At 47.1% G+C, this 125391-nt stretch overlaps 15 protein-coding genes and 1 non-coding gene across 20 annotated transcripts; 8 read left to right on the forward strand and 8 right to left on the reverse strand.

Annotated features, from left to right (window-relative positions):
• Nucleotides 1–6401: 6401 nt before the first annotated feature.
• LOC100828855 (GEM-like protein 4) lies at nucleotides 6402–8014 on the reverse strand. Its single transcript, XM_003580127.4, has 3 exons — nucleotides 7500–8014; nucleotides 7317–7385; nucleotides 6402–7213 (listed from the first exon to the last, which is right to left on the reverse strand). The coding sequence occupies exons 1-3, from the start codon at nucleotides 7666–7668 to the stop codon at nucleotides 6756–6758; spliced, it is 696 nt and encodes a 231-aa protein (XP_003580175.1). The 5' UTR covers nucleotides 7669–8014; the 3' UTR covers nucleotides 6402–6755.
• Nucleotides 8015–26732: 18718 nt separating this feature from the next.
• On the reverse strand, nucleotides 26733–27945 carry LOC100829452 (GEM-like protein 4). Its single transcript, XM_003580129.4, has 2 exons — nucleotides 27578–27945; nucleotides 26733–27471 (listed from the first exon to the last, which is right to left on the reverse strand). Exons 1-2 carry the CDS (start codon nucleotides 27768–27770, stop codon nucleotides 27017–27019), a joined length of 648 nt encoding a protein of 215 aa, XP_003580177.1. The 5' UTR covers nucleotides 27771–27945; the 3' UTR covers nucleotides 26733–27016.
• Nucleotides 27946–32673: 4728 nt separating this feature from the next.
• TRNAA-UGC lies at nucleotides 32674–32746 on the forward strand. The gene has a single exon. It is a non-coding gene; the product is annotated as a tRNA-Ala (tRNA).
• Nucleotides 32747–40519: 7773 nt separating this feature from the next.
• On the forward strand, nucleotides 40520–44389 carry LOC100829154. Of its 2 annotated transcripts, none has more exons than XM_010241856.3 (12): nucleotides 40520–40663; nucleotides 41195–41283; nucleotides 41491–41765; nucleotides 41884–41955; nucleotides 42055–42113; nucleotides 42208–42343; nucleotides 42454–42550; nucleotides 42666–42732; nucleotides 42890–43078; nucleotides 43345–43499; nucleotides 43689–43790; nucleotides 43881–44389. In XM_010241856.3, exons 3-12 carry the CDS (start codon nucleotides 41513–41515, stop codon nucleotides 43987–43989), a joined length of 1239 nt encoding a protein of 412 aa, XP_010240158.1. In that variant the 5' UTR covers nucleotides 40520–40663; nucleotides 41195–41283; nucleotides 41491–41512; the 3' UTR covers nucleotides 43990–44389. The 2 variants fall into 2 exon arrangements, with proteins under 2 accessions (XP_010240158.1, XP_003580176.1); XM_003580128.4 differs by having other exon boundaries at nucleotides 40548–40776.
• A 161-nt stretch (nucleotides 44390–44550) lies between these two features.
• LOC100829263 (mitochondrial carrier protein MTM1) lies at nucleotides 44551–47732 on the reverse strand. 2 transcript variants are annotated; one of them, XM_003581399.3, is made up of 7 exons: nucleotides 47499–47732; nucleotides 47336–47414; nucleotides 46552–46647; nucleotides 45600–46116; nucleotides 45348–45483; nucleotides 44990–45255; nucleotides 44551–44854 (listed from the first exon to the last, which is right to left on the reverse strand). In XM_003581399.3, exons 1-6 carry the CDS (start codon nucleotides 47715–47717, stop codon nucleotides 45067–45069), a joined length of 1236 nt encoding a protein of 411 aa, XP_003581447.3. In that variant the 5' UTR covers nucleotides 47718–47732; the 3' UTR covers nucleotides 44551–44854; nucleotides 44990–45066. The 2 variants fall into 2 exon arrangements, with proteins under 2 accessions (XP_003581447.3, XP_024311358.1); XM_024455590.1 differs by having other exon boundaries at nucleotides 44551–44862.
• A 114-nt stretch (nucleotides 47733–47846) lies between these two features.
• On the forward strand, nucleotides 47847–50503 carry LOC100829761 (mitochondrial intermembrane space import and assembly protein 40 homolog). Its single transcript, XM_003580130.4, has 4 exons — nucleotides 47847–48093; nucleotides 48834–48868; nucleotides 48977–49102; nucleotides 49992–50503. The coding sequence occupies exons 1-4, from the start codon at nucleotides 47976–47978 to the stop codon at nucleotides 50160–50162; spliced, it is 450 nt and encodes a 149-aa protein (XP_003580178.1). The 5' UTR covers nucleotides 47847–47975; the 3' UTR covers nucleotides 50163–50503.
• Nucleotides 50504–50785: 282 nt separating this feature from the next.
• LOC100830071 lies at nucleotides 50786–55122 on the forward strand. Its single transcript, XM_003580131.4, has 6 exons — nucleotides 50786–51333; nucleotides 52588–52686; nucleotides 53067–53244; nucleotides 54101–54198; nucleotides 54362–54423; nucleotides 54526–55122. Exons 1-6 carry the CDS (start codon nucleotides 50890–50892, stop codon nucleotides 54638–54640), a joined length of 996 nt encoding a protein of 331 aa, XP_003580179.1. The 5' UTR covers nucleotides 50786–50889; the 3' UTR covers nucleotides 54641–55122.
• Nucleotides 55123–58696: 3574 nt separating this feature from the next.
• Nucleotides 58697–62493, reverse strand: LOC100830379. Its single transcript, XM_003580132.4, has 5 exons — nucleotides 62332–62493; nucleotides 61918–62074; nucleotides 61042–61282; nucleotides 59463–59638; nucleotides 58697–59049 (listed from the first exon to the last, which is right to left on the reverse strand). Exons 1-5 carry the CDS (start codon nucleotides 62378–62380, stop codon nucleotides 58953–58955), a joined length of 720 nt encoding a protein of 239 aa, XP_003580180.1. The 5' UTR covers nucleotides 62381–62493; the 3' UTR covers nucleotides 58697–58952.
• A 323-nt stretch (nucleotides 62494–62816) lies between these two features.
• LOC100830688 (probable aquaporin TIP3-2) lies at nucleotides 62817–64162 on the forward strand. Its single transcript, XM_003580133.3, has 3 exons — nucleotides 62817–62968; nucleotides 63107–63354; nucleotides 63532–64162. The coding sequence occupies exons 1-3, from the start codon at nucleotides 62821–62823 to the stop codon at nucleotides 63922–63924; spliced, it is 789 nt and encodes a 262-aa protein (XP_003580181.1). The 5' UTR covers nucleotides 62817–62820; the 3' UTR covers nucleotides 63925–64162.
• Nucleotides 64163–65522: 1360 nt separating this feature from the next.
• Nucleotides 65523–66907, forward strand: LOC100830997 (UPF0426 protein At1g28150, chloroplastic). 2 transcript variants are annotated; one of them, XM_010241858.3, is made up of 3 exons: nucleotides 65523–65684; nucleotides 65766–65912; nucleotides 66575–66907. In XM_010241858.3, exons 1-3 carry the CDS (start codon nucleotides 65619–65621, stop codon nucleotides 66755–66757), a joined length of 396 nt encoding a protein of 131 aa, XP_010240160.1. In that variant the 5' UTR covers nucleotides 65523–65618; the 3' UTR covers nucleotides 66758–66907. The 2 variants fall into 2 exon arrangements, with proteins under 2 accessions (XP_010240160.1, XP_003580182.1); XM_003580134.4 differs by having other exon boundaries at nucleotides 65775–65912.
• Nucleotides 66908–69770: 2863 nt separating this feature from the next.
• Nucleotides 69771–70996, forward strand: LOC100831304. The gene has a single exon (XM_003580135.3). It carries the CDS (start codon nucleotides 70196–70198, stop codon nucleotides 70646–70648), a length of 453 nt encoding a protein of 150 aa, XP_003580183.1. The 5' UTR covers nucleotides 69771–70195; the 3' UTR covers nucleotides 70649–70996.
• A 4701-nt stretch (nucleotides 70997–75697) lies between these two features.
• Nucleotides 75698–81625, forward strand: LOC100831606 (ABC transporter G family member 11). The gene is made up of 10 exons (XM_003580136.4): nucleotides 75698–76287; nucleotides 77232–77521; nucleotides 77629–77800; nucleotides 77977–78099; nucleotides 78191–78319; nucleotides 78427–78621; nucleotides 78879–78965; nucleotides 79049–79321; nucleotides 80724–80831; nucleotides 80911–81625. Exons 1-10 carry the CDS (start codon nucleotides 75844–75846, stop codon nucleotides 81235–81237), a joined length of 2148 nt encoding a protein of 715 aa, XP_003580184.1. The 5' UTR covers nucleotides 75698–75843; the 3' UTR covers nucleotides 81238–81625.
• A 309-nt stretch (nucleotides 81626–81934) lies between these two features.
• On the reverse strand, nucleotides 81935–87239 carry LOC100831912. 2 transcript variants are annotated; one of them, XR_733175.3, is made up of 7 exons: nucleotides 87008–87239; nucleotides 86464–86933; nucleotides 85238–85415; nucleotides 85032–85114; nucleotides 84866–84935; nucleotides 84603–84777; nucleotides 81935–83097 (listed from the first exon to the last, which is right to left on the reverse strand). XR_733175.3 is itself a non-coding variant. In XM_003580137.4 (6 exons), the coding sequence occupies exons 1-6, from the start codon at nucleotides 87057–87059 to the stop codon at nucleotides 84653–84655; spliced, it is 978 nt and encodes a 325-aa protein (XP_003580185.1). In that variant the 5' UTR covers nucleotides 87060–87239; the 3' UTR covers nucleotides 84392–84652. The 2 variants fall into 2 exon arrangements, 1 of the variants encoding a protein (XP_003580185.1); XM_003580137.4 differs by lacking the exon at nucleotides 81935–83097 and having other exon boundaries at nucleotides 84392–84777.
• Nucleotides 87240–89273: 2034 nt separating this feature from the next.
• On the reverse strand, nucleotides 89274–92110 carry LOC100829565 (uncharacterized protein At1g65710). The gene is made up of 2 exons (XM_003581400.4): nucleotides 90815–92110; nucleotides 89274–90714 (listed from the first exon to the last, which is right to left on the reverse strand). The coding sequence occupies exons 1-2, from the start codon at nucleotides 91838–91840 to the stop codon at nucleotides 89485–89487; spliced, it is 2256 nt and encodes a 751-aa protein (XP_003581448.1). The 5' UTR covers nucleotides 91841–92110; the 3' UTR covers nucleotides 89274–89484.
• A 5296-nt stretch (nucleotides 92111–97406) lies between these two features.
• LOC100829876 (ferredoxin-thioredoxin reductase, variable chain, chloroplastic) lies at nucleotides 97407–98385 on the reverse strand. The gene has a single exon (XM_010241860.3). It carries the CDS (start codon nucleotides 98330–98332, stop codon nucleotides 97730–97732), a length of 603 nt encoding a protein of 200 aa, XP_010240162.2. The 5' UTR covers nucleotides 98333–98385; the 3' UTR covers nucleotides 97407–97729.
• A 1270-nt stretch (nucleotides 98386–99655) lies between these two features.
• LOC100830181 (ethylene-responsive transcription factor ERF053) lies at nucleotides 99656–102077 on the reverse strand. The gene has a single exon (XM_003581402.4). The coding sequence runs from the start codon at nucleotides 101726–101728 to the stop codon at nucleotides 100265–100267; it is 1464 nt and encodes a 487-aa protein (XP_003581450.1). The 5' UTR covers nucleotides 101729–102077; the 3' UTR covers nucleotides 99656–100264.
• Between the last annotated feature and the right edge of the window lie 23314 nt (nucleotides 102078–125391).

A 125391-nucleotide genomic window follows, 5' to 3' on the forward strand; every position in this document is an offset into this window, starting at 1 on the left:
CAGCATCCTGGATCCCGCCGAATGCAATCATCTCGACCACCGTTGGAGTAGATGTCCCATTCGCATGTCCGCCTGACACACGAACAGGAGCAACCAGAGCAGCGGGCGACTGCCCGAGCACAACAGCCGCCTGCTGTTGACCCCCGGACAGATGCAACTCCCGCGTGACACTCGGCTGAGGAGACCCAGCCCGCACGGCCGGACGTGGCAGGGAGGCAGCAGCACCAGCCCCAACCGCAAGCTGGGGAGACGCACGCACAGGTGCAGCCCTGGCCACAGCAGTAAGCGACTGCTCTGCAACCGGCACCGACGGCCCGCGACGCAGAGAAGCAGCCACCGAGCCATCCGAAGCAGGCCTGCCTACCGTTGCCGTCCGATCAGCAACAGCAGGAGGGAGGCGACCACCACCAGCAGCAAACGGCGGAGCAGACACCGCAAGCTCATCCTCCTCGACCATATCCGCCCACCGACCGCTGGGCACCGCCGCTCCCACAGAAAAAGCTCCCACCGGAAAGGAACCGAAGCGAATGGAAGCCAGCAGAGAAAAGGCTAACGGAGAGGTATGAGGTGACGAAACATCTCCCACCACCGGTGAAGAAGAACAACCATCAGAAGTTGTTGTACGCTTGCCACTGCCATCCGACTCCTCGTGTGAAGAATTACCATTATCATTATTCCCATCACCATCCGAATCAGAAACATCAGGCATAGTCGCATCGGCCGGCTGCTGAACCTCAAGCGGCGCCTCCACTTGGAAAAACAGCTCAAAACCTTCACCTTTGATCAAAACAAACCTCCGAACCGGAATGCGCTTATAATCCGCACAAGCAATACGGATATGCAAAACATTATGAAGCCGAGTATACACCATGTCTACCTCCTTCGTCACCCCAAACAATGACCCAAGACTCCACAGACCAAGAAAATCACGAAGCGCCTCCGTGGAATCCCTGAAACCAGAACCCAAACATCTTGCAGAGTCCAAACGGGTTTCACCTTTACTTTCCATTCCTCAAAAGTAAGCAAGCACGGACTACTGGGAACTTTGAAATTACCAAAACGAACCATCCGCTGAAGTTCCGCCTTGTTGGGAAAATGAACTTTAAAAACATCTTTCTCAGCCAGAGTGGCATCCCAAATAAAATTCTCAGTCGGCACAAACAACTGCAATAAAGAAACCATCTCATCGATAGATAAGCTCCCTCCTGAAATTGTGACCATCCCCACATGGCCACTGTCTAACTTGGTCCGAAACAAGCTAGTTAGCGGCATCTCAAACATGAGCAGCTCCTCATCAGCCACACCATACATAGTCATTTGAGGTTTAGGAGCATCCAGCAGAGGGCACACGACCGAAGCATGTTCTGCCGACTCACAGTAGTCACACAAAATAGTATCACAATCCATGGAAACGTGGCCTACTAAATTGCAACGATAGCATCTAGCTCTTTTCTTTGCTTGGATCACAGCCCCACCATCTGTTGGGTTAGACGAAGTGCTCGCATCCGCAGCCACAACAAATGGCAGCACTTCTGCTGCCTTTCCTTTTGGCCGCAGCCAGGGCAGCCGAAGTAGGTCCTGGCCCTGCGGCGTCCTTCGCCATTGCAGGAGGCCACGCAGAAGAGCGCCCGGTCGCCGTGGCCACCAGCACCACAGGAATTGCAGACACCGCTTGCATCGATGGTAGCATCGCCCCCGCAGGTGCGACCGGAGGGAGAGATACCGATGTTGAACCCACCAGTGCCGCAGTCGTGACCCCAGCACCAGGGGCCATCGTAGGCGCAGCAGTGGAGGTCACCCCTGCAGCCGGAGTCGAATCAGCTGCAGCAGCTGTAGTCGTCGCCGATGCCGAACCAGACGCCTGCACCGGGCCACTAGCACCGAGGGAAGACCCCAGACCGCGCCCGCGATCTGTGGACAAACCACGACCGCGGCCGCCATCACCACGGCCAGCGCGGAACTCAAAACGGCGTCGATTGCCGTATCCAGTGCCACCCTGACGCGCATGGAAACCGCCTGCAGGCCGAGGGTTCCACCGGCCCAGATGGAAACCGCCACCCCCATAACCACCTGCTCCCCGACCTCCACCACCATATCCACCGCCATAGCCGCCGCCATAGCCATACCCAGGATTGAAACCTTGGTCTCCGGGACCCTCGAACTCGCCATGGCCACCATGAAAACTGCCGTCATTGAAACCACCCCCACGCCCAAAACCACCACGAGCCTGATTGCCATTAAATCCTCCACCGCCGCCACGATTCGCCATCTTGACTGCAGGAACAACCGGGGAGAACGAGGAAGACTGCCCCCAGAAAGATCGAAGGATTCGGCGTAATCCCCAGCCGACGGGAATTACGTCGATCCTGTCCCCATGTTGGGCCGAGCCCAACATGCCCGAGCGGCTAGGGGGACCCACACAGCCCACGTAACGGCCCGCAACGAATCGGACCGCTTGACCACGCAAACCATCGGCAGAATTTGAACGTGCGGTCGAACGGCAACGAGGAAGACTCACCTGACGCGTCGCCGCCGCACGCCGCCGCCGTCGGATGACCATCGTCCATTCAGCCGCATCAAAAGAATCCGCATCCAACATCACCGGAAGGGGAGGAAGCACCGACTCCGGAGGCACCCGGTCCTTCCCCAACGCCTGAGACGTCCTCGCCGGTGTGCTGGACGATTGCTCCGGAGAAGAACCTGAAACCGGAGAAAAATTCATCAACGCCATACGTACCTCTGCTTTCTTCCTCCTGCGCTTTTCTGCCCTAGCCGAAGAAGTCACTGAGGTTCCCGAGCCAGGGAGATCACGCGACAGAGAGGACACGGGCGTGCAGCACCACCGCGCCAGATCCACTGGCGACGTAGCCGCGTCGCCGTCCTCGTCGCAAGCCTCTCCGGCGAACTCCGCCGGCAGCGCCCAAAAACGCCCTCCCGGTCGCCCTAACGGCTCCCCGGAAGAAGCGGACGCCATCGCCCACCTAACCCCTTTTACAGTTGAGAGCCCGAGAAGTTGCCTACAGTTGAGAGCCCCTGCGTAACCCGTCGTTGCTGATGTGCTAGCACTCGGTACAACGTCCAGAAGGTACGAATAGTGATCTCCTGTTTCTCAAGGGCTCCGTGCCGGGACACGTACAAAGCCATGCGATGCGCATACTGGAGGCGAGCTGGCCGGGTCAGCTCGTTTGCATCACGCACAAGGACAAACCGCTTCGGCCGCTCAGGTGTTGTCTTCCCTTCTCCGAGGGAGAGACGCGAGGGCGCGCCGCGGTTGCATGCCGTCCGCTCTCTCGGCAGCCAGCAACGTGTGCCTACACCGAACGCCGCTGACGTTGTGCCCTTGCGCGATCTCTTTTGTTCGAAGGTAACAGTGGATTTGTGGAGGTGACGGGCTCGGGATCACTTGCGGTGGCTAATGGCGGGTCGCTGTTGGGAACTTGGGATGGCTGAGTGGCCTCAAGAGTCAAGCCTAGGCTTCGGCTGGACCCTGAGCCCTGAGCATGGAAATTGGGTCTGAAAGAACAGCCCAACTAGAACTTCCGATTTCAACCAGTTGGCTCAATGGCCATGCTGTTTGGATGCCTCGTCTCGTACTTGGGCTGACATGTGACAATATTCAAGTGGTCAAGATGGCCATAGTAGGAGTTTAAGAGTGTCCGTTGGTGATTCGCTAAAACAAAAAGTATCCGTCCGTGATTTTTGTTTTGCGGGGACCGTCGGTGTGATAGGTTGTTCTGTAGTACTACCGGGATTGCATTGACGTCTATATGAAACTTAAGCGTCGACCTGAATCATGAATTTTTCAAGGGATAAAAATGATAAGAACAATTTTTGAAGGGACCGCCTACCTCCCAGTCGACTGAGAAACAATTGTTTCTCAGTCGATGGTGATGGTCACTCCGCGCGCTTGTGTGCCAGGCCTCTGTGCGCCTGTGTGCGCGGTGTGTGTGTCCGTGCGTGTAGGCGTGTGTGGCCGTGTGCTGCGTACGTGTGTCTTTTACGTCTCTACTGACTGGCCTTAGATATATTCCAAGTTTACGTGTCTTATGTCGGAAAACAACACATAAAATAAAAAACAGACCGAGCAATACTAGCAAAGAAAAATCCCAACGTGAGACATAAGTCCCGTCTAATGAGAATTGTTGGAAGAGAAGACTTCAGTGAGGTAAACTCGCACCAACTGCTGTGATTAATACCAACAAAAAATGTAATAAAAAATAAATAAAAATTTGTGCAATATTAAAATTAGAAATGTGATAATTACATAGGTTTTACATTTCTACTATTAGTAGCGCACGTACATTACTTGTTACTGTGTGCATCGATCGATGCAGAGGCCGGCATGCCCTTCTTTTCGGAAAAAAGTATATTACTTGGGCTACCGCCATACGTCTTGGATTGTGCACCAAGATAAATGGAGAATTGGCCCCCGATACAGATAAATAAAGCCCACGTGTTTAACCTGTTTTACCATAGGCCAAACACAACATGCAGTACAAAGTTGGAACGAATCTTAATGGTGAATTTAACGACTATAAAATTGTCCGAGCAATAAAAAAAGATCTCATGACACTGAGATTTAGCAAAATCTGAAATATATTTGCTGCTAATACGAAAATCTGTTAAATCTCGGCCGTCTGCAACACATACAAAAAAAAACACAATTGCACATCAAGAATTTTAATGTGCAACCCACCAAAAAAATTAAATTGCACATTAGGAGAGATGATGTAATTCATCTAAGAAAACACTCTTAAATCTCAGTCAGAAGAAGTACATTTAAATCTCAGTCATGCACAAATCACAATTAAAATAACTCAATTGCACATCAGTATACTTAACATGCAACTCAACCCCCCCCCCCCCCCACCACCACCACACCACACACACACACACACCAAAGTGCACATTAGAGGAGGTGATGTGCAATTCATATAAAACAAGTACTCTTAAGTCTTAGTCATGAACAAATACATTTAAATATCAATCATGCACAAATCACACATAAGTAACTTAATTGCACAGCAGTGTACTAAATGTGCAACTCACCCCAAAAAAATAAATTGAGAGATGCTGTGAAAAATACTCTTAAGTCTCAGTCATGTGCAACTCACACCAAAATACTCAGTTGCACAACAAGAGTCGTGATGTCTAACTCTTCCAGAAAAAACTAAATTGCACATAGGGGGAGGTGCTATGCAACTCAACAAAAAAAAACAATTGCACATCAAAAGGCTTAATGTGCAACTTACCAAAACAAAGGCTCAATTAATGTGCAACTCGAGCACGTTCAAAAAATACTAAATTGTGCATCGAGAGAGGTGATGTGCAACTCGATCACGTTCAAAGAAAAAAAAATACTAAATTGTGCATCGAGAGAGGTGATGTGCAACTCAATCACGTTAAAAAAATACTAAATTGTGAATCGAAAGAGGTGATTTGCAACTAACAAAAAAAATCAATTGCACAACAAGAGGCTTGAAGAGCAATTCACCTCCGAAAAGACTAAATTGCACGTCAAAATAGCTTCTGTGCAATTAGCCAAAAAAAAGTCAATTGCAGATCCATATAGGGTACGAGCATCTAATCCAAAAAACTCAATTACGCATTGGGAGAGATCTTGTGCAACTGGTCTCAAAAACTCAAATGGGTTTACCCTCAACTATTTCTTTGACAACTTATATCTAGCAAAGTTCAAACGAAAAATTTACACCACTAGCATCTAAGCGCATGCGCTGGTTGCTTGACCTCGAGGGAAAATAAGCTAATCTTCTTTCAAAAAATAAAAGAATACTAACCATGGCACATGGCCAATCAGACGGTTATGGAGGTGACTGAGTTCTAATAAAAAAAAGGCGATTGAGAATTAGCAAATCCCCAAAGGTGATTGAGTATGGTGCCCTTTACGTTAGGTAACATATATAACTTGTGCAACAACAGTGAAATTCGGAACGTGGAATAGGTGACAAATATAACTTGTGCAACGACAGTGATATTCGGAGCGTGGAATATGTCACATATATAACTTGTGCAATGACAGTGGAATTCGAAGCATGAAATAAGTCACATTATATAATATTTTACTTTAGAAATACCTCATTTATATAGACCCGGAAAACACACAACAGAAGAAACTAAATAATAAATATAATTTAAAGGTACAAACAGAAAAAAAAAATCAAGAGAAACAGAAAAAAAACAGAAACAAAGCAAGATACAAATAAGAAACCAAAAATAAAAAATGCAAGGACAAAGGTTTGAACCTGCAACCTCCTTGCAGGCAAACAATACAACAACAACCTGCCACCAAAACAACCAGCCGGTATTGCACAATGTCAGTTTATACCCTATCTATTGCGTTGTTTATTTGCTGTACCTGCAGCACGCATCTCGAAGCCCGATCGGACGGACCAGACCATCGACTGAGAAATAGCAAATCTGATTTTTGAACAACTGCCTTTCCATTCATTACCATGCAGCATGGTTAATTTCTCGACCCACCTCTCGACCCACCCTACACAGCAATCGCAAGGCAAAACACAAGCCGATACAAACCGTACGCGGAAGGAACTCTCGAGCTGCTCCGATCCGAAATGAGATCGAGCAATTCTCCTAGCTAGGGCTACTCCGCAGCAAAAGATGGCGCAGTAGCCCAAAACTCCTCTTCTCATCGTGCCGACGACGACAGAACAAACAACAACAATAACAACAACAACAACAACACACGACCACCACGCATCATCATCCACCCCTAGTCATTTCTGCTGCGAGACGGAGATGGCCTGCTGCATGTACTTGCAGGACCTCTGGTAGCTGACGAACCCCATGAACCAGAACTCGAACCCGTCCACCGTGGCCACGTGGATGTACTTCTCCTCCGGCCTGTCGGCGTTCTCGCTCGGCCGCACCTTGCCGATCCTCTTGAGCGGCACCACCACCTTGTAGGACACCCGGGCCACGTCGCCCTTGGGCGAGGTGACCGCCACGGGCCGGTCGCTGCGGAAGGCCACCTTCTTGGTGGAGACGAAGAGCATCCCGGCGATTGGCCCGCCGGTGGTGTAGAGGTAGCACTGCAGCGCCTTCACCAGCCGCTCGCCTTTCTCGGTCGAGAACGCCTTCCGGAACACCCGCTCGATCCCGCCTGCCTGCAGGATCTTCGCCCCCAGGCTCAGCTTCCCCTTCACTGTCTCCGATATCTTTGGGCCCAATGTCACTGCACGTTCGGAGAACAATGCACATTTAGGACACAAGATTCACTGAACTTCTCAACAAGCCGTTGAAATTAAAGAAGAAATTATCATGCATGCACTACTCACCATGCTCACGGAAGCCTTGTGCCCTTCTGCCCAGCTTGCTCACCCAGTGGACAACCTGGCCCTTGCTGCCTGCAGAATACAAGCACAATAAGCATCAATATCAAGCTATCAACTGTTAAGTGCAAGGTCTCAAATCTGAACTCTGAAGGTATGCCCATGCATGCGTGGTGCAATTTTACTTACTGTGCTTATATCCGAAAGACGTGTACGGGCTTGGGTGCGTCAACGAGACAGCAAGGTGATCGCCGTCGACCTGCTTCCGAAACGACTGATCCCTGGTCGACACCTCTTCTATGCCATACGCCTTGGAGGTCACCGGAACTCCCATGACATGGCCGCTGCTGGACTTCATCTTGGATCGATCGATTGATGCTGGATGATACTGCCGGTGCTAGCTGCAAGTTGATCGAGCTCAACGCAGATCGATCGACACTTAATGGGGACTCACCAGGCTGCGTGCGTGCGTTGGCGCTGGTGACTTAGCGAGTAAGGTATCGGGGATTGGTACCGGAGTGCAGCAGCCGAGACGCGGCCTTTATAAGCCCCGCGGTGGTGGATCCTTTCGGCAAAGGCAGTGGATCTGCGGAGTCAGCAGCCGGGCCGGCCGAGTCACGGGCGGATCAGAAAGGCGGAGTCCACGTTCGTGTGCGTGTGGCCGCGTCATCTATCTATTAAGTTCGGCCTTGCTAGCTAGCTAGAAGCAGAGCTTTAGAGAGAGCCGGACTGCCGGAGAGGGTCGCTAGCCCCTTTGCCTGTTTGCCCCTTCCATGTGAGGCCAGGTGCGGTATATTCATTTGTTCGAAAGCGCGATTCGGGATTTCTCATGGGGATCGTGCATGCCGCACAGATGGCTACCTCCGGTGGCTTCTCTGCCGCTTTCCAGGAAGCGACCCATGTGCCTGCACATTCTTGCACCAGATTACAGGCCAACGGGGTGGCGCGTTGTCGGGAGCAACAAGTGGACCGGTGGGCCACGATATGTCAATTTCTTTGATTTATTTAAGGCTCCATGGATAGAGGTCCTTCGATCGTGCATCGGTCCGAGACAGTATAGTATTAGCTTGTTGCACTATGTGTTTTTCTTGAATCCACGAACGAAAGGAGAGAGAAAAGTATGCATCTCCAGTAAGTTGCAGTGCCGATCGATTTGGTCCGCGAGGACCATTATCCATTAACTGATCGATCGATGCATGTGCGTGTGTGGAATCAGGGTAAGCAGCAAAACCTTCTAACAGAGAAAAGGTTGGTCCCTCGCCTAAGAAGAACATTTTGGTTTGGTACTCTGGTCCAACCTTAAGCTAGCTTTCCTCCCCGTCGAAGTCTCCATGCGTTCTTTTCCTAGCTACCCCCGAATCCAAACGCCCTGTTTTCAGATCCCATGCAGCACCGAGTCAGGGGCACCGGTCTCACCTAACGCCAGATGCATGTAACCGTTCCGCGCTCCGCGTACGTGTCAACCGGAATGCGGTGCACACAGCAGCGGCATGGGCGCCATGCCGTCCCTGTCTCCCGCAATTAAGCCGGCAACCGCAAGGACGTTGCGAGGTCGGCCGCTCCACTGTTTCCGAATCTGCGAAGGGGTTATTACGTTGGTTGTGTGCCGACGACGACGACGATCGCCCGCGTTGTCATGTCACATGGGAAGCCCCGGCCCGGGCCCCGGGGCTAGCTATAGCTACCTACTCGGAAGCAGATTTCAGCTTTCCGGTGGGGCTCGGCGTCGTTTCAGCGCATCTGCGCCCCGGAGTACGTGTCGAAGCGGAGACGGAGATGCCGCGGCTCGAGAAAGGGAGAGATCTCGAGACGAAATCGTTTTCAGGCCGACCACGCTGTCTTTCCAGAAAGATGGAAAATGGCACAGCGAACTAACCCGTGATCGATGCATGCCCTACGTGCTACACTGCTTACTCCTGCACGGTATGCTGCCTGCATCTGTCTCGCTACGTTATCACTGCTGCACCTGCATGCATCCTACGCTAAATTCAGGTACTAATCTGAACGACGACTGAACGTGATTACCTACGTGCAGTGGCACTTGCAGAGTTGCAGTCTTGCTCCCCCAAGAATGCTTCGGTATTCTAGTTGGACGAGGTTGAACATTCTAATATTCTATCACCACTTAATTAACCACTCGCGCGCGAAAACAACGAAAAGGTGACCTGGTAAAAGCAGGTGCAAAAGTATTGTCCACGTCCCTTCATGTCTCGGAACTAAAGGAATCCTCTGTTTGGCTATTGGGCGCTTCGCTGTTAAGTCTTGATAATGGCAGTGGGGTACATGCATGCGGCCTGTCGATCGATGGCTAAAAGGTACTCTTGGGTTCAGGTTATTTTCATAATTTCATAAGACTCCTTGAAAGTTTTGAATAGTTTAAACAATGTTCGAAGGAAAAAAAAGTCTGCGGATGTTTTATCAGAGTATTAAATGGGATATGTGTCTGCCAAAATCAAATGTGCAGTCAAATTAAGTACTAAATTACTTGCAAAAAAATTAAGTACTAAATTAAACAATGTCATTTATCGTTTGCTTTTTGCATTTCTTATACGTTTTGATTTGCCTAGTATCAAGGTTTAAATTTTAGAAACAGAAAATTAAGACTATCGAAATAACCGAAATTTCGGAAATTTTAGAAATCATCTAAATACTGCTTCAAGCAAATTTCATTGAACTTAGACAAACCTTGAATAAATTTAATTTAATTTAAATCTACTCTGAAATTTGATCTATAAATATTTCTTTACCCACCAAACTTTCAACAAACTTTTTTAATCCCTGGCTAGTATTCTTTGATGGTTAGGTGAAAATAGTTGTATCTAATACAACAAAACTTTGCCAAAAAATTCCCCACCGGTTACTAGCGAGGCGTGCAATGCAAATACAGTCGTCCGTCAATCTCCAATTCTCAGCAACCAGTCTTGTGTATAAAAAATATGCTCGGATGCACTCATGTTTCGTTCATGGGCTGTACTTATTAGGTGTAGAGATGCAAGCGGGATCCCGCTTATTCCACTTAACTGAATTGCTAGTTCAAAAATATTTCTCAAAATTTGAACAAAAAGTTTTGATGGTTGGCCTAAAAATGATATTCCTAGGGCGATGTCGTGTCTATCTCCCCGGTGCGGAATATTCTTTCACTGAAAGTGACTTATGTGTTATGCATTGATAGCCATACATGTATATGGTTAGAGGTACTTAGTAAATTTGAACCGTTGCGAGTCAATTCTTCTATATCCGCCATGTGTTTACAAAAAAAAAGTAACGCTATTTTATTTATTGTCTCGCTTTAGCTGATTCATTTCTTAGTTTCTTTTCCTACATTTTAGTTTAATATTTTGAAATCCCACCCACCTAAGATACCATACTAATAAGCCTAAAATTGCACTTTGAAGGTGCAGTGCAATTTTATTGTATAAGTTATGCTTAGAGTGAGGTTTAGATGATTATGGTGGCACGAAAATGATCCAAGGCTTAGAAGAGCATCCATGGTCTTAACATGCAAAAATGCCTCTAAGTCAGGACCTACGCCTTGTCTCTATGCTTACCACAAAACTATGCAATGCGTATAGACACTTCTTGCCTAAGGTGGACATTCCTTCACCAAGTAATTTTCAATGATCACTTTACTGCTTAGAGGATGAAATGTGGGCCTTGTTATATACTATTCATTTAGCTTTTGGGGGTTGCACGAAGGGAAGAGACACCTCTAAGCTTAGAGGCACTCTGAAGGAATGGTTGTGGTGGTAAAAGGTGTCTCTAAGCTCTTAGAGGTATACTCGCCCCCCCACTCTGGATGCTCAGAGGCTCGAAGTGACTAGTAAGAGTTTTTGTAAAAACAGTGAATAAATAACTAGACCATTATCAAAAGCATTGGATGTATTATGTAACCTAACATTTCATCAGTTTTTATGTATTTTGTGTGTTGTTGTTCTCGACAACAATTAGAGTAAGAAGTGTCAACGCTCGATGGCACAAGTGCGGGTATAAAAGTAGGACGTGTATGCCGGCCTTATAGCGAAAGTCGCCGTACACTTCGACAAGTTGACACGTCGATATTTGTTTAATAGCTTTGGTTGACCCTACGGGTGCGACTTAATCCTATGTTAGGAAAAGCTTCGAGTGGGTTGTTAGCCAAGCGCTTGGACCGAACGGATCTTACCAAGACACATTTAGCGAGAGATTCGTCGGGACCGCTTCGTACTTAGACCGAACGCGTCTTTTCAAGTATCGAGATTAGGATACCTTCGGAACTCTAACCCAACCCCTTCTCCTTCGAGCCCGTGCCAACCAAGGTTATCTCGGAGCATCGAAACTAGAGTCTCCTAAAAGGCTTTCTCGAGGCCGGTCGACTTTCAGTCGAGAGCGGCGCGCGAGAGCGAACCTTAGAGGGAGCACTCTAGCCCTCTCCCCTTGAGTTTATTCAAGTTGAGAGTGAATGATACATGCCCACATGAAAGGGTATTTATAGCCTAGGGGTCCATGACAAAAGACCATGGCTACCCTTGAGGGGGAGAGAAAAGTGGGGGCAAAATGGTAAAAGTAGCTCCTTGGTCCATAACTTTTGTGTGCACCATGAGGGGGAAAGTGAGGGTTGGTCCATGTTCCATGGACCAAAAGCCTCATCCCCATACCTTTCTTGTCCCCTACTCTAGCTAATTTCACCCTTTGACCATGGCATGAGAGGCTTGACTTGTTAACTTGTCTTCCTTTGCCACGTAGGATTGACTGCGCCACGTGGGCATCTTGACTCACGCTTGGGAAATGTTGACTTAGTCGTCGCCACATAGGATTTACGGCCCGGCCCATATAAGGGTTTTATTTTACTACAACAGTAGCCCACTTGAGCTGGAGGCATTGAGAATGCCTTCGGGTCAACCTTCGACGCGAGATGACGCCGGCAAGGGATGAAGTCGGCGCTGGTCGTTTGGTCGGGATGGCCAGGGGAGGCCCCCCCCCCCTCCCTCCTTTTCTTCCCTCCTTTTCCTTTTGCAAAGTTGGGACCCTTGTTTTTTCCTTGCTTTGGACAGGGCATAGGACGGCGAGGTGTCGCCCCGTCATTGGCCCAACCCGGACGCCTAGGAGCTCCGACGGCCTATAAAATGGCACCCCCGTCCACTGGAGAGGCCTACACCATGCTTGTTTAAATTGTCCGGGGTCGAAGACAAGTTCGGCGGCGTCCGACATCTCTTCGAGAGGTTGGTGTATTGTAGGCGCCCCGCAGGGGCCTTAGCCACTCGTTAGCAATGACAGACGTCGTGTCGGTTGCCAAGGAATAGCCGCGGAAGCTTCTCGTCACCGAGTCTTCGCGGGGGCGTGGGGTGCATCCGAGGCCGCTTGGAGCGAGGTGCCGATCGTGCCTCCAAGTTCTCCCCGGAGACCCTCGTCGTCGGCCGCGTTCTTCCTGCTCCTGTGGAGGTGAGGGCGGCCTTGTGGTACCGGTTTCATGTCTTCTAGGTGTCGGCGATCCTTGGGGGCGCACGGTCGAACACCTTCAGGCCGTCGCGGCTTGGCATGGGTGCGGGAACAGCAGGACACGACGCGGGCACGCGTGCACTGCAGGAGCGGCGAGGGCGCATCGGGGCGTGAGCACGACGTGGCACGGCTCAGCTAGGCGGCACGCGGCCTTGGTGCAGCGAGGCGTGGCACGCGAGAGGGGGTGCGAACGCAGGCGCGACGCGGCAAGGCATGCGTGCGGACGTTGGCACGGACGCGGGCGCAAGGTCATGGCGCAGGCACGGCGCGTGAGCGCGGGGGCGGTGCGGCGCAGCAAGGTGTGCGTGCGGACACGGGCACGAACGCGGGTGCGAGGGTGCAGCGTAGGCACGGCGCACGTGCGCGAAGGCACGGTGCAGCTTGGACATGGCGCGCACGCGAGCATGGGTGCGACCAGGAGCATGGGTGCGAGCAGTCTGCCCTGTCGCCCTCCTCCTTTTTTTTTCTTTCACGCAGATGGGCCGAAGAGCAAGTGGGCCTGCGGCCCTAGGAGCTTCGGCCTCCTCTTTTTTTGTTTTTGCGGCGCGGGATGGAGGCTTGGGCCCAAGGAGCTTAGCTTCCTTTCCTTTGCTGATTCCTTTCGGAACTTGACCACATTTTGATAATTCTTGGCGGATCTTTTTGCAGGTGAGATGGTGGGACCCGATGTCGAGCGTCCGGACGGTGAGCCGTCGAGGGGGTCTTCCAAGGGGTCCGCGGCGCAGCTTGCGGCAAACCGACCGTCGCGGAAGAAGAAGGTCTCCTTCCGCCTTCGTGGCGGTCCTCCCCTGGTCCCGACGACGCCGGTGGACGGCGGAGGTTGGGCGCACGACCACCTTCTTCCTTCTTCGATGAGCCCCGAGGATCTTGCCCAGCTGGAGGAGGCGGGATACTTCCCCAAGGGGGATGGTATCTTGCCTGATAGCGAGGAGGTTAGGCTCGACCAGCGGCGACGTCCGGGATGCATCTTGGCATTCTCGGCTTGCTTTCACGCACGGCCTGTGTGTGCCCGTTCTCCCCTTCTTGCGGGAGTTCCTGGAGACGTACGGCATCGACTTGGCTCAGCTTCACCCGTCGATGATCGTGAGGTTGAATGTTTTCAGGTAGCTGTGTGAGACGGCGCTTCACGAGGAGCCTTCGATGAAGCTTCTGCTGTTCTACTTCACCGTGGAGGTGAGGGAGTTGCTGTAACAGCCCGAGAGCAACTTTTACATTTAAGCCCTTGTTTGGACCTGTTTGTAATATAATTCTTGTTGCTTAACATGTTACATTTGCATCCATGCCATGCCATGTCTATTTATTTGTGTCACATGAGTTTTAAATTTGCATCTCAACTTGTGGTTTGAATTCATTTGTGTGATTTTGCTAGAAGATTCAAATATGAATCACCCTTCTTTGAGTTTGAATTTCTTTCTCTCTGTTTTGCAAATGCGATTCAAATGGATTTTTTTTAAACCTTCAACCCCATTTGAACATTTCCAAATAGTAGTACCATATTTGAATTCTACTACTTCTCGGCTTTTCAAAATGGTATTTGAAATTTGAATCCAAAACTATTTGCAACAACAGAAAACAGGAAAAAGGAAAATAAAATAAAAAGGAAAGCCTTACCTACTTACCTCAGGCCCGAGCCAGCCCAGCAGCCGCCTCGGCCCAGCCTCGCGCGCGCTCCCCGCAGACCAGCCGCTCAGCCACGCCGCCTCCTCGCTGGGAGTTGTGCAGTGACCGTCGTGTCACCTAGTTCATCTCCGCGCGCCGCTTTCGTTTTTCTATGTTAGGGAGCCCCTCCGCCGCTAGCTTGGTCGCCGGCGTCCATGCTTGTTGTGGCAGCCGCGCGTGCTCCCAAGCCGCCCGCTTGGGTTGAGTTAAGAGGGCTTGCGCCTTGGATCTTGTAAGGTCCGAATCGCAGCCCACCTGGTTACCTTGCTCGTCCGTTTGCTTCTCACCGACCCGACCCGGGTTCGATCCCCCGTGCCCGCGCGGAATAAAACCCTCCTTTTTAGCCTCTGTCTGAGACTGACAGGTGGACCCGGTTGGTCAGCGAACGCGGGCTCCCATCCGCGTCAGCGCCACATCAGCTAGGTCTGGTCCCGCTTGTCAGTGACCGTGGCTATCTCCCCTTCGGTGTAAATTGTTTTGCCTGTTTGGTTTTCTTTTATAAAGTCCCAGAAAATGCTTTGATCTTGTTTTATTTGTAGAATATTCATTCTAGATCCAAATAATACAAAGTCTATATGTTTTGGAATCAGAAGAATGCAAGGAATTTAACTGTGCAATTAGAATTACATTTTTGAGGTTTCAAATTTCAAATCTGTCCCAGATTTGAAATTCAAACGTATGAACTTGTTTACTCTCTAATTTAAAACTGGTAACTCTTCTGTAATTGTTGTAAACATCAAAGTTGATCACTGTAACTTGTAGAACACAGTAGCATACTTGGTTAGGCCATTTGTGTATTTTAAAGCTGTTCTCCACCATGTTCTAATCACCTAATGGTTAACTTTGTTGCTAAATGGAATCATTTCACATGTATATTGTCGCATCATGTTGTCACATGCCATCTCATGTTGTATTGCGCATTGCACCAATGAATGGTTACTTATTTGCGTAATTGTGTGATTTGGATCTTACGATAGCGACTCCGACTTACTCCGTCGACGATCTCGGTTCCCACACTCTTTCGGATCCCCTCTCTCGGTGCCCAGCGACTGAGAATCCAGGCAAGCAGCCATTCCTTGAACATGTTGATTATAGCAATGCCTCTCTCTCATTCTTGCATTAAGTTACGTTCTCGGTTCTTTATCCTACTACCATGTCACATGTTTGTTTTTGCCCTAGTTGGTCATTAGAGGTCTTGCTTAGCTAGCTGGTCTAGTGTCTTTACTTGGGGGTTATACAATTGCTACATCCACATGCTACTTTTCTGTAATTAATTGCAATTATTAAACTGTGACCTGTTATTACCTGCACAAGGCAACGATGGGAGGCCGCATTGGTGTTTTGTTCCATTGACGCCGACCTAAGGACTGAGTTCTCGTTTTCGCCGACCCAAGAAACTTCGTGCTAACCGCTCGTGGGAGAATATATGGGTTCCCCCTCCGCTTAGTACTCGTTTCATAGCTCTTCCAGGGGTCACATAGTTCGGGCGTTCCATTTGGCATATCGCATATACACCGGTGTTGTGTGTGGAGACTTGTTGGTACGTTGCATACATATAGGACTGCGGCACACGTCTGGAGTGGTTATTCTGCGGACACTGAACCACTACCAGCTGTTCCCGCAACTCTTGAGTCCGTACGACGCTTCGGCCGGGCTCTCGTTTCGGATTAGACTCAGTTGGGTGGTTCCCTGGATTAGTTGTGGGGATTGGAAACGTCGTGTCGCCCAATCCTGCCGACACACGTCTTTGTGTGTTCATACTCGAGTGGCAATAAGGGTTGGACGAACGTGTACGGGTAAATTGGCACACCCTGCAGGGATAAATCTTTCGAAAAGCCGTGTCCGCGGTCATGGACGACTTGGTTGGTCATTACTTGATCATAGAGAACTCATACCAATTAATTAACGTAATCTCCTAAACTTGAGTAGTAATTAGCCTTAATCATAGCCTTAATCATGGATATGCTTAAAACTGCTTAAGTGTGAGTACCTTTGGATCATTTCCTCACAAGGGGTTGAGGGGGTGATAAGAGGTTGTCATCTACTTAGACGATGTCCTTAGCGTGTCTCTCCAGATATATTGCTGTTGCATGACCCCACCATATTATCCATCCTTTGAGACTTGTTGCATATCTAGTTTAGATCTCCCGTAAGTATTGCGAGTACTTTGTACTCAGTTGAATTGCAACGTTGTTTTCTCCAGAGTTTTCGGAGGAACAGGTGAATGGTTACTTCGTGGAGTTTGACGACGACAGCTTCGACGTTTAGCCAGAAGATTCCAGAGCAGGGTTCTGTGAACTTGTGGCGGCTCTCCTTTTCAGTTTCAGCCTCTTAGGCAATAATTGTAATTTGTTCGTACTCGGGCCTATTTTGCTTCCGCTGGTGTAATGATGATAGTGGACATGTGTCCGTGAGTTGTAATAACTTGGTATTTTGCTCCATGTATGAGCTTGACTTAATTCTTGTGTCTTAGAGTGATGTAATGATATCATCGTTGTTCCAACCTGCGGTCAACACATTGCGTGTATGTTGTGAAGTGTTCATTGTAGGGAGGCATTGGGACCTGATTTATGCGCGAGTTAGCATTTGGGGCTAAATTGCATAAATTCAGTCTCGGGGTCTCCCTCGTTTCGGTGGAGCTTGCGGCCGCGGAGACCAGGGCTCGAGTTGCTGAGGAGCGCCAGAAGGACGAGATTGTGAGGACCCGTCGGGTTGAGGAGGACTCGGTGGTGGCCAACCTTGATAGGGAGCATGCCCGTGCGAAGGCTGCTTCCCTCAAGGTGGAGTTGGCGGCAGCGGGTAACGGCCCAATGCTTGCTCCTCGTGCTCGCCCTCCTCTGGATCGTCGTCTCGAGGTGGTTTCGCTTTTACTTGCTCAGGCCACTGAGATTCGGGAGACGATTATTTGCTTAAGGAGTGTTCCCCAGCCGGATCTTCCTCCGTGTGAGGTGAGCGGGGTGCTTACTTCCTAGGTGGAGCTCATTGAGCCTACCGTGAACAAGTGCCTCCTAAGTACGGGTACCCGACTTGTTTCATCGGCGGTTGCGGCAGTCCTGGACGCCGATGCCGAGATGAGCGGCCTTGAGGGTGAGATTGAAGGGTTCGTTGCATAGAAAACAAAAAAATTCCTACGGTTGAAACCACAAACAGGCCAAGATCATATCTAGGATGAAAGTAACGAGTAAACCGTCGTATTAGAAGGACTCAACCTCAAAGACCAAAAGCTTTGTTAATGAGAACGGTTCTCGTGGATGATGTAGACGATCACTTGCCGATCTCAAGATCGCGAAGATGAGCAGTGCAAACAGGCAGCGCTTCTGCACTCAGTCACACGTACGGCTCGACGATGACCTCCGATCCCTCGTTCCAGCGGGGCAGCGGAAATAGGGGATCCACCGGGAACTCCAGCAACACTGGAGGGCTTCACCTAAGCCATGGCTCGTGAGGTGGAGCAACGGGAGGAAGGGACCAAGAGATGCAAATGAGTGTCCAATGGAGAGAGGAGCACCACCCCTCTATATATAGGAGTGGAAGGGCAGCAGCCCAAGGGGTGCCCCCACCTCTCCCCTCTTCATGTGAGTGGACACTCCACTCAAACTCAAAGATCCCCATAATGGGTGTAAGACTCCACTCAAAATGAAGGGGGTTTTCTCCCATAAATGAATAAAACATTTTTAATTTTTTTATTTAATATTTGTCAATTCATTTAATCAACAAACATTAACACTTATCCCCTTGAACTATTTTGACATCCCGAAACAATTTTGGTGCTCCTCGAAAACAATCGCCGCGTTGTGCAATCTTTTCTCCAGTGTCCCGTATCCACTCAAAAGCGTCGATGAACCTTGAGTGTGTCACCCTACGGTTCGTGAATTATGTGGACATGATCGAGACATATCTTCGATCAATAATCATCAGCGGGATCTGGAGATCCGTAATGACTCCCACTCATTCAACGATGAATCTTGTGATCGCGTGAACCATAAACATCGTAACCAATTCCTTTTGTCTCGCGATATTTTACTTGTCCGAGATCCGATCATCGGTATCAACTATACCTAGTTCGATCTCGTTACCGACAAGTACTCTTTACTCGTTCCGTGATATGACATCCTTGTGACCTAGTCACGTGCTTGCAAGCGGTGTCGATGTGATATCACCGAGAGGGCCCAGAGTATATCTCTCCATCATCTGGATGGACAAATCCCTCTCTTGATCTATGAGCCTCAACTAATACTTTCAGAGTGCCCAACACCACCTTTATAGTCACCCTGTTGCGGTGTGGCGTTTGATGTCATCAAAGCACTCCTCCAGTGTCAGTGATTGACATGATCTCATGGTCTAAGGATTAGGGCTACTTCGTATGTGTTTGATACAGCAATGTAAACTTAATGACTTGATCGTATTGCTATACCTACTTTGGGTGTGTGTTCATCCCATCATTCTCCTAATGACGTGGCCCTGTTATTAACAACATCCAATGTTCATGATCAGGAAACCTTGATCATCTATTAATCAACAAGCTAGTTAAATGAGAGGCATCACTAGGAACTCTTGCTTGTTTATTAGACACACATGCATTAACGTTTCCGGTTAATACAATTTTAGCATGAGAAATAAACATCTATCATAAACATGGAATAAGATAATAACCATTTTATTCTGGCCTCTCGGGCATATTCCTTTTAGAGATGTCTCACGGGGCGAAGAAGTTTCTGGCGGACCAGGGTGCTCCTCTTCGCACTCAGGCTCGACGCTTCGTGTGTTGCCTTGAGCCCGCTCTTCAGGAGGGTGACGGTGAGGTGTGAGCCTTGTCGCCCTCAGAGGTGGTGATGTACCTCAGCTGCTTACTTATGCGATGTTGCATATCTCCACTTGACATAGCCTCATGGCTAGCATGTTTAGGCTCTTGGTCGTAGAGGTTGTAAGGCAGCTTTTTTGTTGTGTTTCATGCTTCACTATGTAGTCAACATTATCGGAAATGTTAACTTAGCTCAGCATGTATTTCTCATGTTTCACCATGTAGTCGTCATTATCGGAAATGTTAACTTGGCTCAACATGTGGTTCTTGGAGTACTATATTTCCTTCTTGTGAAGTACTATATTTCCTCAGTTTATACAGCTCGCGATCGTTCGCTATGATTGCACTTTTGTGTTATCAATTGCTGTCGCCATTGGGATACGACTCGGCTTCGGCGCCTTAGGTCATGGTTACGAGCCATGGGTCCTAGTACCCTTGTGAGGGTCGCTATCGATATGCCGGTAGTGATCCAAACATTTCGACCTGCCGTTCGGGAAATTTTTCATGCGGAATTTTCCCTCTTCAGACTTCAGGAAGCTATGCTTTCCCGTGATTATTATGGAGCCTTAACCCGGTTAGTATATTGCAGGCCCGTGCGCGACGTCTCACATACGGGTAGCCCGGTGTTCCGAGGTAAGTAAGCTCATGCATAACTTGGGGAACTTGGTTCAACTTGGTGGATGGCCTCGAGGCACGCTAGGATCCACCAAGTAACGAGTCGCTAGTAGCGACCTATGTCCGTGGACATTTTTTAGAGGATGCTCGGGCCAACGGAGGCCTTTTCACGTTCCTCGGTGAGCGGCACAGGGGCAACGGCTCTTTTACGATGATGAGTCGTGTGAGTGTCTCGTGTCACTCTTAATTTTTCCTCAAGGACTTGCTTTATTGATCCTTGCTTCCTTGTCTTAAGGTATGCCCCGATGGGCAGTTACAAGCCTTATGTAGACGTGGCCTCGTTAGCGCTTACGATCCCTCGAAGTTTCGTAGGGAAAAGGCCGGTTGGGTGCCGATAGTCTCCTTTTGGGAGCGGCAAGGATTGCCCTTGAAGGTCCTCCTTAGGTGTAGAAACGCCGGAGCTTGTTGCCGTTCCAGGCATGGACAAGGTTTTGCCCTTTCATATTCTCGAGGTGGTATGCACCATTTCCCAATACTGCGGCGATGCGGTATGGTCCTTCCCATTTAGGGTCGAGTTTGCGCTGGAGATTTGGGTCGACATTCTTTTTCAGCACAAGATCTCCTTGGGAGAAGGCTCGTTCCTGCACCCTTGTGTTGTAGAAGCGTGCGGCGCTTTGCTCGTAGACGGCGTGCCTCATGAGGGCTTTGTCACGAGCTTCTTCCACAAAATCGACGGCCGTCTTGTCATGCTCTTCATTTTCGATGAAGGCAATTGGGATGGCTTTTTGGAGCCTTTCGACCCGAGGTGAGCGGAACTCGACCTCGGCGGGAAGAACTGCTTCGGGTCCATACACTAAAGAGAATGGTGTTCGGCCCGTGGAACGGCTTACGGAGGTGCGTATGCCCCAAACCACGCTAGCGAGTTCATCTCCCCATCCTCCCGTTGCTTTGCTAACCGTGTGCTCTATCCTTCGGCGGAGTCCTTGGAGGATTAGTCCACTTGCCCTTTTGCATGCGCCGTTGCTCTTAGGGTAGGCTACGGATGCGAAGTGCAGCTTGATCTCAAAGCATTCACAGAATTTGATAAATTCCGCACAGTCGAACTGTTTTCCGTTGTCCACGGTTAGCTCTCGCGGGATGCCATATCGGCATATGATGTTTTCCCAGAAAAATTCTGGACGGCCTGTGACGTGATCTTGCCAAGTGGCGCTGCTTCTATCCATTTAGAGAAGTAATCAATCGTCACCACGAGGTACTTGCAGCCCCCGTTACATGCGGGGAAAGGTCCGAGAAGGTCCATTCCTCGACGTGCAAATGGCCATGTTATCGAGATGTTCTTTAGGGAAATCACGGGCGCATGGATTGACTTAGCCATTTTCTGGCAAGCTTCGCATATCCGCAATATGGTGATTGCGTCTTGCACCATGGTGGGCCAATAGAATCCCTGACGTAGGGCTTTTGCCGCACTGGCTCTTGGCGCAAGATGGTGGCCGCATATTCCTGAATGGATTTTCATGAGGAGCTCGGCTCCTCTTTCAGGAGTTATGCATTTAAGCAATGTGGCTGCTCCTTTCTTCTATAGGATGCCGTCGAGGAGGACGTACATCTTGGCTTTTGTGAGCGGAGTTTTGGCGCTTGGGCCTTCCGCTTCCTCGTCCACCTCGCCTTTCAAGACGCGGATAATCGGTGTCATCCAAGAGGGTGGAGTGTCGATGACCATGCTGGTCTTTGAAGCTTCGTCAAGGGCGTCGGCTTCTTCCTTTATGGATGGGGCGCGAATTATGTCGAAGAATGCATCGGGTGGTAGCGGTTCTTTGGAACCGGCCGTTCAGGCTAACCTGTCGGCCAGGTGATTTTCTCCTCGTGGAATGCGTCGCACCTCCATGCCCAGGAAATACCGTTCCATCTTACGAACTTCTTCGATATATTTGTTCATCGTTTCATCAAGGCATTGATATGACTTGTCCATTTGGTTTATCACTAGTTGGAAGTCTCCTTGGATGAGAAGGCGTCGGACTCCCATGGCCTTGTCCAGTCGACGTCTGAGAAGTAGCGCCTCATATTCTGCCATATTGTTGATGGCGTTGAAATCAAGATGGGCGGCGTACTCTAAGATCTTGCCTTCGGGGCTGATGAGTATGACTCCAGCCCCGGCGCCATCGAGACGCTTGCAGCCATCGAACCTCATTATCCAATGTGGTTCGGGGGGTTCGGTCTTGGATGCGATTTCTTCAGGCGGGGTTAGTGGAGCATGCCACTCGGCCACAAAGTCAGCCAGGACTTGGATTTTATGGTCGTTCTCGCTGTGAGTTCCAGCGAGAAGGGGGCCAATTCCGTTGCCCATTTGGCGATTCTTCCAGTGGCCTCCTTATTGCCGAAGACTTTGTTGAGTGGGAAGGTAGTTGGCACCATGATGGTGTGGCCCATGAAATAATGACAGAGTTTTCGAGAGGCCATGAGGAGGGCGTATGCGATCTTCTCGATCTGGGTGTATCGACCCTTTGCTCCTCCCAAGGCTTCGCTCACGTAATATACCGGGCGTTGTGACCCGTCTTCTTCCTTCACGAGTGTTGCGCTTACGGCGACCGGGGTCGGGGCAAGGTACAGGAGCAAAGGCTCCCCCTGCTTTGGGCTCGTGAGAAGCGGAGGGGTCGACAGATAGGTCTTGAGCTCTTCGAAGGCCCTTTGAGCTTCGTCGGTCCACTCAAAGTTGTCGAGGCTTCTCAAGGCTTTGAAAAAAGGATGACCCTTCTCGGCCGACCGGGCGACGAATCACCCCAAGGCCGCCATTCTTCCCGCTAAGCGTTGCACATCTTTGACGGAGCGAGGAGGCTCCATCTCCATGATGGCCCGGATTTTCTTCGGGTTGGCCTCGATCCCTCGTTGAGAGACGAGGAAGCCCAAGAGTTTTCCTCCTCGAACTCCAAATGCTCACATCTCCAGATTGAGCTTCACGCCATACTTGCGGAGATTGTCGAAGGTTTCTTGCAGGTCCTTAGGATGGGTCTTCGCAATTTGATTTTTGATGACGGCGTCGTCAACGTAGACTTCGGCGTTTCTCCCAAATTGTTCTTTGAGGATGAGCCTGACGAGGCGTTGGAAAGTTGCGCCGGCGACCTCACACCAAAAGGCATTATGTGATAGCAGAAGGTGCTGATGGGAGTGATGAAGCCGGTCTTTTTCTCGTCTTCCTTGACCATGTGAACTTGGTGATACCCTGAATAGGCGTCCAAGAAGCTCAACCTTTCGCATCCTGTCGTGGAGTTGACCAGTTGGTAGTCGTCCTTGGGGCACGCATTTTTCAAGTCGGTAACGTCGATACACATTCGTCACTTGCCGTTGGCTTTCTTTACCAAGGCCGGATTGGCTAACCATTCGGGGTGCCAAACTTCTCAGATGAGCCCGGCGTCGGAGAGTTTGGCGATTTCTCGCTTGATGACTTCGCTTCGCTCGGTGGAGAGCTTCCGAAGCTTTTTCTTTACGGGAGCTTTGTCGGGTCTCACGGCGAGGCGGTGTTCCATGACATCTCGCGGGACTCCTCCCATGTCGGAAGGTGACCAAGCGAAGAGATCAGAATTCTTTCGAAGTAGGTCGACGACTTCTTCCTTGAGTTTACTCGGGAGGTCGGCTCCAATCTTCACCGTGTGCGTGGCATCATCTTGGGAGACGCGTACTTCCTTGAGTTCTCCTTCGGGGAGGGGCTTAGGGATGTAGCGCTCCGGGCGATCGGTTTCGGATGCTCCCGCGTTCGAAAGCACGTTGATGCTCTTGGACGATTCTCCCTTTTCGGCGCACTTAGTTTCATGGCGGTAGAGTGTCTTCCTATCGGAAGATTGCTCGCCGCGGACCATTATCATGCCCTTTGGGCCCGGGATCTTCATGCACAAGAAGTTGTGGTGGACGGTGGCACAGAGACGGTTTAGCGACGTCCTCCCGAGGATGGCGTTGAAGGAAGCCTCCATATCCACCACGTCGAAGCGCACGAGCTCGGTTCGATGATTCGTGGCATCTCCGAAGGTCGTGAGGAGCTCAATTTGTCCGAGCGGCTGAATGGACTTCCCTGGCACGAAGCCGGTGAGGGGATAAAGGGATGGCTGCAACGAGCCGTTCTTGTATCCCCCTTGTAGTTCCATCAGCTTCTTCAACGTGCTCAGATATAGGATGTCGGTGGAGCTTCCGCCATCCACAAGAATCTTCTTGAGCTCACAATTGGCGACGATCATTGTCACAAAGAGGGCGTCGTCGTGTGGGAAACGTATCCTTTGGCGTCTTCCTCGGTGAAGGCAATTGGCATGCTCGCCCACTTGGGCGGTGGTGTCGGGATGAAGGTTCCCACGACGTTGACTTCGCGAGCATATTCCTTGCGTTGCCGCTTTGATCCCCGTCCCGTGGCGGAGCCCCCGAGTATCACTCCGACGTGATGTGCGGGTTCCTGAAACGGGAGGTTATCCTCCTTAGGTGCCGGGTCAGTGACAAGGATGTTGGCGGGGAGGGGAGCCTCGGCTGTCTTCTCATCCTTGCGTGGGGCTTGCATTCGTGCTTGGAACTCTTCGCGAGCCGCGATGAGAGTGTTACACTCCTCGGTGTTGTGACTTGCCGAGTTATGGATGAGGCATCTCCCAGTTCCTCTCTCGGCGGGGCGAGGTGGCTTCTTGGGTTGCCAAGTCTTTTGGGATGATGCTTGTCCTTCGACAGCGAAGATCTTCCGAGCTTGGTCGCCGGGGGCCTTTTTCCCCCACCTCCTCTTCTTCTTAGAAGACGAAGTAGGCGCAGGGGGTTTGTCGGACGAGGGAGTTCCTTCGGGGAAGGCGCGCAGCGCGTCCTTTTTGGCAATGTCCCCGTCTTCGCCCCGGGCGTATTCTTGCAAGATTCGATAGAGTTCCTCGGTCGTCTTCGGAGGGTTATGACTTAGGGCCCGATTCACTTCTCCTTGGAGAAGGCCTTGCATGCATGCGTCGATCACGGTGGTCGACGGCGGGTTGGCGATTTGGCTTCGTACCTTCGCAAAGCGATGGAAGAAGCTTCGAAGGGATTCCCCCGGCTTTTGTTTCATGGCGTATAGCTCGTGAGCCTGCACTGGTTCTTTGAAGTTTCCCTGAAAGTTGGCGATGAAGACCTCTTGGAGGCGCTCCCACGAGTGCACGGAGTTTTTCCGCAGGTTATAAAACCAAGTTTGCGCCATCGCGGTGAGCGTGAACGGAAAGAGGTTGCACATCTCGACGGGACCTCCCCCGGCGGCCCGTATGGCGGTGGAGTAGACATCCAAGAACTAAAGAGGATTTGACTCCCCGTCATATGGCCGTATTGTAGGTGGCTTGAACCTTGGCGGAAAATGCGCGTCTTGGATCTCCCGTGTGAGTGGGTTGCAAGTCGGCCGATTCTTCCGGTCCCTCCGGTGGCGAGGTCCTCCCTTGTCGGAGTCGCTTTCGTCGCTCGAGGGGTCGCTTGGAGAATGATCTCGGCGTTTTCTTGGGGGATCAGAGCACTTGCTTTCTTCGTTTGCAACCGTGTAGACTTTACGGCAAGTTGGGCACCCGATGAAGTAGACTTCGTCGGGGCCATTAAATCTTCAATTGCGGCGAGGGTTTCCCACGGTCGGCGGCACTGTTGTTGTTCTCGACAACAATTAGAGTAAGGGGTGCCAACGCTCGATGGCACAAGTGCGGGTATAAAAGTAGAGCGTGTACGCCGACCTTATAGCGAAGGTCGCCGTACACTTGGACAAGTTGACACGTCGATATTTTTTTAATAGGTTCGGTCGACCTTGCGGGTGCGACTTAATCCTATGTTAGAAAAGACTTCGAGAGGGTTGTTAGCCAAGTGCTTGGGCCGAACGGATCTTCCCAAGACACCTTTAGCGAGAGATTCGTCGGGAGCGCCTCATACTTGGACCGAACGCGTCTTTCCAAGTATCGAGGTTAGGATACCGTCGGAACTCTAACCCAACCCCTTCTCCTTCGAGCCCGTGCCAACCAAGGTTAGCTCGGAGTCTCAAAACTAGAGTCCCCTAGAAGGCTTCCTCGAGACTGGTCGACTTTCGGTCGAGAGCGGCGCGCGAGAGCGAACCTTAGAGGGAGCACTCTAGCCCTCTACCCTTGAGTTTAATCAAGTTGAGAGTGAATAATACATGCCCCATGGAGAATATTTATAGCATACGGGTCCATGACAAAAGATCATGGCTACCCTTGAGGGAGAGAGAAAAAGTGAGGGCAAAATGGTAAAAGTAGCTCCTTGGTCCATAACTTTTGTGTGCACCATGAGAGGAAAAGTAAGAGTTGGTCCATGGTTCATCATGAATCAAAAACCTCATCCCCACACCTTTCTTGCCGCATACTCTAACTCATTTCACCTTTTGACCATGGCATGAGAGGTTTGACTTGTTAACTTGTCTTCCTTTGCCACGTAGGATTGACTGCGCCACGTGAGCATCTTGACTCACGCTTGGGAAATGTTGACTTAGTCGTTCTAACGTAGGATTTACAGTCCAGCTCGTACAAGGATTTTATTTTACTACAACATTGTGCTTTCATGTCATTCCAAATGCTGTACGTACTTGGTGATCGGCTTTAATTTGTTTATTTTACCGTTTCATGGTTGGCCAAGTTTTTACGTTTTCGTCTAATTTTTCGCCGTTGATTATAAAAGTTCAGGGCAACAAGGTACAACATCCGCAATCAGAACCTTAATCAATTTATAGCCACTTAACAGAACATGGCGGGGAGCTTTATTTCCAAAGAACATGATCCATTTTCTAATTCAAATAAGCATATACATCCTGGCTCGGCCTAATTAAAGCTTTAGGCTTCCGGATTAAGGACCCGGCCTATTTCTCAAAGAAAAGCTGAAAGCGATGAGCTGCATGCACATGCACATAAGCTGTTGAACAAACTTCTCATGATTTTTCGCACAGAATTAGCGCATACCACACGAATAATTAAGATGGCACTTTTGCCGTGGCACTGTACCATGTAGCACTTCTCAAGAATTTCACGCCCTAAAAATTTCTCCTACCATGTATACCGGACAGACTTGCTCCAATGCATGCCAAAAACGCGAAGCAATCCACCACGACACCTACTACCTATGCACAACAGACCAACCTGACCACGAACAAACAAAGCCCAAGCAGAACAAACACCGTGTTTATTTCACCGGATCATAGCTGCGACTGCGCGATGGCCTGCTCGAGTTGCGCCAGGGAAACCTGGTAGCTGACGAAGCCCAAGAACCAGAACTCGAAGCCGTCGTCCGTCACCACCTGGACGTACTTCTGCTCCGGCCGGTGCTTGTTCTCGCTCGGCTTCGCCGTCTTGACCCTCCTCAGCGGGATGGCGACCTTGTACGGCACACGCACCGTGTTCCCCTTCGGGGATGTCAGCGCCAGCGACCGGTCGCTCCGGAAGGCGACCTTCTCCGTCGATATGAAGAGCATTCCGGCGATCGGGCCGGCGGTGGTGGACAGGTAGCACTGCGAGGCCTTGAGGAGCCTCTCGCCCTCCTCCACGGTGAACCACCGCCGGAAGATCTTCTCCATGCCGCCCGCCTGAAGGATCTTTGCTCCTAGAGAAAGCTTGCCTTTTACGGTTTCGTACAGTTTTGGGCCTAGAGTCACTGCAGAATCACCAAAGGAGGAATATATGTTCAGTGTCTAGTTCGCAACTGAAGCTTATATGAACACGAATGAAAGACAGGTAAATTAAGGTTATGAAGGACTTACCATGTTCTTTGATGCCTCGAGCAAACTTGTCCCCTGTCGTCCTGCCCGATTTGTAGCTGGTACGCGCGGTTGCCGAATGTTTCGCGGCGCCAAAGTATGTAGATTCATCGCCTGTGAATTCAGGCTCCTCGATGCCGAAAGCCCTGCTGCTCACTGGGATCCCGATCACATGCTCGCGGCTTGCCTTCTCCATTTGCTGTTGGGGATTTGGGGAATGAGGAACTGATCGAAGACACTTGCTCTGCTCTTTCCTTTCCTTCCTCTGCGCCTTAGTTTCCGGCCTCTGTCTCTGAGGTTGTTGGTGATGTGTGTGCGTGTGCGTGTGTGTGGGTTGTTGCTAGACGAGCTCCGTGCTCTGAATGGGAAGGAGAGGGGTCCCTTTTATAAGCTTTGGAACCTGCTAGGCTGTTAATACAAACTTTTCTTCTCAACGATAAAACTAGAGCTCGTTCGTTGCCTGTCCGATTACTAGCTTTTGAATGGAACAGTCATCGATCGTCTCCCACCAGGATTAATTTCTGGATAAAAGAAGCTCCTCCTACGTGGAGCTGGCCCTGCCCCTGCCTATAGCTAGTGCATGTTGTGCTGCATGTGCAAGGGTCCACTCCGATCCGCTGCAAACTTTTGTGCGTGTCACGAGTGACATCTAGTCATCCATGTGCATGGACCACGATACATTCGCCCAACCAGCTGCCGCTACACATGCATGCATGCAATTGGGGATCGAGCCTGGAAAAATCAGGCAGCAGCGAAGGTCTCCGTAACTTTGTCGCGGGCGAGTCCATTACTAGTTGCTGCAAAGAAAGATGCAAGCAACCGAATTTAAGTTTTCGGATTAGTTATACGTGTTGGTGTGTATTCCAAGCCAAAGTTTCCACCAGATCGAACGCAATGCCATCATGCCACGAGTATAGTATAGTATAGTATACCGAACGTTGCTGCACTTGCGGGCCGGCTGATTTGACGACGGGGATGGCGTGGCACCCGGAACTGGATAATTAAATTGGGCAACAGGAAGTAGAAGGTTCAATTCGCGCGTGCAAGGAAGTTACGCACCGTCCTTTTTCTTCCTCTCCACGCTTTGGCCTGCCTTTTTCTTCGGGGACACGGCGGCCGGCCTGAGTCAGCGTCGCGTCCTACGACGCGCCGAGTCAGCTTTAGCGACGAGAACCATCTGGATGGACAGCGCCGGCCGGTCGGTCGGCCATGGCTGGCCTCGTGGGTTCGGTGTCGCGGGAGCCAACCGGGCAGCCCGACAGATGAGTAGTTAAAATGGCTCGATCCATTCATTAGCGGAGCTGTCACTAATCTTTTTTTCCTGTCGTGATGCATGAGAGAGACGGTGATCAGCTTAAAGTTGTTTGCGGATTGGATACACATGTGCGCCATTGAATATTGCATGTGGGTGGCGTTAAGGCCTCCCTGTCATCAGCGATGATCATCGATCTAACCTTGATTAGTTGTTTGCGTGGGAGCGGGGATAGAGATCGATCCATCGGGCTGGCCAGGGTTTCTGGTTGTTGGAGGGTCAAAATGGATAAGTTTGAATTGGCCTTGTGTTGACCATAAATAAAGTACGGAGTAGTAATGCTTTGCTTCCGCGAAAAGACGAACGGAGAAGGAAAAGGTGTGGAGAAACGGGAAATCGGGGAATGTACGTGAGTGTGTCTGTGGAGGAATTTCACTCAGCTTTGTTCAATAGACGAAGTATATATACGGACGAATAAAAACATGTGTGCTAGAGTAGCAGCTCATAATGTTAGATTATTAGTGTCAGAGTTGAAAGAACCGTACGTGTATCCCTTTTTTCTTTTTCTTTTACGGGAAAAAGATAAACGTACCGCGTACTCGTCTCAGGTATGGGAATTAATTAGTCTACACAGCATCAGAAATGAAGGCATGTCAAGGAGAGAACCTGCACCATACCGTCATATCCTATCCACGACCAACTAATTTTTTTTTAATTAATCTGGCTGCACACACCGCATCCGCATGCATATTCAGCAAGTGCTTCTCATGTTGAACTTTGCATTTGACGACCCAGTAAAATGCCACTACGAGTCGGGGCACCAATAAAATCATACCAGCATGGATAGACATGATGCAGCTGTAGTTCAAACATTGGTGGCCTCTTTTTACTGTTCTTTCCTTACTCGGTTGGTGCAATGCAAGCAGGCGATCTGGAGCGATAGCAATTAGCACACACATGCCTGCCTGGTCCAAATGACCTAATAGTATCAATCTGCTCTCAAACTTTTGCATCGACAAGGGAGGGTAGAAAGTGGAAGATCGTTCGTCAGATTACAGCGGAAAGCAACGTTGGCAGAGGCCGGATATAGTCCGTCATAGATTACACGAAATCAATAGTGGGCCCTCCACCATGTGGCGGATAAGGATGCAAATGCATGAACGACTTGTATCAACGTAAAGCTAGCTAGGTTTCTGATACGTCAAGTCCGAAGCTTTTTGTTAAGTTATGGGCGTCCCAGCGGCTTGCGGCCTGAAAACAAATCGGATCAGAGCGTAAAAGAGGCAGGTTTCGCGTAGCCGGCAAGGCCTGGTGGCTGGTGGTTTAGGTCCCCACGAGCGCCTCATTTCGTGCCGCCGTTTGTGTCACCGATGAATCAGCCAACTAACTGTCTAACTTCTCTCTTTTTCTTTATTTTTTTGTTTGCATTTTTCTTCTTCTTGAAACTGCCAACCGTTTGATTGTTCCTGCCTTCTCCACATGCAACCCACCCGCTGTGGGACCGAGGTCAGCTTTTGCCGTGGCCAAGCAAATGTAGGTAGGCCATGCGTAATCCCGAATGATTTTCTAGTGATTAGGATGGCTAGGAGCGTTCTTCAGCCATGGGCACACACAGTTTTAAACTTTTTTGCCTCCACTAGAAATACTATCCACAACCATGGGTAGGCCTAAACAAGACATATTGAGTGGGGGCTCTCTTCTTGCGATATTATGGAACTACAAGGTCTTATCTGTAATGTTTCAAGGGGGTGGGTCCGAGCATTGTTGACCTTGAACTCTATGGTCAAGCGCTTTGTTTACGGTGGGCTTTGGTGGATAGTAGGGTTCTGATCCATGCTTACACACACTAATAAGAAAAATAATATGAACCAAGTATTAATTTTATGGCCAATAATCGACCTGTTGGCGCGCGCTATGGTGGATAGTATGGTTCAAAACTTCAAATCCATGCTTACACACACTGGTTTCGTGTGTGATCGATCTTCTTATATCTAATTTGTCTGATATTTAAATAAAAAGTTTAAATCTAAGTCGACGAATCAGAATTGTTGGATTAGCATGTAGATCTCATTTTACCTTTTTCTTTTATCACCCATTTCCAATCTTAAAACACAAATCATATCAACGGTTGAGGAGTTAATTATCTCTAACTAAAATCAGGCAACTTAGATGTATCAAAACCGAAAGAAAAAATCCGATCATTTTTTTAAAGCTCGAGAGGTAGGCCACTTGGGTATAAAAAGGATAAGGAGGTATAATAACATACATAATACAAAGAAAACTAAAAGTGGGAGACCCGTCGCAATGATAAGTGGCAAATCAGAAATCTTAAGAGCTTGCAGGAGCGAGTTGGTTGACTCGTCATCTTAACATTTCTACAACACAACCTAGTTTTGCGATAGAGCGAAAACTTACTCCGACCTACGACCAGAATCTTGTATCTGGCAGTTGGCTGTTAGCATCACATCAGAGCGACAGAGCTGACCCAAATATACGATGCATCTGTATTTGAGTACGTTCCATTCAGTCTACTGTGATCAGCTTTGTAGAGCCAGTTATTAGAATTACCAATGATATGATGCAACTTCTGTGAGGCGCAAATTTTCTCCTGCATTATACTCTCCGTATGTTCTTTGCGAAGGACGGAGTGGAGGGTGGTACTGATAAAGATCAGCATGACAGCAAAATTCCAACCAGAAAGGACCCTTCCTCATACTTTGGAGTAGAACAAAACAAGGACCAAGCTACATTAACAAAAGCAAGACCAATCAATCAGTTCGCCCGGCCGGCGAGCTGTCTGGGGATATACCAGGGTATCCGCAAAGCAGAAATAATTAATCGGTCTCCATACATGCACCGACTGGAGTCGACGTACCGGCCATTACGCGGGAAGGGAAGCTGGGAGCTGGGTCAGAGTCCCGGTGAGTAGAAAAGCTTCCGGCCAAGCCACCACCCATGTACGCGTGACGCGTGTTCTTCCTTTGCGTCGGCCGGTGCAAGGTCGTGGCCTCATGAGCCTCGCGGCGCACTTGCACTGTGACACCTGTGATGCTCCCCGGCGTTTGCTGCTTGGGATGGAGTAGGAAGAGAGAAGAAAGCTGGATCTTCCGTGATTCAGAATCTTCGCTCCATTAGCAGGAATCTGCCCAGTTTGTTCCAATTTAGCTGGAGCCTGGATCCTTCCTTATTTCGAATTGGTTGTTATTGGCAAATCATCACTTTTCTAGAGAAGTATTTTGATTTGGTTGTCAGGCTGCACACAGCCGCAGAGAAGGATGGGTCGAGAGTCAGAAAAAGGAAATCATGCTCAGGGGTAGTAGGATGGGCCTGCGAACTCTTTTGTGGCAATGCACGTCTGATTGCAGGCCACTACTAGAGCGATATGTACGTTTCATCAGCCCACATATCATGTGCTTATTCGACACATAACCGAGTGAATAGTGACGACTTTATCACTACAGAGGTACTGATCACAAAAGATCAGTTTGTTTCTTTTTTCTTTTTTCTTAAGGATACTTTTTTTTTTTAGTTTACGTGATGTTATCTATCTGTTCTATACAAAAATTCAAATGACAGTCAATTACGACATGAATAAAAGACTAGAAGAGCATAGCGTCCCATGTTTGTAACTAACGTCATAACCATACACAAGCATACCAGATCTTCACAATTATGCCTAAGCATGCATATGCACCTATAAACAAATCGCGGCTACCAAGATCTTTATAGTCGAACACAACACGCCAATGTGTTTATGATGATATTCGTTCAGAGTGTGTGTGGGGAATAAAAGTACTCTCGCTTGTCATTACAATCTATAATTTATATATTAACTCAAGGATCAAAAGGGGATGTAGCTCAAATGGTAGAGCGCTCGCTTTGCATGCGAGAGGCACGGGGTTCGATCCCCCGCATCTCCAATTTGTCTTGATGTTTGATGTTTAATTTTCTTGTAAGCATTGGCTTTTACATTAGGAGTACATTCCTACTTCTTTTTTTCGAGTTTCAGAGGGCAGCCGTCGTCCAGTATAACCTGACATTTTCCCTCGTCCAGATAGTACGTTTTCTTGGAGCTTGCAACTCCCTCCATCAAAAGATGTTTTAAATTTATCAAAATTTGAATGTATCTAGACATAACTTAGTGTATACATGCATTTAAATTTGATCAAAGTTGAGACATCCTTTGTTAGACGGAGTGAGTAGCAAATTTGTAAGGACAAACCAATGAACCTGTGATGCGACTATGCGAAATCTTGTCACAGCGATCTATAGAAATCGATGGTTGGGAGAATTTCGTGCTGAGAACACAAAACGAATAGAAAAACGGCGCTTTTCATTTTTTAGACTATCCACCGATTTGAGGCCAAAGGGAACTAAAGAACGCTGTAGTTCTTTCTTTTACGCCTCTCTTGTCCTTTCAGCGAACAGAGTGTAGCGCAAAAAAGGAAAGGTAAAGGTCAGATTACCGTGTGGAACATTTGGAAGGAGCGCAACCGCCGTATCTTTCGGACCGTGGCAGCTCCTGCTTTTGTCGTCGTGTCGCTTGCCCGAGACGCAATTGATACCTATAGGCTTGCTTTCCATTGCGTGACCATGCCGTAAGGTTTCTTGTGGTTCTTCGTTTTTTTTCTGTCCATCCTACCGGCCGCGTCCGTTGGGATAGTCTTTCTCTGTTTCGTCTTTAACTTTTTTCCTTGTTCCGACCTCGGTCGCTTGTACATATACTTGGTTTTCCTCTTCTAATATTGCATGGCAGAGCTCCTACATTTCACGGAAAAAAGACTTTCTTTGAATGCAACTGCCAGCAACTCCTGCCCGCAACCCAAAGAGATCATGATTCTCCGAACGTCACTCTTTTGAGGCTTCGACTGTGCTGTGAACGCTTGAGCTCGTCTGAAGAAAAACGACGACCTTGCTGCACATTTCTGATCTGCAACGTCATTTCCCAGGACAGACCAAAGCAGTTGGGCCTTGGGCTTGGACGAGACAACGCCCACTACGAGACAGGAGTATGGGCTCATGTGGCGTTACGCGGCGGAGGGAGGCCATGGAAATGCAAGGCCACCAATCATGCTACTATGACAGCAAAGAAAAACGAATTCGGCCCTGTTGGGATGCGCGGCCTTACGGCCTACATATATGGGCTTGGGCTATACGGAACAACCAGGTCGCACTCATCTCATCTTCACGCCCGTGGGGCTACAGAGTACCGATAAAACTGTTCCCCCGAATTGCCTCCATCTCCCGATTCTTCAGTCCTTTTCGAGCTGAATTGCTCCTCCACAAGGATGGACACGGCAAACATCACGACCTCAGGAGCGATAACGATGGACAAGCTAATAGAAAGCAGAGACTCATGTATCCACCGATACCAACGGACACTGATGCGTGAAGAAGAGGCTAACGAACATCTTTTCTTATGCGCGCCATGCTTAAGAGATAGGGTGGATGGGCATGCATGGACACCGATTTTCTCTTGTCCTAGGCCTGGGGTTCATATGCATCATCGATCCTGCACATTTACATGATGAGGCCTAACTAAGGAAATATCCAGAAGGCCCAACGAACTTGGACCTTACGATATGTACAGTAGTAGTTTCTCATGTGTGGAGGCTGGATATGCCAGCTCCCACGCAATCTAGACGAGATGACATGCCATGGACGCTTTCTTCATCCGCCGGTGTGTGCATTCTAAGTTATGGTGTTCTAGCTTGTAGGTCGTATAAGTAGAGGACATTTCTATATTCCTATCGTGACTCATCCCGTTGGATAGCGATCATGGCACCAATGCATGCATGACATCACATCAACGTCATTCCATGACCCCTCGCACACCAGCTGATATATGGTGACGCCACAAAATATCCAATGACTAACTCGTAATGGCGCGGACCAGCACCAGTAACTCTCGTGGTCGGTGGTATTGGTAGTACCCTACCCATACACGTGCGGCCATCAGGCCATGCTCTGAGGGCCCAGGTCGATATGGTATATACCGTACAGGGGAAACTCCCTCCGGCGTGCTCGCGCCGCCACCCAGCGCTTATCTCCGGCCAGAAGGCGGCCCTTCCGACCAGGCAGGGCCGCCGGCGCCCCGCAGGAGACCGCGCGCGGCTACGTGCACGTGAGGGAGGGCGGCGGTCTCAGGCCTACGGTGTCCACTCGGTACGACGACGTCCAGGGCGCGCGCACGCGTGCGGCAATCAATGGGCGACGTGACGGGCTCGCCGGCTCGTCGCCGCTACGTGTCCGGCAGATGGCAGCAAACGCCTCTCCGTAAACTTTTCGGTGGCAACGACCCGCGCGAGAACGCCGATCGATGAGGCAAGCCATCCGCCATCCGTCGGCGCTGCCCTGCCGCCGAGGGAAGGAGGATAACACGTGTCGCTGCGCAGTCCCCGGGCCCCAAGCTCGCGCGCGGCCAAACCATGGCTTTTCAGCTGGGATATTTCCAAGCGGGTCGGCCGGGGCCTGGTCCAGCAGCGGAAAGCTACTAGTTTGGGAGGGTTTTGACTGAACGTGTAGCTAGGTTGCGACATGGCGCGCTGTGGTTGCTCCGGCGGCGGCGTCCCATTCCAACGCTTGACTGCTATCTTGACCTTGCCCATCTCATCCTCTCTCCTCTTGCTTCTAGAAGTTTCGTCGGGTAACATGCATCACGCGACAATCAAACTAGTACTTTACTGCTAGTGCTGTACTGCTGTTTTCTTCGTCAGAAGAGTAACGACTGTTGTGTTTCAGATGTTTGGATTGTTAATACACACCACCACCAGCGCACCAGAAAAAACTGACCACTAGATGTTCATCATCTAGGAGTTCGCAAAGCTACATTTCTACTGAAAATTACGAGATGTGAATTTCCGATGCAAGGCTTAAGCTAGGCTCCAAGTCGGTCTTCGGAAAAAGATCACGTACGTTGCTGCGCGTGGCTGTCCTTGCATCCACGATTGCACTAGATATTTCCCCCACCTGGGCACCCGTGCTGTCGCCGTATCAAATTTCGCCACTTGGGATCATATCTTTAGCTTGCAAGTCAACATATACGGACCCGCCACCGGTTGGAAGATTAGCCACCTGTCCGGACAAAACCACCAGTCCTGCCTTGTTTATGCACATGAAAGTGCACGCAGGAAGAAGGACTCAATGCGATCGTGCCATCTGTTGGCTACGGTTCGTCTTAGTCTTTGTTCGATCCAATAATGCAACGGTCCTGTTCTTTTGCAATTATCGGTGGGCACCGTATGCTCATTATTTTATTTTAGAAGGAGGCCATACTGTTGCTTTTGATAACGGCTCATGATGGTCAGTCGACAAGCAAACAAAACAAGAACGTTGTGCTGAAACGACTTACCGAAAGAAGAAAGGAGCCGGTGTCATTCGCGTTCTTCTTTCAGGGCCCAGATCGAGATCGCGCGCTTTTGTGTAGAGCAAAAAGATCATGGAAAGCTAGCTCTAGTAACATGTGTTGGGGATCTCTGCTTTTTCTCCCTTTTAGCGAGGATTTGGTAAGCAAGCAGCGTAAGATCGACACCAAGACACCGCAATATGTATCTCGTGCCTGTTCCATCAGCTATTCAGCATGGTCCTCCTACCTTTGGGCTTTGGCTTGCACAGGTTATCGCGTACCAGCACGTTCATTAGCTTGCACAGATTATTGCGTGAGCTGCTACCAGTTTTGTCATAAACTGGTCACCTGGCTGCAAAGGTTAATTGCACTGGTATCTAACTATCTATGCCGATAATTTAAAATTTTAATCACGTGACCAATACGTGTTTGCACCTATGCGCGTAGCCTTTGCTCATTGTTGCCACATATATGCATGCGTTTTTTAGATCTTGGGGCCTAAACTTTGTTTGGAAGCTAAGCATACATACAGGCTGCGCTTATCCGCAAGAGGAATAATGTCGTCACAGCACTCAAGCTGTCGAGCAGTAGCGTGCCTTTCCCCTTTCGGCACGAAAAAAAAAATGACACACAAGGTTTGGGTGTCGACCAAGCTTTTCGGTCTAGCTGCAGCTTTCACATATGTAGCCAAGCCCGGCCTTCACAACAGGCAGCGCAACTAGATTCCAACTGTTGGAAAACCCTCACATGTTGGACGACATCACGACACCTATCACCGGAGCGCACGCAGCAGATATACGCCTGGATTAGTAAAGAACAAAAGTGATTTAGCAGCGCATGTGGCATATGCGTGTGCGTGCCGGTTTGCGAAGGTGATTTGGTCTGAAGAATCTACAGAGATCGAGTGAGGATTTGTCATTTGTTGCAGATAAATAGCTGGTGCAGGAGCATCACCCGGGATCAAGTGCAAAGAGGATCCAATCCACTTGCGATTAAGATTAACCAGTGATTAAGTACGGTTGATTCAGTAGCGACAATGCATGCGCGTCATCAGGGGCCTTTAAGGCCACTTTATATATATGGCGAGTCGTACCGATGAATACTCCAAGCGGGTACATGTAGCAATCTGAGCCCCGAGTATACAATGATTAACGGTGGCAGCCAAGATTATTTAATCTGATCCAGTGGATTAAACAACTTGTGTTCATGTCATGCTTTGATCCAACGCCGGTTGCTGGTTGTGTCGTGACGTTGGCTAGCTACGATCGAGCGTAGAGCGTATATAGCTAGGCCTCCGACGCTTGCTAAAAGATCATGCATGGCTTCTCAAACAGCAACAGCATATCTACTCCTGTGCATACTGTAGTACCACGCCAACAGTGGACGACTAATGTAGGCCAAAAATTAATCCATGGTGTGAGCCAACAGAATACACTTATACACATGAGTACATACGTCACCGCTTGGAAAGCCCTTACAAATACTTGCTTCGAGGTCCAAAACATACGTACCTTCCATTTTGAAGATGATTTTTCAAAAAGAGCTTAATATGGTTTGCCCGTCCGTATTACCCCCTCTAAATTAAGCCATGAGGTGGCTGCACATAAAACACTACTCCCTCCAACTCATATTACATGTATCTAGATGTTTTTTAAACATAGATACATCCATATTTGGACAAATTTGAGACAAGTAATATGGGTTGGAGGAAGTATATAAGTCAGGACATTATTTTTATTTTTTTGTGAAAGGAAAACTTTAATTTTCCTTCGGCTGGACGGTCTTGCAACCGCCGACAATCTTACGATTCGCCAACTTTGCAGGATTCACCCCAAAGACGATCCTCCACCTGTTGTTGGGATTGCGGTTTCACCAAGGAGGTCAGGGGTTTGATTCAGAGCTGGAACCCTAGTCCTCCTGTCATGGCTACCTTGTCGGCATCCCCAAGAAGGCCAAGAAGGAGCTCAACGGCAGATTAATCTAGCTACACTTGCTGGGGAGTCTGGAAGGAGCAAAATATAAGAACTTTTCGTGGTTCGGCCATGCCCGCCCTTCATGCAGCTTATTCGGTGTGGGAGGAGTACAAGGGCAGGGTTCACGCACGCTTCTTTTTCTCCTCCTCCCCCCCTCGGATTCTCAAGGAACTTCCCAGCTCCCCTTTGTACATTGTTTTTTCTTCTAATCGAATGACGGAGTCTGACCGTCTTTTCCCTAAAAAAAGTATGTGTGATTTAGTAAAATATAAGTGCAACATTTACTTTGTAGATTATATATGGAGCAGCTTGGAGATGAGGATAGTTGGTGATCCAAAACTTTAAAATGTGATATTTTTTATCCTACGAAACCCAGTCAACTGGAGTATTAGGTACGTTCAATGAACATTTTGCAAAATTTACATGACATGCACGGAATATCGTAAAGCATAGAGAAGGGGCCAACGGGAGCACACCGTGTGCAACAACACATGCTACAAATCAAACGTATATAATACTCATAAAATTGAAAACATCAGTGAGCGCCAAGGACAATCAATTTATAAGATCTACGAGAGTAAATTGTCATATATTTTTTTTGCGGGTAAATTGTCATATTGAGAAGGTGATTATAGTTTGCGGGTAAACATAGGGTGCAAAGTTCCAACTCCTCTTGTCGTATACGGAGCATAGTTCAATGTTGTTTGAATTATCTAGATTTGGTTGGATCAATCTCAATCCTAAATCATGCCTGTTGTACATAACATCAAAGGGACGGGTAACTACTCGCAAAAACTTTTTTTTCCAAGAAAGGCAAGAGCTCTGCCATGCAATATTAGGAGAAAGAAGAAATTATATGTACAAGAGACCGAGGTCTCAACACAAGGCAAAGCCAAAAACGAAAGAAAAACCGCCGCCCCATCGGAACAAGCGTAGTTGACCGATAGGGCAGAGAAAACACCGACCCGACACGACTACGCTGTCACGGGGGAGAAAGCAAGCTTACGAGAGTCGATAGCATCACGGGCCATCATGGCGACGACAAAAGCCGGGGCGGGCACAGCCTGAAAAATACGCCTGTTGCGCTCCTTCCAAATGTTCCACATGATGTAAGTAGCCACCCCATTAAATTCACGTCTTCTGTTCTTGTCGATCGTCTTGGAGGCAGGAATCCACCACGCAATAGTTTCATTGTAGTCCGAGAGCTTGACTTGTTGAAGGAATGTTGAGGTCGTAGTGGCCGAGGATAGTATCCCACACCTGGCGAGCGAAGGGGCAACGAAGGAAGATATGCGTCCCGGTCTCATGAGGCTCGGTGCAAAGGGAGTAACCGGAGTGTGTGGCCAGCCCCTAACGGCAAGGTTATCGGTGGTGAGAATCTTGTTCTGAGCGAGGAGCCATGCGAAGAACTTACACTTGTTTTCAGCCTTTGCTTTCCAAACAATATTAATGTGTTGGGTGTAGATGCCATCGGACGTCCAACGCCAAGTGATGGAATCGGGGGTGTCGGGGTGCAAGACCACGACCTGAAGCCTCTGCCAAAGGGAGACGAACTCGTCAAGCTGCACCTCGTTGGAGATCTTGCCCCTAAGAACGTGGATCCAAGCCCCGTCAATGAGATCATCGTGAACAGTGCGGTTCTTCTTCCTAGTGATGGCAAAAATGGTAGGAGCGATGACCTTAGGAGCGACACCATCAAACCAAAAGTCATGCCAGAAGATGGCCTTACGACCGTCCCCAATATGCACCACAGTGGAGACGGAGAAGAGGGCACGATCGCACTTGTTCACCGGAGGAGGAGTACCAACCCACGGCTTGTTCGGACAAGTCCACTCGAACCAAAGCCAACGCAAACGCAAATCACGACTACTCGCGAAAACTGAAGAAGAGGACGTGCAACGGACGATGTAACAGTTCGAATAAGCCGTGTACTTACGAAAGTACGAAGGAACCTTACGCTCTGTTGACAAAGTTCTCGCGTCTCGTTTTTCAGGAGAGTCTCAACAAATGTAGGCAGGCAGCAGGTGTTCGTAGCTGCTTAGCTGGAGACCGGAATTATTCTACGTACCCCAAAGACTGGAGACAGCCACACAGGTGTCTCATTACGTAATTTCACACCTAGCGGCTAGCGAGGAATCCCCGGGCAGTTCACGTGACAATTTTTACCATTTCTGTGCTTGGGGAAGCGGGAAGATCACAGATTTGCCCTGTACACGTTTCACGTTTGCACGTAGGAATCCAGAGCCATGAGATCTTTTCCTTTTGGTGTCCGTCTCGCTGACCGGCTGCGCTGGCTGGCTGGCTGGCTGGCTGTGGGCCTAATAATTGAGTACTAGTAGTACTACAGTACAGTAGATTACACCTGCATCCGCGCAAAACGCTCCCCCACTTTAAATACGCAGGTCACACATCCCTGTGAACGCATCTCTCTCTGCCCCCTCTCTCCATCTCTCCAGCTCGGCTGCAGCAAAGCGCCCAACCCTGCCTCCACCGCTGCACCGCTTATTAGCACCTGAACAGTTGAGTTCTTCTTATTCCTCTCGTTGTGTTCCCGTTCTAGAATCCTCCCTGTAGTTTGCATCAAGAAGCAACGCCAACGCGTCCGACGTTTCAGACTTCCAGTCAAGATTAGGTACGAAGGCCATTCTTTAATTCGCTGGACGGTTTCAGTTCGTTTCCATGATCTTTGAAGAACTCCCCTCGTACATCAACATTTTAATTCTGCAGTAGAGGCATCGAATTAGTCCAACCATCTCTCAGATGATGCATTGGTCGCCTACGTACTAGCAGGCTACTAGCAGTACGAGCACCGGCGTTTCTTTTAGTTTTTCCGGGCGACCCAGTTAAGTTTGCCGTTGTTCTGTGCGGGGAATAATGCTACCTTTTCCAAGGCAAAAGTGTGCCAATTGGGCCGGGCATTACGCCAAGTCGCGCTCTTGTCCCGATGTTGATTGGTCCCGTACGATCCTGTGAAGGGATAAGTGTTGCTTCCTTTCGTCCCTCCACTGCTTGCTTACTCGAGTTCGGTTGTGCTGTGTGCGTGTGTGCAGAGAGAAAGAAGCAGAGCTAGAGGTGGGGTGAGTCTTGCTTGTGGTCTGAAGAAATCCAAAAGGTTGGATAAAAGAAAGGAAGAATAAAGGTAAGAGCTTTTTATTTCCTTTTGTGGTGGGTTCTTGTTCGATGAATTTCTCTCGAATCGCTATATGCTCGATTACGAGTCAGAATTTCTCCTTCCCCCTGTTTTATCAGAAAAAGATTCGATAGTAAATATCTTTCGATTTGCCCTCTGGATCGTACTAGTTCCTCCGAGTTCTTGATGTTGTTCGATTACTGGTGACTCTTGCAGGTGAGCAGCCCGCGGCGCATCCATGGGTTGCGGGTCGTCGAGGCAGGTCGATGGCGACGGTCCGCGGAGAAAGCCGGGGAGCGTCGGCGACGTGGTCGTGTTCCTTCCGGGGCTCCGGGCGCCGAGGAGCGTAGACTTCTCCCAGGCGCTCGCGGGGCGCCTGGATAAGAGCGCGGTGGAGAGATTGTCGGCTCTGAGAGCGCGGGTCGTCGAACTGGCAATGCAAGAATCGGCGGCCGCCCTGAAGCCGAAGCGGAAGACCGCGGCGCGGCACGGTGCGTGTGGACTGCAGAGCATCTGAATTCCTGGGTGGTTTTGCCTGAATTGCTGGGCTGCTTTGCCTGGAAAGATGTTGACCTCTGAACTGACGATGTGGTTGGGATTTCTTTGCAGGATCTACCACTGCTAATCTCCTGCAGGCTCTGGAAGACTACTTACCGGTTCTGCTAGGGTTGGTGAAGGAAGGTGAGTAATTGCTGAAAATGGTGGTTTTTCTGTTATGTTGGTTCACAAATCACAATTCTGCTCTTTTTTTTTATGAAACTAAGCCTGCAAAATGGGCAGGTAGTGAGTTGAGGCACATAGTGCAGTTTGTCTGGGCTAACCAAGAGGACAATGCTGAGGTATGTTCGAGACCAAGCAAAGTGACTCGTGCCAGGTTTCCTTCGATCAAGTAATTTCTAATCCTTATGTCAAACATGCAATTTTCAACTGCAGGAAACGGCTATGGAAGATGCATGGTACGAGGTGCTGTCTGTACTGCAGTTGATGGCCATGGTCTGCCTGTTGCAGGCCAATTCGCTGCTTCTTCCAAGGGCATATGGTGATGGTTATGGGCCAAGGGTTTCTGAAGGTATAAACCGGTTCCGTGTCTGAAGTTTATGGATTTAAATTAGATCGCTGGGAAAATGTTCATCGCCTATCGTGCATTGAAGTACTTAATTGTCACCTTCTGTCCAACAGAGAGCAGACGGGCCACTGTAGACGTTTTCTTGAAGGCAGCTGGCTACTTAGACTGTGCAATTCGACAAGTACTCCCACATATGCCATCAGAACTAAGGTTCTATATTCTTACCAGATGATTTTTAACACTTTTCGGCTCAAGAAAATTATAGTTTTAAGACTCCAAGCCGAAAACTTCTATTGAAAATTAATTTTCAATGTATAAATTTCAGGAGGCAACTTCCAGTAGACCTCGCTGAAGGAAACCTCAAAGCACTTAGCTTGCAGGCTCTGGGTCAGGTACTGTACTCTTAACTTGTACACATTACTTTCATTTTGGTTGTTGAAACGCAGAACATCCTACAACAATTCAAGTGAGCTATTGCACGTCTTTTGTAGTTAGATAGTGTTTAAATTTGGTCATGACTCATGACTATTGGCAACCTTCATCCTGCAGGGGGTTGACATGCAGCTTGGCCTGGCAATTGATAGCCCAAAGGCCACTCTAGCAGTAAAAAGGCGCTTAGCTTGTGAGATGGTCAAATATTGGCACCAAGTTCAGGAGAGCATTCCCGAGCTTCCTGTTTCTGACGGATGGGGGAAAAAGCATCTCCTGTTTGTCAAGTGGAAGTATGTCGAAGCAAAGGTGTGCAAAACTACATCAACCATTACATCTCTAATGTTAACAATATAATTTTCTCCGTTTTGAAAAAAATAATATAATTTTCGAACCACAATGTCGTCCTGAATTCAAATAGCATTTGTTCTTTTTCTTGAGCCTAAGTGCGTGTCATTTTCATTAATAGTGACTGTCCTTCATATTACAGATATTTCACCTGCAAGAGTACTAGTCTCACAACTTTTCAACTATTTTAACTGATTTTACCATATGTGCTTCTATCACTTAATCAGGCTGCAGCATACTATTTCCATGGTTTGATCCTTGATGAAGGAAACAGTGAAAAATTTCACGGAATGGCGATAGCAGCCTTGCAAGCTTCAGAGGAATTTCTCAAAGAAAGCAAAAGGGCTTCTGAAGCCTTCCATGCAACTCCTCCAGCGTCAAGGCAAGACATTTCCCCTTAAGTTTGCTACTCAGTGCATATTTAGCTTTTTCTTTCTTTCTATTTTTTTTACATTCGTTTACCCTTGGCATGAAAAAACTTACTATGCAACCTTCTAAGGAATCTGTTACTCTGCACTGCAATAATACTCTTTAAGAATGCAAAATGAAGACAATACCTGGAACTTTGCAGGAGCCCCACTCCATTCGGAACAGCTAAGTATATGTTTGACAAGATCCCTAAAGATGCTTCAAGCAAGGTCCGGATCAACCAGGACCTGTATACTCAAGAAAGGTAACAATTAGTAGCAAAGTAAGCTCGCACTTAGAAATCTCAAGTAGTGCATTGAGTGGCTGATGTGTCATCTGTTTCTGAAACCCACAGGGTCATTGGAGCCCCACCTCCATTGCCGGATTTCTCACTGGCCTTAACACCTGAAGACTATGATCTTCCTCCGTTAGACTCAGTTTGGAATAAAGACAACCATCAATAAACGAAGGAGTGCCTTTTGACGAAACAGTCTGGCTCTAGTGAGAAAGCAAGAACCAGGATGCTGCCATGTCGAAGCTGAACATGGTGAAAATGAACTGTACAAAATATGTTCCGACCAAAAATTGATGTCTACAAATGCAAGCAAAGTTTAGAAAGGCCTGAAGATAAAATGAAGAGCATTTTACAATTCAATATTCTTCTGACAATGGAAGTACATTGTCAAAAGGTTTCCATCTTGTAAAAAGTATTTCCAGTGAGAGCCATGGATCCTTTTTCTTAGGATTTTCTGACAATGGCTAGTTTTGGGTCTATCATAAACATATTCATGTGGTAAAATTACCAAATTTGGTCATGCTTCAAGGACTATTGAGTATAAATGGCAGAGACAAACGTGGGAATGACGAACTTAAAAGTACTCTGTCCACAAGCTCAGAACTGGACGTTGCTGAAAACCGCCAGGGCGGTTAACAGTGTATTTTGTCCACTACTGTTGTGGGCAAACATTACAGGCCCCAAACTTTCACCGCCTTTTTGCTATCAGTTACAATTTCAACCCATACAGTAACTTGGCAACACAAATATTTCAAAATTAGGTAATCAATCATATGTACAGTGGATTGGCGAAGCATCAGTCGATCTTCCATTCTTTCCATTTCCAAATGTACCACAAAAATAAAGTACATGTTAAAAAGAGTAAACTCAAACAACGGGCTGAGCTGTAAATTATCATTTCATAAATATTGACTGATGCTGAATTTAATCTTGGACACTTCAGTAGTTGCCTCTCATCGTTCTCCCCAGCAATTTTCATTTCCATATAAAAGCACTCGTTGCTTCTTCAACAGGAGCCTCAAAACCAAAAGTACCTTCAATTATGTTTGTTATAAACATGTAAACATTTACATTAGTAGCCTGAATTCTATTTTTGAGCATGCAACTCAATTAAAGTTTAGATGATATGAACAAGCTAGGAAAATAATAAGCCATGTCCACATATTTACCTCTTCTCCAGTTGTTCAGCAGATGTATACGTAATCATGATGTTTGAATTTCATCAAATGGTGTCTCCGCATGCCATCTACAAGATGTAATCGATGGCCAAATAGTAGGACCCAACAAGTGTAAAAGATGCAATTCCACTGCGGGCCATCCGTAGCCCAATGCCACGGAACAGGACATTCCTATCAGCAGGCGATATTCCTGTCATTTGCTCTATCCACATTCCCGGTGCTCTCCATTTAAGAAACCTCCTCTCCAATGCTATATACTGAAAAAAATATATGTGAGAACAAATAATGTGTATTTGCAAACAGGGAAGAATGTTGTTGCAAGTCAGAAAACTGTCAAGTTAAAAATTACCTTAGGTATCACAGTGCACTGCGAACGACTTTTGGCAGTATCAAACGTATGTGAAGCAGCAGCTGCTAGAACTCCAGAGAAGCCTGCAGCAAGACTAGAAGCTATAGGGGATACAGGGCCTGCTTCTTCTAAATTCCTGAAAAGAGCAAAATGTTAGACTGGAGCAAAAAGGGAGCCCCGTCAAGAAAATCAATTATGATGTTGCCCCTATCTTTACTTTCTGAATTAAATACAGTAACATGATTCCATTACCTCGGTTCAGGTTTCATACTAACAGACTTCCAAGTAAGTATCGCCGTGTGTATGAATTGCCAAGATGAAAAGAACATTCCACTAAAGACACAGTCTCGGGCTATCCCTGGTCTAAGTCCTCTCCACAGAGCACCCCAACCTTCAAGTGCTATCACTCTAGAAGGCACCTGGACATCAGAGGGTAATGGGGGCTTCCCAGAGCCAGTCAGCATCCATGGGTGTTGTTTCAGCGCACCCATCATGTCAGGATGTTTTGGGGAAAGATTGGACAAAAGGCTGACACTGCTGTTCCACACTCTGATATCAGGCACATAACCAGGCAACAGTTTCGAAAGCAATGGAAATGACTCTTGTATAACATTAGCAGGGTTTGCAGCTTTCAAAGGTATCGCAGAACCAACTTGCGACCGAAGTTTGAAAAGTTCAAATGGTGTGCAGAGAAACGCCTCTACAGCACCAGCAGTTATGCCAGCCAACATAGCCTCGGAGTAATAAACACGGTTGTCCTCCCTTCCATCTGCCAAGAGACACACAAATCATATATCACAATCAAGTTCCATACATCGACCAGCATATGTCACTCTGGAGAGTACACTGTCAGAAAGTATTTTTGAAGTTTCAACTAATGGAAACGGAAAGCCAAATACTGTTCAAAATGATGTGTATTTTTTTATTACACAGAAGGAAATGCTCGAACTACAACAATTCTTCAGATGTAACAATGTCAAAAAACGGTGCAAATTGTGTCTTTTAAGTTTAATACAAAGGAATCTAGTCAATATGAAATTGGGGAATATGATAACAGGCAAACATATGGGAGGACATGACAGAGAAGTTGAACACACTACATGACTAGTTTGCTCATAGCTGCTAATATAAGGGGCCAAGAAGATTGATATAAAGCAGCTACACTAAGCAATGAACTGCGGCAGTAGATGAACAAAGTCTGTACCTTTATAGAAGGCTGTTAAAAGCTCATAGGCTCCAAAACGTGCTCCCAAACCTGGCAGTTTACCTAATACTGACCATCCAAGGCCACTGTAAAGACCTAAAATGCATACAAGGATTTTAAGAAAAATATTTCTGTGCGTAGTATAGTAACATATGGGTAATAAGAAGCCATGATACAGGAACTAGAATTATAAATCTCAGGACTCACACGCTTCTTCCTTCCCTATATTTCTCAACTAAGGAAGATTACATGAAACAGGCACCACAACAGACTGAGGTGAAAGTTGCCAGGCTAATTATTTCAGTATAAACCAGCATTTAACCAAAATGTTTAAGAGCAAGCTTCTAGATCTCTAAAGTTTGGATGACAAACAATTGCACAAGCTGAGTTCTGTGATGAAACAATTGAAGCTTTAGGCATACTCTTAATGTTGACAGATCTAATGTTAAGTATCTTTCTCGGGCTCCCAGTCTAGGGATTATGATGGACTGTTAGTAATACTGGATAGCAAGCTGAGAAGTCCACCAAAAGGCCAAAACTAACTGCGAATTTCAAAACCGAACTAACTACCCATATGAATCTTAGTAGAGACTTGCAGTAGTAGCCTGACAACTCAACAATCAACATCGAAATTCTCTCAACCCCACTAATTCTTAGGTCTTGGTATCAATGCAGATCAAATATTTAACCACTCTAGCAGCAGTTCAGAGTTCATAATACAACCGCCGCAGGAAGGAAGATCTCTACTCGTCTAGTAGCAACAAGGTGACCAACCAAACCAAACCTGCAGGGCCAGAGACGGACATGACCCGGTCCACCACCTGGCGGAGCCCCATCTTCTGCTTCGACCCCGTCGCGCTCAACTGCACGCGCAGAAACAAATCAAACCCTGGGGGAAGAGCAGCACAGCAACGGAAGAATCTGAAGGGGGGACATCAGGCGCTCACCTGGAGGAGGCTCTTGACGGTGTCAAGGGGATGGACGGCGACCGCGGAAGCGCTGATCGCAGCGACGCCGGCGGCCGCGTGGCCAGCGAACACGCTGTCGCCCAGCGGCTTGCCGGCTCCAACCATCGGGGCGGACTGGGAGAGTGGAAATGGCGACGCCGACGGAGGTTTAGGGGAGAAGCCGTGGAAATGGTGGCCAATCAGGAAAGGTCGGCCCATCTCGTGAACGCCGGCCCAGCCCATGGAGTAGTCACCTGACGCACGAATCATAACCCAATCCAACGGCCTAGAAACGCTGACGGAAGTCCGACTCGGGTCCAAGTTTGCTTCCAACGGTGCGGTGCACGCCGGCTGACTTGACCAAGCTCCTGGTCGCGCACTCGCGCTGCCGGTTGTTGCTCTCGCCTCGCCGCCAAGGAAGCGCAAGACGAAATTGGCAGCCGCCTGCGCCTGATCCCGCTCTAGCTCAAACCCTCGATGGGCCAAGGCCAGAGCCAGCCCGACCAAGCAATGGAAGAGCCTTCGCCTCCTGTCGCCGAGGCGCCGCCGCCGCAGTCTCCTGCCCCGGCGTCCTCCCTCGAGGCGCTCGCAGCAGGTATATGCCAATCTCTGAATCTTATGCGCCGATGGCGGTTTCCTCGTATTCTCGGTACGCTCGGGATACCACACGACTGTCTCAAGGGCTAGTTCTCCTAGAATTGGGCTAGCTTCTAGCTCTAGGTTGTTTCATTGCTTAGATTTTGGAAACATTGGTGGAAGCTGAGCTCCAGGGGCGCTACTATTACGATTAGTTCATAGTTGTGGGTAGTGGATAGAGGAGATTGATCCTGTGAATCTGTGATTCTCTACTATGTGGTCATGCAGTGCGGACCTTTTGCTGGATGGTTAACTGGTGTGTGGTGACACCTTACAATCCTAGATATGCGTTTGGGCAGAAATTGAGGTAGTCTTAAATTGAGGAAGTACTATAACTTGGGCAGAAATTGAGGATATCTGGTAAGTTATCAACACCCCGGGCTTGAGCAGCCACCGAGCTTTAAACATGCTCTTTTTGGAGGTGTCAAGGATAATGTGTTCCGTTGTAGTAGTACCCTTACTACTTTTTTTCCTTGCGGATCAGGAGCTTATATTCATTCACCAATAGCAGAATTACAGTAATTTGTTGGCAACAATCTAGACCGATGTCGGGTTTTCAATGCCGAAATTTTACCTGTCAGTGTGAGTCCAAAATGACCGGATTCAGTTCCCAGCTCGATTAAAAATATAGACTACAATGTCCGACCTCACTAATAGTTTTCTGGTGACTGATCTTTGTTCGCTTTTTTAAATGCACAGAGGCTATGTCATTTGGTGAGAATGACAATGAGGAGGTATGCCCTTTCTTTTGTTTCTAGATTGTAGATATATACTCATATAACAGTATCACATTTGGTTTGTGGCACTCGAGAGGTCAGTGAAGCAACATTTTCCCTGTGCAGTCAATTGATGTGAAGGTACAGAAAGCTTTGGAATGTCCGTGTATAGCTGATTTAAAACATGGGCCTTGTGGAAGCGGTTTTGTTGATGCATTTTCCTGCTTCCTGAGGAGCACAGAAGAAGAGAAGGTTGTATTTGTTTTCCCAAGACTCAAGTTACTAAGTTGCTTTGAATTCAAGTTGTATCCTTTCAAAAAAAAAATCAAGTTGTCTTGCACAAGTTATAGTACTTCCCTATGCACCATGATAATCATAACAACGTCCTCTTTGTTGTAAACTTATCTCAATATGACCAAACATTACTATATACTTGAGTATTTAGCAGAGGTTTGGTTAATTGATACCATTTCTCACATACAGCCTTGGTAATGAGTAACATGACCCTTTTTTATTGCCAGCATTGTGTTTCTTATTTTCTGTTATTTCCATTGATATTTGGTTTTGTTGCAAACTGATTCAGACCAATTCTTTAGATGCTACAATGTGCAGTAGGAAACATGTGTGCTAGCGTGTATAAAAAGTGACCCAAGTTGTTAATACATCTGATTGAACACAATCAATATCCAGTGTCCTGAGATGAATCCTTCTTATAACCTTATCAACAATAGCAATACATCATCCGTTGTCAATTTTGATTTGGTTGCTCAATGATGTTAAGGCAATTATGATTTGATTCAGTTAAAGACACTGATTCAGTTTACCTGTTACTGACTTGACTACAAATAAAATCTCAAGAATGTGCCCTTTTTTCCACAGCTGAAAGAGTTTAAAAATGTAGGTCCTCTAAGTCTCTAATTGGACTCAAATTATTTTTGGTTCTTTTTCCAGATGTATGGTTCTTTATCTGCTTGTGGTTGTAGTATTCCATAATGTTTGAATCGTTGTCTCAAGATACAATTATGTGTCCATCCAAATGTCTTTCCGTCGTATGCTTTAAATGCTATATCGAGTCTTGACTGTTTGATTCATGTCTATTTCCTCCGAACTGATAATAAATATCCCTTATTGTCCTTTCCAGGGATCAGATTGTGTGAAGCCCTTTATCGCATTGCAGAACTGCATCAAGGAAAATCCAGCGGCATTTTCTAAGGAGATTTTGGAGGAGGAGGAGAATGACGAAGAGGCTGAGAAGTCCAACCTGAAAGTTAGACCTCCAGCATGGTCTAGAGAGGCAAAGCCAAAGCTTTGAGATCTCGTGGTGTATTACACAGACAGCCTGATACGGAGATTCCTCCGGGACTGGCACCCTGCATCTTGTTTCTCCAATATTCCGCTGTAATAGGTTCATTTCAGTTAGCAGAGTAAGCAAAGCATCCAGGATTCTTCAGCAATAACTGTGTGGTAGAAACATTTCAATATTTTTTGGAGAAGATACACGTTTTTTAAATCAACTAAAAATATGTATTCGAAGTCTCCAGTTTCTAGAAAGATTAGACGAGATGGTAAATATCACGTTATTGGAACTATTTTCCATCATAAGCAACTCATTTTGCAAAATTGGTGAACCTATTGTAATATTATTGTGGCTCAGCAACACTGTCACTTAAGTTTCTAGATGGATTAGAGGACTCTCATTGTCTCCTGTTTTTGCTCTGATTTGGGAAGAACAAACGGAGTACAGGCCTAAAAAAAGTACGTATTTCAGAAGAACAATGCTTTGATGGGCTAGCCCGTGTGCGGGCATGGGTCGTCTACGATCGACTAATCGGTGTCTTTCATTCTAAAAAAAAGACTAATCGGTATTTTTCAATTTTCTTTTCAGAAGAACAAAAAAAAAAACGCGACACAGGGCTTTGTTTTTTCAGCTCCTGCCTACTCTGGCCGGGTCTCCTCTCGGCGTTCCGGAGGAGTCCCACCAGGCCACCAACCTGCTTCTTCCTCCGCCCCGATAAGCCCTAATCGCCACCTCCACCTCCATGGCGACCACCACCTTTTTCCATCCGCTCGCCGTCCCCATCGCCAGCGGTGCCCGCCTTCGTCGTTGTCCCCTCACCCTGCCCACCCCCACCCGCACAACTCCCCGGCGGCCGACGCCCCTCCTCGTCGCCCGCGCCAAGCGCGCTGGCAACCGGACCACTGCCGCCTCCCGGCAGCCCGCGAACCCCAACGCTTCCCCGAAGCGAGAGTCGGATGAGGAGGTGGAGGTGGAGGAGGAGCTGCCGTGGATCCAGGACAAGGCGCTGGACCTCGTGGAGTTCACCGGCACCGTCACGCAGGCCATACCTGGGCCTCGCGTCGGCTCCAGCCCCGTCCCGTGGCTCCTTGCCGTGCCGCTTGCCTACGTTGGTGCCACCTTCGTGCTCTCAGTTGTGCGCACCGTTCGCAAGTTCACCTCCCCGCGCACTCAGAAGAAGAAGAGGGTAAGTCTTCTTTGCTATAAAGATATGTTTGATTTGACCCATGTTTCCATGCCAAATATTTGGCTAGCCAACATTGTGATGAAAATCCTATCTAGTTTTGATGCTTAGGGGCATACTGGAGAGTGATACGATTAGGAGTATAGTTGCACTTCATGTAATTCCTATCTAATATTGAAAATCATGCTTGTGCTTCGTCTTCTAGGCGTGTTTGATATTACCATGTTTGTAATAAATTGATGGTGTACAGAATAGAGTTTGGACCATTCGAAAATTTAGGTACATTGTGTGGAACAGTAGTTACTTGTTCGATATAACCTCCAATAGTTTGTTCATTTGGTGTTAACTTTTGTCAAAGACCTGCCTGCCCGGTGACTGCTAGGCTGCTTGTTTTGCCCTCCCTCCTCCTGCTTGAGGCTCATGTGCCCCACGCCCTGCCCTGCTTCCGCTAGTGTGCGCAACCCTTGTAAACTGTAGTACTGTAACTGCAACCCCTCCCTTGACCTTGGCCAAGTTTTTCTTTCAATAAAATTCAGGTGGGGATCCCTCCCCTTTCCCCTGGTGACCTTTTGAAGAAAAACTTTAGCCAAAGACTCGAGATAGTAAGAGAGGCTCTTTTTTTCTAACAACAGGGAATTATATTTTGCAAGTTAATATATATTCGTAAATTATCAGAGAATCATGACTATATTAATATTCATATTGTTGAGTTAGTTATGCTTACAGTATTTCCTTACATGTTACTACCTCCGATCCATATTACTTGCCGTAGCTTTGTTTAGATACGCATATATGTGGACACGTTTCATTGTGTAGGTACATGCGTATCTAGACAAAGCTGCGACAAATAATATTGATCGAAGGGAGTACTATCGAACGAGAGAAAGAATCTAGAGGACTTTGTTCATTGTGTATTAATGGTGTTTCTGTACTTTCTGAGCACTTGATTTAATCTTGACATATTCAGTATGGCATGAAAAGTCAGCTTCTTGCTCATTCATAAGTTTAGCGTTTGTTTCAAGATGGCTTTGTGCAGATTGTAAGGCACATCAGTTTGTGTTATCTTCTTTGCGTGGAACACAAGCTTGACTTTAGGCTTTATTTTGTCATTTTCTTGATGTTGTTCTTGATAGAACTATCAATACCATGGCTCTCGTAACTCATCACAGTTATCCAGACACTTCTGACACTATATCCTTTTTATATTTTTTACCATGCTTTTTTATATATTTAAGGTAAGTTGATGTTTCTTTGCAGGTGACTAAGAATATATTCTTGTTGAAGTCACTAGATGAGTTGTTTCAGAAGGGCAGGGAAGCAGTGGGGTTTCCAGCTCTCCAAGAGTTAATGCAAAAGGTGTGCTTGTTGATTCTGCCATTGGTCCTGAGAAACTGAACTTCTTATGAATCTACTTTGACCAGTGTTACTTAATGAATATCTTATTCTGAAAGATTGAATGTTTGCTCGTGATGGTAGTGAAACAATGTTATTCATGACTTGGGATAAAAAATATCTAGACTTAAGGCTTTGCCGTACCAAAATTCTAAACCAGAAATTTTGCTGTGCAACTCAGAGGATTTTGACATATTAAACTGTAGTTCTTCACTTCTTTGCACCAAAGCACCCATTTCTACAACTCTTGGAGGAATAGTTTACTTGTTATGTTTGTTGCAAACATGTCTTCCCATAGGGAGCAATACAGATATGCTTGTCATTTTTTTCCTCCATGTATTCAGACAGGATTTGACATGGATGATGTGGTAAGAAAGTACATCCGATACACACTGAATGAAAAACCATTCAATCCCGATGTGGTTGTGGATCTCATTCATCTTAGGAAAGCATCAATGTTAGAAGATGCCGAAGTTGCTGAAATTCTGAATGAAATATCAAGACGAATTGTTCGGGAAAAAGGTATTTTTACTGATTCTACTAATCTTAAACACACAATATTTCCTAAATTCAAGAGGCTAGGTGCTCAGTTGATGTATGAGATCCACCTTGTGTCCCTGTGAAATTTATGAATCTCTGTTGAATCCTGTGTAAAACTTGGACATAAGTGTGTCCCATAATTTACTAGTTTTGCTCTTTATCCACAAAGTTTTGGAAGGTTACTTGCCAGTGTTTACTGAATATATAATCTTAACTTGTATCTGTTTCGAGCATGATTCTGAAATTCACCTGTTATGCTAGCTTATGCCCGACAGCGAATTTATTCTGTGGAAATTATTTTTATGTTATTTCTAGCTTCCAAGCCCTGAAAAGGATATCTGTATTGTAGTTGTAAGCCTTCAATTGTGTATTTTTCATGCTTTTCCAAACTATCAATTTAATGGCCATGTATATGCTGCAGCAATATTCATCCAGAATAAGAAAAATATTATGGGTTTGCCATTTTGTTTATACAAAGTGTACATTAGCTAGTGTCATGAGATGTCAAAATCAAATCAATGCATATGCATATTTCAATGGGTAAAGTTCAGTCTGTGTTGATGTACTTCAAACTTCAAACTGACCTGGTTTACTTTTAGGATTGCTACGAGTGTATGGCTTGCCAAATAAGGGATTTTATAGAAAAAGATCAACAGCTGTGGCCTGTGGGATAGCGTTGAAAATATAATACTCCATGTGCTTTGTGTGATTAGTTCTTTTCCTGTCAGTATTCGGTTGTCGTGATAGCTTTTTTGTTTACAACTTAACCTTCTATGTAATTATCATGCTTCCACTTTGCTAGAATACTGAGGAGATTTTGTGTTTTACGATCTTGCAGGTCCAATAGTTATGGACTTATCTGGATTTACAGAACAAGGTTTTAAACGGAAACTTGCTGTGCAGACATTGTTTGGAAAAATCATGTACTTATCAGAGGTAAGCTGCTTGATACTTTTTTATTGGCTAAATTCTAGTCGAATATTTTGTAGGTTTCCAAAACAGAGTTCAAATGGTTTTAGATGTCAGGACGTTGTATTATAATGTGTTCAGATCCTTTTCTCCCCATGTTATAACTGAATATTTGTGTATCTCTATCCAGCTCCCGGAGTTCTGTTCTCGCGACAGCTCGCTTGTGGTCAAAGAAATCTTTGGAGTTACAGAGTATGACTAAATCATAACCACTGTTTCTTTTAGTACAACAACTGTTGCTTTTAATACTACCGTCGTAACCACTGTTTCCCCCTCTTGTTGTCATGCGAGCAGTGAGGATGCAGACAGCCTTCGCAGTCATACCCTTTCTGAAACTGGTGATATCGAGTCATTGCAAAGGATGGTCGATGATTCTGACTTTGAACATGGTACCCCATCGTCATCTTGAAGAACCTTGATGCAAGGATACTGAGTATCTTCTATCATAGAAGCTTCACGTGAGTTTTTTTAATAGCTGAAGAAGAGAGGGATGTCCTGGATAGGCCGACCACAAGTTTTGTACATCTTCTATTATTAGGATTGTAGTTTCGGGCAGTGTCTCAGACCTGTCAATCACCTGAGTAAACAAGAAATTCGCCAAGAGAACAGTAGCGATGAGTTCATATAAAGCGATAGATTTCTAACCTCATTTGCGCAAAAAAAAATTGTAATGATTTTTCTTTTTGTTCCTGTCCATGCTTTGCACGAATGAACCAATTTTCTATAATTCCCTGTTTGTGATGTGAGAAACGCAAATCTAGCTTTTGTGCGCTTGGCGATGCAACTAGGTTATTCTAGGGTGTGTTTGATTGGAAGAATCAAGTGGAATGTAATTGAATGGTTCTAGATCCACGTAATGAAAAGGTGTCATCTTGATGTTTGATTGATGAATAGACTGCTTCCAGATTTTATTTGGTCTAGGAATGGTTGGAATGACGGGATGAATTGATTTGAAGGCATGAGTTGGTTCCACCTGTTGGTGGAATGTTCCTTTCTTCGGTAGAACCATTCGTTCTCTCCCGCTTCGCTGTATTGCAGGTACAGTATGAAAAATAGTTCTACACTACTTTAGTGGGTTCCTCCAACCAAACACCATGATTTTAGTTTGACAATGGCTCTATCCCCATTCCCCAATGAAACAACTCTTGGTACGGACCGAAACATCAACGGTCCAAAACCAATGCAAGATTGAAAAATCACCTTTTTGAACTTGACCCGGGATTGGAGGGTTGCAGAATGTTGAGATTTGAAGGGCGGAGTCTTGTTGCTCGTGTTTCTTTCCACCACGGATAAAATAAATTCCATTGAAGACTGTCGATAAGCAGAGTCTTCACACATAGGTGTTGGTTTATGACAAATGACCCATATCAATATGTTGCCTCTTGTTTGGATAGTATTCCGGCTACTAGAATTTGCATGCCCATGCTCCTAATTCTCAATTTTCTTTCCAACATTGGTCAAAGCGTGGGCAACGAAATCTTGACCAAAATATTGACTAGCCAAAGGATTTGGGAGGGGGGGGGGGGGGGGGGGGGGTTAAAGCCAAATGCACACTAAGGATGTTCCTAGCAGAAACTTTGCAATTGTGCTCCAGACCCATGAAAAGAATAGCAAGACAGTGTGAATCCTATAGATAACGGCATCTTCCCCAAAGATTTCATCTCCATTAGTTTAGCCCTTCATCAAGGATTTTATTCTTCCCCGCAGACTTATCTCCATTGGTCCTTTTGTCCTTCATATATGCTTAGGGGCAGGGCTGCATTCACGGAGCAAGAAAAAGGCGCTAGGGACATAAGATTTTTTTTTTTTCAATGCATCAAGCGATACGTAAGATAGAATGAACGAAAAACACTTGGACAAGTTCTGTACATTGCAATTTACTGAACCAAGCAATTTCTGAACGGGTGCAAGGATTTGCATAGCCGCCGAGCAGGCTAGCTGTTCACTCCAGGCTCTGATCGACAGAACAGCCACGCTACGGGAAAGCCCTTCAGTGCCCGTACCTTTGTCCCGAGGTACGTTCGCGACCGCCGTGTCCTCATGTCGTAGATGCTGCAATAGAAGGGCAACTTGTCGCCGTGGTGGTAGTATCCGAAGAAGGCGGCGCAGCCGCGAGCGGCCGTGTCATCCACAAAGAATATACGGCCGTCCCCGACAACGTATTCCCTCGCACTGGTCCGGGACACGCGCAGCCCGGGAGCACCACGCCCCGACGAACAGCACGCGGCCTTCCCCGACGCTCCTAGCCTCCGTCCAACGCGACCGCGCCAGGTTGTGTCACGGATCACGCTATGCAACGGCTTCGTGGACAGCCGAGGGAGCTGGGTAACGCGGTGGCTGTGTCACCCAAGTATTTGCATTTCTTTTCCTAGCCACATGTTTGGCTTTCTCTCCTTTCTCCCTCTTAATTAATTTCTGACACTTTAAACTAGAGCAGAGGATTAACACTATTACGACTTGACAACTTTATTTTTCTTTTTCTTTCTTTCTCTCCCTCTTTTAAATACATTACGGTACATGACATGTTTTGAAGTACATATTTAGTACATTATGATATATGGATTGTACATTATTAGTTTTTATAAATACCTCGTGTACATGAACTTATGAAACGAGTACATCATAGTACATAGCAAATACATCAGGGTACATGTCAATTACATTACAGTACATGTCAACATATCGTCAATTCAATACTCATCTACACTACGATTACAAGGAAAAGTACAAAGTACCATCTCAACATACCTCATCAATTTTTAGTACCTTCTCAGTATGCACAAGATGCTACAACAAACAATTAACAAGTACATCATCAATTACAAATACATCACAGAACAATCACATTACCTTCCTAAGTACATCGGCAATCACAATACCTTCCTAAGTACCTCGGCAATCACAGTACCTTCCTAAGTACCTCGGCAATCGCGGTACATCACCAATCAAAGTGCTCAAAGTATCTCATTGATGAACGTGTGTACTCTCACTTCAAAGAGAAACCGCGAGATCAAAAATCAAAGTACCTCATGTACCTCTATCCAAAGCCCGCGATGGGGATACACAAATAAAATCAAAGAGGGTCACAAAGATTGGGAGAGATGAAGGCGTTGGAGAGCAGCAGTTCATGCCGCCCCTAACCCCTCCATTCCTCTTCCCCTGTGTCGGCGCCCCCACTCACCTGCCACTGCACCCCCGGCCTCTCTCCTGCCATGGGGGCAGCCGTGGCTGAGCCCATGGGCGGCGGAGGAGGAAGCCGAGACAGGGCCGGTGTGATGAGGCCACGGGTTACTTCAGCCGAGACACAACCAGTGCGGAGAGTTGGGGGCGAGCAGAGGTGAGAGAGGAAGACGCGAAGAGAGAGAGGGCCAGAAGGGAGGAGGAAGCGCAGAGAGAAAGAAAGAAGGCCAGTGCTAATCACAGCATGCAAGAGATTAAAAAAAGATGGGGGTACACGTGTGTAGTAGAGAGGGTGAGAATAGATAGTTGGGTTGGCACCGTGTGGTTTGGCCGAGGGAGCACCATGGTTGAGGCCATGGAGAAAGGGCTTAATTACCAGCGTGCAGGCGCCGTCCATGCGTTCGAAGGCGAGCCACTCGCCGCAGGAGCTTTGCGCGTGCGGGAGCTGGCGATGGAGATCGAGGTGGAGCGGCAGCCGCCGGAAAGCAGAGTCGGGCAAGCGGTAAAAGGTCCGGTACGTCGGGCAAGGCGAGCCACGGGAACTGCGGTGGGAGGGTGTTCTGCCGTGCGCAGCATCGCCATTGGCGGCAGACGGCGCCGAAGCGGACGCGATCAGCATGGTGCCAGATCCGTCGGGAAGGTCGCCAATGGCGCCATTGATTGATTTTGACCCCTTGCCTTGCGCAATGAATCAGGTGGTAGAGCTAGATAAGGCTGGCACAAACACAGAAGGGGCCGGCCGAGTGCAAACTGTGATTGTCGCCTACAAGGACTTGTTGATCGATCAACACTGTGTGGAACTCAAAACACGAAGTACGGTTTGTACTGGCGTCCGACGTCTCCACAGGGCGCCGCATCATCGCCATCGACACCACCAACGTCGCCGTGATGCCCGTCTGCCATGCGTTCGATGGCAATCTACAACCACAAGGGCGATGTTGTGTCCTGATCAACAGCGCCACATCCAAGTCACGGCTGCCAAAGTCAGCAGCAGAAACCGCCCTTGTGTCGGCACTCTGCAGTGCTCCTTGCCGCCTCAGCATCTTCATCCACGGACCACGGCCCATGTGACCATTGGGCTTTATGGCCGCGTGCATCCATCAAGGCCGGGGGTGCTCCTTTCTTTCTGAAAGAAAAAAAAATCAGACGACCCTTGGCCATTACATGCAGCTCCGATGGAGAATATTTTTGAAGCTCCAAGATCAGGTAGGCTTTTGGCCTTGCATTTTTCATGATCTTCGGAGAACCAAGACTAAAAACATTTTCTTGTAGCACGAGAATGATATCGTTAACAGATTGGTGCTAGTACTGGAGAATGAGGATATGTATCCAGGCATGTATCCAGGCACAAAATGGTGCTAGTGCGTTAACCAACTGGGGTATCATCTGAACAATAAGGGAATATGGCCCTCACCCTAATGGTTTTAAAGAAGGATGGTCCTAGTGGAGAACTATACAATTGTGTTCAAGATCCATGAAAAAGAAGAGCACAACAATGTGAATCCTATTAAGTAAAATGCATCTGGCCAAACCAGATGAATTTACAGATTTTTCCAGAAGATCCTGACTCCTTCAGCAAAGGATTTTAGGCTTCCCCAAAGATTTGTCTCCGTTGATCCTCCATGCACATGCTTAGAGCTGCATTCATGGAACAAATAAAAGCCATGAGAAACATAAGATCGGCTATACCAAAACCATTTGCACATTCCATACAAATATATCTGAACATGTTTCCCTATGATTTAATGCAGAACACAATGTTACAACGCAAGTAAGATATTCAGTGTTAAAATACGTGAATCGATGATAGGGGAAAAGACTATGACCTATCATTATCTACCAGCAACAAACATGAGTGTTTATCGAATTGGTTAATGCAGTCCAAGGAAAACAATGCAGGTACAGTCCAAAATAGTTATTTCTAAGTCATGCTGATAATGCCACTTACTTTGCAGAGTCAAATTTAGTTATCCCATTGCATACATTGATTTGTAAATAGTTTGATTTGTAAATCAACTATTGATGATGTAACGAGGGAATGCAAGAAATACCTCTCGAGCGTTTCTGCCTTCATCATCTTGTTGCTTTCAGTTTGATCTGATGCTGCCATTGGCCCACATTTATGTTCCAAAGAAATTGACGAGGACAAATCTGACTTGATAGGTCCAGTTTTACCATGGCATTCTGAAAGTTGAGTCTTGAAATCCAGAGACTCCGAAGTTTTAGCCTGCGATAGTACATGATTATTATTATTATTTTGGTCAAGAGTAATTATTTTGGCCAAGAGTATAAACATATTTGGAAGCATATGAATATTTGAAATACACACACAGTTGTATGCACCAACAGAAGTATGGAACCCTGTTCATATTCTCACTTTGTGTCTGATCTGACGAAGTTTGGCCATTTATATTCCTAAAAACATCCGAGTGCTCAAATGTTATCTATTTGGAGCAAATCATATTATTAATACCACTGGAGCCAAATGTAGGGTCTCTGTGATTCGCAGGATTTCTAAAATACGAGTAGAACTTTTTTTGCAAGATTGGAATCGTACTCCCTCCGTTCCTTAATAAAGCTCATATAGATTTGTGCACTCGAACCAAGATAGCTCTCGTTTCTAGTGTCTGGCCATTCATATTGGTCCAAGAGTTAATGGGTGTGAGCGGTTATTGGCTGGGTGCGTGAGCCAAGAGAATATTGAGCTATATTTGGGAATAAATAGAAAAAACTTATGAGCTTTATAAGGGAACGGAGGGAGTGTGTACTCTTGAATCCTACAGGATTTGTAAACCACACGAATTTGCTTCAAGGAGTGTTTGACACCACATGAAAATAAAAGGAATTGTAGCAATAAGTTTGAGTAGATAGAAATTTTCCTCCAAAATATAGTGCAAAGGAATCCTTGGGAAATTTTCGCAAGGGTTCCTTTCCTTTGAATAAAACGATCTACACAAACAATTATCGTAAGGATTCGAATCCTCCAAAATTCCTTTGAATCAAAGAAGCCCTCAAGGTTCAGACTGCTACTTATGATTTTAATGTATACAAAAAATAAAATCATATGATGTGGAACATTGTAATATCTTTCTGAGGACTGATCTTAGATGACCACATTATAAAACATACCCCTCCTAGAAAGTAAGAGATCAAAATCACAGTAACTAAAAACGCAATCTCGGGACAAGTTCCCTAAGACTTTCCTTGCATAGGAATTTTGGAAGAGAAATAGAGGATTCTAATCCTAGGTAATAATTCATATACATGTTCTTTGGATCATAGGATTGTAACAAAGGAATTTTATAGTACAGGAATTTTTCCTCCAAATTTTGGGGGAATCCAAGCATGAGGTCTAACCTCATGGAAATTTTCTTTTGAAAGTTTCAATGCATCTTCTCCATATCTCTCTCCACTATTATTCAAATTTCAAAATTCCTGTGTAGCATCCAAACACCTCTTTCGACTTTCAAGCAATTCCTGTGTGGTCTAGTTTCCGATTCCTATAGTATTCAACATGTCATGGTATTCTAATTCTATGTTTTTCCTATTCATGTGTCTTTGGATTTCTGTGATCCAAAGAAGCCCTAAAAAACGAACAAGAGCAGAGATAGGTTATCTGTAATAAAATACCACTTCTTCATTTATGCCTTCAAAGCCGGTACTAGCATCTCGTGTGGAAAGATCAGTATTGTTGAGCCCATGTGTTTCTTTGAAGTCATCTGACTCGAGTGAGTCATTTCTGGCATCACTCTTCAGTCTTGAATTATACTCCAATTCCTGGAGTAATGCTCGCGCTACGTAGTAGGACCCTCCAACCTGCTGACGAACGGATGAAGCACATGGAAATTTTCCTTCGTGTGATGCCCTGTAACTGCATTGCATAAATGGATATAAGATTTACAGTCACAAATGTGCTGGGTGCATGCACAGATGTATAGTAATACAATTTCTTCAAGCACCTGGTTCAAACTCTGGCAACATTTAATATGCGGCTATATCCAGTTGGTTGCAACAAGAATAAGTTTAGAACTGTTTGTTTCGAACTTTAAGTTTGATGAGGATTGGTTTGAAGCTACCACTCGCTTTTCATCTAAGAACCATTGCAAATTCTGGTCGAGTAGCTTAATCCCAGAAATCAGGCAACTCATGTAATCACTCGCTTCTCAAGTAATCCTAGCATGTTTGTGAAGCATTCATTGGCTGCTTACGGCATGTTTCTTGAACCTTCATAATTATGATGCCACTTGAACAAGACAGTTGGCATTGTTTCCATACGGCAATTTGAAATTTCAAACAACACCAGGCTTCTGAACAAAGTTAATTAATTGGCTCAGGTAGCTCCTAAATATATAAAGCAATTCAAGATGACAGAAGGTAATAACACGTTCTATTTTCACCCAAGATTTAAAAAGATTCTGACTAGCTATAAAGACAGCACAACAACAAAGGGCAACATGCCGGTCATAATAGTACAATCAGAAATGCTGTTCAGGCGAGTTGCCTTACTTTTGAACAAATTCCTCGACCCTTGCTCTTCTTTCTTGTTTTGTTACTCTCTTCTGGACATTGGGTGGATCCTGAGCAGAAAGAGAAGCCACATGTGTCTTCCCACGGAGAGGCCCATAGCAAGACCGTGCAACGGTGTAAGAAACGTCAGCAATGACTGGAAAAGGGAGGTAAAAACAGCAGAATCAGAACCCTAAAAGCAAGCAAGATAATTCCACGGCTATCAAAGTATGAATGCAGAACTTTCGAACTCCCAAGATTAACATATCCCGCCACAAACCAATAATTAGTGCAAAGAAAATAAGCATTTGTTAAATAAATAAAAACAAATGGCGTTCTTGGGATGGAGATTCAGATCATCCGAGAGTAAACAAAATATAAAGGAGCGAAAGTTGGAGGGCGGAGAGCACCGACCCTTCTTGGAGGCGGAGGAGAAGCAGAAGCGCGCCGCAGATGCTTGCATCGGGGAGGCCGATTAGGGTTTCATCTGGTGTTCTGCGGAGATTGAGCAGAGGAGGAAGAGAAGACCGGCTGGACGTGGACACTGGACAGGGCCTGGGGGTCAGGCAAAGGCACGGTTAGGATACTGGGCCATTTCCCTCGCAAAAAAAGAAAGGATACTGGGCCATTTCGTCTGTGGTGAACTGGTGATTGCGTGTATATGGGCCATGGGCTGCCTGCATGGGCCTCCAGGAAAACACTCGGTGCTTCAAGTTCTGGTCGCCTCGTCGGTTTCCTGTCACCGCCGATCTCGAGACGCCGTCGCTCCCGCACGTGTCCCCTCTCCCTGACCACCTGTCCCTCCTAGCGCGGCAAAGAGCAGAGCACATCGAAAGAGTCAGTCACGAACCCGGAACCATAAAGAGGGGGAAATCGATTTAATTTCCTAGCATCGGGAAAGCCATGCTGCCAACTCGTTTCCCTTCCCGCCGTGCCGACGACGCCGCCGGGCCGGAGCCCCTGATGCCGTCCACTTCCCGCGCCGTGCTGTCGGAGCTCGTCGCCACCGCCGTGTTCGTCTTCGCCGCCGAAGGCTCCCTCTACGGCCTCTGTACGTGAACCTAAACACATCATAATACTTTTGCTAATTATACTGTGCACGCGAGAACTCGAGCTCGAGCTCGTGATATACCTGTGGCGCCATGTTTTTTCGCGGTGCTACGTTTGAAGGGTTTGGTTTGGTTGGCAGGGAAGATGTACAGTGAGACGGGCACGGTGGGGGGCCTGCTGGTGGTGGCCGTGGCGCACGCGCTGGCGCTGGCCGCGGCGGTGGCGCTGTCGATCAACACGTCGGGCGGGCACGTCAACCCGGCCGTCACGTTCGGCGTGCTCGTGGGCAGGCGCATCTCCTTCGCGCGCGCCGTGCTCTACTGGGTGGCGCAGCTCCTCGGCTCCGTGCTCGCGGCGCTCCTCCTTAGCCTCGTCTCCGGAGGCGCGGTAACTGTTTTTCCTCTTTTCTTCCAAGCACCGTTTTCGGCTCAGTAAGCCGAGTTTCATTCATGCTCTGACAAGTGACCACGGTCCATGTTTGGCGTGAACTATTATCTGCACATAAGTGTCCATGTTTGCTATGCCACGTCTCAAATATATCTGCGGTTTGTCTTTGTCCTGCAGCGCCCCATGGGCTCCGCGCTCGGCCACGGCATCCACGAGCGGCACGCCCTGCTGCTCGAGGTCGTCATGACGTTCGGGCTCATGTACACCGTGTACGCCACCGCTGTGGACCGGAACGACGGCGTCGGCGCCATAGCGCCCGTCGCCATCGGCTTCGTCCTGGGCGCGAACATCCTCACCGGCGGACCCTTCGACGGCGCCGCCATGAACCCGGCGCGGGCGTTCGGCCCCGCGCTCGTCGGCTGGAACTGGAGCCACCACTGGGTTTACTGGGTCGGGCCGATGATCGGCGCCGGGCTGGCCGGCGCGTTGTATGAGTTTGTCGTGGGCGAGCAGCCTGATCAGGCGCCACCAGCTGCTGCACGGCTGCCCGAGCCCGTTGAGGATTACTGAGGTGTTCAGTTGTGGTTAATGCCTCCAGGCTGTGCAGCTTGGAGTCTACGAGCAGACAGGGATCTCATGGAAGGAATTAATTATGGCTACTAGAGAAAGAAACACTTGCAGGGTTTTAGGTTGCTAATACAAGTTTTCTAGTACAGTAATACGTTCGATCACTCCATGATGTCCGAAATCCAATCTGCCACATTCGTTTCCTTCATTATAGCTGAATACTTCAGCTACTCTAATTTGTGCGAACAATAGATTTTAAACTTTTTTTTTCCACCTGGATTTCTCCCCTTTCCATTTATGCAAACGGAAATGAAAACGAGAGGAGAAACATGGGCACAAACTAACCTACTCTGGGCAGGAAACCCACAGACCGACCTCTGCCAATATATTTAAAACAGTAAACTGCGCAAAACCTTCTAGAGCATTTGATATGTTACTAAAACAGTAAATTGCGCAAAACCACAATGCCGTTGTACGGGCGTATTGTAGGCGTATTATAGACAGAACTACGGCAGTTAATTTGGATTGTGGGATTTATTATTTTGCAAAACACTACTTTCTAAACGATTCGTACACTAACTACGACGAAACCATCACAGTATTCCATCCGTGGAAACAAAATTTTGCCAAGCAGGTAACACTCTTTCCACTTTCTTTCTTTTTTTTCGTCGTATCCCGAACTCAAAGCACGCATAGGCTACGTTTTTTTGACTTCTAGAAATCAGGTTTTCCAAAAAACTGTCTGCACACCAAATTTGGTTAGGTTTCCAAACTAGTTTAGATTAAACAGGTTTGAAAGCCAAACCAAATTTGGGATACAGCTTCTCTTGGAAGATGTGGCTTGAAGCCCTCAAGAAAACTGGCCATAATCATTTTCTCCACGCTCGACCTCTTCTAGGCCTCCGGTTTCCTTTGTCCGGCTGGCAAAAATCCTATACGACCTAGGGGGACACAATCAGCGGTGAACTCGTGTCCTAAACGTACCGGAAAAGTCGTCACGTAAATTTGATTAGGATAACAAATTAGTTTGCCCTAAATTATTTTGTAAGTCTAACTAAATTTGTGATGTGGCTTTTGCAAGAAGTTAGGTGAGGACAGCTTGTACGAAAAGCCGGTTCTATGAGCCGAAAAGAACACAGTATATACCAGAGTAGGCCTTAAACTTCTCCAGATTTAAAAGGGCCGAATAAGGAAATATGCTCACACAGCCTATAACCAGGTTTAACAATCGAGAACAGAAAACCAGTCTCTTCATGATCTCGCGCAAATAATCCCGCTGAATTATATTAGTTCTTCCGTGCCATATAAGTACGGAGGGAATACATGCCTTCGTCATGTCCGTCCAGTTTGAAAGCACACTGAACTTTTCCCCTGCCCATCCTTTTTTTTTTCAAAAAATGCCAGCATTCATAAGCTCGCAATGATATGAAATACAGAGTCGAGCCGTTCCAGAAGGCCCTCGCAAGCGGCCTGTATACGCGCGTGGGCTAGAAGAAAGGAGAAACGCCTGAAAAACAATTCCAGTCAGGGCCCAGGGCACCCAATCCACATGTGGAGTTTGGACACTTGCCTGAGAGGCTCCCAAAGTTTCTTTTTTTTTAAAAAGGCTCCCAAAAGATCCCCTCCGCCTCCGTCCTCGAGCGAGCCAACGCAGCCTCGCTTTTCGCCGCTCTCCGACCGCTCGACGCACGTTATCCATGGCCACCTGTTATCCTTCTGGTGTTTCTGCTCTGCTCCTCCCCAACCCGCGAACTCCCGCCTCCGTAAGTTCCAAATCTTAGCGAAGAAACCCTCGATTGCTTATCACGAAGTTTAGCCGCGTCGTATTGATGTATTTTTCCTAGTTTTTGCAGAGGTTTTCCGGTCCGGCTTCCGGGAGCGTTCCATGTGCAGTTTTTCGACGGGAGAGTAGGAGAAGGAAAGCGGTGGGCATCGCGCGAGCATGCTTCAACCCTTTCGGGGACGAGCGCATCCTCCGGGAGGCCATGAAGGTAAATTCCTGTCCCAATTCTTCTCAGTGTTTTTGTTACCGATCTAGTTTTGGGGGTGGTTGTGTTGGCTCCTAGGTTTGAGGTTGATGTCGAGTTGAGGATACGATTCCTTGATGTGCATGTTTGCTCTATGTGATTGCTAGTTGGCTATTGGTTTTGCTCTATGTGATTGCTATGTTTAGGTACTCTCTCATAGTTGCAGAATTGCGTCTAACAAAGAGGATAGTTCATCCAAAAACTGCATACTCCGTAAATTCTGGGAGTATATCATTATCGAAAAAAAGTGTAAATAGCTATTTCGATGTTCAATTGTTCAGTGAAGCAGCTCAAAACTCAAAAGAATTGTTTCATAGGGTTAACTCTTATCTGCTGTTATGATTATCTTCAAAACACAGGGGGGTGATTATAATGGAATAACTTATATTTTCATATATGGGTGTGCAGTTGTTTGTATTTTTGTTTGCTGTCATAGAATCCTCCAGCTTCGTAAGTTCTGGGATAGAAGTTTAGCCGAACATGCGGAAAAAAAAGCAGAAAACTTAGGAAGACTAGCTAGAACTTTAGGGATCATCACGCTGGCAATACTCTGGAAATTTTGTGTTTTGTTCGTAGAAGCAAGAGCATGTGTTGATATTTTACATTTTTACACGACTTTCGTGTAGGAGCCTGTTGCATTTATGGGTGGCGTGTTTGCTGGTCTCTTGAGGCTTGACCTGAATGAAGATCCTCTCAAGGAGTGGGTCACTCGGACGGTAGAGGCTTCTGGAATAGCTGAGGAGAACAGTACCGAGGAATCAAACGAGGGAGCTCAAAATGATGCACCCCAACAAATAGAGATTGAGTGAGGTGCATTGTTGCCTTTTGCGCTCTCTACACCTTCACCTTGTAACTTATCCTGAATATTTGTAATATCTATGCAATAAAATGCTTGTTTCAATTTTAATGTGTTACTACAAAGTACAGATTTACGTCTAAATATTGGCTTGTCATCGTTATTTGCAAAGTGTGTCTAAGTTTGTATAACACTAACGAGAAGTTTGGATTTTTTTTCTTAGAATAATTAAGAAAGGACAAAAGAAAAACTCATTGATATGCATGTCTTTTTTTATGCGGGGCATTGATATTATTGTCTATATTTGTGAATTGTGGTAAAATGCTTAAAAGTTCTAAACAACGTCAAACTTTTGAAGTTCAGACCCATAAATTGCAATAATTTGTTGAGATAATCGAAATTCTAAAGGGACTGCACCCACATATACCTCGCTCTGGATCCGCTACCGATGGGATAAATGCCCTGTATGTGGTTTCTTTTTCTTTCTTTCTTTTTTGCGAGTACCTGTATGAGGTTTCAGTTGAATATGATTAATGTTTATCACTTCAGACATGATATGGGCACTAGTTTGGAGTTTAAAGTATGGCATTATGCATGTCTTATTAGAAATGCAGTTTATGGATTAGTGACATACATATTTTGAAGAGTCGTTTCCAGAAGGGATCAAAATTAGATTTTTTAATCCAAGAAACTACTTGTCTGCTTCTGAGGACCACCACTCCTGAACATAGTTTTGCTATGCATTCAAGAAAGTAAGATGACAAGAAATTCTTCTGATTTTGGAAGTTGGATGAGATAAATACCATTAGTTTTGATACTGTTTAGATGAAGTTTGTGAAAATTGGTTGACTGACGGTTTCTTAGCCATCTTCATGCCGGAATCATTCTATTTCACTTTGGTAATATGGAGTATGTTGCATGTTTCATGTGCTATTTCAGATATAACTGTTATTTTGGATGACAGTAACTATTTACTAAGTTACTCTGAGCCTATACCCTTGATTTAATCCAGGTTTGGCTTTTTACCTCAATATTGGTTCCTCGAGCTCTCTTGATCAATATACTTATTTTATGCATTATAAGTTTGGTCTGTTTTGTGAATCCTTAGCTTAATTGGTCTGTTCAATGTTAGTTCCATGGAGTATTGTCACTAGAAGAAAGTTAACAATTTAATTTCCCTAGGGAAACAAACGCTAAGTTTTGCCACAAATATGTTCAGAGTGGGAGAACATATACAATCTTACCAGCCCTGACATGATAGTGCGCAGAATACAAGAGTTACAATTCAAGTTTCTTTGGCACCGTGCCTGCTTTTGATGTTTGTTTCCAATTTCCTCAGTTGGTTCAAAAAGCTAAGTTTATCCAAAGCACTCATACCTCAAGTGGCCCTAACAATAATGTTAATGAAGCAACCACATCAGAATTTCGGGGTTAGGAGTCTGACTCTTTCATTCTATTGGCCATCGAATGAGAAGTTTACCGATTGCAAAAACCTACCCAAAACGATTACCTTTGATTTCCCCATCTTTTACTGTCTTCCACATTTCTAGTACGTAGTACTAGGTTTATCTCCTTTTTCTAGTGCATATATCTGGACTGGAAAGTTGGTGATCATATTTCCCTCTATAACACGCTGTTGGGCTTTTCTCATCAGTGGTTTTGTCACTTGTACAGGAGTACTGCTGTATTGACACCCTTATGCATTGACTAATACTAATCAGCTTTGGTAGGTGGAGTTTGTTCTCTGTCTGCTGGGAGATTTGTGGCTTCCAATTAAATGTGCCATGCCTAGTGACAGTTGACATGAGGGTTAGGCTCGTTGCCTTTAATATATGATGACCCACGTGCAACTATCTGATCAAATCTCTTAATTTGGTCGGTAGACTTCACTTTCCATTTGGATGCCTCAGTTCAAGTCCAATTTTTTCTTGGTTTGACTCTTAATCTGACCCTGGTGCTTTGAGTGTCTTTTGCTGATCATTCCATTTAGTCCCTTCTTTCCTTCTCAACCGTGCAGGGTTAAGCAGGCTGTTGGGAGGTGCTTTCCAACTAATCTGATGATGGACAAGGATCTATCAGGACTGCCTTGAAGGATATCCTTCGCCTGTAAGTTTCGGGTTGCAACTTGTGATCATGCTGTGGTGTAGAATGGTTGGGTCTCCAGAACCAGATGCTGTTATTGTAGATTTGAATATGGAGCCACTGACGTGAACGCAGGTGATAAATCATTGCAACTGCTAACTACTTGATGACGACTTCGTTTCCCCCTAGTTTGTTATGCTTCTTGTTGAAAAGGATGAAAAGGATTGCCTTTGAATGCTGACCAAGAAACCCTAGGAATTCACATCCAGAATTTTTTCTGCAAAATATGAATGCGAATGTGGAAATCCAATTAGCACCAGTGGTCAATTCGGAGAATTATATGGACTGAAGTATTATGCCATACTGGCAACACAGAGCTCAGTGCGCACATCAATATTCTTTGGAAGCTGGCGAGCCGAGATAAAGATATAACCTACAAATAAGTTACGTGGCTCGTTACTTTCTCCGTCCAACAAAGGATGTCTCAAATTTGACTAAATTTGGATGCATCTATACACTAAGTCATGTCTAGATACATTCAAATTTTGATAAACACACATCTTTTGTTGAACGGAGAGGAGTACATTGTTTTCAATTGCAAACTATGTATCGACCTTATGTAGGTTGAAATTGAAATTGCAATTGTGCTTCTTTTCCAATATTCACTCAAGCGCATGACCTATGACGTACCAGGGTGATGCAGTATTGTTCAGTGTCATCCTAATTGATGAATCAGGCATGCAATCAAAGAAATCATTCATCCTTTTCGCAGTTTAGCTTTCCCTGAGTCTCATTTCCCTACGATCTAGCGATCAAAACACCTTACGGCTTAGCTGTCTATACAGTACGACATTGACGTATGAAATGAGTATAGGACAGACACCTGGCTCATGATAGGATTGAGTTCGTCTTTGCAATTGAACTATTTAGACAATGAAAGAGGCGCCCTGAGACTCCACTGTCAGTACACCTGTCTCTTGGCCTCTGGTAGAATAGGTAGCTATACGCCTATACCACAATCATGCAAGTGACCTGACCTATCGTATTGCCGCAATGCACCATTGTCGTGCTCAACTGAAGAAAGCATCAAAAAGCGTCCCAGAAATTTCGCAGGGAGAAAGCAAAACTCTCAAGCGCCACTCCCTTTGCTGTTTCGTCCACGGCTCACGCTTCACACCCCCACGCCCCGTTTCGTCGCCACGCGTTTGATGTTCACCGCAGTTAGGTAGCTCACGCAGATGGTTTCCTGATGCATCGATCCTTGCTGGCGATCGACGTAATCGCTGGCCTATTTAAGAGAACACTGTTACCACGAGCTCATCCGCACCGGTAACTAGGCTAGCCATCACAGAGTGACAGTACTGTCGCCATGAAGATGTCTTGCTTCCTGGTGGTGCTCATGCTGGCATTCGCCACGGGGAGCAGGCCGTCGCTCGCCGCGGGCCGCGAGAGCGGAAGCAGCCTGGGCCGCGAGCTGGGTGAGTTCATCGCCAAGGCCGGCGACTTCTTTAGCTCCGCGGGGCGGGCGGGCGCGGACGGCTGGCACTCGGCCGCGGCCACGGACGTGGAGGCCGCCTCGGCGAGGCCGTCGTCCGTGAAGGGATCTGGCCGCGGCACGAGCGCCGCGGGGCGGAAGCGGCTGAAGAAGGCGTCCGTGAACTGCATCCCGGCGGAAATGTGCCGGAGGAAGAAGGTGCTTTGCGGCAAGCGGTGCTACAGGACGTCGCGCGCCGGGGCCACGGCCGGAGCAGGGGCCAGCCTCAGCCACATCCCCTCCAACAAGTGCGTTGTCCGGTGCAAGAAGTGCGTGCCCACCTGCTAGAGAATGAACATCGTCGAGCCCTCGACGTACCTCTCCCATCGATCTAGATTTCACTTCGTGGATGCATGCATACATAGTTGCCATTGCTGGCTTCCTGATCGGTTCCGTGTCGTGTCGTCGTCGATATATCGTACGTGTTGTTGGCGCTTTCTTTTACTTACTTTCCGTAGGGTTCGAACATGTTAATTGAATAAACAGGCAAGCCTCGTGCCGATCTCATGCATGCATGCAGTAGGTATTGGATTTCCATTCTGAATGTACTGATCAAGTTTGGCTGTGATCTCACCTGGTAAAAATAGTACTACTGCCGCATATGTTTCTTCCACGTGAAAATGTCAGTTTTACATAGAGATCGAAACAAACAAAATCGTCAACCCCGAACGTTCCGCAGCTTCCTGAATACGCAAAAGTCATGGGCTCGTGCGGTTGTGGCTGGGGCATGGCGCTGTCGGCTTCGTGACGACTCTAGGAACAGGTGGCCGGAGACCAGAACATGTCATGGATGATGTCTGTACTACTACTCACTTCAGGTTGATTTTGCCAATTTTGCTCTTTGGATAGATGTGTCTACTCATGATCCATCATGACCATGTAAACCGTTTGTGGTGCCAAGACAAAGGGCCTTTTGCTGTTACCGTCGTTGTACTGCACAATAACTACATGTATCTGTTTGCGGTTGAGGGCTTGAGCTAGCTCTGAATGAATGACAATTAATTATATTTTCCCAAGTGGCGAGAGTGCAGGGCTGCAGAGACAGCCTCAATCGGTGTAACAATCCGTAACATGTGAAACTTTCCTCTTCCGTAGCGGAATCCCAGCTTGATCGGTCCAAGATCAAATCCTTCGCGCGACACGTCTCTGCCGATCGAACATCATCGTCCACCGCTCTGGCCCCGAACCATGGACACGTCAGAGATATATATTGTCTCCCTCATGTCCGTTCTGCTATCCTTGCATTTATTCGGCGGCCCGTGCGTCTCTGGTACTCCTGCTCTCCACCGATCGTTCATTATGTTGATCGGAGATCACTCCCAGCCTCTAATAAGAAACGTTCTTCTTGCACGCTTGTGTAAACACTCTAGAGTTCGGGGCTATGTACGCGTGCAGGAACAACGTTTCTTATTAGCATCCACTATCCAACATTTTCTTTTCATCTAAAAAAGCATTTCTTTTCTCCTCTGTGCGGTAGTACAGTTTTCAGTCAAATCATATGGCCGGGGCCAGCCGGCCAGGACAGGAGACTCAGGGGAGTCAGGAAGGAAGACATGCATCCTATGCAGGGGGAACCCCACAAGCACAGAGCAGAAACAGTGTGCGGTGCATCTGATCGCCTCTGCATACGCTGCTACAGTAGTACGCCGGGCAGGAGGGACGGCTGGCTGGGGCGCTCATTTTGCACGCATCGGTCGATGGATCGGCGTCGCCGTCGCGCGGTTGCGCATCTTTTCAGAGGAAGCCAAACAGAAACAGGGGGCTTTCCGGCAGGGCAGCAGGGGCTATCGATGGTGCATCCTGGCCGGTCAGGTATGGGCGCGGGGCGGCTAGGTAGTAGTAGCAGCCGGGCGTACGGGCAGTTGAGGCCTTGAGGGGGATAGATTGGATCAGGTAACGCGCGCGGTTGGAGCTGCGCAGGGGAAGGCGGAAGCCCATTACGGCCAGAATCGACGTCCAACTGCATCCAGCAGAGGTATACCCGACGGCACGATTTTTCCATATTGCCCGCGGCACAAAGCAGCGAAGCCAATAAGGCTCGATACGGAGTACAACTCTTCCCGTACAACGCTTTGTTGGGTCAAACCTTGACTCTAGCTCGTCTTGTTGGGAAGATGGCAGATCAGGTCTTTGTTTCCATTCAGAACTCAACAAGGGGGGTTGAATAGAGACGAAAGTTCGTTTTGGCAACAGATGGGCTCGATGCTACCTTACGGTGGCATGGTACTGCCGACCGGCCGGCACGTACGTTTCGTTGTCGCAACGGTGAGGCACCAGGGCTAATTCGAGCAGAGTCTCAGCGGCATGCATGCAGCAACCGGGGGATCGAGTAACGCTTGCCTGCAAGCCGTTGGTGAAGGGGAAGCGCCCTTGACGACCTAGCGCTAGGAACTAGGGAAAGAGTCAAATTTAAACAAGCTACACACACCGATTACCGAGGCAAATTTCTCTATAGGACAGGAGTCAACTCGCATTCATGCATAACCATGATCTGTTCGCTGGTGGCAGATACTAGCAGCACCGGCGGGTTTTCTTTTGAGGAGTTTAGTTTATTAATTTGACATTTGCAATACTGCAGTCTGCAGGTACTAGCAGCCGTGTGTGGGGTGCCCTTTCACTCTTCAGAGACCGTGTCGCTGCCTCGCTGGCCCAATATTGTTGGCTTCGGACGTACTACTCCAGTAATCGTACTGCGACTATATAGTGAAAATACTCTTTCATATAGGCAAAAAAAAAGTTGCCAAAAAATAATATAGGCATTTGGCATATTTGTCAGCACATGCTTGACCGGTTGAGCCTACGATCTCCGATCTCTGCATCCACTGGTCCAGAGAAACCAAGTTTAAATTTAAAAGCAGATCGCGTCAATATATAAGTGAATCAAGAATGAATAATTATAGGACAATTATATATGGAGATAAAGGGCGGCCGGACGGACGGGCAGCGGGGCAGCAGAAGGCAAGAAAGCTGGAGCTATGGCACCAACGTCTACCGGTACCCCCCCTGTAAATTAAATGCCACCTGCATCTCGTCTCCTCGCTCTTCATGGTGCGTGGCGCTGTATCGCCGTACCCGTAACGTGTTTTCTCATGGCCGGCACAGCATCCACTTGACTGCCCATTTTGTGTGCCTGCGGCGTCAACGTAGCGATCGAACACGCACGGCTGTGTGCGCAACCCATGTGTGACTCGTGATTTGGCATGCGTTGTGTCCTGGCCGAGCGACCGCGCCGTACGTCGGGAAAGCCGGATTCGGTTTCGTATACCCATGTCACAGTACTTGGCCGGCGCTTGTGTGTGTTTGTGGTGATAAAAATCACAAGGTTTGAGTTGGCGAAAGCAAGGGTTGGGAGTCACACACCAACATGCATCATGCATGCAGGTTGACTGTACTGGTCTATATACACAACGAGAGGAATTAGCTTCAGTTTAAAAAAGAACGTAAGGACCAGTAACAATTTCTAAATTGATGAAGCTAGTGCCACATCATAAAGCTAATTGTTAACTGCACCCAAAAAATTGTGTAATTTGAAGTGCAGCCATTGCAACTAACAACTTCCGTCGGAATACCGGTCTTGGATGTTCCTCGCTCTTGATTCACTCGATTCTCAAATGTATGAACAATAGAAAATGCAGGGTTGAAACATGACATATATACTTCCAAAAAGAAACATGACATATAATATTTTATGCGAGAATAAGCAAGACAGGTCGTTTGATTGTGGCAAGGAAATTTCTATGAATCTAACCATAAAAATAAAAGAAGCCCGCTAAAAAAATGTTCGAAATCGAAGAAGCCGTAAAGGTTTATGACTCATTGGTATTGCATCCATGTTCTCTCAGACTTCTCGAATATTTTACCTCAAAAAAGACTTCCTGAATATTTCAAATGTATAGAATAAGAAATAGGATAAATGCATAAATCGGGCCATGTATACTTTACTTCCACCGGCCTTTTGACAATGTGGGATCCTTCAGAAAATTTATCAGAAAAACGATTGTTGCTTATGCCCCATTGAGATGTGTGTAACGAAAAAAATGCAAAAAATTGCACATTAGCACATTACAAAGTCGACGTAACTTGAGCATGCGTGAGTTTGTTTAGGACACTTGCTTCATAAAAAAAAGTGTTTTTAGAGACATTTGGGCTCCCGAGCGCACCTGCACCGTGAATAGGTTGTAAATTAAAAATACTTTAAATTGATGCAAAGCTTGTTCAAGTCTATAGCGTGCTTGTAAATTTCATGTCAAAAGAAGCATTTCCAGGACTAATTATGTTTGCAGTGATCTATAAAATAAAAGAACTAGTACTAAACTGTCCTTTGTTCACAAGACACAAAACTTATCATTTTTGCACGAAAATTTACACACACTTAGGAGACTTGCATTGAATGTGTGTGATCTTTGAAATTTCTTGACATTGGAAACCTATTTTTTTTCATACGGGAGCCGGTAGTCTTCTGTTTTATGAATTTCTTGTTTCATCTAGGGAAATGTCATGAAAAGAATGTCTTGTATGGATTTTTTTAATGATTTGTTTCGTATAAAATATGAGCGTGACTATATCTCAGTCACCTGAAGCAAAAGTCTCAAATCTCAGTTGAAGAATCAGGGATCGTTGGACTGATAACTAAACGTTGTTCCACTATTTTTCTTTTCGTCGCTCAATCCAAATCTTAAAACACAAACCATATCCAATGGTTGAGGAATGAACTTATTTCTATTAAAAATCCGGTGCCTTAGATATAACAAAAGAGATACTTCCTCCGATCCTAAATTGTCGTCGAAATATTACATGTATCTAAACGCTCTTTAAAAATAGATACATTCATATTTGGGCAAATTTGAGTCAAGAATTTAGGATTAGAGCGAGTACAATACAGTGCAAATGAAAGCTCAAGAAAAACTACCGATCGACTATCCACGCAATTTGATTTTTGTTACGGTATCACACTAACACAGTCACAAGGATTTAAATCGTGCCCCTACAACTCCGTAAGCCTATTATAAAGGTGGTTTTCTTTCTTTTCTTTTCTTTTCTTTTCTTTCTGGGAGGATTCTTTGGTGTGTTTCGTTCATACGAAAAATCCTATACGGTCACACAAAATTTCTCCGAGACGTACTGCTTGGTTCCAGCTAAGACCTAGTCCTACAAGTTGGCACTGTGTATGAGTAGAACAGAAGTAGTGATCGAGTAGGACCTCGGCTGTCAGCCAAAGCCTAAAGAAGACAATTGGTTGTCCGTTTGTTAATAGGTGGCCTCTCTGATTGCTCCATCCATCCATTAACTCCCTCCTTTATTATGCATGCATGCTTTTCTTCTTTATAACTCTTGCCCTGCTGCCCCTCCCTCCTAGAACCAGAGCACTGCAGCAGGGTAAACCCAAGTCTCCCTTCCTTCCCCATCGCACATCCCATCGCGTCCTCCGCCGATCTCTCCTCCGGCCGGCCTCCCCCTCCGAGGAGAGCTAGCTCGAGCTAGCCATGAGAGGAGGAGGAGAAGCAGAGAACACGCCGCGCAGGACGGCGGCCGGGCAGGCCATGGTGGAGCTGCAGGCGAACGCGGCCACGGCGACGTCTGCCAGCGGGGCCATGGTGGTGGGCCTGAGCCCGCTGAGCGAGACGCTGTGGCGGGACAGCAAGTCGCTGCCGGGCGCCGGGGCCGCGCTCATCGGCGAGGTGTCGGCGCGGCTGACGTGGAAGGACCTGTCGGTCACCGTGGCGCTGGGCCCCGGGAAGACGCAGACGGTGCTGGACGAGCTCACGGGCTTCGCCGAGCCCGGGTCGCTGACGGCCCTCATGGGCCCGTCCGGGTCCGGCAAGTCCACCCTCCTCGACGCCCTCGCCGGCCGCCTCGCCGCCAACGCCTTCCTCTCCGGCAACGTCCTCCTCAACGGCCGCAAGGCCAAGCTCTCCTTCGGCGCCGCGGTACGTACACACCTAGCTTATTATCTTACCCGTCATCCTTTTCTTGCCTTATTCACTTGTTTTACTTGTAGTATCCGGCAGCAAAATCGCTACTAGCTACTACTTCTGGGCATCGAACTGTTACTTTCATCCATTTACGTGTTCTTAGCCAAGTCCAGTATGTAGCGATCCATCCACAAGCGTTTCCTCATGCCGTTTCGGAACATGTGAAAGCTAGCTAACCCCTCATGCATAATACGTTTTGGAGCAGTACTAGTATATACTAGTAGTAGAGCTAGCAGACGTGCACCGTTGCACTTGCACGCGGCGGCTAATTAAATCTGCACCGATACACGGGCGTAGTGATCGATGCCGCCATCAAGATCCACGGGGTACCCGCGCGACCACTTCTCGATTCGGCTCGTTTTATTTCGCATCTGCCCGGCCCAGATACACGCAGTCATGCATATGGCTGGCTGGCTGGCTGGCTGCCCCTACAGTCCTACACTCCCTACGGGCAAGAGCGTGTGGAGTGGTTGGGGCACAGCAGTTAATTCGGTCTGGTTTCTGATCCTGGCTGGAGCCTTCAATTCAGCATCGTTCATACAGATCTCGTACGCAACGTTTCATTTTCTCTTTTTCGAGGGCAGAACCGTCGTTCCAGTGTTCAAAATCTAAATAAAACACAGCTGGTCGATCCTGGCTAGCTAGCTAGCTAGCTAGTGCAACCTACCCAACATAAATACAGCCAGTTGTAGTATTTGTTTACTATACTGTTCCGAATTTATGACATCATGTGCTACTGCTGGGTTTACACTTCGCAATATAGGTAATTTTTCCTTTAACGGTAGATCCTTGACACGAGTAGTAATAGCAATTTTCGAATCATCACGACTGACATGAACCAATTCCATGCTTGTATTGCTCTGAATCTGAACTGAACTATCCTTGTGGCGCATATGCAGGCGTACGTGACGCAGGACGACAACCTGATCGGGACGCTGACGGTGCGGGAGACGATCGGGTACTCGGCGCTGCTAAGGCTGCCGGACAAGATGCCGCGGGAGGACAAGCGGGCGCTGGTGGAAGGCACCATTGTGGAGATGGGACTCCAGGACTGCGCCGACACGGTCATCGGCAACTGGCACCTCCGCGGGGTCAGCGGCGGCGAGAAGCGCCGGGTCAGCATCGCGCTCGAGCTCCTCATGCGGCCCCGACTCCTCTTCCTCGACGAGCCCACCAGCGGCCTCGACAGGTACTTACGTTCGTACGACGAGCTGTGGAGAAGTGTGATGTGGTTGGGGAATTGAATTAAATCAAGGGATCTGACCGGCGAGGGGGGTTGCCGTGTGGTTTGCACAGCTCCTCGGCCTTCTTCGTGACGCAGACGCTACGGGGCCTGGCCAGGGACGGCAGGACAGTGATTGCGTCCATCCACCAGCCCAGCAGCGAGGTGTTCGAGCTCTTCGACATGCTCTTCCTGCTCTCCGGGGGCAAAACCGTCTACTTCGGCCAGGCATCGCAAGCATGTGAGGTGCGTACTACTCCAGTAATCAATTCCTTGCAGAGATATATTACAACCTACTAGTACTAATTACTGCTGCGAAATAATTCTAGTAACCGTGCTTCTGCATGCAACACAACTATACGACGCTTGGTTTGAGTTAATGGGTCCTTGTTTGTACGTACGGGCTTGATCCCTGATTGCAGTTCTTCGCTCAAGTTGGCTTCCCATGCCCGCCTCTGAGGAATCCCTCGGATCATTTCCTGAGGTGCGTCAACTCGGACTTCGACAAGGTGAAGGCCACCCTGAAAGGATCAATGAAAGCAAGGGTAAGAAGGGAACCTGATAATACTGGATATATTCATGAACTTTGCCAACTTGTGCAAATGATCTAATTTTACCACATTCTTTCATGAAAAGATCGAGAGGTCCGATGATCCTCTGGATAAGATAACCACATCAGAGGCCATCAGAAAGTTGGTTTCATCCTACAATAGATCACAGTACTACTACGCTGCTAGGGAGAAAGTTAATGACATCGCACGAATAGTACGTTATCTCATATACTGTTCCCCCCTATTTTAATGTCTTCATAATTACGATTGCATCCAGGACAAGAAATGACCAGAAGAAACACCTATGTTATTTTGCTGCAGAAAGGGACAGTGCTGGATTCAAGTGGCAGCCAGGCCAGCTTCTTGATGCAGGCTTGTACACTGACCAGGAGATCGTTCATCAACATGTCAAGGGATTTCGGCTATTACTGGCTCAGGCTCTTGATCTATCTCCTTGTGACCGTCTGCATTGGCACAATCTACCTAGATGTTGGCACCAAATACACATCCATCCTGGTAAGCATGAAATAACTGATTAGTGATTATCTGGGCCAGAAAGCTATAATTCTGTGATCTGATGTAGTCACATGTGGAATAACATGAAACCAACTACTTCCTCCGTCCAACAAAGGATGTCTCAATTTTGACTAAATTTAAATGCATCTATACATTAAGTCATGTCTAGATACATTCAAATTTTGACAAACTTCAGACATCTTTTGTTGGACGGAGGGAGTACTAGTTTTAATGCAACACCTCCCTCTTCTTTACAGGCCAGGGCTGCATGTGCCGCATTCGTCTTTGGATTTGTCACCTTCATGTCTATTGGAGGATTCCCTTCATTCGTGGAAGAAATGAAGGTGAATTTTCTGATTTCTGACAACAAATTTCATCTTGGAGTTGGAACTGCTATGAAAAATGTGCTAACAAATTTCATTCACAGGTTTTCCAGCGGGAGCGGCTTAACGGGCACTATGGTGTTGCAGCATTCGTTATCGCAAACACCCTCTCGGCGCTGCCATTCCTGATACTGATATGCTTCTTGTCGGGAACAGTATGCTACTTCATGGTGCGCCTTCATCCTGGTTTCTCGCACTACATCTTCTTCGTTTTGAACCTCTACGCCAGTGTCACCGTGGTTGAGAGCTTGATGATGGCCATTGCAAGTGTCATACCCAATTTCCTCATGGGTATCATCATAGGAGCTGGAATACAGGTACATTTTTGTTCCCATTTCTTCATTTCGCGTCGTATACTCTTATGTTCTGTAGTTATGTCAATTCAAATAATGAATATCCTTTGCTGCCTATTTCTTGAAAATATGGTGCTCGTGGGTGGCCAGTAAATGGAAAAGAGAATTGCAACTTAATTGCTTCGAATCTATGTGCATTTCTCCTTAAAGGTAGGAATAATTAAAGAACCTTGCTAAATTAAAGGGAAAAAGGAAGCTTGATTTTTCTCTTTGGTACAATTTTTAAGCCTGATTTTTATGGCATAAGATGTCGCTGCTGCTCCTACCAATCCCCTGGATCTTGCCAGAATCACTGATGCCTTAACTTGTTTTGCTGTGTTGCTGTTGTCTGTCTTTTGCTGATGAACTGTCTGAATTTGGTCTGTAATAACTTGCCACTTACCTTTGTTAGGGGTAGTTTAGGGGCAGGTTTTCGTCCCATGGTCAGATCCTGATTGCAGGATCTGGTCAGTGGGTTTCCTGCCCGCCGTAGAACCTCCTGGTGCTCTCTGCTCCCCCCTTTTTTTCTCTCTTCGATCCTTTGCTGTGCTGATGGGTCGATGACACTGTATTTCCGTTATGAAAATTAATGGAGAGGGAAGAGATCCCGGGTTGATATTTTTTATGTAGCATAAGATATGATCATCACTAGAGGACACCAAATTTCAATAGTGCTCTCTGGGCCAGAATGATATCAAAAGGCATCAATAACATAAAACATCAAACTTGACAAATAAATCAGTGCTCAACAGTATTTTAGTTGTACTATATTCTGAACAGTGAATAATATTGGAGCTTTACTATATGCTGACCACAGTTGCAGTGTAAGTGTGTAACTAGAGCACTGTAATGCACTCTTGTTTTCCTCCTTAATGAGATGGACAGATTTTCTTTCACGAAAGAAAAAAAAGATCCAAGACAACATGAGATCTTTTAAATATCTTATTTTTCAATAGACTCTAAGGCTGGTCATAGTGACGAGTAACTTAGAATAGTAACATGCATGGAGGTAGTAACTTATGTGTGGTGTCATGTATTGTGTCATTAATTATCTTATAGACTCATCTTGTCTTGCTTTGTGTGATGTTATGGTAACATATCTAGTTACCACTTCCCTCTTTTTCTTCATTTATTGCCATGCTATGTCACCAAAATGCTTAGGTGGCATCTATGTTACTATCCAAATTACTTTCACTATGACTAGCTTTAGCTTCAGCAGAAATACACAATAATTAATTCTAACTCCCACGTGATAAAGAAAAGTAAAAGCTTGTCTTATTTTTAAGTTACTAGTTTATATATATGTATAAAAAAGGTTACTACTGTCTTATGTTACTTGCTCAAACTTTTCTACCTGAGAAATTGCCTTACAATTTTTTTCGGACAGGGAATATTTATGCTCGTCTCTGGATACTTCAGACTTCCGTATGACATCCCCAAGGTTTTCTGGAGATACCCAATGCAGTACATCAGCTTCCATTACTGGGCACTGCAGGTAAATTTGGTTGCTATAGACTAGTGCGACACAGCGGATTCCAGTATGAAATTTGACATCAAACTCTATCCATCTACAGGGCCAATGCCAGAATGACATGGATGGTCTCGTATTCGATAATCAATACCCAGACCAACCGAAGATCCCTGGAGATTTCATCCTGAAGTACATCTTTCAGATCAACGTGAACCGATCAAAGTGGATCGATCTGTCGGTCATTTTTAGCATGATCTTCATTTACCGCCTGTTGTTCTTCATCATGATCAAGGTAAACGAGGATGTGCTGCCCTGGGTTCGCGGCTACATCGCGAGGAAAAGGCTTCAGAAGAAGGTTCCTGCCATCGGCAAGACACCTTCCCTAAGAGGCTACGTTGTGGATCCAGAGCTTGGTCCAAACGACAGCTAGAAAGATAAGCTGGTTGCTGGGTAGCACAAATAGGCAAAAATTTCCTACCGGTTCTTGGCGTAATATGTATCTATGATCAGAGAAACTGGTATTTTATACGTTTTGGAAGTGAAGCTGATTTCGGTACAGGTACATACATACATGTAATGCGTGTCGAAATGGCATCAGCGGATGCAGAGTGACACAATTGGTTGTTCGGAAATTTATTGGTAGTGTCTTGAAAGGCTGTAGTGGTTGACAGAAATGGCTGGGGGCACTAAAGGCCGAAAGCAGCGCACAGATGACTGAACTGTATCAGCAGTTCAGCACATTGATTCTGCTCGCTTGCAGTTTACTGAAGCGATGGTATTGAAGTTACAATAAAGATCCATTTGATGTGGGTGGACAACAGATCAATGCCATAACTGCGATTAGATAGTTTGACAGGTATCCAACATTCCACATGGAATCATTCAAGTTGTGTTTGTAAAAAATATCAGGAGTGCTACAAGCCACTGCTTTCCTAATGCGATATATACAAGTCACTGCTGGCCAACAATAATAGATAATGCAGCGCAGTGATTAGCACCACGAACGATAGATGTGAAGCCAAACCATGGACGTTAGTACAGGACGCGTGTACCGTGTACAGAAAGATGTATGGTGCTAAACTGCGAATGCCTTAAAACGATTTACTCGGGTCCCCTTGTACCAGGCAGAGGACAGCAATAGTCGCTCTGTTCATTTTCTCTAAAATCCGTTCCAGAACACCTACTTTCTGGAATGCACATAACATCACACAGGGAATCCAATGTTTGTTTCCACTTCAGCCTTCCAGGCAGTCAAATGAGGTAAAATTAGACCAAGCTTTTACCGTAGATTGGATGAAGCTGGAGTAGAAAGGTCAGTCAGATAGTAAATGTGACCTTAAATGCCATGGGTTGTTTTTAATTGTAGTTTCTGCATTCAGATATCACTCGGACACAGTGACACTCTTTAGCTTGCTTTTTTTTTTTTTATAAAAGTAGGATCAAGGATCCCAGAACTTTATTCATTAGTAGTGAGCTTAGCACATAGTACAACAGGACCCTCTAAAGACTGGGAAATACAAACAAGTCCCTGAACTTTGCAAAAAGTACCCAGAACAAGGATGAAGAAAAGCAATCGGGTCCTCAGCCTCCTCTAGGTGATCTCCTCGCCGTCGCCGGGTACGGCACCACTTGGGACGACGAAACTGCCATGGCGCTCGTCCATGGCCACCGATCGGAGGATGAACTGCCTCCCATTTAGCCACTCGGCAGGGAGGAATAAGGTTGGCCGCCCTTCGGCCTGAAGACGCAGCAGCCAGGAGGAAGCCAGCGGCCATTTACAGGCGCCGTAGCTCCTCCGCGATGACTGCCACTGATGTGCTCAATCACGATCTGAGAACTCCAGCCCGCCGCTTCCTTCTCGCCGGAGAATCACCGCCATGGTGACCACAGCAGCGAGGAGAAAAGCTACTGGATCCCTTGCAGAACAGAGACACCACAAGCTTCGAGCTTATTTCTGGAGTTGCCGGCGATGACCTCCGCAGCAACCGACCGCCGGCCGCCACGAGAATCCCCACCGCCAAGCGCCGCTCGCCGTTGCTCGACCACGGCCACGGCAGACTCCCTAACGGCATAGCGCCACACCCCGGCATCAAGCCGAAATCCCTTAAGGGGCTACTACCTACAGGGGAGCTCCGAGCACCTCCTCCATCTCCTTCCCGACCGGCAATGCCGGCGGCAAGGATCCGGAGTCGGGCCGGGCTCCAGGCTCTTTCCTGGTCGCTCTTGAAGAACATTAGAGAGGGGAGAGGAAGGGATCTTGGCAGGCACTGGGTAGTATCTCTTTAGCTTGCTGCAGGATAGCATGAGGAGCCACATAAGAGGCTAATAGTGGCGTGGAAAAATCCTTTGAAGAAAGAACATACTGTCACGAAACAGATTCCGATAACACATTCTAGGCAGATAACACTGAACAGCGGTTATGTGCATCAATCAATAACGACACCCTGATATGTCCCTCTTTTTCTTAAAAAAAAACACTGAACTCTAGTGTTGACAATTCCTATTGGATCAAAATTAAATGGATGTGAGTAGTCAGTGGCTAGGTGCGGGAGCCAAAAGAAAAATGAAGTGTATTGTGGAACAAATGAGAAAAAGTTATTGAGTTGTGAAGTGGAGGGAGTATCATCTTTTATACTCCCTCTGTCTCATATTAAGTGACTCAAATTTGTCAAAATATGGGCGTATCAACATACTAAAATACGTCTAGATAGTGAACTGAGCCAGCTCAGGTGGTCTGGTTCCTTGTGGTAGAACCAGCCCACCCAGGTTCAAGTCCTAGACTTGATATGGGTGTCACATTTCCCTGAATTATTCCAGGATTTAACCGGCGCTTTAAGTGGAAGGTGACGTACCCGTCAACAGCGAAGCGCCTGCGGTGACTTCATCAATCTCTCAAGATCTGCCGGCCCAGTCTTTCGGAGGTGCTCATAGGGGTAGGGTGTGCATGTGTGCGTTCATAGGGGTGAGTATATGCACGTGTTGTGAGCGTGTACGTTTGTATTGTGTTTCTAAAAAAAATATACATCTACATATATGTAGTATTTCGGCACTTTATATGGGGAAAGGGGGGTGGGGGGGGGGGGGGGGGCTAGAATAAAAGCTGCATGCACAAAGGGGACTGAATCCAGGCCTGAGCTTCCACTGTCGAAGGATTGACTACCAAAATCTACACTGAACAGCTTAAAGTTCAAACATGCAAATCTTGTATGTAAACTCATGAAAGTAATGGTAAGCTATGCGCGAAGTTACACCTATCAAGACTTCAGATCACAGCAGGATGCCATCAAAGACAGTACATGGCTACAGAAATTTTTGCCGTGTATTGTACTACATTGAAACTGGTTGTTTAGTTTTAAACATTTGAATCAAGCATTGCCTAATTCCAGGGCCAGCAGGCTTTTGTTCGAAAACAATAACTAAATTTATGAGAATTGGTTCGCATACTTCTATCACCACAGCCACCATTCATAGCAGTTGCCTTGATAGGGATAATCCAGCAGGGCAGCACATAATAGAGCTAAGTACTAATTTGAAAAAAAAATGTATATAATGGTTAAGGGGAAAAGGGGTGCATGCAAGTGATATTCTGGAATAAAAGACAAACATATCAAAGTATTATTTAGTTAGAAAATTGCTCGATTAATGACCAAGATAACCATATACAGGTTGAAATCAAGATTTTTTTGTAGGAACTAGCAGAACATTGCATCGCTATGAAGTCAATATATATTAAAGCCACTAACAAGTCATAAGATAGGGAACATAAAGATACATCAGCTATACTGATAATATTACCTAACCATATTTGTTGATATCAGAAGCACCATGATGTAATATATTAAATTTTAACCGTTGCCAGGGTCAAGGACTGGAAGCCTACAGTAGAAGGTAATGGATTTGTCCATCAACCGTGTTCCTGGAATGAAATACTGAAATATCACCGTCAAGCAAGCACCCTGAGGAGCAATGCCTATAGAAATAAAATAGGGCAACGTTTAGCACAAACAGAAATATAGATTATTTGTCACCAAGATTAAATAAAGAGCTGAAGAACAAACCATAGAAGGTACAATCTGGCTTGGCCAAATTACATTGTAGGCTCTTAACTAGGTGCTTCATATTCACTTGCTACAAGAAAACAGAAATACAGATACCAGTGATCTGTGAACAGCTGACATGAAAGAAGAAAATGAAGAATAAATAAACTGAGCTTAGGAGAAATACCACTGAAAGTGCTTCCCCTCTCTCTACTGCCATATCCATTCGAGTGGTAGCACTCAGATTTTGATCACCAACAGGTGCATTTGCTGAAACACAAAACATTGGTACAAGAATGTGTAGAAGTGAGTTGAACAGTAACGTCTCCTACTTTGCAATTTAAGGCAGCTAATGCTGAATTCTGATTGCAACTCCCATCGAGCATAGTTTACCACGAACGCCAAGGATCCGAAGCCTCCTGAATTCTGAACCAACGGTAACAAGAGAAGTAGAAACTTGTAGGTGGAGATCACCGTATTGGGTAATGGCTACAGTCAGCAGATCGCCAATATTTTTTAGACGATCAACCAAACTCTGTAACTGTGGCAGATCTGGAACCTGGACTAGAGTCTGCAGAAAGAACACCAAGTATGAAAACCTATATGGACTACTAATAGCTATACAATAATAAAATAAATTTCTTTAAACCAGCAGAACCATCCAAGTTGAAGATAGCTTTAGGATTATTTTTTCCAGGGAAGCTTCAGGATAAAATCAATGCGGAATTCCGAGTAAATACACAATTCACTAAGTCTATATTAACGTACATGACAAGCAAGACAACGAATTCAGCACCAAAAGAACATGTGAACTGTTGGTGAGAAACTGAGAACTATTGAAAAGGCATCTTTGCTATTTCTACAGTTTAATTTGCATCTTCTCCTACAATATAAGACAGGTATATCCGCACCAAATTTAAATGGACTAGCTGTCTAGATCAGTGCTTCAATAAACTTCACCATATAAAAACTAAATTATCTTTACTACAGTCATGTGAATATCACAAATTCACATATATGCTATTTCTACATTTTACTTCTGTAATCATTTGTAGCCTATTGCTAGTACTTAGTAAGGATTGCACCATGTCCTGTATGTTGCTGGCAGAAGGATGTCTTAAGAATTCTTTTTCCCAAGAAACAGCAATATAAGACAGGTACTACATAATATTTCCCAAGGTACAACAATATAAGTCAGATAATGCATCAATTAATGAAACGGATTAGATGTCTAGACCAGTGCTTCAAATAAAGGGAATGGTCAAACTTTGTCATATAAAAAAAATCTTTGCTACCAGCAGATTATGTGAATATGCCATTCACTGAATCAACAAAAAACAGTGGTTAGGATGGATCCATGTCATTATTAGTTTCAATATTCAGCTTTGAACTAGGCAAACATGTAAGCACTGGTGCATAATGTTGGTCCCACTTTCCAAGACCGCAATAATGCCACCAAAAGTTGCACGACCAGAAGCTATCTCAATTTGACTTATTCTTTTCACATTTGGACAGCAAGATTATATTGTGAAGAAATTCGATCACATTAAACAGTATGCTCATTTTTATATAACGAATGACAATAATAAACTGTAAAATGTCATGTGAAAGCTCAACACCTCAGGGAGCTCTTGGGCGGCGTCAAGGGCAGCCTGCAAGCGGCCAACATCGGAAGATGACAGTGGCCTTGAGATAGGCACGTCCTGCACGACAGCGGAGCGAGCACCCTTGGTCTCGAACATGAGAAACGGAGCAGCAGATCGGGACCCGGCGGTCTGCTTGTTGACGAGCTTCACCTGAATAGCCGCGGGTGCGTCTCCAGCAGCCGACGACTGCGCTTGAACGGCAAGCGCGCTTCGAAGGGCGCGGTGGAGCAGCGCAATGTCGACGGTGAAGGCGACGCGGTTACGATCGCGCGACGACACGTTGTACTCGCGGAAGAGGAGGTCCTTGGCGAACTGCGCGACGCACTGCGGCCCGCCGCCGTCGGGCCCTGTGGAGCCGAGGAGGTTGTGGAGGAGCATGGCGTGCGTGGGGGTGAAGTAGACGTGGCAGACGCGGCCCACCTTGTCCATGGCCGGAAGGAACCCTGCGTGCGGGCAACGGGAGGCGCGGGTGAGGTGCTCGACGAATTGCGACAGAGGAAGAGAGGGAGGGACTCACGCTTATCGAGGAGGGAGATGCCGTCATCTGTGAAGGACGCCTTAAACTTCATGGCTTGCGCTCCTCGATGGCTGCAGCCCCTTCCGGCTTCGTCTCTTCTGTGGCGGCGAGAGTCTCTCCCGGTGGGTGCGCCGGCGCCGCGCTTCCGTACCTCGGGCTCTTTGGGGGATTCTGGCGCTCTTTGGGAGATTTGGCGCGTTAGGGGGTTCCTTCTTCGGCACGCGTGGGCCTTAAACTTTGACTCTTCTAAAGTTTCTCAGAGAAGTATGGGCTTTTCTAACTTTTCCTCAGACTGCACTATGCTCCGGAGATGGGCTCTCCTATACGGATGTAAACGGCGGCCCGTTTTAGTGTCCGTTTAGTCCCCGGTCAACCATGCAGCCACGCGTCAGGAATTCAGGGATGTAAACGCGGTATCGAAACAGTCTCAGATGCCTACTATGCGGGCTTTGCGGCGCCTTTTACCAAGCTGTTGACCTCCCTACTCTCCTCTACATTAGGGATCGAGCGTTATTAGGATTTCAACCTATGAAAGGAAAATGTGCTCCACTTCAGGCTCCTTTCGTGCTTTAATTCCTTGAAGCGAGCACAGTGGCAAGGATGATTAGATCCAAGCAGCCATCTATCCTTTTCTGCCCCCCCCCCCCTTTCTTCCACGACGGCAAGAAATCGACCATCACACTAGGAAGTTTTCTTCGCGTGAATGACAACATGTAAGAGTATATGTTTGGATTACCGTGCCCATCAAGTATGCCACAACGTGTTTTGTATCAAATAAGTAGAAAAATCACCATGTGGACACTGAGCCAGTTCAGGAGTCCTATGGTCCAGTTTTTTCACGAACCGTCGTCCATGCCACCTACAAAGAGGGAACCAAGAAGATCTCAAAGCAGAAGAAGCAAAATAGCGACAAGTCTGAAGACAAATTATATTGTCAAGGAGTAACTCGAGATTCCTCGCTGAGTTGGAACCTTGACTTAGTTTAGCTATTCCGTCCTCGATATCGTGAGATAATAAAGATAGGCAACATGTATGATCCTGTTGGCCTGACAATGGGTAGACACGCTACTACATGTCTCTAAAATCCACACAGTATTCTCTCTTGGCCTCGTCACTATGACTCTTTGTACCTCTATGTAACACTTGTACTTATGATTGGTGTAAAGAGGGATGGATTGGCGACAGCGAGGGGTGGTGAGGATGGGATCCAGGCGATAGTTGGGAGTGACGGAAAGAACCAACAATTATTGGGTTGTTGGTTGCGAGCACTGTGATGAGCCCTAAGCCCCTAATCTCACCGTTAAGCGTGCACATGCAGAGAGAGAGAGAGAGAGGGCCAAAACACCAGCAGACGAGTGGGCGCCAAGAAAAATTCTCGATATTAAGGATCCAAGGTTATTGAAAGCACGCTTCCAAGCCTACATTTTTCTTATGTTATTGGTGTTCAACATTTGTAGACAAGTCTCTTGTCTTTACTCTGCATTCTCTCGCTTGTCAGCTATACTCGTACGCAACTGATTTAACAAGGAGTTTGCATCTTTATTAGTCATACTTGAGCTAATTAACTAATTTTCTCAAAAATAAAAATGAACGTAGATGCTTTCATCGAGACAGCTGAACGGATGCTCTAATCAACTGAGCTATGAAAGCACTATGCACAACAACGAATTTGTGTTCTACTTCCTCATTTCCACAACGGTTGACGTATTTGGTTGTGTTAAGACAAGACCTTGACCAATAATAATTTTATCATATGTAAATTATATGATAGGAAACCACAATTATATGTAAGAACTTTCAAATAGGAATCTATCGATATAAATTTCATATCTCAAAACACATATATTAATGAAGTATAATATTCGTCCATCCAACAAAGGATGTCACAACTTTGACTAAATTTGAATGCATCTATCAACTAAGTTATGTCTAGATACAGCCAAATTTTAACAAACTTGAGACATCTTTTGTTGGATGAAGGGAGTAGTTGGTTAAAGATTTGTCTTAACAAAAATAAATAGGCCGATGTTCGTTATCTATTGCAATGCAAACGCATACTAAAGTTTTGTTCGTCTACCCAAGACGGATAAATTTGCTCAATCAAATAAATTGTTCAATCACATATCGCGCACCAGCACACCTGGAATGTACAAACAAACATCAAACATAGAAACTGCGGTCTTTCTAGTTAATTTGAACCTGGTGTATCAGAAGTTGCATTTGGATTACTCCTACATCATTGCATTGAACTATGGCTGTGAGCCTGTGAGTGAGAAATTCTTCATAAAGATTATTTCCGGTGATCGAAATCTCCCGGCCAATCATGGTCAGTAGGACATACCAAGAATAAAGTGTAGAATGAGGCAAACACATTCCTAAAAGAACACATCTTTGAGACAGCAACCCGTCTTGCCATTACAAGTGTAGAATGAGGCTAACACCACGCTTGAGCAGAATTCCTAAAAGAAGTAGCAACACTAAGCGATAGAAGAGTTCACCGAGACAGTACGAACATCGGATCGCCCAGTGAGGACGCTACTGCTGCCCCGATGAGCACCGGTGCCGCGTCCGAGCTGAGCATTGCTGGCAGAACCGATCCGCGGACAGGCACTGGGCTCCTGCTCGCTCTGCCAAGATTGCTCAAGTGTACTGACCGTGCCTCTGTCCTCGACATCGTCGTCGCTGTCGTCGGACTGCGAGACAGTCCACGTCCTGCCGGTGGAATCGACGGAGTTGGGCTCCCACGAGGACCTGGTCCAAGGGTTGCCGGCGAAGCTGTTGCTCCCGGCGGACTCCTGCGGCTCGATGTCCCTCACGGACACGTACTTGTGCAGGCTCGGCTCCGTGAGGTCGTCCTTGACAACGACCTCAGACTCGACGACGTGCGTGCCCGCCGTCGCCGGCCCCTTCCCGCTGTAGCAGCTCACGTTGATGGACCCCATGTCGTCGGCCGACCGGTCCAGCTCGAAGCTCCTGTCCTCCTCCGACGAGGAGTTGAGGTCCGCGACCGCTTCGAGAATGGAGCAGGCTTTGGACACGCACGCCGGGAGCGAGAACGCCGGCGCCGGGGCGGCGGCGTCGCCGGCCTTCTGCTGGTGATAGCTCTGGATGTCCTCGAGGAGCAGGGAGGCGTAAGAGTTACCGTTGTGGTCGAAGTCGCGAGAGGACCGCCTCGACGACCTGCCTGCCGCCTTCGGGTTGTTGGCCACGCTCTCGGCCACAATGCTGACCGAGTGCGTAGCGTTCATCCTGGACGAGGGCGCTTTGATGTCCGACGCCATGGTTGCTGCCTCATCCAGGAAGGCGTTAGAGCTGCCGTTGTTGTGGTCGAAGTCGCGCGACGCCCGCCTCGACGACCGGCCCGTTGGCCCTGCCGCCTTAGGGTCCGCCACGATGCTCACCGAGTGCGTCGCTTTCATCCTGGAGGACGGTGCTACTGCTTTGGTGTCTGATGCCACGGCATCTTCCAAGTCGAAGTCGCGCGAGGACCGCCTCCATGACCGGTCCCTCGGATTGACGACGCTCTCGGCCACAATGCTCACAATGTGCGTCGCGTTCATCCTTGCTGACGGTGCCTTGGCGCCCAACGACGCCACTGCCTCCTCCACGATCTCCGGCTTCTCCTTGCTAATCCGGCAGCTGGGTGCCTGTTCTTTCGCCCGCTCTGCTAACTTCTGTGGCACGACGGCGGCACTCTCCATGGGTTTCTGCGACCAATACATTGCAAGGATTTGAGCAATTTGATGGGGAAAAAAGATGGCTAAAATTAAATTCCCCCCAAGTTTGAAAGCTTTCGCTGAGCCATACCTTTCGGGGCTTTCCACTGTTGTTGCTGTGCTGGTTGTTGACTAGAGTGTTCTCGTCCTTGTTGACTAGAGTGTTCTCGTCCAGCTCAGACATGGGGTTGCGACGGTACGGCGAGTGATCCGCCTTCCTGGAGGAGCTCCGGCTCAGCGACGGCCCGTGCGTCGGCTGCACCCCGGCATTCTCATTCGCGACGGCAGCCGCCCTCGCCGGGGAGTTCGACCTCAGAGTTGGCGATGGATACCTCTTCACCGGCGACGGCGCGCGCCCTTTCTCCCGGGCCGGGACAGAAACCATCTTCCCGGGAGGCCGCGCGACCCGCTCGACGCCCGCGGAGCTCACGGCCGCGGGTGCGGCGTCGCCACGCCGTCCCGGCGAACGGCTCACTCTCCTGCTCCCGTTCCCACCGCCGCCGCTGGTCCTCTCGTGGCTCGCCGACCTCTTGCGCTCCGGCGTCCTCCGGCGCGGCGACGGCCTCGACACGGCGGCTGCCCCGTGCCTCTCCCAGTCGCACTCGTCGTCGACGCCTCCGCCTCTCTTCTCCCTGTCAAAATCATAGCTCCTCTTGGATCCAGAGTACCTATGGTGGCCGCCGCCGCTCTCGCCCGACGCCGACGCTTTCCCCGAAGCCGAGGAGCTCCGGCTGAGCCGGCCGCACTGGATCAGTATCGCGTCCACCTCCTCCTTGGTGCAGCTCGAGGTCCGCACCGGCACCCTGCTCACAGCGGCGGGCTTCGCATCCTCCGCCGCCGGCGCCGGCACCGCCTTCGCCCCCTCGCCGTTCGCCTCCGCGGCCACCTCGGCAGCCGCGGCGGCGGCGGCAGCCTTGACCACGAATACCGTCCGCTTGTCCGCCGCCGGCTCCTCCGCCTTCCTGGTGGGCGCCGGCTTTGCCAACGGCGCCTTCTTCACCTCCGGCACTAGCGCGGCATCCTCCTTGCCGGCCCTCTTGCCGCTCTTCTTCTTGACCGCGTTGCCGCACGGCTGCTCATCTCGGCGTCGTTGCTTCTTGCTGAGGCAGAGACCCATGGGTTCAGATACGAATGACGGATTTGGGAGCTGGTATGAGGTGGGGATTCCACGCACAGAGATGAGGTGGTGTTTGAGCAGGAGTAAAGTGAGCGTTGGGGAGTGTGTTTTGTACTGGGTGCTCGCGAGAACCGAGGCGGCGGAGTGAAGCGTGGTGCGAGAGGGGATTTCAAATTTTCCGTTTGTTCCATTGGGGACTGTGCGCGGCCCGAGCGGCGCACGCTGCGTATAGGAGAAAGCCGTTGAAGCGACGCACAACGGGACAAGTGGTTCAGGCCACTGCCTGTTGTACAGCACCAGTAGTACCCAGCTCGATTCAAATTAGCCAGCCATGCCCATGAGATGAGAGGGGTAGAATCAGCCATGAGCTGAATACGTATTTTTTTTTTCGAACACAAAGAATCGACCGTTTGAACCTGGGGAGCACGACCCGAGTGACGTGGCCGCTTAATTCATGCGATCTGAGCTTGGCAGCACTTTGCAGCGGGATAAGATTTTTTTTTGCCGCAGCACAACTGGATAGGATGAACCGATGATGAACGATGAGTTCGTCATCCTTGATTCGTTGACCTTGTCGCAGCATTTGACCGCGCATGTCTCTCTCGCTGCAAATTTCACGTACAGTCTCGTGCACCCTGGCATGCCGTCGGTAAGATTTTTCGTTTTTCGCCAGTGAATTCGTGGGCTAAGTATATGAAAGCCCGTTTAAGCAAGTCTAATCAGCTCGTAAATCCTTGGCCGCAGGCACAATTCTAAAGACATGGCCGCCTGGGCGGCAGTGGTAAACTGGTGGGTCAGTTCACGGTTCCAGTGGTAATACTCCCTCCATTCCTTAAAGATTGTCACGTTAGTTTTTATTAAGACAAGTCTTTAACCACAAATTACTATGTTAAGGTGTGGTTTATATGACATTAAATTAGTATCGCTAAATTCGTTATCAAAAATATTTCATGGTACTTGTGGCTTCATGTCATATAAATAACACTTTAACGTAGTAATTTGTGGTCAAAATCTTATCTTAATCAGACTTAATATGCCAATTTTTAAGAAACGAAGGGAGTAGTGAAGTAGTGAGCAGAGCAGAGCAGAGCAGAACCTGGCCTGTGAGATTCAAAATACGTGGCCTTCTGGTGTCCAGGCTACGAAACAAACCTCATTTTGTAATCCTCTTTCCTTTCTTTTACCAAAGGCATCCAAAGTTCTCAGCAGCCAGCAGCATCCGGGTTGACTGTTTCATTATGTAAAAGTATGAGGTATTTGAGCTGCTGTACATCGAGTGAGCCACCACACCGTCACAGAAGTACAAAAGCTGAAAAGTTGACCAAAAGGCAGCCTTGCTCTATGAAGGAAACAAAGCTGTCTCGTGCCTGGCTTTTGAAGATTTCACCATATCTCTATCTCGCTTCTTTTTCTGCCGACGGCGGAAACTACTGAAACGGTGACGAAAATTAAAAGGGTATAAGGTTACAGTCTGATGGAGTTTCTTTTGAGCTGGCAAAGGTGATTCCAAGGACACAACTAAATGAACAAAACAGATCATTTTTTGTGACAAAACCATGATCAACACAGTAAAAGTCGCAAAGGATACAGATACGGAGAAAAACAAAAAAGGAACACGGGAGGATGGGGCAGGGTTTAGACAAACCACCGATCAACACTTCCAATGCAATGCAAACAGCGACTGCAGGCATCACAAAATGACCAATACAACAAACGCGCCGCCGACGTCCCCACTGACGACATACGAGACAGGTTGCCACGCGCAATCGAAACAACAATTTCTCAAGTAGACCCGCTTTGGCGATATCATATCTTTCCCACGATCGTTCGCAAACCAAGCTTTGATGAGAATAGAAATTATGTGGATTCGGCAAATGATGACAGCTAAAAATGCGTGATCAGATCTTTGGATGACTCTTGATGCAATTATAACCAGGCTAGATGTCAGCAATAGAGTTAATGGACATTAACTCCTTAGCGTAAGTTGACCTGACTAACTAAATATAATCCAAAAACACCCGCAACATGCTACCAGTTACTACTGACATGTTAACAGTCAAGACATTGTACTGAATTACACAGGTGGAAACTGTTCGAATTTCAAACAGAGTTCACTACAGACACAGGATAATAACAGTGAAAATGAAGGCCACATGTTGGGTCAATGGATGCAATGAAATCTCATGCTGAGATCGGTTGCAGATTCTTCACCAAAGCATATGCATAAACTGATGCAAAATAGGAGTGTACATTGATTATAAATTCATATCACAATTCGCACCTGACACCACCCGACATGAAACAAAAGAACACATCTAACATTTTACTAACATGTACCACTCAGGCAAGAGCTGCAAAAACCGCGAATGTACAAGCACAGTAACAACATGTACACATCAAGCATTAAAGTACAAGTAGTATTCAAGAAAGAGCAACCATAGAAAAATAAAACTGAACACACATTTTCAATGGCATAAACACTTAAAGATATGAATTTTGTTTCCAGGTTAAAACGTAGTTAAACAAGTGTTTAGAAGGGTGAAATGCATCGGAAATCCTACAACTGTTGGTGGGTACTAAATTAGTCATAAACCTATGAGAATGCAGTACTAAGTCCTAAAAGGACATCAACTGAGTCGCCGGAGATCCTACCAAGGTCGCATCAGTTCTGACCTGCACGTGTGTCAAGTTGAGCACCGCCAAGTAGGCATAGGATTGATGTGGGAATAACAGAAAGGCATTATATTTTGCAATATACATGCCCGTCGTCAAAATGCCATCCATGCAGGTCAGGGCTGATGCAAGACCTCCAACGACTCACTTAATGTACTTTTAGGACCCAATTCTGCATTTTCATAGTTTTAGGACTAACTAGACACCCCGTCAATACTTTTAGGATTTCCAGTGCCTTTCACTCTTTTGAGAAACACACAACTTCCAAGGATTCAGAACAGAACTTGGTTTCCAGAATAAAAAAATAGTTTGACCAAAACCAGACAAAATTCGCTGAATCAATCAATTCATGAATCACAAAGAGGAGTACTTGGGTGCTAAACAGTATTTGAGAAACGCATTGCAACCTAACACTTACTTGGCCTGGATCAGGGAATTATGAAAATCCATTCCATTAACAAAGCTGTTGCTTGTAAAAATTCTATGCTATAAAACACTTCGGCCCTGTTTGGATTGAATGTATTTTTTTTCTTGGGGTGTTGGTATTTAGCCTCCCACACAAAAGATACATTCAAACCAAAGAGGGCCTTAGCCTTATAATACTGAACATAACAACAGTGGGATAACTTTATAGTAAAGAGACGCTTCATGATGCTAATTTGCTTAGAGTACTGTATTCAGTATAGCATCACGGACGAGGGAACCCGATTGCTTGCTGAAACAAAAATATAAGCAAAATTGCAGAAGCAAAACCTAGGCAAACTTCAAGGTCTACTTGTAACCAATTAAGCCAAGGTTTGATTGATCACTTATAGAATCCAGTTTCCAGCAGAAACGTCAGTTGGCATTGAATCCTGCAACAGTGCCTACACAAAGACAACTATGACACATTATATGTCGACTTGATGACAGATGGAGAGGGAAGTGGGGAGTGGTGACAGTGAGTAGCAAAAAGACAAAGTTGGCCAAATTTAGGGGATAGCAGAGATGGGGAAATGAGATCAGGAGAGAAAAGGAGTTCAAATAGATGCCTTGACCAACTATGTGTTGCATCCACGAAACCTGTACACTAGATGCCATGTGGAATTTGGAAAGCCCAGTCTCAAAACCACTGCCACATAGGACAGACCAGGTTGGACTCAGGCTTGCGGGATATTAGTGCAGTTGGGCCAGTTCAGTGCATAGTAGATAACTTTATGCATTAAGGACTATAATTAGACAGCTTGAATAGTTCATGGATGTAATGTATACCTTTCCCTTTTTCTTAAAAACAATGTACAGTATCTAACCGAACTCTCCCATCCTAGGCACTAAGTGAAGAACCAGAGCCAGTTGCTTTATGGCCATATTTACGCGATAAAATTACAAGATATTACCTTCTAATGGATACAAACATCATAGATCATACTGCTTATACATGAAATGAGAAGCCGCAACAAGTATCAACACAATTTTATGGGTCCAAGTTCATATTTGGTACTAGAAACTTCTGGTTTATTTCACAGGACATAAATGAGGGGCTTGGCCAATACTAACATATCCATACGAAGTACGAACCATGGGAAATATCAGCATCCTTATGCTGCTGGTATGTTGAATCTAGAATGAAATAACAAGTAGAACAGTAACTTGAACCAGATCCAAGTGTTGCAGATTTGCAGGCAAGTAAAAGGAGCAGTGATGCTGAGTTGGAATATTAAGAGAAGCAATTGAAAACCTACACTTGGAGGATAAAGTTCCCAAGATGAAATACACAGGTAGGAGCGTATATATTGCAAACTCATATTTGACTGTTAACTTACCTCATGTGTGCCTAGACTTGATTTGGGTGAATTGGATTCTAAGGGATATATAAGTCACTTAAAAAAATATTTTGCGAATAAATCCTACCTGATATCACTTAGTATCAATGAACAACTCAAATTAGGAGTTAGCATTACCAAAATAGTTTGACCCAGATATTCCCCCTGTTGGAAGGACAAAACCCTACACAACATAGGCAGAGTGGTCCTGCCGGTGACTACGAAAATTAAAACAACAAAAACGCCTCCAATTCATGCAAACTCACAAATCAAGTATGTAACAAAGTAGAAATGCACATATTTTTCCATGTGTGAACATGATAAGTACAAAATCTCTCGAAGTTTATTACCACGCACTAAAGGTTGCTCCCTGTTCCAAAATAGATGATGCTTTAGATTTTGCACACTCTCTAATGAGCAATACTAACCAGTAGTCTTTGTATGAATATGTAGTTAATAATTATACAAAAAATTGTTAAACTATTTTTCACGACACATGTAACGGTACATTTTTTATCTAACAAATTTAAGTAGTTATTGAATAGTTAGTTGTAAAGATATAAAAGCTTGCCACACCTTCTTGAGGACGTCCTTCAAACTTTTATTCCTTTTCTTTTCCTTCTGTGTTTCGGCGTGCTGGTGTGCTTTAGTCTGATGGTGCATGTACCAATAAATTTGCATATTCTCACCAACACAATAGGGAAAGCTCAGCAAAAATAGTTTTTTTTCTTCTAATTATGCATGTAATATCCTCTTATTGCTTCTCTTTAGAAAGATGATCTTCCTCGTTTTGGGGTTGCAAAATTCATCTTAAATACCTTAGAAACTGGGAACACCATGTACTCGATTTTAACAGCTACATTATGCATTCAGATAAGCCTTTATTTCTGTTCAGTACATGAGAATTCTCGATATATTTTCCATGGAATCAGATAAAATTTTGGCTGACCATGGATAAGGAAACTTTAAGATGCTCAGAAAATATGTTACAGCAATGGATTTTGAACCTAAAAGAAAAATGGATTGAATCAGTAGACCAGTATATAAATAAAATCTTGTGTTCCTAGTAAGCACATTACCAATGAGATAAATTGGTATCCAACCATCCATTATTAAATCTAGGGCAAATTCCTTGCAGTAACACTATTTTGACACTCAACAGAACAAATTATTGAACACAGCCAACAACAGAAACCATCAGTATAACTGCTTTCTTTCATAATCGTCATCATCTCAAACAATTCTCACATCTGAAAATTTTGATGTTAAACAAAAGAGTGATGAAGAGCACAGCACAGGAGAAGTAAACAACCATCGACTTACTGGTATCTCCTCGCAACCTCTTCAACCTCTTCTCTTAGTGTACATAAGCTGCATCCGCCCCCAAGGTCGCATTATTCTACAACAGAGGGCCCTATTCGTCTCCGACGAACTCGAGCTCGTCCTCCCGGAGGTGGGCCAAGAACCGGACCGGCTTGGCCTGTCCGTCCAGCTTGAGCTCGAACTCCACCTTGAAGGGGCGATTGGCCGTGATGCGCTTGCCCTTCCAGACACCGACATACTGCTTGACCACACCCTCCATGCCCCGGAGGTCCAGGTCCGGCGCCTTGGAGACGTGGTGGACGCGAACAGGAGCCGTGACGCGCACGCGCTTTCCGAGCTTCGGCGCCGCCGCTGCCTCCTCGTCCACCACATCAGGAGATGGGGACACGTTGCTGCTGACGGCAACTTGGCGCGCTGTGCGGAGGCGCGCGCGACACCGCGGTGGTGCGAGGCAGAGTGCGACCGTGGATTTTGGAGGGAGGAATCGGCGGAGGAGGCGCGAGGAGGTGGACGGGGACGCCACGGCGGTGGCGGTGGCTGTTGCCATCGGGGAGGTTGGTGCCGGGCGGGCGGGTGGGGAATTGCGTCGAGCAGGTGGTATGCACGTGAGGATAATAGGCGCGGAGTGGAAGGGGAAAGCGATGGCGATTGGGCAGAGGTCTGGAAATTCTAGCGAGGTATGCCTTGCGGGCATCCCAAGGTCATCTGATCATCCAAGATGACTTCATGATGTGAGGCTTGGGCCGCTTTTGACAAGCAGAGGATCGATCCGTTAAAAGCCGTTTCAACGAGCAGTTGGACGGGGATTTCTCTGAAGTCTGAATTGCCGCTGGAACCCAACTGTCCCTTGTGAAATGATTGTGGGATTTCTACGAGTTTTTCCGTTTCAAAGAGTATGATGCAAGGGCGCTCCTAATAATTTGTATCTTATACCCGCAAGAAAAAAAAACATTGTATCTTAGACAGTACTCCTGCTATGGTATGTAGACAAGCTTTTTTTATTATGTTTTGTGAGAGAGAGATTATGAATCTTTTTAGGTTTAGCGCCAAGAGTTGTATTTAGATTAATGTACTCGCTCCGTTCACAAATAAATGTACTTCTAAATTTTGTCCTAACTCAAACTATTGTAGATTTGACCAAGTTTGTTGAAAAACGTAGAAACACATTTGACGTCAAATCGGTATATGAAACTATATTTCAAAACGGATCTAATGATACTAATTTAGTTAACAAAATGTTGCTATATTTTCCAATAAAACTGGTCAAACTCTAATATCAAATCAGCCAAGAACACAAGAGAGCATACCTCTCTCATGTTCTCGAGCGGATGCTCCATTCCCGCCCGCTGGCCATGGTCTACGGTCTATCTCGAGTGAATTTGCCTCGTGCGTTCATGGAACTCATGGGCAAGGCCGCTCGCCCACTCCTCCCACATATCTCCGGCGTTGGAGGCCTAGCTCGCCGAGCGATTGTGCGCGTGCGTCAAAGCATGCGTGGGAGGAGCTGAACAACGAGGCGCACCGGCAACACCCTCTACAACATCTTCCTTCTCTCACCCAGGCCCTCAACGTCACCCGTTTACCCGTCGTTCTTTGCCTCCCAAAGGCCCACCGAATTCGCTTCCGCGGTTCCCCTGCGTCCAGAAGGATGAGGGCGACGGAGACTTGCTCGCACAAAACCGCCGCCGGCAGACTGGGATGTGGACGAGGGATTGGCTTCGATTCGATTGCGGGCGTGGGTTTTTTCCTGGGTGGATGCTTGGGCTGAGTGGGGTGAATACCAACCCTTGATGATCGATCCGACGGTCCACAGCGAGTGGATGGTGAGGGATGAGTAAATTGTGTGTTTATAATAGTAGAAATGATATGAATCAACATGGTGCGTCTCCTTAGGTACCATGGTGTTTACTGCAACCGTTGGAAACAGAATATGTTGCTGCAACACTGTTGCATAGTGCAACGATTGGGGATTTAATACAACAAATAATTCCGTTGTCATCGACCGAATTCTTTGTAATTAAAGCCAGATATTCTTATGAGTACTTTATGCTAGACCAAAGGCCAGAAAAAACTCTAGTTACAGTTGGAGTAGCAATTTACAGGCAGCAGTGCTGAAGAATTAATGTCTGGAATAAGTTTCAGACAATAGGAATACATGAACAGCAAATATGAATGCTAAAGGGAATACTACAGTCAACAAAATCAGAGCAGTCACATACAAAAACGATACCTAGTAAAGCCATCACATAAAAGTGAAACCATCGATGAAATTCGCATTAAACATATTTCGAAGACCAGAACAAATTAATACGGAGTACTATCTAACACACTCATCATGCATGCTAAAATGTGGAATGGAGGAGATTGACTGGTCACCCTAGATCAAGCTGACCAAAAAACTGCAGCCTGGAACAGGGTTTACTTGTGGTTTTCAGAAGAAATTTATGAGAGAAATGAATGTGTATGGCCAAATGGTTCTTGATGTAACGATGTTGCGATGCATGAGTAAGTGCGTGATGGCGCAAAGGCTGTCTTAAAAACTGCAACCTTGCGTGCATCTCTGTCCTAATCCTATTTGGGGATCGATCAGCGAGCGGTGTTTGAATGCGCATGCATGCATGTTTATTTAGTCCTGCTTCCACATGAGGCTAGGAGCCTGAGCTGTCTCGGGGGGAGGAGGAGGAGGAGGAGGAGGAGGAGCTGAAGAGGAGATTACCGGGACGTCGTCATCGCATGGGCACGGCCACGGCGTGCCCGACGTCCCTGCTGCTATTTCCTGCGCGCCAGAATGCACCACGCCGGCATCGTCACCGGAGAAGCGAGGGTGGAGGAAGAGGCCGCGGGCGCCGTCGTCTTCCATGTCGTAGTCCCAAAAGGAGCTTCCGGGGCCCCACGCGTTGAACCATGCCTCGTCGGGCGGAGCCCACATGGCGCCACCGGATGATGATGCCACCGCCGACGCGTGAAACATCTCGGCCGAATACGGCGCCGTAGCCGCGTCACGAGAGCTGCCTGTAGTTTCCTGGATGGTCGTCGCCGTTGGACTAAGCGGATGCTGCTGTAATTGGTTCTCAAAGGACGTCGTCCCTTCTGCTTGCTGCTGCTGCTGCTGCTGCGTGTTGAACGGCGCCTCGTCAGAAGCTTGCGGAGGCGACGAAGACGAAGAGGAGCACGAGGCGGCGGCGGCGGTCGAGGCAGAAGCAGCAGCGGAGCTGGCGCTGGTGCGGCCGCTGCCACCGGCGCGGCCCTTGGCGAGGAAGCGGTCGGGGAAGTTGAGGCGCGCGTTCTCGCCGCGGAGCTTGAAGGCCTCGCGGTCATAGGCCATGGCGGCGTCCTCGGCGGAGTCGAAGGTGCCGAGCCACAGCCGCGTGCGGTTCCGGGGCAGCCGGATCTCCGCCACCCACTTCCCCCAGTGCCGCTGCCGCACGCCGCGGTACAGCTTCTGTGGCGGTGGCGGCGGAGGCGCCTGCAGCAGCAACTGCTGGTACATCGACGGCGGCATGGCCGGGCCGCCGCGGGGGCTCAGGTTCAGCGCCTCGCTCCAGTACCGCAGCAGCTGGTGCTGATGCTGCGCGCTCTCGGCTGGCACCAGGAACGACTGCGCCGCGCAGTACGGAGGCGACGACGCGCCGAAGGATATCATCTGCTGATGCCGCAGAGGCTGAGGCGACGCCGGCTGGGATACGCTGGTTGACGACTGCGGCCAGGGATGGAGATCAAGCCGCGGGCTCCTCCCGTGCGTCGTCGTTGTCGAGGCAGCAGGCGCGATAATTGGCTCGTACGCGTAGGGGAAGATGTGACGCGCGGAAGGCGGCGAGACGGCGGCGTTGGACACAGAGGAGGACCGAGGCGAGGCGGGAGCCGAGGAGGAGGAGGACGTGGTGGAGAGCGTCGACGTGGTCCGGTGGAGGCGGTCTGGGCTCCTCCCGATCTTCTTGAGCGGGCGCAGCAATGCCGCCGCCGACGCGTTTTCCAGAACCGGCGCCAGCTGCTGCTGCTGCCGCCGCGCCTGTATGGGCGTCAAGCCCTTCCCTGATCTCCTCCCAGTACTCCCACGACCGCCGCCGCCGCTCTCGCCCGATGCGTCCATGCGGAGAAGATCGACCGCGCGGGCACAGCTGGTCGACTCGATCGGAAAATGATCGCTTGGCGACTTGGCGTTGCGCGCGCGGGGGTTGGGACGGGAGCAAGCGAGCGGGCGGACGCGTAGTGGGGTTTTGATTCTGATTCCGAGACGAGCAGGACCGAAACCAAGCTTATAAAGGTCCGGAAACAAGGGAGCCTTCGGTGCATCTCTCGCCTTCGGTGGAAAAGAGAGGCGGAAACAAAGGGTGCTGAGAGCCAGTCAGCCAGCTAGGTCGGGAAAAGATCGGTGATCGGGTCCCACGCGCATGGACTCGGCAGGCGACTATAGCTACATTCTCCCGACCCGAGCCCCGCGCGGTACGATCGACACGTCATGGCGGCACGCATCTTGGCTTGGCGCCACCGTTACGAAGCGAAATGTTGCTATCACCGCTGCGTGGACGGTACTACTGACTGACCTAGATAGAGACGATCAGAAAATTTTCCGGCTCCAGGAGACTTTGCGCTGGATTGACCCTCCGCTCGCTTTCCTTGCACTCCACACTCTCTCGAACCTTGATGTTTGTTGTACTCCTATGATGATTCCCCAAAGGCAGTGACAGTTTTTCCTGTAAAGTTTTGGAGTTCCCAACCAATCCGGTCACGCTCGCGATAATTCTATTCCAATCTGCAATTAACAGGCTATTTAGCAACCTTGTTAATTAGTAGTGCTGGTAGTACTCTGCATAGTTATGCGCAGTAGGTGAGGGAGCCTACGGAAGCGATTAGTTTTCTCAATGACATGCCAGCCCCGGTTTGCAGATTTGTTCACGCGTGCTTCCGCCCCTTGGCATGTAGTACGTGCATGCGAAGCTGCCAGAAGGGGGGAATCAATTAACTAACACCATCAGCGTTGTTTAGAGCTGTATTTTAGCCTTATCTTCCCCGAATTAGTTAAGCAAAGTGATAAGCTACGACGCATAAATTAGCAGGGCCGTACGATTAGGCTGCTTAATTAGGCCTTCCGGCAACGTAGTTTGCTGAGTTAGCAGAACCGACAGTCGTTCGACATGAATTAGCACGCGCCTTGTCGTTTGCTTCTCATGATCACCTCGCTTCACGTCCTAACACAGCGCGTCGCGTACCGATCGACGACGCACGTTTGGGAAGCGCGAAACGCAATTAGATAGCCCAGCCAGATAATTCGATCGATGCCCTGTGACATTTTCCATGTAGCTAGTCGTAAAGTATAAAAGGTACTGTAACATAACATGTCACCGTCGAGTCAAATCTTGCGATAACCGAACCGACGAAACCAACTGGTTGAATCCAGATCGATCTTCTGATCTTTGCCGGCCCATCGCCCGTCCTGACGTGAGGACAACAGCTCAGTGGCGCCGGAGGCAGCATCGATCAGCTAGCCAAGATTTTTTACTTCGAGGTCATGCATGCATCCATCTATATTTTGGTGCATGCAGTCCTGTCCCAATAATTCCAGATTCTCCCCCCGAAAGAGATGACAAAAAGAAAGGCATCCAAGTGGCCGTTCGTTCGCCTCTCTTTCTCGGCGCATCTGCTGCACGCGTGCGCGAGCTCGTACGACCCGGCCGGCTGGGCGCACCTAACCTCTCTCGGTGGATGCATGTGCAATTGCGGCATCGCTTTCCACAAGAAGGGGCACACAGACCCTGAAACTACACGTACTGTCGATCATCGCTGGACATGTACAGTACGGTCACTCGTCTCGTACGTCACTTGTCTCTCTCCGCAGAAAGAGCGAGTAGTACACGACAGCGCCTTGGTAGTACTATATGCAGCCAGCGTCCATCATTCCGACCGGCCGCCGGCTACGGGCTACCCAAGCTCGAAGGGTGACGGGGTGGACAGCCGCCCCAACCACACCCACGCGCCGGCCACACCGACCGACGTGTGTAAATCGATCGTCAAAACAGCGGGCCGGCGCGCGCGGGACACTGTCATCGGTCGGTCGTCGCTTTCGTAGGTTCCGTAATTAAAGCCGTTGGGCACCCGGCCGGACAGCCTGACCAGGCGCTGACCTTGAGTGTTCAGTAGCATATCATATCCCTAAACCCCTGGCGCGCCCCGCGGAGACTTTCGGCCCAAGTCAAGCTAAGCTAGCTGCATGGCACCGATGGAAAGGCGCATCGATCGCTCGAGCCGTAGTGCGCTTGTACGTACCCAGACGTGGCGCCACTTTTGCGCCCCACGATCGTGTTGCCGCCCTACGTGGCGTGTGGCCGTAGGCCGCCTGGGTCGGGGATATGTAGGTATCGATCGAGCCCGGCAACAAGCGGTCTTTGACTTTCAGAGATTAGATGTATACTTTAAGGAGCAAGCATCGTAACCGGGTTAGCTACTGCTAGTGCACTACCAACTCCCATTGTATACTAGAGTAGCATGGATCATGGTATCCATCATTTGCAAGCTACGAAACCGAGTAGTAACTTATTTTTGTTTAACTACAATGACGATAGACTTAAGTCAGTGCTATATCTCCGTTACAGGAATCTACATCTTATGTGTATAGTTTTGCTATATCTAAGTTGTCTGATTTTTAGTTAGAGATAGTTGATCTCTCAGACCATTGGATATGATTTTTGCGTTTTAATATTTCGAGAGTAAATTTCAAAAAACCACAGTTTTTAGGTAGTCGTATTGCTGAACCACAATTAATGGAAAACCGTCCGCAAAACCACACCTTTTGAGTCAAGTTGTCTTCGTCGGCCCGAAAGAGAGTGGTTTCGGTTTTGCTTGATTTCCACCTGCTGAACGTTACATCGGACCCAATCCGACCCGATCCGTTAGCCCATGATTAAACCCCCCACCCCCTTGTCACTTCCGACAGGTGGGCCTCACAGGTAAGGATTCAAGTAAAACCGCTTATGCATCCGGTTTCGGGCTGACCGAGACAACTTGACTAAAAAAATGTGGTTCTGCAGATGGTTTTTCGTTAATTGTGGTTCAGCGATACATCTATCCCAACAACGGAGGTTTTGTGAAATTTACTCATATTCTGAACGAACGATGGAAAGAGAAGAATGCAATGGTGTCCAAATAATAATTCAGGTTCTGATACGTCAATTAAATTTTGAGGCAACTGAAATATAGCCACACCGATATTATTATTTTTTGTCTTTTTTTGTGGACATTCATACTTTTTTTAATTTGTGTGTGGACATTCATGCACGTACATCTTTGAGTTTCCAGAGAATATGCCATCTCTTACGATACGAATCAACAACACCGACCGGTAAGAAGTTTTTTCATCTAAAAGATCGAAACATGCATGCTTGACTCTGTCTACGACCGGCGCAGCTCAATCAAACATGGGTACTAGCAGAGTGCCCGTGCTTTGCTACGGAACAAACAAAACAAATTCAAGTAATCCAATTCAAAATCAAACAGAAAGTCATTTGGTGTACAGAGACTTGTACGATCAACCAAATTCAAAATCGAAGTACAATCTGACACTTCAGCTCACCAAAGTCTAATAAATCCTATCCATTCTGGCAGCAGCAGCTAAGAGGTGACATCAGACTTAAGAAATAGCACTATCATCAAGCATGCCAAAGGAAAACATCCCGATAAATTTTGAAATATGCTTCATTTTGTGTGCAGCGACAGAAAAATAGTTTGCCATGCCAGTGCTTCACATTATATGGTCTCAGAACTCCCGACAACCGATAATTGCACTACTACAGAAAGGTTTATCAGTAACGGTCGAAAAACAACATCAGTAATGGTCGGGTATCATCAGTAACGGTCGCTCCGACCGTTACTGATATGTATCATCAGTAACGGTCACGTTGCCACATCAGTGTCGGTCGAGCGACCGATACTGATACATTTTCGGTATTTAAAAAAAAAAATCAAAACCACAGAAAATACACAGTAAATACACAGAATAATATATACAGCACAGAAAAATGTATCTCATCACAGGAAAATACATATAAAGCCGCATCACATCACAGCACATCACATCACATCATTTAAAGCATACAAATGTATATAAGCCGCATCATATAAAGCATATAAAGAATACAAATGTATCTCACTTCACGACATTGATTACAAAGTGTCAAAATTTCATAGAAGCATAATTACAAAGTGTCAAAATTTCATAGAAGCATATAAAGAATACAAATGTATCTCATTTCAAGTTTGAATATCTATTGTTGTGGGTGAACCCTAGACACGACTTGTTCCACGCGTTCGTAGAAATCCCCACTAGGCTTGATGACCTCATTGTTTATAAGATGGGCGAACTCCCTTTGAATGTTATAGACGACCCATTTAGGTTGGTGTCCCATTGTCATTCGGGGCCGCCAGTGCTCTTCCATCGCCGCGACTGACCCCTTTCACTCAGGCTTGAACATGCTGGCATTCTTCATAAGGATGTGACAGCAGTAGTAGCCACAGAACACACTGCCTGGCGGCTGTTGCTGGCAAGGGAACCTGTGGTTGTGGTGAGGCTCGTCTTTATAGCTTTTACCAGCTAGTTTTCCCTTGGTCGCCACTTTCCAGGCAGTGTTAATGAGTGATTTGATGGGTTTCCAGAACCTACCTCGAACACCCTTCTTCGGAAGTAGTGAATCGAAGTAGTACACCGCGGACCAAGTCAAACAAATGAGTAGTGTCACCCAATGGTCTCTGTTTTCAAAAGAAACAAACTTTAGTATCTAAGGGTGTATAAGAAAGACTGAATTAGGAAAAACAAACAGTTCCATATATAAAATTGAACTTACTCCAAATTAAGGAAGAAGAGGATGAATTCGTGGTCCGTGTATTTCTCGAGACATGCCACCAAGTATTTAGATGCCATGGTTCTTGAGGCATCCTTTTTTGGCTCAAGACCGATGTCACCGTAGTTGAACATCGCGGGGTCTAGAATGGCTACTTTTTTGACCTCCAATCGCCGCAGTTCTCTTATTTGGTAGGCAGATCACAGCGTTAAGAGGTTGATATCAAGCTTTTGGCGGTTGAAGAGGTGGAATAGTTCGTTGAACTCCACACCAAAGGTGATAGGACGTTCCTGAATCTTCCCGGTTTCTTGGTCAAAGAAGCCATAGTCTTTTGGGATTCTAACATTGATCTGTTGGGCATGCTGTTGAGAACTAGCTGATGCTTGCATCTAGAACTGATGAAGCTCTTGCATCTCTCTGGACACGGCATGCTGGGAATCTTCGGTGACCATCGGTCTTCCAGGATAGTAATGAAGCACCCGGTCGAACTCCCTAGCCACGAAATAGGATCCGTCTTCGAATCTCTGGCCTTGATATGGGTTCTTGATGAGAATGTCAGGCCTATTGTCCTCCCAGACTCCAGTTATGTCAGGCACATGGTGCATCTTATCTTGAGTGACATTGGAGGACTCCTTGATGGTCTTGCCGCCGCGCCCCCTCTTTTTATGCCTCCTCTTATTGTTCCATGCCTTCTGCTCCTCTGCCTTGTACTTGTCATCGATCTTTCGGCCACCCATGGACTTAGCGGCACCCAAGAGAGAGAAGGTGGGAGGGACGCTTCCAGCCTGTGCCGACCCTGTGGTGTGGCTATCTTTGAGCTGTGCAGGCATCGACATTGCCCGCTCTTCATCTCCGCCGGCATCGACAGGAGGAAGTATCCTAGGGGAAAGGCCGAGCGGCAAATGAGAAGTACCTTTGTGGGCGGAGGGAGATGGAGTCATAGAGGGCCGGCACTGGTTGTAGAGAGATACCAAGCTCCTAGGCCACATAATGCGGTAGTTTGGACAACCGCCTAAGATATCCACGCCTTCCTCCGGAGGTAGCGGGATAGCATAATCCTGATGCTCCTCGACGACGGAGTCCACCATCACGCTCACTTGTGCGTCGTTCATGAGAATGCCGTGCACCAGTGGCGGTGATTGTCTGGGCATCAGGCGGCCAATGGCGCCTACAGGCTTCCCAGGCTTGTCAACGTGGATACGACACTTCACCGGTGCCTGCGCGTAACAAGAAGAAGGCATATGTGTGTAAGATCTTTATTCATGAAGGTAAGGAGTGAAAAAGAGTTTGAAAAGATTGTTTACAAGGATGTTGTCGCTCGGACCCGGATCGTTATCCCGGATGCCCTCGCTTGGGAAGGTTGGCTAGCGGGGGGGTTGTCCATGCTAGGAGCCGGGCTGTAACCTGGGGTGTAGGTGTCTTCGTCCTCCATATGTGTGTCGGAGGCGGCGCTGCTCTTCAGCGGGGTGCTCTTTCGCTGGGGAAGAGGAGGAAGAGGAGGAAGGAGGTTCCTCAAACCTTCCACTCCTCCCTCGAGTATGGCGTCAAGGGCGAGGTGGTCTTTGGCCAATGCCGACACCAAATGATGGACGGCTTGCAATGCATATTCCCGCGACACCTCTTGAGACACGATAGATGCCTGCTCTCGCGCCTCCGGCTTAGCTTGTTCTATTATCTCAGAAGAAGCGGGGAGCTTTTTCTGGACCCTGCTTCGCTTCGGAGGAGGCGGGAAATAATCATCCCAGCAGGCCCCTTCGCCTTCTCCTAGAACACGGTCCGTGTGCTCCGTCTTTTGCAAGCTGTCGGTCACAGCCGACTCTCACCTCTTGCTCTGCATTGTCGGAGGTTTCTGACCTCTTGCTCTCCTCCCATTTGTGGGCATTTTCCTGTTATCGTATAAAACAGGACGTGAGTCTATATGGATTAGGAGTGTCATAATTAACGCCAAAAACAACTAAATGCACGTGAACCCTTACCATAAATTTTTTAACAGGCGGATGCATTGGCTCAATGCCCGCCCACTCCTCGGGTGTCATGTGCTGACGTGCATATTCTCTAGCACGTTGGTCCTCCAGCATGTCATGCACTGGAGGCACCCTGCCTGCCGCCTCGAGAATTCAGTCCTGCTTGCGCCAGACCTTCTTCTTCCTCTCTTTCCCTGCACTCCCTAGCCTCTGGTTCAAGGGCTTCCTTGCGCGCAATGCCTGCGTTCACTCTTTGCAATGAAGGCAGGGTCAGGTTCCTTCTTGAATTTTTCCCATTCGGCCTCATCAGTTACCGACGGCCATTTCTTCTTGATGATCTCGTAGGGTTTGTCTATCCACTTTCTAGCGGTGGTTTTCCAATCAGCAAGTCCATTGCGGACTGCTATGTTGACGGCCGCTAGGAATCGCTCGCGCCACTTGTCAGTGACTTGGAACCTCCTTGCAACGTCCGCGATGCACGTGTTTCTAATGACTTCGGAGATGTCACTCCACTCGTCGGTGATCTTGCAATACTTACGTGCAACGGCTTCACAGGTCATTGCGAAGGCCTTCTGTGCCCTCTCAAGCGACTCCGGGCGGCCTCTCTCAGAGTGCCGGGTGACCACGTAATAGAACTCCTTCAAGTTGTGGCTCTCCCTCGGCGTCTTTTTCCTTGGCTTCTTAGCGGGAGTTTCAGAAGGCTGCGGGTTACTCTCTTCCACCCGTCGCTCGTTGTCGCGCTCTTCTGAACGAGAGCTACCTGAGCCAGAGCTGGCAATTTGCTCTCCCGATGAAGACTCTTCATCGACACGATCTACCTCTTCCCGATCAAGAACTAGTTTCTAGCTACTCTTGCCCATTTCGTACCTATGCCATCAAAACCATCAAATATATATCGGCCGAAAATTTTGGCATGACCTATGCTAAAAAACTAGCAAATTTTCTCTACTAGGAGCTCGAAACCTGCATAAAAGACCCACCCGCATATGTACCCCTTGACTATAAAAGGATGGCCGAGGCCAACGTAAAAAGGGTTCGATTAGTTCGCATGTTCTCTGAGTTTAGGATTGATAGCATCCCAGCTTACCTTAGGACAAGCGCTTAGCAGGCAAAGTAGCTAGCCGGGGAGCACACCCAGCAACCTGTAAACACCCCAGTTTCATTGGAATATACACAAAAAGCAGGACGTAGTGTTTTACACCTTGTAACAGCCCAAGAGCAACATTTACATTTAAGCCCTTGTGTGGACCTGTTTGTAATTTAATTCTTGTTGCATAACATTTTACATTCGCATCCATGCCATGTCATCACTTCTTTGTTGCACATAAAGTTTGATTTTAACTTGTGGTTTGAATTCTTGTTGTTTGAATTTGCTAGGAGATTCAAATTTGAATCATCCTTCTTTGAGTTTTAATTCCTTTTTCCTATATTTTACAAGTGACATTCAAATGGGTTTTGTTTTAAACCTTTAACCCCATTTGAATATTTCCAAATACTAGTACCATATTGAATTCTCCTACTTCTCAGCTTTTCAAAATGATATTTAAAATTTGAATCCAAAAACTATTTGCAAAAACAGAAAACAGAAAAAGAAAAGGAAGAAGAAAAAAAAAACTCACCTGCTTACCTTAGGCCCGAACCGGCCCAGCAGCCGCCTCGGCCCACCTCCTCGCGCGTGCCGCAGCCCCGCAGCGCAGGCCGCGGCCCAACTCCACCGCACGCCGCCCGCAGTGCGCTTCCCCATGTTGAAGGCGTATTTCGCGAAATGCGCGTTCTCTCACAGCGTCGTCTTCCTCCTCTGCTTTTCTCCTTCCCGACCGGTGGAGCCCCCGCGCCATGTCAACGTCAACAGCGACAGGGAGAGCTCCGCGTCCCTACTTAAGCTGCGCCGCGCCTCCTTCCTTCCCCAGCGCCAAGAAAACCCTAGCTAGGGTTTCCTCTCCCTCCTTCTGCGCCGCCGCCGTCGCTTTCCTCCAAGCCGTGGACGCCGTCGCGACGCGCCGCCGTCTCCGGCCGAACCACGACGCCCCGACCGCGCCACGAGCTGCGCCTCATCGTCCTCTACGCGCACGTGCAAGGAATTGGACGGGAAACGTCTACGTCGACGCCTAGGTCTTCTTCCCCGACTCCGGCCGCTGACACTTCTCCGGCGAAATTCCGGCAAGCACGTCCACCTATCCTCGTCAGCTTCCTCCTGAGGAACCGGGGTGAGCTCCTCTTCCTCCATCTTCTTTCCGCACTCAATTTGGTGCATCGTATCGCCGTAGCCGAGCGCGCGCGCTCCGCCGTGCCGCCGGCAAGCTCCTGCTCGTCGCCGCGCTGTCGTCTCCTTAAAGATGTTGTGGTGATCTTCGTGCCGCTTAGTATATTTCTGCGTGCCGCTTCCATTTCCGTGTTGCTAGCCCTCCGCCGCTTCCTTAGGTCACCTGCGACGTGCCTCGCCGTGGCCGTCACGCGTGCCCAAGCCACCAGCTTGGGTTAGTTTAAGAAGGTTTGCACCCTATAGGTGTTGAGATCCAACGTTGCACCGCAGTGGCTTGCTCCTCCGTGTTAGATCTGGCCGACGCAGGTTCTATTCCCCCTCGCGTGGAATAAAAACCCCATTTTTGGGATTTCACCGGCCACTGACACGTGGGCCCCACGGACCCACCTGTCAGCGACCTGGTGCACCGCTGCGCCCGGTGGAACGAGTCCACGCGCCTGTGCCGCGTCAGCGAGCCCGGGTCCACATGTCAGTGACCGTGGCTAGGACCTGACCGTGTGCGTTTGGGTTTTCTTTTTGGAGTTGTTTTTAAATTCCAAAAATGTGTCAAATCTTGTTTAAATCCTAGAAAATGCATGCTATGTCCAATTTGAGCAAACCATATATGTTTTGGAATCATAAAAATGCAAGGAATTTAACTGTGTAAGTAGATTTACGTTTTGAGGTTTCAAATTTCAAATATGTCCCAGATTTGAAATTCAAACATAAGAACTTGTGTAGCTCCTAGTTTAAAATTGGTAATGAATTTGAACCTTCTGTAAAAATGTGAACTATTCTTTGGAACCTGTACTTTATGACCATGTTACTGTTTAATATGTTTGAGCAAGGTGGAACCACTGTTATCATCCATCTTAACATCTAATGGATAATCTATTTCACTAAATGTCTAGCACTCTTGATTGAGTGGAATGCATCGTTCTATCCCATGCCATGCATCCTTGTTTGTGCATTGCACTCTATGTATGCTTATTCCTACCTACCTTGTGTGTTTGGATCTTATCGTTAGCGACTCCGACTTACTCCGTTGACGATCCAGGTTCCCACACTTCTTCGGATCCCCTCTCTCGGTGCCCTATCGACCGAGAATCCAGGCAAGCAGCCATTCCTTGAACGTGTTGTTTAAACCCAATGCCTCTCTCTCGTTCTTGCATTAAGTTACGCTCTCAGTTCTTGTCACGATGCCTTTAGAATTGCATAGCTTTAGTCAGCTCTACTCAAATGCCTATTGTCTTGTTCCTTGTCCTATTACCATGTCACATGTTTGTTATTGCCCTAGTTGGTCATTAGAAGTCTTGCTTAGATGGCTAGTCTAGTGTCCTTACTTGGGCTTACACAATTGCTACATTCACATGCTACTTTTCTTTATTTAATTACAATTGTTAAACTGTGACATGTTATTGCCTGTCCAAGGCAACGATGGAAGGCCGTGCTAACGCATTGGTGTTTTGTTCCATTGGCGCCGACCTAAGAACTGAGTTCTCGTTTTCGCCGACCCAAGAAACTTCACGCTAACCGCTCGTGGGAGAATATATGGGTTCCCCCTCGGCTTAGTACTCGTTTCATAGATCTTCCAAGGGCCACATAGTTCGGGCGTTCCATTTGGCATATCGCATATACACTGGTGTTGTGTTTGGAGACTTGTTGTCACTTTGCATACATATAGGACTGCGGCACACGTCTGGAGTGGTTATTCTGCGGACACTGAACCACTACCAGCTGTTCCCGCAAGTTTTCAGTCCGTACGACGCTTCGGCTGGGCTCTCGTTTCGGATTAGACTCAGTTGGGTGGTTCCCTGGATTGGTTGTGGGGCTTGAAAACGTCGTGTCGCTCAATCCTGCCGGCACATGCTTTTGCGTGTGTTCCATGCTAGTGGCATCAAGGGCTGGACGAATGTGTACGGGTAAATTGGCACACCATGCAGGGATAAATCTTTCGGAAAGCCGTGTCCGCGGTCATGGACGACTTGGTTGGTCATTACTTGATCATAGAGAACTCATACCAATTATTAAACTTAATCTCTTAAACTTGAGTAGTAATTAGCCTTTAATCATGGATATGCTTAAAACTGCTTAAGTGTGAGTGCCTTTGGATCATTTCCTCACAAGGGATTGAGGGAGTGATAAGAGGTTGTGTTTGTTTGGTGTTAGTTGATAGTTCATCACCTCACTTGGTAGACGCTTCTTATCCTCTAATTAGACGATGTCATTAGTGTGTCTCTCCAGATATATCGCTGCTACATAACCCACCTTTTATCCATCCTTTGAGACTTGTTGCATATCTAGTTTAGATCTCCCATAAGTCTTGCGAGTACTTTGTACTCAGTTGTTTTGCAACGTTGTTTTCTCCAGAGTTTCCGGAGGAACAGGTGAGTGGTTACTTCGTGGAGTTCGACGACGACAGCTTCGACTTTTAGCCAGAAGATTCCAGAGCAGGGTTCTGAGAACTTGTGGCGGGCTCTCCTTTTCATTTTCAGCCTCTTAGGCAATAATTGTAAACTTGTCCGTACTCAGGCCTAATTTGCTTTCGTTGTTGTATTGATGATTGTGGACATGTGTACGTGAGTTGTAATAACTTGGTATTTTTGCTCCCTGTATGAGCTTGACTTAATCTCGTGTATTAGAAGTGATGTAATGATATCATTTTTGTTCCAACCTGCGGTGACCACATTGTGTGTATGTTGTGAAGTGTTCATCGTAGGGAGGCACTGGGGTTTGATTTATGCACGAGTTAGCATTTGGGGCTAAATTGCATAAATTCAGTCTCAGGGTCTCACACACCTCTGGGTGGCCCGAACCTAGGTAAATCTTGTTGTCGACACTACGTTTCTTCGCTACGTCGGTGATCGCCGGGGGCGATCCCCATCACCCTCAACCGAACAACAAAAAGGGGGTGCTCGGCATCCCCAGTGCCGGAGTTTTGGGTTCCGACAATCTCGGTGAAAAAATATTCTGAGAACAATCGGTGTCATGCTATGAAACTGAAAAATTGTAAATCAGGAATTTGGGGAAAGAAAGAAACAATCACTACTAGAAATCACAAGTTTCCCTAGGGTAAATGTGTTTCCCTAGATCCGATTTTACTTACTCTAGGTAAAGTAAAGGTGCAAATAGTGTAACTCTAGGTAAAGGAAATTTGCATCCAAAAATAAATATGAAGTAAACTTTCCCTTGAGTTATTTGGCCCCTAGGTAAAGAATGCCACCCTGGCTGAGAAAAGAAGCTCATGGCGGGCGATTTGCTTCTCCTTTCGGGTCCATCCCGCGCTTTTCTCCCGTCGCACGCGCGACGCTTTGCACGGGACTGGTCGACAGAGAGAGAGTTGGGAGAAGGACCCGATCTGGATAATCTTCTCCCCTCGATTTGCTTCTCTTTCCCCTCTCCCAGTCTCCTCCTCCTCTTGCAACCCTCCTCTCGCCGCCCCCTCCTTTTGTTGTACCCACGCCGCCCCACCCTCCCCCGCCCTCCCCCGCCCGCCGTACCAGCGCTGTGCCGCTATTCTCCTCTGTCTCCGCCCCTCCCTGCCATACTCGCAGTCTCCGCCCCACCCCGCCATATCCGCGTTGCCGAGAACTGCCGCCTCCGCTGTCAAGATGGGCATGCCGCCTGCGAGGATACGGTCGCGGTGACCGTTCCTGGAGGGATTCACCGAGGAATCTGGGCAGCAGCGGGTCCGTGCCGTCCATAGTGGCTCCCTGTGGTGGCCGCCCCTTGACCACCCCCCTTCAGATTCGTCATCTCTCATCTCAATCTTCTCCAGCGCTCTCCCTCTCCCTCTCTAATTTCTAATTTTATTTGCTATGTGCCATGTTCTATGTGTCTTTGTAATGATTTCAGTCGATTGATTTGGTTGTCTGAAGCAACGATTTGGCCAAAGTATATAACTAATTTGTATCTATAACTAATTTGTATCTAACTTTCAATGGGGGGCTAAATTTCAATGGCCAATCCGAAGATGTTATCATGAGGAGGGCTAAATTTCAATGGCCAAAGTATATAACTAATTTGTATCTAAATGCACCATTTACACTTTGATATGGAAGTATATTCAGTACTTGAACACATGGAGAAACAATAGATGGACTGGCTGCTGGTGCTACTACTAACTGTCTAACCCTTATCATCTTATCGATCTGTAGTAAAGCCCAGGGCTGTGGTGTTGGTACTACTAAATTTCAGATTTCGAATGGCAACCAAAATTCTCCAGTCCTGTGTGCTCAAGAACAAGCAAATAATTCTTTTGTTCAGGTATGTCTTCTAAAATAAAACCCATCGTCATTTGTAATAATACCTGAGGTGGCTACTTTGTTTGCTGCATGGGTGCCTCCTTGTTTGAGATGGTTATTCTATGATGTGCATGGTGCCTTGGAATTCTGTTATGTGCATGGCTGGCTATATGTGTGGGGAATGAGTATATAGATTTTCTTTGATTTTTGAATCGTCATATTTATAGTCTGCTGAAGCAGCTAGCTGCTGCTCCTCTTCTTCTTCCTCCTCGAGCTGCCTCCCGCAATTGAAGCCTGTTTTTCTGCCGCGGCAGAAAGCAGGAATGTTTCTGCCGCGGCAGAAAAACAGGCTGCAGGTGCTTGAGGCAGCTCGAGGAGGAAGAAGAAGAGGAGGAGCAGCTAGCTGCTCCAACATAGTCATTATGCTATCCAAATTTTGTATCTAAACAAAAGTTATTTCTATGTTTCAGCTCCAGTTTTGTATCTTTTTACGGAAATCTGTCTCAAATAACTCAATTGGCACACACCACACGGGCCCTTGCATCACCAAAAAAAGGGATTAATATATAACAATAAATACCTAACCTAAAACTCCATTCCTACACACATAAAGTTCAGCTTCATATGTAGAATACTAATAAAGAACTAACCTGAACCGCCGTTGCTACAGGTGCTTGTTGAGAAACCGTGAGGACAAGAAGAGGGGTTATAGCTACAACCCAACTTGAATGGTGACCCTAAAAATATACTGAATTGCACCTCCATGGAACATAGCTAATAGTAGCTGGTGTATGTGCTTAATGCAAAATTTCACATTATGGTCACATTCTTGGGAAGGCTTAGATCATTTCCAGTGAGATTGCATAACTACATATAGCTCAAAAATTGGTTATGGTCATACTGGAAAAAGTATACCAACCACATGCTTCACGGAACAGAGCATATCACCAAAAAAGTGCAACAAGTACAATTACAGTAGAAGCAATCTTTATTGCACTAAGTACATAGCTCTAAAAAAGTACAAGTACTCTAGAAAAGCATTCTAAACCAGTCTAAATAGGAAAATGATACCTTCTGTGGCTACCGGCCAGCGGATGGAGGGGAGAGGATGGAACTGGCTCGGATCTCGAGCCCGCCATCGGAATGGGGGCGGAGGTGGCCGTCGCATTAGTGCGGGCACGGAGGAGACCATCGGACCAGTGCGGGACAGAAGGGGCCGGAGGAGGAGGAGGAGCGGGTGAGGGGGATTGAGTGACGACAGGCAAATCTTGCTCCCCTCCCTCTCCCGCGCATGGCGGCGGTGGCAAAATTTGGGCAATGGCGGCGCGAGACAGCGAGAGCCCGCGTGCGCGGATTCGTTTCGGCCAGAACTCAGTTCATGAGAAAGGAGGAAGGAGATTTCGATGAGAGAGGGGAGAATCACCGAGAGGGGAATGGAGAGAGGTAGGTGGGGCGAGTAAGGTCACCTCTAGCGGGGCGACCCATTTTGGCCGGCGCGGTCCGTTTGCGGGAACGGACCAAAAGCGTGGTCCAGCGGGACGACGCATTTGGGTGGGCGTCCACGTTTTCGTCCGGATCGACCCATTTCCGGCCCAAATTTGGGCCGGGTTTGCGTCACCCCGGACCGCAGACGGAGCGTCGTCTCGTCCGCCCTAGCGTCATAGTGGCCTGCCCATTAGCCACAGAGCACATTCTCCATTTCCATCCCCCATTTTCCATCCCCACCCTGCTCTCGACCCCGTCGCCGCCGCCCTCGCTGCTGCCTGTCGCCGCCGCTTGATTTCTCCGCCGCAACCGTCCGTCTCGCCGCCGTGTGGCAGGACACGAGGACAGCAGCCGCCACCGCCGCACGCCGCAGGACGCCATGGCCGATAGTGACTCCGAGTTCTTCTTCAAGCACTTCATGGACAGCGACGGCAAGGACTCCGACGGCGACACCGAGTTGCTGGTGAGTGCTGCTCTCTGGTACCGTCAGCATAATCAGATCCGACATCCAATTCGTCGGGGGTTCGGTTTTACCTAAAGCCTAGGCCTACCTTAGAGAACTTTATTTTAAGACCAATAGCAGGTGCTCTCTCGAAGTCCCTTGACGGCACCTTGAAATTACCGTTCCTAAAAACCCCTAAATTAGTAATGTGTACCATTTCGCTCCCTCAAAAAGCAATACTTTAATTTCCCACAAACCGAGGAGAAAACTAGGAAAGCTAGGGTTTCCCGGAGGGGCAGAAATGGCAACTCCAAGAAGCAAAGAGTTGAAGATAGATGATAAGAATGTGGCGGCCCGGATTGTCTGACTTCTTGAAGCTACGGCCTCCTCTGACTTACCCGTCTCCGAAGCCATCCGTTTCTCATCCCATGGCTCTGCTGGATCCCTCGGCTTTCTCAGGCACAACAGCCAGCCCATATATGCACCGCATGGCCCAAAGGAAGCCCAACCGTGCTCTTCCTGATATTGCTTCTCTACAGGTGTAAAAGACTCTTTCTCACAATTTTTCTAATATGTGCATACAATCGGAATAATTAATAACATGTATTTGTCCATGATTTTTGTAGTACTTTGACTTCCAGATAAGACTGGTACATGCAAGATAATATTATTTTTCATTGCTACATGCTATAATATAATAGAGATAATAAGAATTTTATGTCGGCTGCAAGGAGAAGAATTAGGGTTTGAGGAAGAGTGGACGGCGCCATCACCAGGAATCGCTCATTCCCCTCGTCTCCTTCCGCCATCTTGGCGCTCGAGGTGAGGAGAACCTCGGGTCCTCCTAGAAGCATCTAAGAGCACTACACGATGGACCAAACATGGGGGCAATTAACTGCCGGGAAAAATCCACTTGAAGTGGCAATGAAACTGCGGGGAAAAGTCAACTGCCGGCAAATCTCTTTGGAGGCACCTCAACTGCCGGGAAGAGTAGAGAAAGCAAGGGAGACGAACTGCCGGCAAAGCTCGAAATCTTTATTGGCAGAGAAACTGCCGGCACAAACTATAAGAGGCAGTTTATCTGCAGGCACAACTAAGATGACAGGTGGGAGCAACTCAATTTGCGTATCTTCTGATACTATATACACGCCCACACCACACCAAAGCCCTATCTCTCTCTCTCACGCGATTCCCCTTCAGCCACCGTAGGGTTTCAGCCAGCAGATGCCCTAGCGCCGCCGCTGCCGCCGCCCGAAGCTTCGCCACCTAGCCGCCCTAGCTCTGTCCAAATCGTCGCCGGCCGTAGCCCAAGGCCAGCCTGAAGCTCCGCCCTCGCCGCCGCTGACCCGAAGCTCCGCCTTCGTCGCCGACACCGCCACGACTCCGTAGCTCCATGGCCGACATGAACGCCCCCGATCCGCCGCCAACGCCCCCGATCCGCCGTCACCACAACTATAGGAACTGGGAACGCTTTCAGGCACTCGCCTTTTCCACCTGCCCAATGATCCTAAGCAGTCCAAATGTCCGATAAGTGTTTCCCTTTTCCACTCGCCCAATAAATCCGTGAACTCTGGTATGATGGTGGTTTGCTTGCTGATCGACCAACTTCGACTTGAAGGTGAGTACGTGTGAATTACGTTTACCGATTCAGATTCGATTTCAGACTTAGGGGAAATTGCAGTAGGAGTAGGACGGTGATGGTGGGTGGATTGATGTTCCTTCCGGATACGGATTGCAGAGTCTATAAGAGGAGGCAAGAGAGGGCGGAAGGAATCACCGGTGTTTACAAGAGAAGGGAGGAATCAGATAATATAATAACCTAAAGGCGTGCAGGGGCTTTTGCAGTTGACGGTTTAGAAAAAAAAAGATATGCCAAAGCATTCACCGGATGGTGCTGCCGCCCGTCGTGCTACCAAGCGTTCGCGTGGTAGGCGGTTCCTCTACCTTGTGACGGATGACTGGGAACTTGGATACAGCATCCGCAAGGTAGATCTGGAGGAGGAATACGATGATGACGCGTACACCGATGAAGCAGGCACCTTCTCATGTAACAGCTCCGAGCGGCGCCTGCCACCGGTGGTCTTCCGCCTGGAGGCTCCGCACATAGGGGCCAATCACTTTGCAGCGGCCTTTGGCACCAAGATCATGGCCTTGCACCACACGCCCAGGCGCTACATCCCTGTATTCAACGTCCGCACTCGATGCTTGAGCTTTGGCCCTCGGATGCGAAGGAATCCGAGTGCCCCCATCTATGTGCCCATTAGCGACAAACTTTTCAGTCTGGATTCCGGCACCTTTCAGATGCTCCACCCTCCTCCACCGCCAATTAACCCTAACTGCAGCATTAGTGTTCCAAAGTGGCCGTCATGGCGCCGCCTCCCAACGCCACCCTTTAAGCATGAGCGTGTCACCTCCCACGCCGTGCATCCTGACGGACGAACAATCTTCATTAGCATAAGCCACAAAACCGGTGCCACCTTTGCCTTCGACACCGCAGCGAGCTCCCCCAAGTGGGCGCGCACCGGCAATTGGCAGCTGCCATTCAAAGGCCGTGCACACTATGACTGTGAGCTGGATGCGTGGGTTGGACTAACCAAAGATCCAGACACCCTTGGCCACCTCTGCTCTTGTGACATCCCGTCTACCGATGACAGTGTCGGTAGGCAGGCCCTAGCATGGAAGCTCAGCAAGGATAAACTTTTCTGCAAGAACCCAGAAGAGCACCATGTGGGCACTACAACAAAACATGCCCGTAGAGACGTCCAATTAGCAGACTAAAGACGTGATATTTCATCTCTATTGAGTTATAGAGTCGCTTTCACAAAGCGTCCTTGAAGCATCTCCTCAGGGACCGTGTCAAGTTATGTAGAGACGCTAGCTAAGCGTGTCTATAAGATATAAGACGCTTTGTAGAGATGTTGAAACTCGCGTCTATACATGTAGGGACGTTTTATTTGACACGTTTCACTCACGTTCGTACTAATAGTTTGACACACTCAATTTACGTTGCAACAAATGTAGAGACGCTTTTACAAATTTGGACTAGCCCATCTCGTGAGCTAGTATTGGGTTGGGTTTTTTTTTGAAAGGGTACTGGGTTGGGTTTTAGGCCCACCATTCTGCCGGCTACAAATTTGGCCTAGCCCATCTCATGAGCTAGTATTGGGTTGGGTTTTTTTTGAAAAGGTACTGGGTTGGGTTTTAAATCCACCATTTTGGCAGCCCAACTTAATTTAGAATTCATTGCACGGGCCAAGCCCATTTTCCTGAAAAATATTTTTGTGTAGAATATTTTAAATTACAAATCTTCTAGGAAAACGTTATTTTCTGTTTAAATTTGGAATTGTTATTTTCTTAATTTTGATGACGCACATTCGCAGAATAAGTTGTACCAAGACAGGAGTATATGATCTGCATCTTCGTTTCATGACCTTGTTCACACTCAGTTGTGCAAAGACAAAGTACATAATCTAAATGTTCATTTCATATATGACCATATTCTCATAACAAGACTAACGAATACTAGAGCTTTGAATTGACTGCAGCAACAAATATGTTACAATAAATGGAGTTCACAAATCACAGCTGAATTAAACATCAGTGTAGATAAGTTGCAATACATAGAGAAAAGATCTTATTTGCACATATGTTTTGGTTCTAAATAATTGTATATCTATAAGCTTTGCTCTAACATAAACTTAATCTTTTTTGCTTATCCCTCATCCAATATGTCTCTTGGCCTCAACCATCCTGCAAAGTAGGCAGATAAAATGAATACTCCTTGAAAATATAAGCTCTCCTGAGAGTGTAGAATGACATGTTTAATTTTCTGACGGAATTAGAATACCCTGTTGTTTGTCGGCTGGTTTGCAGTCGTTCTCTTAGCTCTTTTGACCTGTAAATCACAACATGTGTTCATAAATAACAGTGTTCCCAATCAGACATTTGTGAATACTTTGTGAATACCGAGTTGTTCCAGAATGAAAATACTTACATGTGACCGAGGCCAAGCAATAACATAACCAATAGCATCTTGTAGCATTTGACAATTTTCATATGGCCTTGGCAATCTTTCGTTTCCAGTTTTTGTGACAGCAAAAACCGAAACTGCATAATATTCATCTCCAAGCATGTTTCGTCCAACGACGTATGTTTTATCTTTACTCACTAAAGATCCTTTGGCAACCATTTTATTTTTGTTTCTTGGGTTTGCCGAAAACAAGAAGACTTCACTTTTACCCTATCATTCCAAGAAATAAAACATAGTCATTCATAAAGCATATTTAATTTAAAAAAGTTACAGTAACACATACTGACATGGATGAACTATTATGATACTCATCCAATTGACTAAACATTTAGAAGAGGACATTTGAATGCATAATATTTTATATATAGTATCACTTGTACGAAATAATACATACACATCCCTTTTGATCCATAGTTTGCATATACCTGGTTAGCGACTTGCGTGTCTGGTGTAATCAATTTCGTAAAACTCTGATTTGCCTTGTCACATTTTTCAATATGCGCTTCCTACAATTGATTCAGTTTAGTTGTAAGAAAGCTTATACAAAAATTGAATGGCTTGGTAGATAAGTACAAATTACTCCACACACCTTTTCCACCATGTATTCATCTGATAAAGTAAAATTGGTGTGACCCACTTTGGTTTTTGTACAGTTGCTAGGATGCAGTCCCTGCAACTTACGATGAACAATTGATTTTAACATTGGCAACAACTAATAAAAAAGAATGCATCTAGTGTTGAGAGATAAAAAAACAACACGGCATCAAAATACTACAAACATCACCTGCACAGTGTTTGGTGGAGCATGAGTATCACGATTTGATTCTTCAACTTCATGTTCTGATTCATGTGGGATGTCACTGGCAGCATCTCTTTCATAGAGAGCATCCTGAAATGAGAACATGGTCAAAGTACACTGATACAGAACAATTTATATTTGTAGAAATAGAGATGGGGTTCAAATACTAACTTCATCATTTTCTGTAATTACAGCTGCATTTCTCCAATCTTCACCAGGATTTTTTTTTGAAATAAATGTACGCATGAGAATCATCTCATCTCTCATGTCTTCCACATTATCTTCAACTGCCCGTAGTGCAAATCGAACCTCTTTGTCTTGCTCAGGTTGCTGAACAAAAGTCAATCCCCGAGAAACCTTTACCCCACTCCAATACTTATCATTATAGTAACCTCGAAATTGTGACTCTTTTCCATACACCCTTTTAAACACTTCTCTATAATCTTCCAATGAAAGACTCCCATTGTTATCTGTTTTCCTTTTTGCTAATTCCTCCTATTGAAGTAAACATAAACATCTCATTAAACAATGTAGATACTATGATTAAAATTGAAGTGTTTATTTCTGCCATATGTAGTAGTATACCATTAGTATCTTTGTATTCTCGTTATTGTAATTTCCATTCTTCTTCTTGTGAGCTTCATCCCAAAGGTCAATCTTGGGAACCTTTGCTTTCCTAATGATTTCCTATGAAAAAAAGCAGAGTGCAATATTTATAAAGTTTCGTGTTAAAAGTAAAAATATTCAGTTTGCCAAGTAACACAACACATGGAGAGGATAAAATATCACCATCTCTTTTAGGAGCCTAGCATGACTTTTTCTCCCTGTCGTGTGTGAATTCTTTTGATTCCTTGCACATTGGGAGTTCTTTTCACATAATTTCTAGAAAAAATGGATTCAGTCAATAATAATGCAAGCAAACTAGCTATGGATTTTAGTTCAAGTATGAGACAATGGATACATCACCGTGTGTGAATCCTGGCACCACAGTCCAATAAGAGTGTCCCATTGATGTTTATTAACACCTTTTGGAACATCTGCCATAATTGCATCTAATGTCCTCTCGTGCCGGTTGTAATATTTTTTCTTCAAACGAGATTTGTAGGCTCTCCATCTTTTGCTAATAGTCATTAGGATCCAATCCCTTGTAAGCTGCTTTGTGTCATAAACAAGTAACTTGGTTGTTAGCATATGAAATGAACATACTGATTCAAGGAATAGTGCTATGAAAATTGTACCTCCACATCATTGATCATGTTTTGATGTTTTGACAGAAACAATTCATTATCCCATCTCGGAATGTGCAGCGGTGCAAATGTTGAGTTCTCTGCTAGACTGCCAAGGTGTTGACTAAGAATGGTAGCTGACCGTTGATTTGGAATACCATTTTCATCAGTTTCCATGATTATTTTTCCTCCCTTTAAGGCCGGAAATTTTTTAACTCGAAATTCCCCTAAAATTTGACGCACCTCTCCATTTGGCCCTGCATATAAGAATATCACACTGGTGCACAACTGGTGGAAAATTACACTAAGAATGTATATGAAACATTATTTTTTAGCATACAAATTATCTTAATTTGACCAGTAGACTCAGGAGGCCTCTGTCGTAACATATCGTCAATCTCTGGAGGACCTTGTAAATTTCTTTCACCAGATTCCACATTTTCTGCATCCTCTAATGGAATATTCAAGTTTCGTAGCCGTCTAGGTAGCCTCGCCATAATATCTTCACTAAAGCAATGCAAAGAACAGATCTCAGTACGGCAACAATCTAATGATAGATAATTATGTGCATAAGCAAAGATCCTATGATCTGCATTTGCTTAGAACTATTTACAGTACTGCAATCTCAAGTTCAGGAATAATAGTCAGCCCATTACTTGTAACACAAGATCCTACAGTATAGTGCATTATCTAATATACAATTAAACCATGTGAGATCAACAGGTTAGCACAGCTATGACTACGGCAATCAGAACAACAGATTAAACATGTGCAGCGATCACACAAATTTTATCTAAAAAATGCATTGCGGTGCCAGATCTCCAGATGCAATTGATGGATTAGTTATTATCTGTCCAGATTGAATTGGAAAGGGAAGGGAGGGAGAGATGCTGTGCATAAAAAGCAGAGAATCACAGGGGAATCGAAGGGAAGCGGAAAGGGAAGGGATAGAGATATGTGCGCCTGGCGGCAATCAGAATCGCCTCCACGTCGCGTGACCTCTCCGCAGCGGCGCCGCTCCAGCTCGCCTCCAGTGTCCCGGCCGGCAGCGACGGGCAAGTCAATAACTACAGGGGACAAGGGCCACATATAGAGGAGATACCTGCATCTGCGCCTGAAGGGAGGGAGGACCTGGGCCTGCGTCTGCGCCTGAAGGGAGGGAGGACCTGGGTCTGAGGCGGCACCGGCGCTGGAGCAGATCGGGGAGGACGAAGAAGTTCCTTATTTTTAGATGGGACGAAGAAGTTGGAGGCGAAGGATGGAGGCTCGGGACGGCGGCCAGGAATTTATAGGAGGGGTTTTCGTTCGTAAAAAAATGCGGCAATGCTTTTTAGGCGGCAAATTTAGAAAATTAAGAGCGGCAAGCTAAAATATTTTTTACCACCATAATAAAAGGTATTTTAACTATATATTTCGTATTTCCTGGATGAATATTGTACTTCCTCCGTTTCACAAAGAATGGCGCACACGATTTTCAAGGTCAAACTTTGACCAACGATCAGACCAATTATATGTAAATTATATGTTACAAAATTTATATCATTGGAAAGATTTTTGAAATACGAATCAACTGATATAATTTTTGTAACACATAAGCATCAAATCATTAGTCTAACTATTGGTCAAAAAAAAATCTTGAAATGAGTGCGTGCCATTCTTTGTGAAATGCAAGGAGTATATGATAAGTATCATGCTAAAAACGAATAAAAAATTGAATAGTATTTGTTGGAGGGAGAAACTCCTCATTGCTCTGAGCTGACAAAGTCGATGAGTCATGATGCAGCAGGGTCTGGAGCCAAGGTGGCATGGAGAGATGCGGTGCGGCATGGCACCACACAGAGGGCTCGCATCCCGGGTGGCAAAGGAGTGGCATGATGGTGCGTCTCTTGGCGGTTTCACCCACAAGTCCTCCAATGGCGGCACCCGCGACAATTTGTGCCTAAGTGGTGCTCTCAAAGGTGTGACATACTGACATCCCCACATATTTGGCGTGTGTAAGACTTCCTCTTTAGGGGCATGTTTTGGCGTTTCGGCACCATTCCCACCCCTCAGTTCTCTCTTCGACTTCCACTGGTCCATTTTCTTGGCGTTTCGGCACAATTCCCACCCTTGGTTCTCTCTTCGACTTCCGCCGGTCGTTTTTTTTTAGTAAAATACATTGTAGGTCATAATTCTTTCGCAAAAATGCCAAGTTAGTCCTAGAACTTTCAAAATGCACATTTGAGTCATAATAGTTTCATAAGTTGTTCATCTAAGGTCCTAATATTGTTTGCCCGTGGTGTGTCTCTCCTCTCTAAATATCTAGATATATCAATATTTCTAAATATCTCTCCTCTCTAAAGGCGGGAGAATCCTCTCTAAATATTTCAGTCAATGAAGTAAGGCATTACCCAAAGATATTGCAGCAATTTTTATTTATGAATTTAAATCCTAGAATTGTAATTTGACAATGAAATAGGCTGGCTGGCAAGCGAACAAGATAAATCATAG

This window comes from Brachypodium distachyon, chromosome 5 (genome assembly GCF_000005505.3).
Source record: "Brachypodium distachyon strain Bd21 chromosome 5, Brachypodium_distachyon_v3.0, whole genome shotgun sequence".
In the NCBI taxonomy this organism is placed as follows: domain Eukaryota; kingdom Viridiplantae; phylum Streptophyta; class Magnoliopsida; order Poales; family Poaceae; genus Brachypodium; species Brachypodium distachyon.

Coding starts and splice junctions, on each gene's coding strand:
- LOC100828855 (XM_003580127.4), bottom strand. CDS start 7,668: ATGAAGTCCAGCAGCGGCCATGTCATGGGAGTTCCGGTGACCTCCAAG. Junction 7,386..7,499: donor GTCTTTCGGATATAAGCACA/GTAAGTAAAATT, acceptor TGTATTCTGCAG/GCAGCAAGGGCCAGGTTGTC. Junction 7,214..7,316: donor ACAAGGCTTCCGTGAGCATG/GTGAGTAGTGCA, acceptor CCGAACGTGCAG/TGACATTGGGCCCAAAGATA.
- LOC100829452 (XM_003580129.4), bottom strand. CDS start 27,770: ATGGAGAAGGCAAGCCGCGAGCATGTGATCGGGATCCCAGTGAGCAGC. Junction 27,472..27,577: donor TCGAGGCATCAAAGAACATG/GTAAGTCCTTCA, acceptor GTGATTCTGCAG/TGACTCTAGGCCCAAAACTG.
- LOC100829154 (XM_010241856.3), top strand. CDS start 41,513: ATGGGTTGCGGGTCGTCGAGGCAGGTCGATGGCGACGGTCCGCGGAGA. Junction 42,733..42,889: donor GCTTGCAGGCTCTGGGTCAG/GTACTGTACTCT, acceptor TTCATCCTGCAG/GGGGTTGACATGCAGCTTGG. Junction 43,079..43,344: donor GGAAGTATGTCGAAGCAAAG/GTGTGCAAAACT, acceptor TCACTTAATCAG/GCTGCAGCATACTATTTCCA.
- LOC100829263 (XM_003581399.3), bottom strand. CDS start 47,717: ATGGGCCGACCTTTCCTGATTGGCCACCATTTCCACGGCTTCTCCCCT. Junction 47,415..47,498: donor CCGTCAAGAGCCTCCTCCAG/GTGAGCGCCTGA, acceptor CTGCGCGTGCAG/TTGAGCGCGACGGGGTCGAA. Junction 45,256..45,347: donor AGTGCACTGTGATACCTAAG/GTAATTTTTAAC, acceptor TATTTTTTTCAG/TATATAGCATTGGAGAGGAG.
- LOC100829761 (XM_003580130.4), top strand. CDS start 47,976: ATGGGCCAAGGCCAGAGCCAGCCCGACCAAGCAATGGAAGAGCCTTCG. Junction 48,869..48,976: donor GTGAGAATGACAATGAGGAG/GTATGCCCTTTC, acceptor TTCCCTGTGCAG/TCAATTGATGTGAAGGTACA. Junction 49,103..49,991: donor GGAGCACAGAAGAAGAGAAG/GTTGTATTTGTT, acceptor TGTCCTTTCCAG/GGATCAGATTGTGTGAAGCC.
- LOC100830071 (XM_003580131.4), top strand. CDS start 50,890: ATGGCGACCACCACCTTTTTCCATCCGCTCGCCGTCCCCATCGCCAGC. Junction 52,687..53,066: donor TCCAAGAGTTAATGCAAAAG/GTGTGCTTGTTG, acceptor CCATGTATTCAG/ACAGGATTTGACATGGATGA. Junction 54,199..54,361: donor AAATCATGTACTTATCAGAG/GTAAGCTGCTTG, acceptor ATCTCTATCCAG/CTCCCGGAGTTCTGTTCTCG.
- LOC100830379 (XM_003580132.4), bottom strand. CDS start 62,380: ATGCAAGCATCTGCGGCGCGCTTCTGCTTCTCCTCCGCCTCCAAGAAG. Junction 62,075..62,331: donor CTCCTCCGCCTCCAAGAAGG/GTCGGTGCTCTC, acceptor TCCCTTTTCCAG/TCATTGCTGACGTTTCTTAC. Junction 61,283..61,917: donor GTCGAGGAATTTGTTCAAAA/GTAAGGCAACTC, acceptor TATGCAATGCAG/TTACAGGGCATCACACGAAG.
- LOC100830688 (XM_003580133.3), top strand. CDS start 62,821: ATGCTGCCAACTCGTTTCCCTTCCCGCCGTGCCGACGACGCCGCCGGG. Junction 62,969..63,106: donor AGGCTCCCTCTACGGCCTCT/GTACGTGAACCT, acceptor TTTGGTTGGCAG/GGAAGATGTACAGTGAGACG. Junction 63,355..63,531: donor GCCTCGTCTCCGGAGGCGCG/GTAACTGTTTTT, acceptor TTTGTCCTGCAG/CGCCCCATGGGCTCCGCGCT.
- LOC100830997 (XM_010241858.3), top strand. CDS start 65,619: ATGGCCACCTGTTATCCTTCTGGTGTTTCTGCTCTGCTCCTCCCCAAC. Junction 65,685..65,765: donor ACCCGCGAACTCCCGCCTCC/GTAAGTTCCAAA, acceptor TATTTTTCCTAG/TTTTTGCAGAGGTTTTCCGG. Junction 65,913..66,574: donor TCCTCCGGGAGGCCATGAAG/GTAAATTCCTGT, acceptor ACTTTCGTGTAG/GAGCCTGTTGCATTTATGGG.
- LOC100831304 (XM_003580135.3), top strand. CDS start 70,196: ATGAAGATGTCTTGCTTCCTGGTGGTGCTCATGCTGGCATTCGCCACG.
- LOC100831606 (XM_003580136.4), top strand. CDS start 75,844: ATGAGAGGAGGAGGAGAAGCAGAGAACACGCCGCGCAGGACGGCGGCC. Junction 76,288..77,231: donor AGCTCTCCTTCGGCGCCGCG/GTACGTACACAC, acceptor GCGCATATGCAG/GCGTACGTGACGCAGGACGA. Junction 78,100..78,190: donor AAGGATCAATGAAAGCAAGG/GTAAGAAGGGAA, acceptor TTTCATGAAAAG/ATCGAGAGGTCCGATGATCC.
- LOC100831912 (XM_003580137.4), bottom strand. CDS start 87,059: ATGAAGTTTAAGGCGTCCTTCACAGATGACGGCATCTCCCTCCTCGAT. Junction 85,416..86,463: donor CCGCCCAAGAGCTCCCTGAG/GTGTTGAGCTTT, acceptor TTCTTTCTGCAG/ACTCTAGTCCAGGTTCCAGA. Junction 84,936..85,031: donor GAGGGGAAGCACTTTCAGTG/GTATTTCTCCTA, acceptor GTTTTCTTGTAG/CAAGTGAATATGAAGCACCT.
- LOC100829565 (XM_003581400.4), bottom strand. CDS start 91,840: ATGGGTCTCTGCCTCAGCAAGAAGCAACGACGCCGAGATGAGCAGCCG. Junction 90,715..90,814: donor ACAGTGGAAAGCCCCGAAAG/GTATGGCTCAGC, acceptor TATTGGTCGCAG/AAACCCATGGAGAGTGCCGC.
- LOC100829876 (XM_010241860.3), bottom strand. CDS start 98,332: ATGCCCGCAAGGCATACCTCGCTAGAATTTCCAGACCTCTGCCCAATC.
- LOC100830181 (XM_003581402.4), bottom strand. CDS start 101,728: ATGGACGCATCGGGCGAGAGCGGCGGCGGCGGTCGTGGGAGTACTGGG.